The sequence below is a fragment of the Cornus florida genome, unplaced genomic scaffold, assembly GCF_030987335.1.
Source record: "Cornus florida cultivar Cherokee Brave unplaced genomic scaffold, ASM3098733v1 CherokeeBrave_3.0.0_Hap2_Chr03, whole genome shotgun sequence".
Taxonomy (NCBI): domain Eukaryota; kingdom Viridiplantae; phylum Streptophyta; class Magnoliopsida; order Cornales; family Cornaceae; genus Cornus; species Cornus florida.
This window is the reverse complement of record NW_026775573.1, coordinates 69,620,210-69,760,249: the sequence shown is the minus strand read 5'-3', so window position 1 is coordinate 69,760,249 and position 140,040 is coordinate 69,620,210. Positions and strand designations below refer to the sequence as shown.

The following is a 140,040-nucleotide window of genomic DNA, read 5'->3' as shown; positions in this document are numbered from 1 at the left end:
ATTTTCACTACTTATAACTTAATTCTACAGCTCTCACATTCCCTTTTTTAAATTTGCCCTCGCTCCTATCCATGCTCTATATGACTCAGTGTATACCTCATTTTATTTTAAAAAAATAATAATAATTTTGAATCTTTGACCCTTATGAAGTTTTGATTTTTTTCAAATTAAATTTTGATCAAAATTATAATACCAAAATTACAGATTTTTCCTACTTGCAAGAAGAGTGCAAAGCTAATGTAGACATTTCATTTTGCCCCTATCCTTTAATATGGACATTTTCATAAGCAAGAGGCGAAAACATAATTTCACACCCCAAACATGTCAATAAATCTCCACTGAAGGACAAATACAGCTTTAGCAAGCATTAACACATTGATCATCACAATCAAAATCCCATCAATGAAGAAAAAACATATCAATTCTTAACTTGACACTTGTAATCACTGATTAAGAATATGTTGGATTCATATAACCGCTTGATCAACGAACAAATGTCTCAATTATACATTAAATGCCACACGTACGTAGCAGTCCAATGCACAACATTAGTTTTCATAAAGTCACAAAATAACATAATTCAACCATCCCAACGAAAAACAAACTTTGCCATTGTGTCTGAAAAACATGCACCCATAAATTAAGCTCGAAACTCAATATGGGCTACTCGAACATCAGCCTCCAAAAAAAAAAAAAAAAGGGCAAGATTGTCCAAACGACCTAGAAAGAATAGTCTAGAGCTCACTTGAGACTTAAGAAACCTCATAGGGATAAGGAGCCACCACAAGTTGGCACAAGCTTCTCAAAACTCCCTAAGTATGTGTTGCACCTCAAGCAGTAGCGCCCCTAGAATTACTTGTACCTACAATTAAAGCACATCAAGCTGCAACAAGGGTAGCAGTTTTATTAATTCCAAGTAACTTAAAATACAAGAAAATTTTATATTTTTAAAATTTTTAATGGCGGATGTTATTTATATAAAATAAAGTTAAAGTTTGATTATTTACTCTTTAGTAGTATAATATTATTTACAATCATTAACTTGTATCTTGTGAGACACTTGCATTAAAAAGTTTGAAGGAAAATTATAGCACTTGATACCAAGTAATATTTATAGACAAAACAATAAAGAATATAAAGTTTCAAGTCCTTTCCAAATTTTAAATATAAAGGAACATTATTGAATTATTCAAAAAATTTGAATAAAGAATTGAACAGAAATTTAATGAGAAATGAAAAATAAATACTTCCAATTATAAGTTTTATCATTCTCCTTGATTTGCCCCTACACTTTCCAGTTCTATAGACACTCCATGATGTCATGTAGTGTTAAATCATTAAATGATTTAGAAAGCTCAAATTGCATTAATACAGTATTTGTTTATAGTAACTTTGCTACTGAGACACATCCCTCAATACCAAAGGAACAAAATCCTCTCCAACGCAACAGCATATCTGTTGTAGTCAGTGAATTTTTTTGGAGCACGTATTAGGAAAGTGTTGAGATGTATATTGGGAAAGTATTAGGACGCACGTTAGGAGAAAGTTGAGATCTACGTTAGGAAAATATTAGGATGTAAGGCCAACATTTAAAAATTTTGGTAATATGTATCCCAAACAAAGCTCACCAACTGCAACAGATACACTGTTGCGCCGAAGAGGATTTTGATTCAATACAAAATTACCAATACATATTAACTGAGATTACTAACACGAGTAAATACTTTGCAACATGTATGAGAGTGCTAGCAAATAGATACTCACCGTTAGGTGATGGGGGGCTAATAGATACTCTAAGTCACACAATATATGCTACCGTTAGCAAAGAGCCAAGTCACACAATCCTACATGGGGAGTTTACCCTTGGCACCTCCAAAATTATTTAAAAAAATCATAATCGCCCCCCTCACATAATATTCTAGGTTCGTCCCTATGCACAACTATCCTCAGCGGGTGTCGCATTTCATACGCGTTCTTGCTCTCATTTCCTCTCCTACTCTGTGTGACTTAAATTTTACTACTTTCGCGCTCCCGCACTGTGTAATTTAGGCCGAGAGTACTACATTGTCCATCACCAAGACTACTCTAAAGGTACGCGTTACCTTAGTCTTTTGAATGTGTTCATTGAGCCTTTCCTTTTATGCTGCTGTTTCTTTTGGGATATAAAGTTGTTGAACTATATTAAATATTCTCACTCAAACAGGGAAACTTCCACCAATTTGAAAGAAGTATAACAAGAATGCTTTTCTGCAAATCAGAAAGTTCATGGACTGAGAGATGCATATACAAAAGCATGCACACACACACAAGCACAAGCACAGAGGATATGGTGTTCTCCATATATATTAATAGCAATTGAAAGCATAAATATTATTGACCTCAAATTTGCAATGTTCTCGAATACATCAACATGAAAAACAAAGCTCCTAGAGGATAGAATTGATGTCGCGAGTGCTCTGAATCAGTAACCGTAATAATAGATCAATCATTCCCCTGAATCTTTCTCTAGTCTTTTCCACTGGCAACGCCAATCACAGCAGGTGCATCGATGTTACAAAGTGTTTCATAAGAGAAACAAATCAGTCCTCCAGAGGCCAGATCTTCACTGTTTTGTCATTTCCATGTGCACCAGATGCAGTCATGCTCTCGTTGGGTGAGGCATGACACTGATGTGATGGCATCAGTGTTACAGTCCAATTCTTGAACTATTTTCCTTGTCTGGAGTTCCCACAAGTATACAAAAGTATCCTCAGCCACTAACTAACTATATATACTTCCCATTCGTTACTGAAAATGCCGATGAAATGCAGTACTTCGAATGGCCGGCATAACCAGTTAAAATATTCCAAAGTCGCTGCAGACGTGACATTAACAAATCAAGATGACAGATGAAGATAACAGCTATTACAAAAATAATAAAATAATAATAATAATAATAATAAATTGAAGGAAAAAAGGAAAACAACACTGTCATGCACATTCAGTCTTTTATACACATTCTTTTAAACACGGGGTGAGAAGGCACACAAATACTCGAATCTCAAGCAAACAATGTAGGTATCACGTACTAAAGAGAATTTTGCAATTCTTCAAGCTGAAGAATTACCCTTCAATGAAGAAGCAGCTCGGGAACCCAAGAAATCTCAAGTTTTGTTACTTGCTTGCAAACCATATTTACCACTGGGCCATTACCCCAGCTGGTATAACTTCTCCCTTGAAGGGCATTTGTGGGTGTGTGTGAGTATTTACCTAACCAAAATAAAAATAAAAAACTTGCAGACCGCATTTGCTGTTAATTAAATACCAGATTCAGAAAAGAATAGGACAGTTAAAGAAAAGGTGGTCATTATCTTCAATATCACGACGAATTTCACAATGTTGTAAGCAAACTCATTATTCAAACAAATAAAAAATGCTTAATGATCTTTCACGATTTTAGCATTCCTGTGAAATAGTGAAAGCCATTATTTGGTTGATCTCTCACAATATTAAAAATGCTTAACAATCTTTTATGATTTTACCATTACACCCCAACAAAATAAAAGTGTCATCCTCATGATTACTTTTTAGCCCTTACTAATGATACCTTCCTTTACTTGCCGGGAAAAAAAGTCTCATCTAATTTTTAATATGCAAGGGTATAATCGTAAAATCAAGAAACATCAATTTTTCCATCTTCCTATTCGACCTAGAAAAGGTAAGAAAGACATTTTCCTTCTTCTAATATTTCTCTTCATCCTTCATTTAACCCCAATATGGCATTGAGGCCTCTTAAAATCCTAAGGCAGGCAAAAGTTGTAGCATTGAACAAAGTATCCGTGTGTGTGATAGAAATGCATGCAAATATAGTTGCAATAAAATTTTAAAATATTCAAAACTATGAAGATATTAGAACTTAGTGGTGGCAAAATTCATAACAAAAGTTAAGAGTCTAATTTTTGTTCTATTTTCAAAGTTGCAGCTTTACGAAACAATTCATTAATGGTTACATAGATGAAACTGTTAGTTGTTCAAATATGCTACTTGGCATTGTGTAGGATCATGAGCCTACATTGTTAGACTTTTTAGTCTATAATGGAGCACCAATGCTTAGTCCATAGGCTGGGCTAAACCCACATTGACCTGCCGAAAATAATTGCTCAATACCATTGGTCAGCAACGAGAGAAAAACAAGCGGCAAGTCACACTCCCATGAATTTTTAACTAGAACTGGACAAATGTTGATTGCCAATAAAGCAAATTGGTATTTCGCCTTTTCTGGGGAGTGACAAGTATTAGGGCTGCAAATGAACCGAATTGTTTATGTGCAACTCGTGATCAGCTCGTTTTAAGCTCAACTCGAGGAGCTCATCCGTTATGTAAACAAACTGAACTCGAGCTCAATTTCTAGTCTTGTTTAAAGAACGAGCCAATCCCAAACATTCTTGGGCTCAGCTCGTGTATGGATCATTCATGTTCATGAACATAGGCTCATGTAGACTCATACATGATTGCTATTATAAAACTAAAATATAATGATATACATGTGTATATAATTTATTATTGCAGATATTGTGTTAATAAACAAGCCAAACAATCATGAACACAAGCTCAAACCGAACTTGAACGTGCACATGATATAGAGCTCGACTCGTTTTATTAAAATGAGCTGAGCAGAGAGCAGAGCCAAACCACAACTTTTTAAAATCATGATAAGCCAAGTCTGAGCTCAGCTTTTTGAGCACACGATCCCAAGCAAAGCTAGAGTTGCACCCACAAACAATCAAGTTGAGCCCGAATGGACAAAATTCATGGTCACCTCTAGCAGATAATGACAGCTGACATAGATTTAGTGATGAAGAAAAAAAGTACCTTACAATTTACATCTCATCTGATTTGGAATCTTTTTTTATTTAATGCCTTGTTCCAAGTATTCCTCTTCAATTGTCCCCTTAAGGATGAAGAGCCTCTGGATCACGACAGGTTGAGTCATCTGCTTGGCTTCCCTAATGTCGGTGTCTTCTTTGTGAAGATCGTATGCATCGAGCATGATCTTTATCCACTTGTGCAGCTCCTTGGGAGTTCTGTTCTACCACCATTAAAAATAAATTTTTTTTTTTAATAGATTTTCTGTCAATAATTAATGAAAATTCATGACAGGGAAAGCATGAAGTTCCCTTACATGTATATAACATTAGGGTCTCTAGCTTAATGTTCATCCCCTGGGGAGAAGGCAGTGGCCAATGCCGAGAATCGCTCTTCGGGGTCTGTGATGTTCAGCAAATACTTAAGTAGCTTTATTTCTTTTGGTGCTATGCTCCTTAGACTACTCTTTGTGGCTTTGTATAAATGATACATAATGTCCTTCACCTGCACTTATAAGTCTAAACTCAACAATTTCTTTAAAATAAAATAAATAAATAAATAAAGGAACTAGCACTCGAGCAAATGGCAAACAAGGTAAAGGCAAGTACGAAGCTAAAAATCAACTTAAAAAAAATCTGTTTTGGGAGTGAGATTACTGTATACATCTCTCAATACCCAAACTCAAGCATCTAGACATGCTCAAAATGCCAATTGTTCATTCTTCAAAGTTCCTGTCGGCATAACTTACATCTTATGCTTGTATATTTGTTGCGTTCTACTCTCTCAACCAAGAAATAGCTAAAGTTGAATTATCTTAGGAGTGCCTAGTTCCATAAGAATGATATCAGTGGACTGAGATTTTCATAACCTTAGAAATAAGTAAGATGCCAATGCAAATAGTACCGTCTCTTATTATGTAAAATCATTTACAGATTTCAAAGTTTGCAGACAAAGTGGTCATACGAATAAATGTGAATATAGTTTGCCTTAATTCCTGTTATAAAGTACACTCAACTGATCTTTTGAAGACTGTAAATTTGGACCTCGGATAAGATAATCCACTATTGAATGGTGCATCACAGATCATTAAACATAAAAACCTTGCCGATGAGTACATGGGATGATCAAACTGCATTCCTTCAATTGGATGGTGATGCACACCAGTGCTATAGAGCCCTCATTGAGGTATACCCACCAAACCAAATATGTACAACAACGATTCTAACAACTTGTGGAAAATTCAGGAATAGTGTAGATGTAGTTCATACAACAAATTACTAGCTCTTGTTATCAAGGTATAAACAACTCCCTAAGGTTATTTTTTAAAACATATTATAATGCTGCTCATGCCGAAAGCATAAGCTGACTAACCAACATGTAAAGAAAATGGCCAATAGGCATATGCATATGGGTCCAATATGATGTCATCTATCATCTTCCTTTTGTATTAATTCAGTTTATTGTTTCACTTGCAGAAGAATTTTTCATTTAGTTTTGGCTGAAAATGACTTTCAGAAATTGGATTTCTATCAAACTTTAGAGATTGATTATATATAGCATCATTTTTATCATACAACTTTTTCCAATTTTTAACAACCTTGAGAGTTTTCATATGATTAAGAATTTACTTTGATATTAAAAATATGTTTTGAAAAGCATCCAGGACATCCATCTGTAGACTAATAACCCAGAGGATAAACAGAACTTGAGTATGAGATAGATAAAGCTTTATTCGAGCAGCAGGCAAGTGTCATGGCAAAAAATGCCCTTTGATGCAAACCTACTATCGGTATCAATCTATGTTAAGTACCACATCCAACTCATTACACAGTTCCATCCATGTTGTACACTGGTTTCATTTAGAATATGTTGCAAGAACAATACTAGATGAGAAAAATATCCACATCCAGTAGATGATTGACAATTTGGTACTCCATAGTTCTGGTATGACACTCTTACAATGGATTGTTACTAGCACACATTTTGCCCAGGCTGGGGCTCAAACCCCTCCCCTCCTCTTTGAGAATGGGGAGGTTATACCATTGGGCCAAAGGCCATTTGGTAACTCTTACCATGGATTTTGGACCAATGTAAAGCTTTCTAAACAAATAAAACAACATTATTAGCTCATCAAGTCTTCCTTTAGACACAAATAGTATGATATAATTTCATAAAGGTCCTAAAGGCTTAAATATCTTACATGTTAAATTGTATTTAATTACACTCTTCAAACATATAACGTTCAAAGTTGCCAGAACCCATAAATACAATGAAAGCACAATACTTGTATGGACTCACAGAAAATAGGAGATGAATATGTGTGTAATGAAAGTGTGCTTTGAAAATGTATGAAACAAATGAATCTGAGAGTTGGAGTCACGTGAGCTTAAAATCCAAATAACTTTTAGAGTCGGTGTCAGGTGAACCCCTAAGTTTAGTAGAGCCTTGTAGGACTGTGTAACAGAGTCGGTGGCAGCTGTCTGAGTTATTTTATGATATCGCAGTTAATGGTGAACAGTGATATAGAGGATGCCCCGGGGTTTGAATGATTCTAGGAATGGTGAGATCTTGCTATAAGAAAGTGTGGGGATGGTGATCCCAAATATCCTTGAAAAGGTATTTCCATACCAAAGTGTCCCCTAAGTTAGCTTTCTTTGCACGGCCAGCAACCTTGTTGACTATCTTGACCATTTGATAATCTAGGTGCATGGTCAAAGTATTTACTATTTGGTGCTCCATGTGCAAAGAGGCTCAAAAGACTGCAAATCACTTTCTGCTACACCCGGGTTTCTTGAGGACTTTTCTCTTGTTGTCTCCTTTTGCAGTATAGTGGGTGATACCTAGATCAGTCATGAAGTCTTTCGCTTCTGGCAAGGGAATGTGTCAGATACATGATTAGGCAGGTTCAGAAAGCTGCCCCATGGTGTCGTATGTAGAGTGTCCGGAAGAAGCGAAATAGGTGGTCTTCTGATGGTGTTGAATTGGGTATTCATAAGCTGAAACAGTTGATGTTCAGTTCTTCATCTTTTTTCTTTTTTTTTAAAAAAGGGAGATACTTCTTTCTACAGTGATTCTTATGTAATTATCTAGGTAAGATGAGCTTTCAGGCCAGAGCCTAGTTTTGTTTACTCCAGCACAGTCCACTCTACATTGTTTGCCTCCTTTAGGCTTCTATAAACAGACTATACCGATTAAGAAAAACAAAAAACAAAAATAAAAAAACCAGTCAATTTGACCTTTCATATCAAAGTCTCCTCTACCTAGCTTTAATCTAGTAAAGCAACCTTAGTTAAGTGAAAATTCCAATGGAATGCGCAGAGTAAGCACTCAATAGAAGGTTGATATCTATACCTCATTCTTCATGGTTGTCGACTCCTTTGCCGCAGCCCAAGCACTGTTTATTAATAAGATCAAAGAAGAGTCAAGTTCCTTTGCCTTAACAAGATTCTTAATCTTTTCACATGCCACATCCACTGAAGGAGAGTTTAGGATGTCACCAAATTTGGCTTGGGCAACATCTAGTGTATCCACTATCTCCAGTGTATTATCATAGGCAGAAGATGCAGACAAGCATCTAGCCCCAAGCCTTGCCACCGCTGCCCAAAAGATAGTACAATAATATTAGATTGCAACTTTGAATCATCCATAATAACTTTGGTTAGGCATCTTTGGTCACGGTAAGCTGATGCAACATTCTTTTGTGTTTTCTGCTTTCCCGTGGCTGTATCAGTATTTGGAAGGATCCTCAACTTCCTTTTGTATTCCTCTTCATTTAAAATGTTTGATAAAATTCCATGTCTCATGAAATAGGAGTTGACTTTTTCGGTTGTTTTGTCAATTCAACAAAGCTTGTGAGGAGAAATATTTTAAAATGGGATTGGAATGATATGAATCAGTTTTATGCTTACAGAGATATCCAAGTGTTGGAAGAGAAAATAATTAAAAAGGGCTGCATGATTTGTAACAGAAGAACTCAGACAAAATAGCAAAACAGTTTTTCAAAAGTAACCAGCAAGATGGATAAAATGATGGATAAAATCTAGAAAAAAAAATGATGTTTTCCAAAATAAAAAAGAGAAAAAAGAAAACGAAATAAAGAAAAGAAAAGAAAGGTGGATAAAATGTTATAAGCTACTTCTAAAATATAGCAAAGCAGAGGACAAAAACTTTATTAGCTTTAAAAATATTTTAGCATTAGTTTTCCTAAGAATATAACAATATTCTTTAATTCCAGATAGTTAACAACTAGCAGAAAGGATGCTTCCAAAAATCTGCTCCTATATAACATTAACACATTATATTAAACTGAATTTAAAATTAAAAATTATCTTCTATTTGATTCCAAAATACTTTTGAATATATATTGATGGAAAGAATTTAGGACTTCAAACAATATTGATAATTTTCTCCATCATTTTTTTTTGTCCTGATAGTATTCTCCATCCATTTATTTCATCACTTCCCTGTTGAAAAGTCAGATCAGTAAGACTAAAATGGCATCAAAACAGATTGCTCATAGCCTGTTTCAAAGAAACTAATCATTAAAAGTGACTCCTTGAACAAATCAATGGATGGACTTGAAGAACAACTTTATTGTTGGCGGAGGCTATATAATTACAAATTAAAGATCTTTAGAGGTTTTCTCAGGCACACTCTTTCTTAGGTTGAAGAATGTTGCTACGATCAGACATGGAAATACTTTAACTACTGATTCTTTGTTTAGCCTTGATTTAAATTGTTTTATCTATAGATATGATAAACACATCATGTCGAAATCAGGCAAATCCACTCTTTCTGATGTATCCAAATATTTCTGATAAATACGACTATGTTTGTTAAGATACTAGTTTGGAGTCATTTCTCAAGTTTAGTAAATGAGTTTGTTACCAGTATATATCAGCGAGCATTGTGATATGTAGCATTGCAATAACAACTTACAGCTTTATGCTAAAAAATAGCCTAATGTAGTTACCATTGGTATCCAAATACACTTACAAGAGTACCACCATCAAGTAGTCCACTTGCATACATAAAAAAATCAACTATTATGCATCTTTCATTTTCCTTTTCCTTTTCAAAGAAAAAGAAAATTAACCTGAATTTGATAAAATTGCCACAAATAGAGGCAAATGGAGTAATTGCTGCAAGCAAGTTCGTAAAAGACATTCATAAAAATAAAATGTTGTCCTGCAACTAGCATCAAAAAGGATGATCAATAAAGGCATCCGAACTAGACAATTAACTAGCAGGTAATTATCCATCTCAATCCACCAAATTAATTTTAATATCAATGTGACTGCATAAAATGCTCATTTTGTTACCATCACGGTCCTCCAAGCTGTCATAGGTTTCTGAAAGCAACGTTAGATGACGGAAAAATTCGCCCGCGAAGTCTTTGCGCCGCCTTGCAACAATTGCATTTACATCCATGGGGCTATCTTGTAACTCCTTAAGAAGTTCAGTATATGTTTCCATTTCATCATCAATCTGCAAAGCTCACACCTAATCAAGCAAAACTGGAAGGGACACTAAAATTTGCATCTATCCCTAACCCTAAATAAATATGCATAATTGCAAACATATCTATATGCACATTAAAAAATAAAATAAAATTGTCTTTACCTTCTTCACTTTTCTTGCTAGTGCAAGTAATTTCTGCTTCATTTCAGAATCATTTTCAGCCTCAGCCCTGGTTTGGCAGCAATTATAGAAGCTATTCCTTTATTTCTTCCACTCCTCCCTGAACACCAAGTACTTCCTCCACTCTTTTGATTTGGGTTTCTCATTCATGAACACATCAATAATCTTATCACAAAATTGGGTAATTGTACACCCCTCAGCAACTTCAACCTCAACTTGCCCCTCCACATCAACTTCCACTTCAACCTTAAATCTCTCTTGAAATGCTGCTGATTTTAACCTGTACATCATTATAGTTGTTCATCATCAAAATCCTCTAAATCTCGTATCAGTTTGGGCATACACCCAGCCTCTTTCATTTCCAGATTCAGCTTATCCAACTCTGCATTGATGTATTGTGATTGAGGGTGAGAAAAATCACCCACTGAGAAAACATGAACCTTCTTATCTACCTCAATCCAACTCCATCCTACATTTTTTCTTATTCCCTTCTGTTTCATCAAATTCCTAATCTCAGCCACTTCACTCCATAAACCAGCTCCGGCATAAATATTTGCCAGCATTATGTATGGGACAGCACTACCTGGTTCCATCTTAAAGAGCTTATATGCTGCCTCCCTCCCAAGTTCTACTTCACTGTACACTTTACAAGAACTCAAAAAGGAACTCCACATTACAGTGTTCGGATCAAATGGCATTTCCTCCATTAACTCCTTCGCTCTTCTTAGATGTCCATTTCTTGCATAGAGGTCAACCAAGCAAGCATAATGATCTAACTCGGGAACCAGACCATAATCCCTCATTTTATTAAAATATTCAATCCCTCTGTCGAGAAATCCAGCATGGTTGCAGGCAGTCAGGACTGCCATAAAACATATATGGTCAGGCGCAACCCCTTCTTCATTCACCAAATAATCAAAAAGTTCCAAACCATCTAACCCTTTTCCACTCTGAGCATATCCAGTGATCATTGAAGTCCACAAGACGCTGTTCTTGTTGATTGTTTCATCAAAAACACGACGAGCATCCACAATGCTGCCGCATTTCGAATACATATCTATCAAAGCACTAACCACAAACACATTGGTAATTGACCCCATTTTAACAACCAGAGCATGCACCTGTCTTCCTTGCTGGAGGACTGTTAAGCTCCCACAAGCATTCAAAATGCTGGTCAAAGTATGGTCAGTAGGACTCAAATTGTCATTCCGCATTTCCATGAACAGGGTCAATGCCTCTTGGCCGCATAGGTTCTGAGAATACCCTGAGATCATAGAATTGAGTAGGATGTTATCCCTTGTGGTGGTGGCATCAAATAGCAACATAGCTTGATTGATTCGCCCACATTTTGAATAACAATCAATTAGAGAGCTGACCACAAAACTGTTAGTCTCACACCCAAGTTTAATTACATGAGCATGAAACAATGCACCAAATACAAATGCTCCTTCCAGCTGCGTACACACACTAATAACACTAACATAGGTAAAGAAATTAGGTTTGATTTCGGTATCCAACATTCGTTTAAACAACAAAATGGCTTCTCTTCCTTGCCCATTTTGCGAAAAACCAGATATAATCGAGGTCCAGGATACTTGATCGTGGATTTTCATGCTGTCAAACAGACTCCTTGCATCAGCCAAAGCACCACACTTTGCGTAAACATCAACAAGCGCACTGCTTATGAACAAATTCTCCTCATAACCGGTCTGAACTAACCGAGCATGAATTTGCAAACCCAAGTGCAAATTCAGCGTTTTCGCACAAGAATTAAGAGTGCTACAAAGAATAAACTTTGTGGGTTTCTTTCCAAACCCATCCATCTGGCCAAGAGACTCCAATGCTTCACTAGCATTGCTATGCTTGGCTAGTTCCGTAGCATATCTGTACTCAGGAATTTCATCAAACAGTTGATTTGCAACACAAGAAAAACATTTGCGAACAGAACACGAGTCCGATAATTCCTTATATAGTCCAGCACCGAAATGTTTAACGGTTGTGATAGTTATGAGCCTTTTAGAGAGAATCATCACCCAGAAAATGCCTCTGATGTTCGAACCACTGTTTTGAATCAAGTATTTGTCTTACAACGGTTAAAAAAGAACAGTAAGTGTCCCAAATGGTTATACATACATACATACATACGGGGTCAGTTTGGTAATACGGAAAAAGTGGAAAGTGAAAGTAAAAGTAAAAGTAAAAGAAAGTAAAGTAAATGATAAAAAAAAATTGTTTTCATTGTGCGTTTGATTAGTATAAATTTTTTTTAAGAAAATTAAAAAATATTATGTCGTTAGTTTAGATTGAATGAAAGAGAGAAAAGATAATAATAATAATTGTATTTGTCAAAATTATTCTTAGAATTTTAAATACTAAAAACACAAATAAATTTGGGTAAAATTAATTCATGCATAAAATTTTGTTGTTAATAGTATTCAAAACTTGTATGAAATACCAAATCACCTAAATTTCTTTATTCAAAAATTTTTTAACGTTTACATATACATATATATATACATATACATATATATATATATATATATATATATATATATATATATTAGACATTACAATTTACATAGTAATTGTAAGGACTTTGATAAAATCAAATAGGATTAAGATTGTTCAACTAAATTTTTGTTTGCATTAGAATAATCAAAACCAATAGAATTTCACACATGACAACTAAGTTTATGAATAATTCAACTAGAATTATATACCTATAGAATATTTTGTATTATTTTATTTAAGGAATGTATATATTCCCTAAAACTTATAATAAATCTAATTTCCAAATTCTAAAATCTAGTTGATATATATACATATTGTAAATTAATATGATGCACTTAAAAAATACCCACCATAATATGTTTTATGTATATACGTATTTGGAAGGGGAAAAAATGAGAAATGAAAAAAATGAAAAATAAAAAAATAAAACGTCAAGTTTGTATGCAAGATAAAAATAGAAAAAAAAATGCTCAAAAGAATATCTCCCTAGTTTCATTAGTTCAGTGAAAAAGAGAGAAAAAGATAAAAGGAAACCAACTGATAAATTATGGGTATAATATGAATTTAAAATATAACTTACCAACTTTTCCGAGAAATAAAAAATTTCGCGTGTTTTATATTGGAATCGTTTTAGAGAAAATTAGTTATTCTAATTTCCTGAAAACTTTTCGTTTCATCCTAAACAAATGCATAAAATTTTTAAATATTTTCCGGATCCTTTCTTGCTACTTCTATCCAACCAAACACACCCATATGGAATAAATTTTATTAATATATATTTATATATGTATATATAACATATATATATATATATATATAAGAAAAAACTCATTATTCAAACATATTAAAATTGCTTAATGATCTTTCATTGATTTTAGCATATGCTTAATGATCTTTCTTGATTTTACCATTACACCCTTACATATTAAAAATGTCATCCTCATCATTCCTTTTTTGCCCCTATTAATGATACCTTCCTTTACTTACTTGGCAAAAAAAAAAAAAAAAACTCATCTAATTTTTAATATGTAAGGGTATAATGGTGAAATCAAGAAACATCAAATTTTTCATCTTCCTATTTGACGTAGAAAAGGTGAGAAAGACATTTTCCTCCTCTTATAAATATATGAACTATAGAATATGAGAGTTAAGTGATACATAGCAAAAAGAAAGATAAAAGAAGCAGCAGCTTGAGAGTTGTAATTGCTTTCTTTGGAATGCCATTTATTCATACACAACATCGTTTTTTTTTTTTGAATTCATGTATATACACATCTTATATATATACATGAATTCAACTAGCTAATATCATCTTGCCACCTCGTGTGATTTGCATTAGTCTTCTTCATCATGGTTTTGCCACATTTTCAATCTAACATCGTGGAAATTGGTGCTAACTACACATGTATCCATATTACATCGATATAAAATTTCCACTAAGAATAAATGAAGTGGAGCCCATAATTACAGCACTCTTCCTTGGGGTCCACTACATTACATTAAAAATATGCCTCGTTAAAACCTTATTAGGAAAACTCAATAGGAAAAAATCATAGCGAAGGAAAAATAGTATAATATTCTTGTGTGTATGAAAATGGTATTACATGGGTTAAAACATTAAATCCTTGTTAGAAAAACCCAGTGGAAAAAAATCTCGACGAAGGAAAAAGTATACAATATGCCAATACCTTTTCAATTCAATTGCTCCCCCATATACAACATTAAAGATCATTGAGTATACACATTCCAATATTATGCACCAGTTTTTTGAATATTGTGGTTGGAAGCGCTTTAATGAAAAAATCTGCTAGATTGTTGCTCAAGCATATCTGTTGAACGTCAATATCACGGCTCTTCAGGAGCTCGTATGTAAAAAAGAATTTTGGTAAAATGTGCTTGGTTCTGTCACTTTTTATTTGGCATCCTCTTATCTGTGTAATACATACTGCATTATCTTCATATAATATTGTTGAGCTATCTTTGATTAATGATAGTCCACATGATTCCCGAATATGTTGTACCATAGATCTTAACCAAACACACTCTCGAACTGCTTCATGAATTGCGAGTATCTCAGAGTGATTTGAGGAAGTTGTAGTATCACCACAATTAAACAAATACCATGTTTGTGATTGGGCTGTATGTGGGTTAGAAAGATAACATGTATTTGCATATCCGATCAACTAGGGCTTTTATTTTCTTAAATAAAATAACTCCATATTAGTCGTTTCACGAAGGTAACGCAGAATGTGCTTAACCCCATTCCAATGTTTCCGAGTTGGTGTAGAACTATCTCATACCAGTAAGTTAACTGCAAATGCTATATCAGGTTTGGTGCAATTTGTAAGGTGTATAAAAGCACTGATTGCACTAAGATATTGTACTTCAGGACCAAGAATTTCTTTGTCTTCTTCTTGAGGATGAAAATGATCTTTCTAAACATCAAGTGATCGGAAAATCATTGGAGAACTCAAAGGGCGATGTTTATCTATATAAAAGTGCTTCAGGATTTTTTCAGTGTATATTGATTGATGAATAACAACTCCGCTTGGTAAATGTGCAATCTGCAGGCCGAGACAAAATTTTGTTTTACTAAGATCTTTCATTTCGAATTATTTCTTTAAATAATCAGTAGTCTTGGTGAGCTCTTTAAGAGTTCCCACAAGATTTAGATCGCCAACATATACAGCTATAATGGCAAATCTAGATTTTGATTTCTTGATAAAAAATGTATGGACAAACTGGATTATTCACATATCCTTCTTTTATTAAATACTCATTGAGACAATTGTGCCACATGTGTCCGGATTGCTTCAATCCATATAAGGATTATTGTAGCTTGATCGAATATATGGTACGTGGTTTCAAGCTATTTGCTTCAGGCATTTTAAATCCTTCAGGGATTTATATATATATATATATATATATATATATATATATATATATATATATATATATGTCACTATCTAATGATTTATATAAATAAGCCGTAAATACTTTCATCAGACGCATATATCCAGACCTTCTGAGACTGTCAAACTGATCAATAATCGAAATGTGATTGCATCCATAACAGGAGAGTATGTCTCCTCATAATCAATACCATATCTCTGCAAGAAACCTTGAGATACAAGTCGGGCTTTGTATCTTAGAATTTCATTTTTCTTATTACGTTTCCGTACAAATACCCATTTGTACCCCACAGGCTTGACATCTTCAGGTGTCTGGACTACAAATCCAAATACTTCACATTTTGCTAATGACTATAGCTCTACCTGTATTGCTTCTTTTAATTTTGGCCAATCAATTCTACGTCGACACTCTTCAATGTTTTGAGGTTCAGGATCCTCATTATCTCCTGCAATATCAAGAGCAACTGTAAAGGAGAATATATCGTTAATAATAATTGTATTTTTATCCCACAATTCTCCATAATTTATTGAGATCTCATTATTTTCAGGTACCAGTGCCTCTTCTAGGGCTTGTGCCACTTCCGGGGCATATGCCACTTCCAGGGTTTGCCTCTTCTGGGGCATGTATCTATTCTGGGGTTACTTGCTTATAAAATTTAGATTGATCAATTATTTTCATTGTTCCATTTACAAGTGTGGCCTCTTCAAGAACGCCAATTTCTTTATTTGATTTCTCTTGTACTTTCTTTCTCTTGGGAACAATATCTTATTGCATTAATAGGCTTACCACGCTTCTGGTGTGTTTTAGAAACATCAATTGCAGTACTGATGGATTATCCTTCAGGGACATCAATTCGGGCTGAAATATTTGGAGCCGGTATATGGGACTTTACCTGTAATACCCCTAATTTTTAGATTATTTTTAAATGATTTGTTTAATTATTTTCTTTGCATTTTAATTGATTATGTAGCTATGTGTTTATGTGCTTAAATAATTTAATTGTTTGATATGAATTATGTGATTTATTTGTGTTTATTTTTTTGATGTGATTTATGTGATTTAATTATATCTTTGTTTATAATTATGTGTTAGCTTAAAAGTTTAATTGTTTATTTTATTTTATTTTTTTTATTTAAAGGAATAAGTTTGGGTAATAGTAATGGACCAACCAAATAGGTCTCATGGACTACTTGAATAGGAAGTCTAGATGGGTAAGGATTATAGTCCATTGGTGTATTTTGGATATATATATATATATATATATATATATATATATATATATATATATTGATGTGCGTGTGTGTGTGTATATATATATGTATTATTATTATTATTATTATTATTTATTAATAGTAATAAATGGAGGTATTAGTTAATAGTAATAAATGGAGGTATTAGTTATATATATATAGTATATGCAGATTATTACTATTATTATTACTCCCTCTGGCGGATAAAAGTTGGGATGTATTGGGATTCTAACTTTTTATAGAAGTGTTTTTTATTGTATAAATAATTAGTGAAGTTTCATTTTTGTCCTTGTGAAAAAAATAATATTACTAACTATTGCAGTTTCACTGTGCAGAGATTTAGCACGGAGTAAAATTTTAAAACAGAATTCAGTTGGTGCCAAATGACTTTCTTTCATTAATTTCAGCAAAACTATATTGGCGATAACCAATTCAAAGTTTAACTTCAAAACAAATTCTCTTCCACAAACTCCTCTCTCTAACAAAATCCTTAACATATCAGAATCTCACACATAACAGAATCCCATGAACTCTGCAATACTTATCTATTCTGTTACAGTACTTCTCTACCACTCCAAGGTTTCCAGTTTTAAATGGAAGCCTTACTAGAGGCTTGTTCCAAGTAGCGAAAGTCAAAAAAGCATTTAACCAACCAGGATCGTCGAGCTATTGTGGAAACTTTGCTGAAGCATAGTGAAAATGGTTCACTGAAAAAAAGGTTCGATAAATTCCACGGCTAAATTATTCTTTGTAAGCGTCAAAACAATCAGCTGATTTTGGAAGCAAGCAGTAGCATTTTTTCAAATGATCTTGTAATTAATGTGTCTGATAAAAAAGCAAGAAGATCTAGTCACAAACGGTGGCAAATTAACCTCACTAAAATCTCAGAAATTTCTCTTCGCCGGCGTACAAACATTCGTTCATTATCAGTGGCTATGAAAGTTGTTAAATCAACACTTAATCGGCGAATTCAAGAAGGTGTAATTAGACGACATTCAAATGTAGTAAAGCCTTATTTCACTGATGAGAATAAGAAGGAAAGGTTGTTATTCTATTTGTTAATGCTTGAGTCACATACTTTTGCTAGCAGACCAATTTTTTGTAATATGTATAACTACGTGCATATTGATGAAAAATGGTTTTTCATGTCTAAAGAAGTAGAGAAGTATTATCTTCTCCCTGAAGAAGTTGAACCATTACGTACCTGTAGAAGCAAAAAATTCATCACCAAAGTTATGTTTCTAGCAGTAGTTGTTCGAGCTCGATTTGATATGCATCGGAATAAGGAGTTCAGTGAGAAGATTGAAATATTTCCATTTACATACACGGAGCCTACTAAACGAAATAGCAAGAATCGTATGGCTGGAACATTGGAGACGAAGCCGATCTTGTCGGTAACTAAAAATGTCATTCGATCATGCTTAATTGAAATTTTTTTACCAACAATTCGAACAAGATAACCACTTTCTAGTATGACTGAGACAATATTCATTCAACAAGACAATGCAAGACCACACATTGATCAACGGGATTCAAAATTTTTAGAAGCTGCGTCTAAGAATGGGTTTGATATTCGTTTGTGTTTTCAAACTCCGAATAGCCCTGATATGAATGTTTTAGATCTTGGATATTTTCGAGCAATTCAATCCTTACAACACCAACAAGCTCCCACTACAATTGATGAGTTGATTGATGCGGTAGAAAAATCTTTCAATGAATTAGTAATGGAAACCCGTACTTATGTTTTCTTAACATTGCAAGAATGCATGATTGAGACTATGAAGGTTTATGGAAGAAACAATTACAAACTACCACACATAGGAAAAGATTAATTGAAGAGAAATGGTCATCTTCCTTCTCAGTTGCATTGTGATCCTACAGTTTTTGAGAAAGTTCTTCTCCATTTACAACAATGAGTAAACTTTTGAAAACCAAGGTGAGTTTGTTTTTCTACATCATTTTATGTACTTGTAAAATTTATCATAGCAACAAGTTTTCCTTCTTACAGTAGTTTGTTTTATCATTCATTTTGCCATGTTGACTTATGTTTACAGGTGCTCCATTTGGTTATGTGATTTTGTCAAGTGATGATACACATATAGTTGAAGAAACTAATGACAAAGAGATTATAAAAAGAGTGGTGTTTTGCTAAGTGATTTTGTCCCAATGAAGATGCCTTTATAGTTAAAGCAGCCAAGGAAATATACATCAGGAAAACAATGCTCTGTTTTGCTCTGTTATTTTGTCAATATATATAGATCAATCCTAATGAAGGGAAGCTAAGATAATACTCTTATTTTGGACAATGTTCATAAGTTAGGTTACATGTATAAAAGACCATCAAACACTTTTTGATAATCAAATTTGCAGTTGTGTGGCTGTTTTGGTTAATATGGTGCTTAATGTTTTCTTCATCAAGTATTGCTGCCTTTTTTTTTTTTTTTTTTTTTTTTTTTTTTGGGCCTTTTTGCTAATTAGGTGCCACTATAAATGTTTTGATAATAAGTTGTTAGTGTGTGATTTAAATTATTATTATTTTTTGCTAATCAGGTAAAACAGTTTGATCATAATTTTGCTTTTGTGTGATTTAATATTTTATTACTCCGTATTATTATTTTTTTTTTTACCTTTTTATCAAGGATTGCTGTTGTGTGTGTTTATTTTTTATTTTTTGCTTTTATGCTAATCAGGTGTTAAACATTTTGATCATAATTTTGTTGTTGTGTGATTTAATTTTTTATTTCTTTGCTTTTTCAAATAAAGTATTGTGTTGAATTTTTTTATTTTTATTTTGCTAAACATTTTGATCTACTTGGATGAAATACTGAGAAAAGGCTGACAACCTTAGCGCAAACCCTTCCAGACTGGCTGCTAGAGAAAATAAAAGAACAAAGTTTGAATGAAAATGATGAAATCAGGGAGAAATAGATTATGGAACAATACACCTGAATAGGTGATTTGCGAGCGAGTTTGGCTTTCAAGTTGAACAAATAATTCAATCTCTAAAGCTTCATCATAAGGCTCTTCCCCTGCCCTCACTGCCAAAATCCTATTAGTCAATGAAAATGAAAAGAAATCCTTGAAAAAAGGAAATCCAAAGCTTCATCAAAACAAATCAAGTTTTAAGTTTGCTATTATGTGATTTTTTTATTATTATTTTTTTTATCAATTTTCACATTAGTGTTGTTGTTGTGTGTTTTAAGGAGGATCATTTTTTTTTTTTTTTTTTTTTTTAACTTTTGCGAGGAGCTAAATTTTTTTCGAAGGTGCTAAACTTATTTCATGGTAGAATGTGACAGTTGAATGTTTATTTGTCTGATAATAATGACTGTATATAGTACTATATGGTGGGGGCATGACATCATTTTTCTTTTCAAAATTTATTATCTTTAATTAAGTAAATAGAAAAAGGGTAGTTTGGGAATGTGATGAAAAATAGTACATTTATTTTTGGAAAGGGACATATATTTTGGGACATCCCAAAAAAGAAGGATGAACATGTATTTTGGGATGGAGGGAGTATTATAGAAATTTTCCTTTTCTTTTTCTGTAAGTTATAAGTATAGTAGGATTAGGATTAAGTTGTTATGTAGTCTATATATATATATATGTGTGTATTAGTCTACCAAAGAGGGTTTTACGTGAGTTATATTAGAAAGAGGGAGAAGGAGAAAATGTGAGGGAAGAAAAAGATAACCAGAGGCTGCCGGCTTTGAGGATCAGATCGGAGAAGGAGATTGAGATTTTAATTCAATACCCTTAAGGCAAGTTCTATATTCTACTCCTCTTATTTGATTTAGTATTCAATACATGTGGTTTAAATAGGATTAACACAGAGAGTTTATATGTTTAAATATATGTTTGCATGCTTTGTATGATTTTGTAATTTGATGGATGAATTGTTATTATAACTTGATTTCTACATGTCTAATTGTTGTAATTAAATTATTAAACTATTTTGTATAATTATTAGGAAATAATCTTCAGACGATCTAAGACAGAATTCTGAACAACAGTTTGATAATTCCGTTTTTAACCAAATAATAGTGGTTTTTATGTAGAAACAATTGTTTGAGAAATACATAGCTAGTGGGCCATGTAAGTTTATGGCCGAAAACCATTGTTTAGGGTTCCGAAATCGTGTTTTGTAATTGTTAGGAAGCATCGCATTATTTTTGTGATTTTTGTTGGAGACTGAAACGAAATCCAATTGTCCTCATATTTTAAATTTGGTTATTTTTGTTGATTATGTTTCTTATTCTATTTTTCCAGAAGATTTAAAGATACTTTATTTTTAGGCTTATTTTAGGAATTGCGTTCGTCGTACTAAAACTCGATAAATTTTAAATGATGAGTTAAATATATGGTGTATGTTTGATAAATAATATTAATCATATTGAAAATATATTGGGTATGGTATTAAAATATAATAATCGTAGTTGCAGTAGATGGTGTCGTATGATAAACGCTATTAAGTGTAATTATTTATTCTCTTTGATAAATGATATTTATTATATCATTGTTATTATTAAATATTTTGATAAATAATATTGATCATATTATAAATGATGTTAATCATAATGTGATTTATGAATAATGTATTGTATTATAAGTTATTTATTTAATGTTTATATTACTTTAATTGTTATAACAATTATAATAGATGATTTAAGTGATTATACTAATGTTATTATAGCTTATTGTGATCTTATATATATATTTGATCTTTATCTGTTGTTTGTTGCATTGTCTAGGAACCATTGTCAGGATATGGTTTCGGATTTATACACCATTGTTATGATATGGTTGTATATTAAGGGTGAACTGGCTCATAAGTTTAGACTCATTACTTGTCATGCCATTGTATGGATATAGATGACGGATATGAATTTTATTATTTATTGAATATATATATATATATATATATATATATGTATGTATGTACCATGATATAAGCATGAGTTCTCAGGATTGATGGTTAAGAAGGTTATATTGCCCTTGTGATGCGTAACTGGATGTAGAGGATGTGAGTAGGCCTTAGTAGATGAGGGTACTGATGACTACTGACAGGTTTTGCATGATGGCTAATATCATGATGAGTCTGCCTTATAGTCTAGTGAGAGTCTTTAGTGTGTATCTATATGTATATTGACTATATAACTATTGCATGAGTTGACTATGATGTATTCGTTCATTAGGTTTCTATGGAATGTAATAGAAAGAATTTGTTTATGGGCCTGACTCACTATTTATTTTTCAGGTCCATGTCAGTATCAAGTGTATATATTGTTCGTGCAGAGTAGAGACCAGTTATCATCACTCTTCCAGTCATCTACGTAGGATTCTAGTTTATATTTTCAGTATTCAGATGTAAATAGTTATTACTGTTATTTACTTCAGTTTGGGATTTTATAGGAGTCTACATATTATGGATTCCCTAGTTGTATTTTGGAGGGTTATTGTTATCAGAGGAGATTTTTATTTAATGAAATTGTGACAACCCGGATTTTTAAGATTTAAATTTATATTTATTTCATGATTTTTAGTTGTCAAGGTTGATTATTTAATTTTAAATTGGAGATTTACTCAATTGAGATATTTAATGGGTCTTGATTTGTTTTCATAAGGTATGCATATATATATGTGTGTGATATATATTTATGCAATGTTAGATGAAGGAAAAAGGGAGCAGGTGGACGAATATTGATGGGATAAGGAAAGTGATCAGGTTGCCAAAATTTGAGGGAAAGAAGAAAGAAATTGAAGTGGTTCAGCGGGACCCACTAAAGGAGAATAGTGGGGTTGATTTATTTTGTTACTTTTGTATATATGATGATATATGCATATATTTAGTATCTTGTCTGATAAGAAGGAGCAGGTCAACCGATATCAGAGAGAAAAAAATAGGATAAAGAAATTGTAATGATTTGACGTGGGCCCATTAGGAGACTTGTGGCCAAAAAGCTTTTTGCCTTGTCTCTTCACGTAGGCTTTGGTCTGATATGTTTAAAGAGATATTGTATTGTTTATAAAATATAAAGAATGAAATGATAAGGCTATGGTGTTGACATCAAAAGAAATAAAGTAAAGAAGTAATGATGGCTTACTTTTCACTATTTTGTACTGGTGGTTTGATATTATTACAATGTTTATGCATATATATATATATATATATATATATATATATATATATATATATATATATAGCATCTGATGAGATAAGTAAAAAATGGGGTGGTGGGACTGTGATACCCCTTGGATCCGAGACACGGGTTGATTAGGCCTAGGCCCAAACCCGAGGGAATATCAAACAATTAATATTTTATAATGAACACAAAATACAAAATGAATTAAGAAATAAATTTTAAGCTGAAAGAAACTAAATATAAATCCTTTAAAAATTGAATACTAAAAATCTGACAATCCAAAACTCCATAAGTTTAACAACTCGGGAATCCAACTCTAGTGGACCCCTAATAAAAATCCAAACTGAAATAAAACAACTGAAAGAACATCCTGATATAAGCTATGGAGAGAAATCCTACATCGTCAGTAGAGTGAGTAGAAACCTCTACTCAGTACGAACACGTCTAAGTCTGGAACTGTCGTGTATCTGAAAAATAGAAGTGGGTCAGGCCCACGCGCAAGTTCTATACTACTACAATCCAAACAGAGGCCGATATGCATGTACATCCTAAACAATTCAACAATAGCTAATAGTCCGTAAATATATATATAGTCACACTAAAGGACTCTCACTGGACTACAGGCCGGTCTCAACCTGAATAGAGGTAACATGCTAAAATGCACCTGAAGTGGGCATGTGTACCTAAACCTAAACAGGGTACACCTCCAACCATCGTATCCAGTTATGCATCTCAATGCATATACGCTCCTTAACTGTCGATCCTGAGACTCAAGCTCATATCGAGGTACCATAACAATATATTTAAAATCCATCATGTATCCCAGTAGTGCTGCTCAACTAGTCGTTGCCATGACACTAAAACCAGTAGGACTTAACTTTTAGTTAATCCAATTCTTAATCCAGAGTAAGTAGGTTTTGGTATTTTGAAACTAAACCGTTCCTAGTATACCATCGTCCCATACCGGTGTATACTATCCAATCATCCAGCTGTTGATAATACCAACAATTAAAGTAGACCTCAACTGAATCCATATCTCCATCACAGATACTAAAAGCATAATGTAGGCATCTAGGAACACAGTCAACTATATACATAAACATGTTCAGCTTTATATCCATCACTGATACTAACAATTATAATGTAAGCATCAATTAACATAGTCACAGTATATACATAAACCTACTCAGTTTTGGTTGTTCCATAAAATCCGGTATCATGCCAAGTTTAAATCTTAATAGCATTCAACCTCCAACAGTTGATATTATAGACAGTTAAGGTAAATATCAACAAGATCCATGCCTCCAATAATTGATACTAGCAGTGATAATGAAAACATCAACACAGAATTACAGTATACACATAGACATGCTTGATCTGTAGTGTTTTCACAAAATCCAGTGTAGTGCTAAGTTTGTTTAAATCCTAAAGTTACTTAACACCAATTCATCCAAAACAAATACAATTCAGACACATGACCATGATATATGATTAAAACATGTTTTAATTAAATTATCTGTCTCAGAAGATTACAAATCACAGAGAAATAAACCAAATTAATTCTTCCAATTCCAACCACAATGTGTTATTTTGTTTACAACGTATACTGTTCAAGTGACAACCATAATTAGATTATTAACATGCCTCCTAAAGTCTTAGAATTTTCTCTAAGCATCATCCATACACCTCACACACAGTCCTAAACCCAACTGAAAACACAGAAAACCAACCACTGCAACTAAAACTGACTGAAAATGAAAAAAAAAATAAAAAATTGCATCAAGGAGACGTCTCCCAAAAGTGGAGCCGCCTCCTTTAGAACTTGGAGCCGGCTCCCACACTTGGGAGCTGCCTTTAACTCAAAAGGAGCCGGCTCTCTCCAAGGGAGAGTCGGCTCTCTCCCTCTCTGCCTCGTCTCTTTGCTTTCCCCCTTATTCAGACGTCGTCTGCAACTTCTCTGCCCTACGCTACGGTTTCTAGAGGTTGTAACACAATCCCAGTAGGTTCCCAGTCCATGTTTTAAGTGATTAACACATTCCATACATAGGTTTAAACAGAGAATTAAGCAAGCAAATAACATGTTTTAACAGGTTTTTCAAGTATGCAACACTTACTGATATGTTTCAGTTTAAGCACGAACAGAGAAAGTTTATAATTGATTCAATAAATCCTAGAACTGTTTAAGAATGTAAAGAACATGAAGCCTAAGGGAGAGAGTAAGGATAGAACTTGCCTTACACCGACGTTCGTCTATAATCTCCGGCAAAACCTCTGTTTCTTCACTTGGTTGTTTCCCCAGACGTCTCCAAACTTTCTGTGTCTTACTATGGCGTAATATACTTCTAAAACCCTAGGCAGACACCATAGATGAGTATTTATAAGCCATACTAATCCTAGGCTCTCTCAACCCTAATTGGATTTACAGGGCCCATAGAGAAATCTAGGTTAAGCAATGTCGGCTACTTATGAACTGTGTATACCTAATGGAACTATATAACAGTCACGTGAAAACTAACTAAATTTAATTAAATAAATGCATACCATTAATCAATAATTAAAACAACTAATTAAAACAAAAACAATTAAAGAACAATTAAAGAACAATTAAGTAATCAATAATTAATACAATTAAAGCAATAATTAAAACCATTAAATAAAGACAACTATAATTAAATCAATGAAACAAACACAAATACACTTAAATAATTAAAATTTAAAATTTAAACAATAAAATAAACACCAGGACTATCCTTTTGAAATTTAAACAATAAAATAAACACCAGGACTATTCTTTTGAAATTAGGGGTATTACAAGGACCCCAGTGGATATTTGTTTACAATGAGATGATATTGTTGTATCGGTACAAATTGCTTATTTAAAGAGTGTTGTGCATTGAGTTAGAACATACAAAGACACAGAAGAGAAAAAATGGAGGAAAGACATAGAGAGTGAGGGCTGAGATTTTTGAAGACAAATAAGAGAGAGAAATCGAGATGGATAGAGATATTGATAGTTCAGTGAATATTTCTTTTTACAGTATAGGGTTCTTCATACATTCAATGGCTTGGATGATTTTGTTTTAAAAATTTTATTAACTGTTATTTTACTAAAATTGTATATATGTATTTTTTATCAAAAGCATATGTATTATTTGTGAAACTAATTTTCTTAAAACCCCTTGAAATTCTTATGATGGTTGGGACTTTCCCCATCTCACTCCCTTCCAGTTTTAGGTACCGATGATGAACTTGGATTGCTAGTTTTGGGCTTAGGTGGAAGAGTTGGTGTTGATGAATTAATTTATTTATTTTGAGATTTTGTATTTATTTGAGGAAATTGATTTTGTATCAATATAAGGATTTTCTTTTTATGATTCTAGGTGTATAATGAAGTATTTTCATTTAATGAGATTGAGGAATTTATTTAGAAAATTCAGGTCGGGACAAAAATTTATTTTGAGGATTTAAAATTAGATTATCATTTTAGTTTTCTTTCATCATTTTATTTACTCTTTATTTATCCTTTTGTATTCTGTGTTCGTTCATTGCTATATTATTTTTTATATCCCCGGGTCTTCGGCGTTGGCCTAGCCAACCCGCACATGAAAATTCGAGGGTATCACAGTTGGTATAAGAACACTCCAAGTTCAAGTGTCCCTGGGTTGTCTTCGTTATGTGATTTTCACGTTGCGTCTGTTGATGCTTAGAACCCATAATAGGATTTGTTATACTCTACCTACGGTCTATTAGGACGAGTTGACATCAATTATATTATGTAGTTACAAAATGGCTGGCATTAGGAAAAGGATGAGGTCCGAGGCGAAAGTGATAGATGACCGGAAGAAGTAAAAGAATACACTATCGATTTCTTTGCCAGAAGGTAGAATTAGGAATCGAAGGTTTAGTTCCAGTTGGTGCTACTTTAAAGTAGAAACCTAGGAATATTTTAACTGTACATGATCGGTCATCGCATTTTGGGACCAACACGACTTCAATTGTTGTCAAAGATGAGAAAAACGAAGAGTTTAACCCTAAAGAGGATCATAATGGAAGAGATTTCGGAGTATCCAAGAAAGATGATACTGAATCTTGAAGATGAATGATCGCATGAAGGTGATATTATTTGTTAGTAGTGTAATGACCCGGTCATTTTCCTTCCTATTTTTTTTCGATAATTTCTTTTTTTTTTCGTCTTTTTCCCGTTTTCGTTTTCATTTGTATAGCCTCACTTTTTGTGCTCGAATTTGATTCCGGCTTTGCATACATCCATGATTGTATATTTTTACTTTTGTAGAAAAGCATGCTAGATGTTTACTTTTCTTGTAAAGGGTATAGATGCATAGTTTCTTAAAAAACATTCTTGATTTTTGGGGTTTTAGTGTAATTAAATAAAGTAATTATTTTTCGTCTTAGGGATCATTTTGCAAATTAATTTGGAAGATATTTTCAAAAAGGACATTTTTGTAATTTTCAAAAAGTGTGACAAGTGGCACACTCTCATTGGTCCACTTGTTGACATTTGTGTGGAGACACTTTGATGTCTTGAATGATGACATGTGGAGGATGGAGATTCACCCACTTGTTGACCTAGGATAGGTACACTTGTTGGCTTGGATGGCTGACAAGTGTAGGCTTAGGATTAAGCTTACAATGGATGCTTAGATGAGTGACTAGTGTAGGTTCTAAATTTAGTCTTGCGTTAGTGTGTGTGCGAGAGGTACTGTACGAGTACATAGTGAGTGGAGGATTTCACCAAAATTAGCCTAGGTTTTTCATCATTATTTCATTGCATCTCTTTCCTCTCAAACCTTAACCTAGCCACCATTGAAACAAAGCTTGACTTAGAGCTTTAAGCTTCATTTTGGTCCCCTTCCACTCACCTTTGACCATAAAGCTCGGAATACAAAAACTTTGTCTCGCCTCCTCTTCAAAACCCTAGAAGGAAAACTTGTAATTCTCTTGCTTCCTTTAGATTCAAGAGGGACAATCCTCTTGTGAGGTAGGGGTGATTTATGTTTATGATCTTGTTGTTTTGTATGCTTTATAACTTGGTATAAATTGAATACATGTCTTTAATTTAAAATTTTAAGTTGGTAGGTAATGGTACCTTGCATGAAATTAAGCTAAGACATTATTTTTTGAAAGGCCATGACTTAATTCATAACTTATATTAATTTGAAGTCATTTAAGGTTGTTTTGAAATCTAGAGAAATTAATTAACTAATTTAAATAAATTTTCATTTATATGTTTATATGATTTAAATCAAGTTTTTAAGTAATATATGTAATAACCTTAATAGGTTCTTTAACATATATTAAATTGAGAATATTTGGATGAGAAATGAAATCTAGAGAAATTAATTATTTAATTTAATTAATTTCCATCCTTGTTGTATTAATGATTTAGGTATGTATTTTATGTTGATTTTGAAAACTTGGGATGTCGTTGTTATGGCTACAGCTGGGGCATGGTTCTAGTACGGGGGATTGTCCCCCTACAAGTCTAATGCGCACATAGGGAGGTTACCCGTGGGCTAGTAACCCTAAAGTAACCATGTTGTCGGTCTGATCCGGCGTGCTGTCTGAGTATCCACCTTTGTTTGATTTCGCGCTTTAAATTCCAAGTTGATAACTTTGTGAGTTTACATCTTATTGCGTTGTGTTAGAAGTTCCAATATCGGTTAAACATTATGGATATAGTGATTTGTGATTTTATTGTTCTAATATAGCCTAGGATGACCCCTTAGACTCATTTAGAACATAGACGTTAAGTGACATGTACCACATGGATTGATTTACACTAAATTGCAAAGTTTGTAAAACTTTAGGTCATAAACATATCCATTTCCTATGAGTAACTCGTTTACTCACCCTAATTGTTTGGGTTATTTTTTAGGTAAAGAAGTACTTTTCATGGGCGAATGATTTACTTAGCCTATTTTGGATGATGTGTCATGGACACACCCTTTTTGTTATCATGCAAAGCGTTTAACATGTGTTTTATAGCATTTTTGGTATTTAAGGACTTATGAATTATGTTTTTGGACAATTGATATGTAATGAGGCTTCAAGCCATTATAACATGATTCAATATGATATTTATGCTTGTTGATTAATTCATATGTTCATTCATCCTTAGAAATCAGTTTTTGACCCATGCATGGGTATAGAATGAATCGTACAAGTTCCATTGCAAAATTTTCATGTTTCGCAGAGTTTTCACCAGGATCCGAGGTGTTTCGGTCGACCGAAATACCATTTCGGACGACCGATGGCTTCTTGAAATCATTTGAACAGTAAAACTCATTTTCCAGTAGCTAAAAACATTGTTTGGGTCACAATCGGTCGACCATTTCTTCATTTCGGTTGACCGAAGTGACTTTTCCTCAAAATTTAGTTTTTTAGAGATTCTAGGTCTATTTTGGCCGACTGAAATGGCCATTTCAGTTGACCTAAATAACTCACACACAGTTGCCCTTCAGTTTTGTATCAGCATTGTTGTTTTGACTTCAAACGGTCATAACTTCTTCATTTCTAATCCAAATGAGTTTATTCTTGAGCCTAAATTCAAGGATTTTGAGTTATCTTTCTAATGGTACCAATGCTATTCTCAGATTAAAATGACAGTGGGAGTTATTCATGTTTTAGTGACACAGTGTCAGATTTTGCTTAAACCGGGAATGGGTGTTTCGAAGGATTCTTGGCCAAAGTTCTTAGAACCTCTTGGAATATTGTGAAATGACTAGGTCATGTTGTATTCACCTCGTTTGACTTGTTTAGAGTCAAGTTTCTCTTTTTATTTGTAAGATGACCATTTTGCCCTTGATTAACGGATTTTACATGTTTTGACGCTCAGTTTCTCTTTCGTTCTTCTTATGTTCTGTGACTTCATGAAAGGTCACTTTGGAGTCTTAGGGATGATTTATATCTCTAGAGACACTTATTTTATCTTTCGCTTCCGCATTTTGGGTCCATTACTGGGTTAACTTTTGGGTCATCACAGGACGCATTGGCTTGAAAAATCAGGGTCGTTACAAGTGGTACCATAGCTCCTAAGTTTGAAAACCTTAGGACGATGGGTTTTGGGTGTATATCATGCTTTTGTTGACTTGCTTTGATATGTTTACGTATTTCTTGATAATATGTGTTGATTTGATAACATGTTTACGTGCTTATGTGGCAGTATGTTTAAGAGTTTACCTTAACTGTTTTAATATGTTGTATATGCTTGTATGCCTTAGCATGTGTATATGCTTGTCTGGCGTTAGCATGTTGTATATGCTTGTATATTTTGGCATGATTGTATGTTATATACATTTCTTGCTTCCGTTATATGCTACTTATTTCGTGCATTCATAGCTGAGTTGCATTGTGTCTTAACGACTTATATTATTGTTGGCCTTGTCATTTATGTGTGTAATGCCATGGTTTTGACTCGCGGAGAGTTTTCTCGTCACGCCGGAGTGGATGAGCAGGTTGAGGACACAGAACTTGTCAGGGATTTTCCTGGTAGGGTCAGGGCTCCAGCTCGGGGTATGGATGCTAATCCACCTCGAGTATATGCTACTGAGGAGCAGGTTGCAGACACTGGGCTCACACGGGGTCTAGGGAGGCCCAGGACTCGACCTCGTGGCGTGGATCCTAATCCACTACGAGCACCGACATATGAGGAGCAGATTGCACAGGGAGTGGCTCTAGGGATGTCAGAGTCCATTCAGCAGATGTTTCATTAGCATATTGCATCTGCATCACTTGCACTAGTTGCTAATGAGGCATTAGACTATTTCAGGAAGTTACAGAGGGTTAAGATCGTCCAATTTGTGGGGATTATGGATCCGTTTGCTTCAGAGGCATGGCTTGATCTCATGGTGCGCAAGCTCAATAGCATGACAGTACCTACAAACCGATTGAAGATTTCCTTGATTACCTGTATGTTCATGGGAGATGCTGATATTTGTAGGAGGACCATGCTAATATCCACGATGTGAAGGTGATGACTTGGGAGAAGTTCAGGACATTGTTCTTCGACCGCGTCTTTCCGAGGGCTATGAGGTAGGACATGAGAGTACAGTTCGCAGGTCTTTATTAGGGCGCGATGAGTGTCATTGAGTATGAGACACGCTTTACTTCTCTTTCCCGCTATGCACCAGAGATAGTAGCCACCGATGAGCTCAGGGTAAGGAAGTTTCAGGATGGGTTACATCTTGATATTAGGCCACGAATTTCAGTGTTGGATTTGAGGACCTACGGAGAGGTGATCCAGAGGGTTATGATGGTTGAGGTAGAGGACCGAGATCAGCACAGAATCAAGGGTTCATATAAGCAGTTTCGTAGGGAGGCTTTATCAATATCTGTTAAGGGTCAGTGGAAGAAGGCTAAGGCCGGGGATAGTTCTCGTGTTCAGGGACAATCACAGCAGGCTCAGTCTGTACCCATAGTTCCTGTTTCCTTGGAGAAGTTAATTTGTCACCACTGTCAGCAGCCAGGGCACATCAAGCCTCGCTACCCACAGCTGAAGCCTCAGGGCAGTCGTTATTCGACTGGTCAGTCTTCAACTTCGACGAAGGGGCTCTAGGGAGCTTACAATTATAGCAAGTAGCCGGGGCACTTCAAGAGGGAGTGTCCACACCTACAGAACAGAACACTGAGTGGCACTGGTTCACAGACCACACCGGCACAGTCTGTAATTGTTCAGTCAGGTTTCAGGGTGCCTCAGGCACCACAACCAGCTGCACCAGCCAATTCGTATCTGGGTAGAGGCCCTACGCTTGCTACTTCTAGATATCAGTCAGTTTAATAGGGCAGTTCACAGCAATCTGGGGCTCAGGGACGAGACTTCGCACTGCCACATGCCGATACCTCCGTTGGAACTTCTACAGTTTGAGGTATCTTTCCAGTCTTCAGTTCTTGGGCTAGAGTTCTTGTTGACACGGGTGCAACACATTCATTCATATCTGCTTCATTTGCACATTCTTTAGGTCTGGAGGTCACACAGCGGGATAGTTTCTTTGTGTTGACACACCAGTTGGGGTTCAGTATTTTTGGACCGTGTTTATCGGGGTTGTGCTATCGAGATAGCTAGGCGGACTTTAGAGTTCGATTTCATCATTTTTGACATGACGGGCTTTGATGTCATTCTCGGGATGGACTGGTTGTCCTTCTTTCGTGCTACAATCAATTGCTTCTGCGGGAGGGTGTTTGTTTGCAATCCCAAAGGAGATTGTTTTCACTTTGTGGGAGATCAGAGCGATTCCCACTCAATGATGATTTTAGCATTGGTGACTGGAGTTGCCACAGGTTCTACTTGGCTAATCTGTTAGCCGAGGAAGACGGGAGTTCGGGTTGTGTTTTTCATGTAGTGGTGGACGAGTTTCTTAATGTCTTTTTGAAGGACTTGACGGAGCTTCCTCCTCTTCAGAAAGTTGTCTTTGCCATTAATGTGATTCCCGGTACTGTACCCATCCTTATGGCACCATACCGCATGGCACCGGCAGAGCTTGATGAGCTGAAAACTCAATTGGATGATTTAAAAGCTAAAGGCTTTATTCGTCCTAGCGCTTCACCCTAGGGAACACCGGTTCTTTTTGCGAAGAAGAAGGATGAGTCTTTGAGACTTTGCATCGATTATCGCAAGCTGAACCATGTTATGATCAAGAACAGGTATCATTTGCCTAGAATTAATGACTTATTTGATCAGTTGAAGGGAGCCACTTATTTTTTGAAGATTGATTTGAGATCGGGTTGCTATCAATTGAAGGTTAAGGATGAGGATATATTCAAGACCACTTTCCGCACACGGTATGGCCATTACGAGTTTCTGGTGATGCCATTTGGTTTGACCAATGCTCCAGCAGCTTTCATGGACTTAATGAACCGTGTATTCAGTGACCATCTTGATTAGTTCGTTATGGTGTTCGTTGATGACATTCTCGTATACTTAGTTTCGGTGGAGGAGCATGAGTATCATTTGAAGGCAGTGTTGCAAATCCTTAGGGATAATCAGTTGTACACCAAGTTCGAGAAATGCAAATTTTGGCTACCGGAAGTGAAGTTCCTCGGACATGTCGTGTTAGGGGGCGGTGTTGCAGTAGATCCGTCGAAGATTGAGTCTGTGATGGATTGGGAGCATCTGAAGATAATGTTTAAGATTCGGAGTTTCTTTGGCCTAGCCGGCTACTATCGGAGATTTGTTTGGGATTTCTCTCGTTTAGCGGCACCTACGACTCGACTTACCCGCAAGGGGGTCAAGTTCGTATGGAACGAGGCCTGTGAGTGTGATTTTCAGGAGTTGAAGGTCAGGTTGACATCAGCTCCAGTTTTAATCATTCCTGAACATAGTTTGGGTTATATGATCTTTTGTGATGCTTCGTGGGAAGGTTTGGGTTGTGTCTTGATGCAGACAGAGCGGGTGGTTGCTTATAGGTTGTTATACCCCTTGATTCTAGAGCCACGGGTGATCAAGTCCGAGCACAGATCCGAAGGATATCAAACAATTAATATTTAATCAAACACAGAATACAAAATGAATTTAAGAAATAATAATAAGCTGAAGGAATACTAAATTAAAAACCTCAAATATAAATATTTAAACTCTGATAATCCAAACTTCATAAGTTTACAACTCGGGAATCCATCTCCAGTGGACCCTTAATAGAAAATCCAAACCGAACGAAAAATAAATAACTGAAGATACAAGCCCGAATCGAATATCTGGAAAGAAGTCCTACATTGTCGGTAGAATGAAAGATCGTCTCTGCTCAGCTCGAACAAGCTCTAAGACCTCAAACATCCAATACCTGAAAAATAATAAGTGGGTCAAGCCCACTAGCAAGTTCTATACTACTACTACCCAAGCAGAGACCCGATATGCATGTACATCATAACCAATCCCACAATAACTAAATAGTCCATAGATACATATATATATAATCACACTACAGGACTCTCATTGGACTACAGGCCCGTCTCAACCTAACTAGTAGGCACCATGCAAAACGCACCTGAGGTGGGCATGACTACCTAGACCTAGCAGGGTACACATCTAACCATCATAGCCAGCTATGCATCCCAATGCATATACGCTCCCTAGCCAACGACTTTGAGACTCAGGCTCATATCGTGGCACCATAAAAATATATTTAAATTCCATTCCAAACCAAAGTGTCACTCAACTGTTTAGTGATCTGACACAAAATACAGGTAGGACTTAACTTTTGTAGTTAATCCATCCCTTAATCCAGAGTAGGTAGGACTTAGCATTTTTGAGCTAATCCCTCTAGTATGACACCGTCCCATACCGGTGCATACGATCCATCCATCCAGTGTTGATAATATAAAAGACAGTAAGCATTACAATATCAACAAATCCATAAATAGTCTAATACCATCCATCCAATTGTTGATAAAACAGATGACATTATAAATATCAATACCAACACATCCATAACAAGTACAGCAAGAAGGTATAAATAGCATGCTTGTCATACACGAACAGTACATAATTCTCTTAATAGTTTAGAAACGTAGGGCACAAGTGTAATCCATCTTTTAATCCCCTATCTACATACTAATGTCAATATTAGAATTAATATGCTCACTTAAACCATTCCATATCATCCGGTAAGTTGATAATACAAAATATTGAATGTAAATACCAACTAAACCATATTAAGCAGTGTCAAAATATATAATCAAGCATGCTTAACTTACACACTTCTTAATTATCCAAGAACTAAAAATACATTTTAATATATGTAGACGTCAGTTTGTCCATTATAAATATATAATCATTCTGTAATCTAATATGCTTAATTTGAATTATAGAAATATGATTAAACAATATGTCCATTCCCAGATAAATTAGCAACCCATAAGGCTTTGCACTTGAAATCCTCTACCTCCAAAAACAATTCACAAGTTCCCTTAAAACCATAACGGTTTAATCTACCGATTTCCTTGTGATTTATTATATATTAACACACCCTCAGAATTTCTTAATAAGACTTAGATGCTACTGAAAAATCCCCGTGTAGCTCCTAATTGCATCTGGAAACACCAAATTTTGAAACCCGTAGCCAAAACTAATACTGAAAAGGCGAAAAATCACAAAAATTGGAAGAGCAGGCTCCACACAAGGTGGAGCCGCCTCCACCACCTTGTAGAGCTGGCTCCACACAAGGTGGAGCAGCCTCTAGTGCCCCAAGAGCCGGATCTACCTAAGGTAGAGCCTGCTCTACTCTTTGGTGGAGCCTGCTCTACTCAAACTAGAGCAGGCTCTTCCCTTATGCGTTATCTTTTCCAACTCCGGCGGTGTCCGGCTATATTGATCCTCCATACCAAGTTCCTTACTGATTAAAACTAAGTCCTTGTGTGTTCAAAAGTTATTTAACTTCCTTGATTATTAATCAAATTCAATGGGAACAAGAATTAAACAAAATAGTTTAAAAACGATTAACCTGCACATAAAAGAAAACATGCTGTCTTGCTTTCTTCTCCAACTCTGGCGGTGTCCGGCTAACTTGTTCCTCCAACCAACTTTCCTATGGATTAAAACTAAGTCCCAAAGTGCTCTAAAGTTATTTAAGTTCATTACTTGTTAATCAAATTCAATTAGAACAAGAACAAGCACAAACAGTTTCAACTCGAACGAAAAATACTTACAAGAACCCATACTGTTTGAAACAAATAATTACAACAAAATTAATTTAGCTTTATTTCTTCCTGGAACTGAATTAGAGATGCAAAGAACACAGGCCAAAGAGATAGAGTTAGTAATAAAACTTGCCTTACACCGACGTCATTCAACAAACTCCGCCAACTCTCTGTTTCTTCCCTTTGTTGCTTCCCAAATTTCTCCCAGACTCCTCTAAACTTCTCTCTATTTTCTTTATGTCGTGACTAGGGTTTTTGATCTCTAAACCCTAAGTAGTCGTCTAACAATATATTTATAGGCTTAAGTAAAAACCTAAACCCTAATTCTATTTGAAAGAGAATTATACAACCGACAATATAACAATCCTATACTACATCGGCTACAACAATGACGCTAAAACAAAACCCTAATTAATCCTACTAACGTAAAAACTCATTTACTTAATTAAATCATTTAATAATTAATTTTATTTAAAGAAAACAATTTCATCAAATAATTAAAACCCAATAAATAAACAATTAAAGAATTAAATAGAATAAATAATTTACAACACTTAAACAAGTCACAAAATTCAAATAATTAATTAAATCCAATGAAACAATGAAACCAACAAATTCACAACTAAACACATAAAACACAATTTTAATAATTAAATAAATTCATTAAATAAATTCCAGAATTATCCTTGTTAAATTAGGGGTATTACATTCTTCCCCCCTAACAACAGGAATTCCGTCCTCGGAATTCGCTCTTACCGTCTTCCAATATTTCAGGAAACTGCGAGCGAATGCCATCCTTCCATTCCCAAGTGGACTCAGCCTTATTTTGATGACTCCACTGAACATGCACCAAAGGAATAACCTTATTACGAAGGATTTGATCCCAACAGTCGACAATACGACACGGTAGCTCCAAATTATTTGTATCCGGCTGCAACTCAATCTCCCTAACATCGATATACTGATACCGATCCTCATCTCGCAGAAATTTCTGCAACATGGAAACATGAAACACATTATTGACGTGATCCAAAGTATCCAGAAGTGCCCACCGATAAGCAACAGCTCCAATGCGGCCCGTAATCATGAATGGACCAACAAATCGTGGTGACAACTTCCCTTTCTTCCCAAAGCGCATAACACCCTTCATAGGAGACACTTTGAGTAGAACCTGATCCCCAACCTGAAACTCCAATGCTCGAGTGCGATGATCAGCATAGCTCTTCTGCCTACTTTCGGCAGTACGCATGCGATCTCGAATAAGAGCTATCTTCTCAGAAGTATCCTTGATGAACTCAGGACCCAAGAATCTACTCTCACCAACCTCCATCCAACAAACAGGTGATCGACACGGTCGGTTGTATAACGCCTCAATTGGTGCCATCCCAATAGTTTTCTGAAAACTATTGTTATAAGCAAATAATCCTCCCAGTGTCCCTTGAACTCAAAAACACACGATCGAAGCATATCCTTCATAACCTGATTTACCCTCTCAGTCTGTCCGTCAGTCTGAGGATGATAAGCAGTACTAAGATGTAACTCTGTACCCAAAGCCTACTGAAAACTCTTCCAGAATCATGACACAAAGCTCGATTCCCTGTCTGATATAATAGACAATGGAATGCCATGCAATTTCACAATCTCAGTAGTGTAAAATCTCGCCAACTGCTCCGAGGTGAAATCAGTGCGAATAGGTAAGAAGTGAGCTGACTTGGTCAATCTGTCAATAATGACCCAGATGAAATTGTGATTCTTGAAGGAATTTGGTAATCCCTCCACGAAATCCATAGAAATGCTCTCCCATTTCCATTTCGATATTGGTAATGGCTGTAGAGCTACCGGTGGCCTCTGATGATCAATCCTGATCATCTGACAAGTACTACATTAAGAAACAAAAAGAGCAATGTCTCTCTCTTCATACCTGCCCACCAAAACTGTTGCTTCATATCTTGATACATCTTGTCACCTCCCGGATGTACAGAAAACTCTGAGTGGTGAGTCTCAGTCATCACATCATTCCTTAACCCATCTGCCGAGGGTACTACCAACCATCCCTTGTCCCTCAAACCTCTATCAGCCCCAACATAGTAAAATGGGACCCCACCAGAAGTTATCTATGTAACTTTGTCAATGCACTACTGATCCGTAAGTTGTGCCGTCAAAACCTTGTAAATGATAGAAGATGTAACTACCATAGAGGCCATGAAAGCATCTAACAACTTATCCATATTCTTCAAAGTATTCTACTCAGTGGTGAATAAAGCAGAAAGACTACCCACAGGTCAGTGACTGAGTGCCTCTGCCACCCCCATTCGCTTGCCCTTGATGATATTGGATAGAGAAGTGATAGTCTTTCACAAACTCCAACCACCTGCGCTGTCTTATATTCAGCTCCCGCTGAGTGAACAAATACTGCAGACTCTTATGGTCACTAAACAATCTGAAGGACTCACCCAACAGATAATGCCTCCAAATACGTAAGGCAAAGACCACTGCTGCCAATTCCAAATCATGTGTTGGATAATTAAGCTCATGAGGCTTAAGTTTCTAAGATCCATAAGAAATTGGTTGCTCCTCCTGCATCAAAACAAATCTAAGACCCTGCAATGAAGCATCCGTGTAGACAAGATACTCTATCCCGCTCTGCGGAGTAGCCAGAACCAGTGCAGAAGTCAGTTTCCTTTTCAGCTCATCAAAAGCTCGCTGACAGTGTTCATCCCACATGAACTGTACACCCTTCTTGGTAAGATGAGTGAGTGGTCCTGCTATCTTGGAAAACCCCTGGATGAATCTCCTGTAATATCCTGCCAAACAGAGAAAACTCCGAATCTCAGTAAGTGATGTTGGCTGTCCCCACTCAACCACCGCTGAAACCTTGGTCGGATCCACCGCTATCCCCTTTTCTGACACCACGTGACCCAGAAATTTCACCTCCCGCTGCCAAAATTCACACTTCTTGAACTTTGCATATAACTGGTGCTCACGAAACGTCTGCAAGACTATGGGAAGATGTCTAGCATGATCATCCTCCGACCGAGAATAGATCAAGATGTCATCAATAAAGACAATAACCAACTGATCCAAATAAGCCCGGAAGACTCTATTCATTAAGTCCATGAACACTGCAGGTGCATTAGTTGTCCCAAACGGCATAACACGAAACTCATAAGAACCATATCTCGTGAGAAATGCTGTCTTAGGAATATCCTGTTCCCTAACCCTCAGCTGATGATACCCAGAACGCAGATCAATCTTGGAGAAATATGTGGCTCCCCTTAACTGATCAAACAAGTCATCAATCCTGGGCAAAGGATACTTGTTATGAATCGTAACCTTGTTCAACTCCCTGTAGTCTATACACAGGCGAAGCGAACCATCCTTCTTCTTTATAAACAGAACCAGTGCTCTCAAAGGTGATGTACTCCTACGAATAAAACCCTGGCTGAGTAACTGCTGAATCTGTTCCCTCAGCTCTCTCATCTCCACCGGTGCCATCCTATAGGGTGCCCTAGCAAAAGGCGCAGTGCTTGGAGCTAAATCTATCACAAAATCGATCTCACGACTAGGTGGCAACCCTGGAATCTCCTGAAATACATCCGGAAAATCCTGTACAATTGGTATGTTATCCAAAGATACAGTAATCCCCTCCTCCGTCTCCTACTTTACTCGAAAAAAAAAAAAAAATAGGTGCTATTGTCCCCGCTAGAGCGTGGCATAGCAACGACGTAAAATATCCTAACTAGGTATGGTGAACACAATAGACCTTTCCAACACAAATAACTTGAGCATGGTAGTGATAACCAATCCATCTCAAGTATCACGTCATACGTGTGCATGTCTAGGACCAAAAGACTTGTTAGAAATCTGAGTCTACCAATATCTAGTGTCACAGGACCATCCTCCTATGTAAGGTGGTGGTATTGCCAAAAAGGTGTAGAAATACCCTGAGGTCTATTGCATACATGTGTCACCAACCTAAATCCCAACGATTCAAAACACGTAAAATAAATAAAATGCTCCGAAATCTACTCAGAGTTAGAACGTCGCTCCATTTTGAGAATCTTCCTTCTATACCAAACCCAACATATTGAGTTTGCACAAGTTCTTTTATAACTCCTTGGTAATCATCCTATTTCAAGACAATGAACCTATAAGCAAAACTTTGTTTGCTTGTCCAAAACCAATCACACTACTGTGACTGACTTCCTTTCCTTATCGCAACGTACATATTCCAATACAGTTTAATAAAACCATTCATGTATACATCACAACACAACTTCCAATAAACAAAATTGAGATAGCCAAAACCACAAATTTACTTTATTAAGAACTTTTCAAACCAAAACTGTCAAACAAATAACCGTAAGATGTTCTTTAACATAATCCTAATGTACGTGATTAAATCTGTACTACATTCTTACTAATACCTTCTCCACTACTAGTAATTAAAAGTACTCTTAAAAGAGCAGTCATCCTTGAACTCCGGTGCCCTCCATCTCGGATGCTCCGGTATCTCCTCCATCCTGATCTTCTTCGGGGTCTTCCTCTCCCCTTGGCTCAGCTTCGAGCACCACCGAAGTTGTGTTAGGTCCACAGTATGGTGGCCAATCCCGCACGCAAGAAACTTTCCTTGACTTGTCCTCCGATACAACGCCTATTGGAATCAACTCCCTGGTCTCCAATCCCGTCTTCTTGGTCAGCCTTCGTAGGGGAATCATAGGAATAACCTTCCTCGACCTTGGGCCCTTCTTTGCTTTCATCGTGGCCCTCATCCTCTTCCTAGTGCCAAACATTCTGCAATTACAGAATACACTTGACATCAGTACTTTCTAAACGAACCGTAAAGGAATTCAACGAATCCTTACCCTAAAGCTCTAAACAAGAGAAAACGCTATGCGGAAGTCTTATACGATAGAATCCTAGAGACACTTGAACCTAGAGTGCTCTGATACCAACTTTGATACCCCTCGATTCTAGAGCCACGGGTGATCAAGTCCGAGCACAGATCCGAAGGATATCAAACAATTAATATTTAATCGAACATAGAATACAAAATGAATTTAAGAAATAATAATAAGCTGAAGGAATACTAAATTAAAAACCTCAAATATAAATATTTAAACTCTGATAATCCAAACTTCATAAGTTTACAACTCGGGAATCCATCTCCAGTGGACCGCTAATAGAAAATCCAAACCGAACGAAAAATAAATAACTGAAGATACAAGCCCGAATCGAATATCTGGAAAGAAGTCCTACATCGTCGGTAGAATGAAAGATCGTCTCTGCTCAGCTCGAACAAGCTCTAAGACCTCAAACATCCAATACCTGAAAAATAATAAGTGGGTCAGGCCCACTAGCAAGTTCTATACTACTACTACCCAAGCAGAGACCCGATACGCATGTACATCCTAACCAATCCCACAATAACTAAATAGTCCATAGATACATATATATATAATCACACTACAGGACTCTCACTGGACTACAGGCCCGTCTCAACCTAACTAGTAGGCACCATGCAAAACGCACCTGAGGTGGGCATGACTACCTAGACCAAGCAGGGTACACATCCAACCATCATAGCCAGCTATGCATCCCAATGTATATACGCTCCCTAGCCAACGACTTTGAGACTCAGGCTCATATCGTGGCACCATAAAAATATATTTAAATTCCATTCCAAACCAAAGTGTCACTCAACTGTTTAGTGATCTGACACAAAATACAGGTAGGACTTAACTTTTGTAGTTAATCCATCCCTTAATCCAGAGTAGGTAGGACTTAGCATTTTTGAGCTAATCCCCCTAGTATGACACCGTCCCATACCGGTGCATACGATCTATCCATCCAGTGTTGATAATATAAAAGACAGTAAGCATTACAATATCAACAAATCCATAAATAGTCTAATACCATCCATCCAATTGTTGATAAAACAGATGACATTATAAATATCAATACCAACACATCCATAACAAGTACAGCAAGAAGGTATAAATAGCATGCTTGTCATACACGAACAGTACATAATTCTCTTAATAGTTTAGAAACGTAGGGCACAAGTGTAATCCATCCTTTAATCCCCTATCTACATACTAATGTCAATATTAGAATTAATATGCTCACTTAAACCATTCCATATCATCCGGTAAGTTGATAATACAAAATATTGAATGTAAATACCAACTAAACCATATTAAGCAGTGTCAAAATATATAATCGAGCATGCTTAACTTACACACTTCTTAATTATCCGAGAACTGAAAATTCATTTTAATATATGTGGACGTCAGTTTGTCCATTATAAATATATAATCATTCTTGTAATCTAATATGCTTAATTTGAATTACAGAAATATGATTAAACAATATGTCCATTCCCAGATAAATTAGCAACCCATAAGGCTCTGCACTTGAAATCCTCTACCTCCAAAAACAATTCACAAGTTCCCTTAAAACCATAACGGTTTAATCTACCGATTTCCTTGTGATTTATTATATATTAACACACCCTCAGAATTTCTTAATAAGACTTAGATGCTATTGAAAAATCCCCGTGTAACTCCTAATTGCATCTGGAAACACCCAATTCTGAAACCGGTAGCCAAAACTATTACTGAAAAGGCGAAAAATCACAAAAATTGGAAGAGCAGGCTCCACACAAGGTGGAGCCGCCTCTAGAGCCCCAAGAGCCGGCTCTACCTAAGGTAGAGCCTGCTCTACTCTTTGGTGGAGCCTCCTCTACTCAAACTAGAGCAGGCTCTTCCCCTATGCGTTATCTTTTCCAACTCCGGCGGTGTCCGGCTATGTTGATCCTCCAAACCAAGTTCCTTACTGATTAAAACTAAGTCCTTGTGTGTTCAAAAGTTATTTAACTTCCTTGATTATTAATCAAATTCAATGGGAACAAGAATTAAACAAAATAGTTTAAAAACGATTAACCTGCACATAAAAGAAAACATGTTGTCTTGCCTTCTTCTCCAACTCTGGCAGTGTCCGGCTAACTTGTACCTCCAACTAACTTTCCTATGGATTAAAACTAAGTCCCAAAGTGCTCTAAAGTTATTTAAGTTCATTACTTGTTAATCAAATTCAATTAAAACAAGAACAAACACAAACAGTTTCAACACGAACGAAAAATACTTACAAGAACCCATACTGTTTGAAACAAATAATTACAACAAAATTAATTTAGCTTTATTTCTTCCTGGAACTGAATTAGAGATGCAAAGAACACAGGCCAAAGAGATAGAGTTAGTAATAAAACTTGCCTTACACCGACGTCGTTCAACAAACTCCGGCCAACTCTTTGTTTCTTCCCTTTGTTGCTTCCCAAATTTCTCCCAGACTCCTCTAAACTTCTCTCTATTTTCTTTATGTCGTGACTAGGGTTTTTGATCTCTAAACCCTAAGTAGTCGTCTAATAATATATTTATAGGCTTAAGTAAAAACCTAAACCCTAATTCTATTTGAAAGAGAATTATACAACCGACAATATAACAATCCTATACTACGTCGGCTACAACAATGACGCTAAAACAAAACCCTAATTAATCCTACTAACGTAAAAACTCATTTACTTAATTAAATCATTTAATAATTAATTCTATTTAAAGAAAACAATTTCATCAAATAATTAAAACCCAATAAATAAACAATTAAAGAATTAAATAGAATAAATAGTTTACAACACTTAAACAAGTCACAAAATTCAAATAATTAATTAAATCCAATGAAGCAATGAAACCAACAAATTCACAACTAAACACATAAAACATAATTTAAATAATTAAATAAATTCATTAAATAAATTCCAGAATTATCCTTGTTAAATTAGGGGTATTACATAGGTCTTGACAGTTGAAGACTCTGAAGTTGAACTATCCTACACATGATTTGGAATTGGTAGCAGTTATCTTTGCCGTAAGGGGTGGAGACACTATTTGTACGGAGAGAAGTTTGAGGTTTTCTCCGATCACAAGAGTCTCGAGTATCTCTTCTCCTAGAAGGATTTAAACTTGAAACAGCGCAGATGGGTTGAATTCATGGAAGACTATGAGTTTCAGTTGCAGTACCATCCGAGTAAGGCCAATGTGGTGGCCGATGCGTTGAGTAGAAAGTCGCGGGGAACTCTAGCTAGCATTTCCATTCGTAGATGGAAGATGCTAGACGAGCTTGTAAATTTGGGTTTGCAGATGTTTGAGGATGTTTTAACGGCTATTTTGTTTAGCCTTGTGGCTCAACCAGCTCTAGTCAGCAGGGTTATTGAGGCGCAGCAAACGGATGGGGAGATAAAGTCCATCCACGCTCAGATTTCAAGTGGTGAGAATGTAGAAGGTTGGACCTTACATTTAGATGGTGGTCTCAGGTATAAGGGGATGATGTTCGTTCCTTTGTCTTGTCGTGAAGACGTTCTTTGGGATTTTCACCACTCTCGGCTCGTAGTTCATCCTGGTGGTACGAAGATGTATGACAATCAGAGGCGACAGTTTTGGTGGCAGGGCTTGAAATGAGATGTTTCACAGTTTGTGACTCGATGCCTTACTTATCAGCAAGTGAAGGCAGAGCATCAGCGACCGGCAGGATTGTTGCAACCATTACCAGTAGCTGAGTGGAAATAGAAGCATATCACTATGAATTTTGTAACAGGACTTCCGAGATCCCAGGCAGAGAATGATGCCGTTTGGGTCATAGTTGATAGGTTGACTAAGACGGCACACTTCTTGCCTATGGCAGTGACAGACAATGTAGAGAGATTGAGTAGGCTATATGTGAGGCAAATCGTCAGGCTTCACGGGGTTCCGGTATTTATTGTTTTGAATAGGGATCCTTGGTTCACATCTCACTTTTGGCAGGGCTTTAAGGAGGATCTTGATACGGGACTTCATTTCAGCATAGCATTCCATCATCAGACAGATGGTCAGTCGAAACGTACCATTCAAATATTGGAGGATATGTTGCGGGCTTGCATCTTGGATTTTGGGGGTAATTAGGAGGACTACTTGCCTTTGGTTGAGTTTGCCTATAACAACAGCCATCAGACCAGTATTGGCATGGGACCTTTTGAGGCGTTGTAATACAGACCTTGCAGATCTCCAGTGTGTTGGACCGAGGTAGGTGATACAGTCGCCTTAGGTCCTGACATTGTTATTGAAACTACAGAGAAGATCAAGTTGATTCGGCAACTGTTGGCTACCGCACAGAGCAGACAGAAGAGTTACATTGACATGAGGAGGAGATCATTATCTTTTGAGGTAGGAGACCATGTGTTTCTTAAGATTTCTTCCGCCCAAGGGGCTTTTGAGATTTTGATGGACGGGCAAGTTGTTTCCTAAGTTCATTGGACCTTTTAAGATTCTGGAACGTGTCGGTGAGGTTGCTTATCCTTTGGTGTTGCCGTCAGACCTAGATAGGGTTCACGACGTCTTCCATGTTTCTATGCTAAAGAAGTACGAGCCGGATCCATCACATGTTTTGCGGTGGACAGATGTTGTTGTTGATGAGGACGTGACCTACAAGGAAGGTCCGGTCCAGATTCTTGATTCACGGGAGCAGGTTTTGCGGACCAAGACCATTCCATTGGTCAAGGTCTTGTGGAGACATCATGGCGTAGAGGAGGCTACCTTGGAGCTCGAGCAGGAGGTTCGCTCCTGTTATCCCTATTTGTTCTCTCTTTTAGGTATGACTTGATTTCGGGGATGAAATCCCTTTAAGGAGGGGCGGTTGTAATGACCCAGTCATTTTCCTTCCTATCTTTTTTCATTAATTTCTTTTCTTTTTTTTTTTTTTTGGCCTTTTTCTCGTTTTCATTTTCGTTTACATAACCTCACTTTTTGTGCTCGGATTTGATTCCGGCTTTGCATACATCTAAGATATTTAATTTCCATGATATGTATATTTTTACTTTTGTAGAAAAGCATGCTAAATGTTTACTTTTCTTGTAAAGGGTATGGATGCATAGTTTCTTAAAAGCATCATTGATTTTTGGGATTTTAGTGTAATTAAATAAAGTAATTATTTTTTGTCTTAGGGACCATTTTGCAATTTAATTTGGAAGATATTTTCAAAAAGGACCATTTTGTAATTTTCAGAAAGTGTGACAAATGTCACATTCTCATTGGTCCACTTGTTGACATTTGTGTGAGACACTTTGATGCCTTGAATGATGACATATGGAGGGGGGAGATTCACCCACTTGTTGACCTAGGATAGGTGCACTTGTTGGCTTAGATGGTTGACAAGTGTAGGATTAGGATTAAGCCTACAATGGATGCTTGGATGAGTGACAAGTGTAGGCTCCAAATTTAGTCTTGCGTTAGTGTGTGTGTGTGAGGTAGTGTAAGAGCATATAGTGAGTCGAGGATTTCACCAAATTAGTCTAGGTTTTTCATCATTATTTCATTTCATCTCTTTCCTCTCAAACCCTAAACTAGCCACCATTGAAGCAAAGCTTGACTTAGAGCTTTAAGTTTCATTTTGGTCCCCTTCCACTTACATTTGACCATAAAGCTTGGAATACAAAAGCTTTGCCTCACCTTCCTCTTCAAAACCCTAAAAGGAAAACTTGAAATTCCATTGTTTCCCTTGGATTCAAGAGGAACAATCCTCTTGTGAGGTAGGGGTGATTTATGTTTATGATCTTTTTGTTTTGTATGCTTTATAGCTTGGTATAAATTGAATACATGTCTTTAATCTAAAATTTTAAGTTGGTAGGTAATAGTATCTTGCATGAAATTAAGATAAGACATGATTTTTGGAAAGGCCATGACTTGATTCATAAATTATATTAATTTGAAGTCATTTAGGGTTGTTTTGAAATCTAGAAAAATTAATTAACTAATTTAAATAAATTTTCATTTATATGTTTCTATGATTTAAATCAAGTTTTGAAGTAATATATGTAATGACCATGATAGGTTTTTTAACATATATTAAATTGAGAATATTTGGATCGGAAATGAAATCTAGAGAAATTAATTATTTTATTTAATTAATTTCCATCCTTGTTGTATTAATGATTTAGGTATGTATTTTATGTTAATTTTGAAAACTTGGGACGTCGCTGTTATGGCTACGGCTAGGGCATGGTTCTAGTACGGGGGATTGTCCTCCTACAAGTCTAGTGCGCACATAGGGAGGTTACCTGTGAGTTAGTAACCCTAAAGTAACCATGTTGTCGGTTTGATCCGGCGTGATGTTCGAGTATCCACCTTTGTTTGATTTCGCACTTTCCAAGTTGATAACTTTGTGAGTTTATATCTTATTGCGTTGTGTTAGAAGTTCTAATGTCGGTTAAACATTATGGATATAGTGATTTGTGATTTTATTGTTCTAATGTAACTTAGGATGATCCCTTAGACTCATTTGGAACATAGACGTTAGGTGGCATGTACCACATGGATTGATTTACACTACATTGCAAAGTTTGTAAAACTTTAGGTCATACATATATCCATTTCCTACGAGTAACTCGATTACTCACCCTAATTGTTTGGGTTATTTTTCAGGTAAAGAAGTACTTTTCATGGATGGATTATTTACTTAGCCTATTTTGGATGATGTGTCATGGACACACCTTTTTGTTATCATGCAAAGTGGTTAGCATATGTTTTGTAACATTTTTGGTATTTAAGGACTTATGAATTATGTTTTTGGACAATTGATATGTAATGAGGTTTCAAGCCATTATAACATGATTCAATATGATATTTATGCTTTTTGATTAACTCATATGTTCATTCATCCTTAGAAATCAGTTTTTGACCTATGTATGGGAATATAATGAATCCTATAAGTTCCATTACAAAATTTTCATGTTTTGTAGAGTTTTCACCAGGATCCGAGGTGTTTCGGTTGACCGAAATACCATTTCGGATGACCAATGGCTTCTTGAAATCATTTGAACAATAACAATTTTTTTCCAATTTCTAAAAACATTGTTTGGGTCACAACCGGTTGACCAATTCTTCATTTCGGTCGACCGAAGTGATTTTTCCTCAAAATTTAGTTTTTTGGAGATTCTGGGTGTATTTCGGCCAACTAAAATGGCTATTTCGGTTGACCTAAATAACTCCCACACAGCCCAAGACCACTTTACATTGTTAGCTAATGGAAGGCTCAACAAACACAACACTTAATACATCTGCTTCTTAAGCTCTGGTACAAAATAAGTGTCATTTCCTTATGGATGCAAAATAAACCCAAATAGTTAAGTAACAAATGACAGCCACGTGGCTTCTTGTGGACCAAGTATGTAATGACCCCGAATTTTTTAAATAAATTCCTCGATTTATTCAAATCCAAATACATCAGCATTACTACCAGAATCTCAAAAAAAATATCATTTTATTGATTCAGAATCAATTTCCTCAAATAAAAATACAACATCTTTAAAATAAATAAAATATTTCCTCAACACCAACTATTTAGCCCGCAACTAGCAATCCAAGATTATCCTTGGTACTTGAAACTGGAAGGGGGTGAAACGGGGGAAGTCCCAGAAAAGACCATAACAAAGATTTCAAAAAGTTTCATGCAAAATTAACTTCACAAAAATATACATGTACATTTAAACAAAAGATATATATATATATGTAATTTTAACAAAATAACAGTTAATAAAATATTTAAAATAAAATCATCCAGGCCATTCAAGGTATGAAAAACCCTACACTGTAAAACAATTTGTCATTGAATCATTAACTCTCTGTCCGAGATGTGTGAGCTCTCAGCTCACTGTGTCCTAAAACTCTCTCTACTTGTCATCAAATTTTTATTATTCTTCTTCACCAAACAGATGCCCATATAAATAGATAAAAACCACTGACACAACAACTGTTCACACAAATATCCAATATCAAATATCAATGTAATCGTTACTTTTCCTTATCATCTGATCACCTTCATTCATCTAATACTTCTAAAGCAATAGCTCACGTGCAAAAAGCAAGGCCAAAATAATTTTTGGCCAAGTAAAATTCTAAGTGGGACTCACCATTTACAATTTTCATTTTTCTTCCTCATTATTTCGGCCAGCCCACTTGTTCCTTCTTTTCTTTATTCCTCCTTTGGTTACTCTATTTCCTTCTAATCATCAGATACAATACATATATATCATGTATATATATAAAATATGAAACAAACAAAATCAAACCCAATTCTCTTGGTGGGGCCCACAAATAAAATCATCACAATTCCCATTTTTCTTCTTTCTCATTTCGCTGGCAGCCCTTTGTTCCATCTGATGCACCATATAAATATTATATATATAACCAAATGTAACAAAATCAATTACACCCCCATTAAATATCTTTAAGTGGGATCCGTGCCAATACCATTTCCATTTTCCTTCTCTTATTTCAGCTGCCTACTGCTTCTTCTACATCAACAGATTACATATATATATATATATATATATATATATATATATATATATATTTATTTATTTATTTATTTATTTATATCATGTATACAATGTTGCAATACCAAATCAACCCATCATTTATCTTTAAGTGGGACCCACTATTTATCGTCACAAATTCCATTCTCTTAGGCTATGTTTGGTGTGAGTGAATGGAATCAAATGAAGTGGGAATGGAATACTTTTGTTTCCATTCTTTAGTTTGGTAACTTACGATGATTCTTGCCCATTCTCCGAGAATGGTAATTCTCACTAATTCATTCCACTTTCTAACTAAAGGAATGACCATTCCATTCCCACTTTAAAAATAATAAATAAATAAAGCATTTAATGAAATGTCGGCTATATATATATATATATATATATATCATACACAAATGTAACAAAAACCAATTACCCATTAAATCTCTAATTGGTAAGTCTCCAATATAAAATTAATTCAATCTTGACAACTAAAAAAATCATCAAATAAATTAAATTTCAACTCTTAAAAATTCGAGTTTTCACAAAGTATTACTACCCAAGTTCTCCCATCATCTAGTTGAATCCTCGATATATACCGTGTGATACCCCTTGATTCCGGAACACGAGTTGATCAAGTCCGCGCACAAAATCGAGGGAATATTAAAACAATTAAGTAATAAACAAGCATTGAATACAAAAGATAAATAAGAATAAATAAACAGGCTGAAAAGAAACTAAATAATAAATCTTCCAATGAATCCAATAAAACAAATCCTCCAATAATAATCCCAATCTTCTGATACCAGTAATCATCTGGATTAAAATTCGGGAATCTATCATGTGGACTCCTAATAAAATCCCAATACTAATAACTGAAATAAAGAAATCCAATGACTGAAATATAAAGAAGAATCCTACGTAGAAGAGTGATGAAGACTGTCTCTGCTTAGCACGAACAATCTCTAAAACTGGAACTGACGAACACCTGAAAAATATTAGTGGGTTAGGCCCACGAGCAAGTTATACTCTACTACATTCCAAAGAGACCTGATACACGTATACATCCTAGTCAATTCAATAATAACTACATAGTCCGTATATAAATAGATACACACTAAAGGACTCTTACTGGACTACAGGCCTCAACCTAAATAGTAGGCAACATGCAAAACGCACATATAATGGGCATGGGTACCTAGATTTACCAAGGCAAACAACTATCCACTATATCTAGCTATGCATCCTGGGCAATATACGCTCCCTAACCACTGATCCTGAGACTTAAGCTCATATCATAACACATATTTATACATACATAAATCCATCCTATCCAAAACAGAAAAGTAAATTATCCGCCATATTCTTTCAATTGCATGTCATCTAACTGGTTCCGTGGCCTAACACGAATAGGTATGACTTAACTTATTAGTTAATCTATCCAATATATGCCCTCATGTCCTGACAATGGTGCATTTAATCCAAAATCCAACAATTGATGTAATAAATATAATTATACATTAAATAATCTAGAAATAGGATGTTATAAATCATACTGATATTTCTTGCATGAAATCAAGCAATAATGACAATTTAAATAGTATGCATTTAACTTATGTCCCAAGAAATCAACCTATATCTCAATTAAATTATATTAATCCTCCTAAGCATGATTAAAAACATCTAAACACTTATTTCAATTGTTAAAACAATTAAATAAATACAAATACTCATTTAAATAACATACAAGTTATTTAAGAATCCATATTGTCCAATTCCTCAATATATTATTGTGCATTATGCATTCTGGGAACTTCCCAAGTCCAATTAACCCTTAAAATTCAATTAATTAAAATGGGATAAAACACATTTTGGAATCACAACACGTTGATCCCAGGTCACAGCCCAACTAAGTCGACTCTTTCACAAAAGCAGTCGGTTCAATTGCCAACTGAGTCGGCTCGGTCATTAATCTAATCGACTTGTTCTCAATCGAGTCGGCTCGATTAGTAACTGAGTCAACTCAGTTGGAACTGAGTCGGCTCGTTCTTACTACAGGTCATCTTCGGCGACCTCTGTCTGCTCCGTTCTCCTCCATTAAGGGTCCTAATTGACTGTACTAAGTCCCAAACGATCTTTAACAATTATTTTAATCCTTTATGCACAATTTAGACAAATTAAAATAAGAAATCATGAATAGAAAATCAAAAGCAAACAAAGATACACATATAACCATATACACTGTAATTCATCTTTTTAAGCATGCATACATGGTTGATTTTACTGTTTAATTATCCTAGAATTATCCTAGGCATGTATAGAACATGTGATCCAAGGGAAAGAGTTAGAAGAAGAACTTACTTTAAGGTTTTGGATTGAAAACCTTAACCTTCTTCTTCCTTAGTTTTCCAACTGTGATACCCCGCGATTCCGGAACACGGGTCAATCAAGTCCGCGCACAAAACCTAGGGAATATAAAAAAAAATTAGGTAATAAAAAAGTATTGAATACAAATTAAAGATAAATAAGAATAAATAAACAAGCTGAAAATAAACTAAATAATAAATCCTTCAATAAATCCAATAAAACAAATCCTCCAATAATAATCCCAATCCTCTTATACCAGTAATCATCTAGATTACTGTGACGACCCTGATTTTTAGGCCAGCGTGTCCTGTAATGAACCGTAAGGATGATCCGATAACGGATCCGAATGCGGAAGCGAAAACAGAAAACAAGACTCTAAGAAGTCAAAGTGACCTTCCATGAGGTCGTGGAACTCAACAAGAACTGATGCGGAAGCAAAAGATCGAAAATATGACAAATAAGCCCCCAGGGGTAAAATAGTCATTTCTGAAAACTATAGATTCTGGTGCCACCGAGCACACCGCTGGAAGGATAACGAAAAACTAATCAAGATGGATTCAAGAATCGCATGATTCGGAGTCCGAACGAAGGAGAAACGGCATGACGAAGAAAAATGAGCACTTAAAGCAAAAAGGGTAAACTGGTAATTATCCAGGAAGAACTGGGTGCAACCGAGCACACCGTTGGAAAGACAGCAAAAAATTAGTCAAGTTCAAAAAAAAATTCACTTGAATCGGAGTCCGGACGAAGGAGAAAATCCCAAAAGAAGAATTAACGTCGCGGCGGCCCGACGAGGGGCCATGGCGCACACGGCGCCCATACGCGAGCCCACCGGCCTGCATGTCGGCACCCAAAGACATGGCTGGTGGCAGCCCTTGGCTGCTGCTACATTTTTTTTGATCTGCCCATAACTGAGGCTTGAAACGGAGGTCAAGATGAGATTTTCTGGAAAAACACAAAGAAGAAACCCCCCCTAAGATCGAGTTTTCTACCTGAAAGCGTGGACGGAATAAAAAAAAACTCACTGTGAAATCCCCAAAATGCCCCTAGATCAGAACTGAACAAGAGGGTCATAAAGCTGCTAAATGAAAACTGGAAGCTGAAACTTCACGAGGGATTTCTGGTACCAAGACGACCTTTTCTGGAAAAACACGAAAAAGAAACCCCCCCTAAAATCACGTTTTCTAAGCAACCATATCGAAAGAAGAAAATAAAACTGAGGTGAAAGGTCCATAATGCCCCTAGATCAGAATATACAAAAAAAAATGCGAAATGAATTCACAAGAGGCTCAAAACACAAACGATGAGGTTTTGCCCGGAAACGACTATACACGCAAATGTAACTTACCTATTTAGATGCGCTACAATGGTCCATGGCTTAAAAATATAGCCGATGCAAAATCCGACCCCCCAACGGGTAAAAAGGCAAAAATGGACTTGGAATGGAAAACATGGAATCCAAAAATGCAAAACGGGATCAAATGACCGTTTGGCCCTTGGCCACACTTCATACAAGATTAATAAGACCCTATAAAAGAATGAAAATGGAATTCCCACACCCGATGCAACCGTGGTGAAGGAATGACTTGCGATTTTTCAAGTTTTTCATAACATTTCATGAAGTTAAAAAGTTGCATAAAATACAATATACATGTCATTGGCCTTCGGCCTCATCTCATACATATCAAATACATTGAAAGGAGTGTACTTAAGTACACATTACATACATGGAATCAAATATACATATTTTGACATATAAGTCTACAAAATGACATTTCATGCTAACATTTGCATGAAATGGAAACTTGAAAGCTACTCGACATCTAAGGAATGATAGGCGTCATGAACCAAGTCTTCGTACCTGAAATATGCCCCAGTATCATAGGGGTGAGTAACATAAAGCTACTCGTAGAAGATGAGCATGCATCGACCTAGCATTTTACAAATTTATCACCTTAAGGTGAAACATGTTAAAGGGGCTCATGCCACCTAATGTCTATGTCCAAGTGAGACTCGGGGAGCATCCTAAGCTACCTTGGAGTCTAAGCAACAAGAATCATGATATACATACGTGTATGAAACGAATCATGGTTGGGATAATCTAAAGAACACGACAAGAAGAATGCTTGAGCATAGATTAACATGAATTGCATTTTCAATACAATTGAACTAGGTCTAGAGTAATCCATACAACATGACAAAAGCATATTTGAATACAAGTTAACAAGAATCACATTATTCATGCAATTCAACAACAAAAGAGCATGTTATATAATGCAACAAGGTTTAAGTTCTCAGAGCCATCAACTTAGAATCTAAAGCACAAAATAACAGTAGTGGTTCATGCCACCTAACGTCTATGTTATAAATGAATCAATAGGATCAATCATAAGCTTTATTAGAACGTCAAAACACGATTTTCAATATCGATGCAAGTTAACCAACATTGGAACTTCCAATACAATGCATAAAGCACAATTTCGCAAAGTTAACATCCTGTAACTTAAAATAGAACGACAAATAAGAAACAACAAGTTACAACATCATCTAGTTATCAACTTGAAAATGAAATGCGAAATCAAACAAAGTGGATACTCGGACGTCACGCCGGATCAGACCGACAACATAGTTACTTTAGGGTTACTAGCCCATGGGTAACCTCCCTATGTGTGCACTAGACTATATATAGAGGGACTATCCCCCGTACTAGAACCACATCCTAACCATAGTCAAACAACGACATCCCCAAGTTTCCAAAATCAACAAGTTGTGCAACAACGCATATATCAACAGGAATATGCAAGATAATCAACTATCTACTAAGCACAACCAAATTTGGAAACCTATACAATACATGCTCTAAATCCACAACTAATATGATATGATGAATGTTGAATCTTTAGTGTACGATTCATTACACGCTATGCATGAAAGATGTTAAACACAAAGTGTGCAAATCATTACACAAGGCAACAATATATTCAATAAGGAAAACATATTCTCATGAATACAAACATAGCAACTATGTTATCCAATGTTCAAAACATAATTAAATGAGTATACAACAAATCTAAGTCCATGATTTGAATATAAAAACCACTTCTAAAACATAACTAGATCATAGAGCAAATTGATAGAATTTAAATAGATAAACACAATTAAACTCTCTAGATTTCCGATTCAATTTCAATTAACCTCAATTTAATACATGTTAAAGGGCATGGCAAGGGCATCACCTATATCCATTCTAAAACTCAATTAGGTTATTGGAACAACAAGTAGAACTCTAATTAAATCATGCTAATTTAATTACCAAGGTTCTAAAGCAACTTCAAATGGTCTACAATTAATATATACTAGTAAACAAGTCATGGCCAATACAAATACCAAGTTAAAATCTTAATTAAGCTAATGGGACCACAAAATAGATTTGAATTAATTCTTTTAATTAAAATCTTTAGATTTTCAAACTTAACCAAATGCTCTCAATTTAACATATCTTAGAGAACATGCCAAGGACTAATGTAATATCACATTACAAGTTTATTTCATTCAATTTACGACCATGTGAATTAAACTTTCACTAAAGTTAAATATAAATTAAAAGTTGCAATTCTCATGCAATTAATCCCAATTTAATACATATGAACAACCATACCAAAACTTAATTTTCTAGCATGCCCTAATACAATTCCAAGCTGTATATCACCATGAGGATTAAATCTTAAATATGGAATTTAATTAAATAAAAGGTTTCAAAACCTAACCGAATATTCTAAATCAAATATATGTGAAGCTATATGGCATGTAAATCAAGAATATCAAGTCGGAATTTAAATAGAGTGAATAGTGCACTCAGGGCAAATTAATTAATAATTACTAATTTTCAAAACACCTCCAATTACTTTCAAATTCAACTATGTTGAAGAGCATGCTAAGGCCTAATTGAATATGCTCACACATATTGATTTTAAGCTAGTTAAGGCCATGTGAATTAATCTTTCACCTAAGATAAATATTAAATAAAATCTTTAATACTTATTCAAATGTTCCAATTTTAATACACGATAATGAGCATATCAAGGGGCAATATAAAATCATGCTACACGTTTAAACCAAGTCATGAGCAACCGGGAAAATTAGATCCCGTACAAGAAAAATAAATAATACAATCTCTAAATTTTATATTTAATCATGCAAATAAGTATTATAAGCATCACAAGCATACTATATAACAAGAATTTAAACCTAAAACATCCCCTACCTCAATTTGAGATGAAAATCTCAAATGCCATCAAAATGGAACGGCTCCGAATCCAACAAAACTACTAGGTTTTGTCGGGGACAACGCCGTGAACATAATCCCCATGAAAGCCCCATCAAAATCATAATTTGACCTCAAAAACAAACTCAAGAAATGGTCAAAACTGAATTCTAATAAGGGGGAAAGGTAGAGCACGGCGAGGGGAATAACAAACGTTAAGGCCGAAAACTTTCCATCAAGGAAAAGTGAACCAAAAGAGGAAAGAGAAGATGGAAGCACCCCTTGGGTTTCCATGAGAGCTCCAGGTCGTGCATGAAGAGGGGAGAAGATGAAAAATGAAATATCTCACCCCCCTTTTATAGAAATCTCAAAAAGTGCCCCGAACGGGCCCCGCCGGGTCCGAAAAAGTAAAATTTGAGCAGACGCGCTGAAATGGCAAAATTTTTTGAATGAAAAAGATTTAAAATGATAAAATATGAAGAACGGAAGAAACGGCGTCAAAAATTGAGTCCCGAGCAGAAAGTTATGCCCAAAACAAGTTTGGCAAAAACCGAAACCCTGAAACTGGAAAACATCGACCAGGAGGAAATTTCAAGAGTACACAACTCGACAAAATGTGAAAATGAATCCCGTATGAGGATCCAGGCTCAAAACAAGACATTTTGCAATAATTTTCATTAATTGCACAATGGCCCCTCCAAAAAGTGAAAACTGCACTTATGGCCCAGAATGAAAATATCTTCCAAAAATATTTTCTTAAAAACCACTGAAATAAAATATCTTCAAAAGATATTTACGAAAAACACCCCAAAAAAAGAAAATAATTTCAAAGAACTTTGCATCCATGCCCCTATGGACACCGGGAGCAACCAGAGTACTTTCTTGTAAAAGTAAAGATACGTATTTCGAGAAAACCACTCAAGATGAAGGCACGTGAAGTCAAAAACCAACTCCGAGCATGAGAAGTGAGGTTGTGCCAAAAACTAACAAACGGAGATAAGACAGAATAGGGAAAAGGACGAAATAGCGCATAGTGTCGAAAAACGAAAAATGTGAAAATGACTCGGTTCTCAAAGGAAGTTGTCAATTCACGAAAAAGAGTCTTAGGAACCAATTCCGAGCACTCGAGATGACACTAAGCGACACGAAATAGAGCTCAGAAAAGAAAATTAAACGAAAAAAATTCATTCGTAAAATTTCAGGAAAAAATGAAAGGAAGGCAAATGACCAGGTCGTTACAATTACAACTCGGTAATCCATCATGTGGACCCCTAATAAAATCCCAATACTAATAATTGAAATAAAGAAATCCAACGACTGAAATATAAAGAAAAATCCTATGTAGAAGAGTGATGAAGACCATCTTTGCTCATCACGAATAATTTCTAAGTCTGAAACTAACGAACACCTGAAAAATAATAGTGGGTCAGGCCCACGAACAAGTTCTACATTACTACATTCCAAACAAAAACCCAATACACGTATATATCCTAGTCAACTCAATAATAACTACATAGTTCATATATATATAGATATACACTAAAGGACTCTCACTGGACTACAGGGCGGCCTCAACCTGAATAGTAGGCAACATATAAAATGCACATGTAGTGGGCATGAATACTTAGATCTACCAGGGCACACAACTATCCACTATATCCAGTTATGCATTTCAGACAATATATACTCCCTAACCACTGATCCTGAGACTCAAGCTCATATCATGGTACATATTTATACATATATATATCCATCATATCCAAAATAGAAAAGTAAACTATTCGCCATATTCTTTCCATGGCATGTCATCCAATTGGTTCCGTGGCCTAACACGAATAGGTAGTACTTAACTTATTAGTTAATTCATCCAATATATGCCCCCATATCCAGACAATGGTGCATTTAATCCAAAATCCAACAATTGATACAATAAATATAATTATACATCAAATAATCCAGAAATAGCATGTTATAAATCATACAGATATTTCTTACACGAAATCAAGCAATAATGACAATTTAAATAGCATACAGTTAACTTACGTCCCATGAAATTAACCTACATCTCAATTAAATTATACTAATCCTCTTAAGCATGATTAAAAATATTTAAACACTTATTTCAATTGTTAAAACAATTAAATAAATACAAATACCCATTTAAACAACATATAAGTTATTTAAGAATCCATATTGTCTAATTTCTTAGTGCATTATTATATATTATGCATTCTAGGAATATTCCAAGTCCAATTAACCCTTAAAATTCAATTAAAATGGTTTAAAACACATTCTGGAATCACAACACGTTGATCCTAGGTTGTAGCCAAACTAAGTCGACTCCTTCACAGAAAGAGTTGACTCAATTTCCAACCGAGTCGGCACGTTCTTAACCAAGTCGGCTTGGTCATCAATCCAGTCGACTCGTTCTGAATCGAGTTGGCTCGATTAACAACTGAGTCAGCTCCTTCCTGCTACATGTCGTTTTCTTTGTCTCCGGCAACCTCTCTCTGCTCCGTTCTCCTCCGTTAAGGGTCCTAATTGACCGTACTAAGTCTCAAATGATCCCCAACAATTATTTTAATCCTTTATGCATAATTTAGACAACTTAAAACAAGAATCATGCATAGAAAATCAAAAGCAAACAAAGATACATATATAACCATATGCACTGTAATTCATCTTTATAAGCATGCACACATGGTTGATTTTATTATTTAATTATCCTTGAATTATCTTAGGCATATATATAACACGTGATGTAAGGGAAAGAGTTAGAAGAAGAACTTGCCTTAAGGTTTCAGATTGAAAACCTTAACATTCTTCTTCCTTAGTTTTCTGGTGACCTTGGTTGCCGTCGAACCTCTCTGCTACTCGGTCCCCGTCCATGAGCAAGCCTTCCTTCCTTTCTCCTTTGGTTTGGCCTTCACCCCCTTGGCCAAGCCCTCTCTTCCTCTCTCGGTTCTCTCTTTTCTCTCTCTGTTCCTTTTCTTTTATCTATGAAATTATATCACGTACTATCCCTTAAGCCTTCCCAGACTTATACATATATATAAAACCTATGTAACCCTAATCCTTAATATAATCTAAGTCAGCTGCTACCTTAAGGGAAAAGAAAAGAAAAATAAAAAAGGAAAATAAACTTATAAAAATATATATAAATCCATCATCAGTTATGTACGTGTATACATATAAATATAAAACAATATTATTATTATTATTATTATATATTTATATAATACTATGAGTGACTATCCCTATCTATCATTGCTAATTCTATTAATAATAATATAAATTAATAATAATAGAAAACTATCCATATATATACATATATACCTATATATATATATATATATACAACTATCAATGGGTAAATATCCATACCCATCAAGACTCCTATCCAAGTAGTTCATGCGACCCAAATAGTTGGTCCATTACTATTATTCAAATCCAACTCCTTTAAAATAAAAATAAAATAAAACATTTAAATCATAACAAGTAATTACAAAAAATGTAATGACCCGACCAATTTCCTTCCTTTCCTTTTCTCAGATTTTCACAGATATTTTTTTTCCGTTGATCTTTTCCTTTTTGAGTTCAGTTTCTCGTCACTTAGTGTCATCTTGAGTGCTCGGGGACGGTTTCAGAGACTCTTTTCCTTGGATTGACGATTTCCTTTGAGGACCAAGTCATTTTCATATTTTCACTTTTGTGACACTATTCATTTTCGTCTTTTTCTCGGTTGTCACTTTGTTGACATAACCTCACTTTTTGTGTTCAGATTCGATTCCGGTTTTGCATGCATCCCCAATATTTAAATTCCATACTATGTTTATTTTCACTTTTGTAGAAAAGCATGCTAAGTGCTTACTTTTCTTGTAAAGGGTATAGATGCATGACTTTTTTGTAATTTTCTAAACTTTAGGGGGTTTTGTGTAATTACTGTAAAGTAATTATTTCTCGTCTTAGGGACCATTTTGTAATTTAATTTGAAAAATATTTTCAAAAAGGATTTTTTTGCAATTTTTAGAAAGTGTGACAAGTGTCACACTCTCATTGGTCCACTTGTTGACATGTGTGTGGAAACACTTTGAGGCCTTGGATGAGGACATGTGGAGGGTGGAGATTTAACCACTTGTTGGCCTAGGATTGGTGCACTTGTTGGCTTGGATGGTTGACAAGTGGAGGCTTGAGATTTAGCCTAGGATGGAGCCTTGAATTTGTGACAAGTGTAGGCTCACAATTTGATCTTGCATTAGTGTGTGTGTGTGAGGTAGTGTAAGAGCACATAGTGAGTGGAGGATCTCTATTCCCTCCACTCACATTTCATCTTCATCATTTTTCATTTCCTCCCTCTTTTGTAAAGAAAACCCTAGTCTCCATGGATGGAGCCTAAAGCCTTAAGCTTTGACCTTAATTTTTGAGAGCCTTCCATTGATTTCCAAGCTTGAACTTGGGAATACACTTTGTTCCCCTCATCTTCCTCTTCATAACCCTAGAAGGGTTTGCCATTTTGTGTTGATTTTGCCTTGGATTCTAGAGAGACACTTCTCTAGTGAGGTAGGGAATGTTATAGGGTTATATGTTTGTTGTCTTGCAAGTTTTTGATGCTTATACAACTTGTATGCATGTAGTGTATTAATTTGAGAAATTATGATTAATGGTAGTTTGCTTATAACTCATTTTAGACTTGGTAAATGGCATGGCCATGAGTTGATCTTTGATATATACTAATTTGGGTTGATTTAGATGAGTTTTCAAATCTAGAGATTAAATGGATTTAATTTGGTTTAAATTCTAGTAAATTGTGTTTTACTTGTAATCCATCTTAGACTAGATATATGATATGACCATGACTTAGTGCTTGATATAAATGAATTTGAGATCATTTGGACAACTTTTGAAATCTAGAGATTTAATTAATTTAAATTAATTAAATTATATTTGATGATATCTTACTTATCTTGCACTTTTGATTTGATATATGTAAAGACCATAATATGTTGCTTAACATATATTAATTTGAGGTTATTTGAAATCTAGAGAATTTAATCACCTTGTTTAATTAAATTCTATCTAATGGCTCCATGGATCTATTGGTATTTTAGAGGTTGTTTCTATATTCAAATCATGGACTTGAACTTGTTATGTATTCACTTGGTTGTGTTTTGAGCATTGGACAACTTTGTTGTTATAATTATATTCATGAGAACATGTTTTCTTTATAGAATATATATTGATGCCATGTGTAGTGAATTACACACTTTGTAATTGACATTATGTATGTCATTTTAGAATTGAAACTCTAAGGCATGGATTGTGTGGTTTTAACCTACTTGTGCATGGAAGGTGTTTTCATGCATTATATAAGTTATGTATAAGTTGTGAACTTATTTGGTTTAATTTTGGAATCTTGGAACATTGTTGAGTTGAGATGGCTAGGGTTTGGCTCTAGTACGGGGACGTGAGTCCTCTAAGTCATTGAGATAGTGCGCACTTAGGGTGGTCTTCCCTGCGGGTTAGTGCCCGGAATAACCATTGAGGTCTCGGCAGAATTCCGAGCGTAAATGTCTAAGTTTTCCATTATTTGTTTTCGCATTCAATTCCAAGTTAACAATCATGTTTATATTGTAACTCGTGGTTTTAGTTATTGGCGATTTTGATGTTGTTAAGTACATCCATGTATATGATTTTAATGAATCATTTTGATGTTGTTAAGTACATCTATACTAAATTGATATATTTAGTTGATTTCACACTTTTAGATTTCTAGTTGATAACCTAGAGAACCTACGTCTTGATGTGTGGTATTAGATATTCTAATTATGCTAAATTGTTATATTTAGTTGATGTTGCATTTTAGACTTCAAGTTGATTACCTTGAGAATCTATATGTTGTTGCTTTGTGTAAGTATGCTCCTATGTTGTTGCTTTGTGTAAGCATGACCCTATGTTGCTAAAATTTCATGAATGAGGTGATTGATGCTAGAAATGATCCTAGGTAGCTAGGATGCTCCTTGGGTCTCACCTTTGACATAGACGTTAGGTGAAATGAACCACAATAATTAAATCATGCAAACTTGTAAAATGTAGGTCGATGTATGCTCATTTCATACGAGTAGCTTTATGTTACTCACCCCTACGATACTGGGGCATATTTCAGGTACAAGAATCAAGGTTGCGATTCTCGTCATGCTTGGATGATTGGTGGACTTGAAGATTTCCATTTTTTGTAAAGGTTGGCTGGAAAAGCCACTTGTAGCCTTATATGTCAAAATATGTATATTTGAATTTAAACATGTAATGTTTACATGAGTACACTCCTTACAATGTATTTGACATGTATAAGATGAGGCCGGAGGCCAATGACATGTATTTGCATCCTATGTAGTTTTGACTTTATGGTATAATATGAAAATATTGAAAAATGTTAAGTTATTGTCTCACTATGTTTGCATCGGTCATTTCCGGGAGCCGCGGACCATTCCCGCGTACTCAAAATCACTTATTACGTTTGCTTGCATATTCGTTTCAGCCTAGAAGTGTATTTGGGGTCAAAAGTATGTTTGGTGCAAACTTACATTTTTTGCCGTTTTGAGCCTAAACTGAGCATAAGGGCATTTTGGGGTTTTTACTTGAAAAATAAAGTTTTATTTTGGCATGGTTAGCTAGGAAACATGATTTTGAGGCTAGTTTCTTCTTTGTGTTTTTCTCAAAAAAGCCCAGAAAGTCCTCAAAATTACATTTCAAGTCAGCATTTCAGGCGCAGCCTACAGGAGTTCGAGCGCTCTAAATAGGGAGTTCGAGTGCTCGAACTTTGGGCAGATTTCTTATGGCAATTTTCGAGTGCTCAAAGTCCTTGTTCGAGCGCTCGAAGTACTGTTCACGGGTGTGTGTGTCTTGGTTCAGCACTGCACCTCTGACTTCAAATCATCATAACTTCTTTGTTTTAACTCCGAATTGGTCCATTCTTGAGTCTAAATTGATCGCGTCGAAATAAGCTTTCCAATGGTACTAATTCGAACTTCATATTCTTCTTGTGGCTCAAGTTATTCAATTTTTAGTAAGGTAGTGTCTGTTTTTGGTTTGAACCGGGATAGGCTATCCCTTCCTTCGGCTTCAGAACTTGATATCTTTACCGTCCGGACCCCGAATCAAGTGATTCTTGAGTCTATCTTTATTAATTTTTCATTGTATTTCCAATGGTGTGCACGGTGGCACCCATTTCAATGTGGAATGACCATTTTACCCCTAGGTTCATTCTTTTCCGTTTTTGAAACGTTGTTTCCGCATTTTCTTCCTTTGGGTTTCGTGACCTCATCGAGGGTCACATTGGTGTCTTAGAGGAGTGTTGTATCTCTAAAGACCATTGTTCTATCTTTTGCTTCCGCATTTTGGATCCGTTTTGGGTCATCACAGGACACACTAAGTTGAAAAATCCAGGGTCGTCACAGGTGGTATCAGAGCTCCTAGGTTTGAATGCCTTGGATGATGGGTTTTGGGTGCATATCATGCTTATGTTGCCACGCTCTATATGTTTATATGCTTCATGATAATATGTTTTGATTTGATAACATGTTTATATGCTTATGTGCTTATGTGGTATATGTAGTATGCCGTTTGTTTGAGCCTGATTTTATTCTAATGTAAAGAGCATGACATGTGATGTGTGTTAGATTAGAATTGTATATGCATTGTTGTGTTACATATTTGGCAGGACTTGGGATTAGTCATTGGATGTTTGAGTTGAGATTGAGTCGTTTGGTGAGTTTTCACTTAGTACGATGGTTGGTGAAATTGGTTTCATTTTGGCATTCTTCCTTGAGGTTGTTGGTGATTGTCCACATGGTTTTATGGTAGTATAGGTTGTTGTCGACCTAGCATTGGTTTGAGGTAGGTGGTGAGACACATTTTGTTTAGGCTCTCGTGAGGTGAGTCCTTTGGCGTTGCCATGGTGCTAGATTTTTGGTTTTGGGCCACGATGAGGTCATGGACCTCTTAGGATCCTTAATTGTTTTGGAAGGTTCCTCTGATATTGCAATTTCCATAGGCGGGTACGTTGTGGGCGAATGTATGGCACTGTCATGCTACCGTACTAGCTAGCTACAAGTGCAGTTCGGATGGAACCAATGTTGGTTTTGTTATGATAGGCGTTGTCCTTTTTGTTGGTGATGATGTGAGTTTTGTTTTGGCGGTCTGGTGTTGAGACGGTGATTGATGGTATTTTTGAGGACGATTTTGGAGATTGAATTGGTTGACTGATTGTATGGCTAAAGTAGCCATTTTGTTGAGTTCTCTTTGTGTGATGATGCTTTTGGGATCAAGTCGATTGATCGATGTTTTGGGTTGGTGAGAGCATTGCATTGTTAGTGTCATGTATAGCGTCACCTCTAAATTCAGAGTTGGATTGTTGGATTCTTACCAATGTGCTAAAGGTTCACGTTTGTTTTGAGACAGGTTGTTGTCGCATTGGTTTTGGAGTCAATTTATGGCTAGGAATTGTCCTTCCTTTTACCTAGACACTCTAGGACACGATGTCCATGGGGTTCATTGTTGCATCGTTTTATTTTCTGCAGTTTCATTTACTACCATGTTAGTAGTATGATGTCTGATGTTGTGATGCATGAGTAGGTAGAGGTCTATCCACATTTGTCTTCTTGTTGTGTGGTATTAGCATGCCTTCTTTATATGCTTAGAGATGCCATGTTGTTATTGTGCTTTAGTAACATGCTTTTGTGCTTACGTGGAGACGTGTTGCATGTACCTTTGATTTTTATCTATGTGAGTAGATTTATTTCTTGATAGTTGCATTTCCTTATCATATGCATAACTTTCAGGTTTGGTTTTCCCCATTCATTTCCCTCGGTCGCACGTAGTGTGTATGCGGGTTTCCACAAGGGTTTTGTGTTGGTTCGTGCTAGGGACTTCACAAGGAGTGAGTCTCTTCTCTTCGTTGCAGTGTTGACAGCTTTGGGGTTGGTTGGTCTGTGAGGATCACTATCATTGTCTTGAGTCCTTGGTGAGGATTTGATGGATTTTGGTCGACTTACTTTCATGTAGGGGGTGAAGTCTTTGACCTTGCTGTCTTTCATTTCAGAAATGGAGTCGTGGTGTTGTCTTTCTTAGGACTGGTGGTTCCCTTTCTTTCATGTCTTCCTTTGGGGAGTTTTTGCCGTGGTTGTTGACAGGTTGTGGTGCTTAGAGTGAGTGGATTGGTGTGAGATCATTTTTTGGGGACTTGTGTCCATATCATTAAAGATTTGTTTGATTCGTGAGGTGAGCTCGATGCTCTTTTGAGGATGCCTTTTGGAGACTTGTTTCAGTTTTGGAGGCCTTGATGTGGTTGACTCTTAGGAAGAGTTTTGGAGGATCGTTGTTGGATATAGCTTGTTTGTGTAGTTTCTCGTCCTAGTTATGACTAGGCATAGTTTTGAGGAATCGTAGTTCTAGTGATTGTTTATGGATCGATGAAAAATTGAGGAATTTTGATTTAGCTTGGTGTGGCCAAGTATGGTTTAGAGAGACTCATTTTGTGATTTTGATTGTAGTCGGAATTTTTATATATGTGCCACTTGGTGGATTTGTGTTTCGAGGATTTAGTTATCCATGATAGGGATGCGAATCTGATGTTTGATTACGGTGTAGTCTTGTAGTTGATCTGTTTCAGGGAGATATGAAGGACTTTCGATGAAATGTCTTATTATGAGGTTCGTTTTGATTTCTGTAGGCATTGACTTGCTTGTCAGGTTTTGGATTCCTGATTAATGTTGTTAATAGGGGTATTTTGAGACATCGGAGATGTTGGTTTTGCTGTATTGAGGATTTGGGGCCGTAAGCATAGCGGTACCTATAGCGTTGTTGTCAGAGTTTGGGATTGGCTAGGATAGTCCGGCCAGACGTCTTTAGACTATATCTTAACTCTCACAAAATGTTGGTCCCCGTAATGCTTTTGGTAATGATCATTTTTGACATTGATGTCATTGGTATCGAGAGGTTTCATGGGTAAACCTAGTGGGGGACAGGTTATGAACTAATGCCTTATACTGTCATGCTACCGTACAAAGTTGTGTGTTATGGGCGAGTACTAGTTACCGTCGATGTTACCTTACTGACGAGTAAGTGTGGGCGGGCACTAGGTACTGTCATTGCTACCACACATTTGAGTGCGTCATGGGCGGGTTTTGGTCACTATTCGTACCGCCACGTTGTGTTTGTTCTATACCCTGATTTGATACGTGATTATTTTGGAGTCCTTTTTGGTGGATATGTTTTGGATCTGTTTGATGGTTGTTAGGAGGGATGCTTTCGGTTGTTGTCTTCCGTTCCCTTATCTGACCTTGGGTTCTGTGTGTGAGTTCTGACTTGTTGTATGGCAGCGTGGTCATTTTCCCTTTGAGAGGTTGTCTTGTCATGAGCACGTTGGTGCAAATGACACTGGGTTATGGGGTTCCTTTCAACTTTGAGGTCGCTGGTGTAGCGTGTTGTGTGGGATACTCAGAGATGTACTCTATGGTGTTCCTTGTTTCGCCTTTTATTGGTTGGGGCTGGATTTCGGGGACAAAATCCTTTTTAGGTGGGAAGGTTGTAATGACCCGGCCGATTTCCTTCCTTTCCTTTTCTCAGATTTTCACGGATATTTTTTTTCCGTTGATCTTTTCCTTTTTGAGTTCAGTTTCTTGTCACTTAGTGTCATCTTGAGTGCTCGGGAATGGTTTCCAAGACTCTTTTCCTTGGACTGACGACTTCCTTTAAGGACCAAGTCATTTTCATATTTTCACTTTTGTGACACTATTCACTTTCGTCTTTTTCTCGGTTGTCACTTTGTTGGCATAACCTCACTTTTTGTGTTCGGATTCGATTCCGGTTTTGCATGCATCCACGATATTTAAATTCCATACTATGTTTATTTTCACTTTTGTAGAAAATCATGCTAAGTGCTTACTTTTCTTGTAAAGGGTATAGATGCATGACTTTTTGTAATTTTCTAAACTTTAGGGGTTTTGTGTAATTACTGTAAAGTAATTATTTTTCGTCTTAGGGACCATTTTGTAATTTAATTTGGAAGATATTTTTAAAAAGGATTTTTTTGCAATTTTTAGAAAGTGTGACAAGTGTCACACTCTCATTGGTCCACTTGTTGATATGTGTGTGGAAACACTTTGAGGCCTTGGATGAGGACATGTGGAGGGTGGAGATTTAACCACTTGGTGGCCTAGGATTGGTGCACTTGTTGGCTTGGATGGTTGACAAGTGGAGGCTTGAGATTTAGCCTAGGATGGAGCCTTGAATTTGTGACAAATGTAGGCTCACAATTTGATCTTGCATTAGTGTGTGTGTGTGAGGTAGTGTAAGAGCACATAGTGAGTGGAGGATCTCTATCCCCTCCACTCACATTTCATCTTCATCATTTTTCATTTCCTCCCTCTTTTGTAAAGAAAACCCTAGCCTCCATGGATGGAGCCTAAAGCCTTAAGCTTTGACCTTAATTTTTGAGAGCCTTCCATTGATTTCCAAGCTTGAACTTGGGAATACACTTTGTTCCCCTCATCTTCCTCTTCATAACCCTAGAAGGGTTTGCCATTTTGTGTTGATTTTGCCTTGGATTCTAGAGAGACACTTCTCTAGTGAGGTAGGGAATGTTATAGGGTTATATGTTTGTTGTCTTGCATGTTTTTGATGCTTATACAACTTGTATACATGTAGTGTATTAATTTGAGAAATTATGATTAATGGTAGTTTGCTTATAACTCATTTTAGACTTGGTAAATGGCATGGCCATGAGTTGATCTTTGATATATATTAATTTGGGTTGATTTAGATGAGTTTTCAAATCTAGAGATTAAATGGATTTAATTTGGTTTAAATTATAGTAAATTGTGTTTTGCTTGTAATCCATCTTAGACTAGATATATGATATGACCATGATTTAGTGCTTGATATAAATTAATTTGAGATCATTTGGACAACTTTTGAAATCTAGAGATTTAATTAATTTAAATTAATTAAATTATATTTGATGATATCTTGCTTATCTTGCACTTTTGATTTGATATATGTAAAGACCATGATATGTTGCTTAACATATATTAATTTGAGGTTATTTGAAATCTAGAGAATTTAATCACCTTGTTTAATTAAATTCTATCTAATGGCTCCATGGATCTATTAGTATTTTAGAGGTTGTTTCTATATTCAAATCATGGACTTGAACTTGTTATGTATTCACTTGGTTGTGTTTTGAGCATTGGACAACTTTGTTGTTATAATTATATTCATGAGAACATGTTTTCTTTATAAAATATATTGATGCCATGTGTAGTGAATTACACACTTTGTAATTGACATTATGTATGTCATTTTAGAATTGAAAATCTAAGGCATGGATTGTGTGGTTCTAACCTACTTGTGCATGGAAGGTGTTTTTCATGCATTATATAAGTTATGTATAAGTTATGAACTTATTTGGTTTAATTTTGGAATCTTGGAACCTTGTTGAGTTGAGATGGCTAGGGTTTGGCTCTAGTACAGGGACATGAGTCCTCTAAGTCATTGAGATAGTGCGCACTTAGGGTGGTTTTCCCTGCGGGTTAGTGCCCGGAAAAACCATTGAGGTCCCGGCAGAATTCCGAGCGTAAATGTCCAAGTTTTCCATTATTTGTTTTCGCATTCAATTCTAAGTTAACAATCATGTTTATATTGTAACTTGTGGTTTTAGTTATTGGCGATTTTGATGTTGTTAAGTACATCCATGTATATGATTTTAATGAATCATTTTGATGTTGTTAAGTACATCCATACTAAATTGATATATTTAGTTGATTTCACACTTTTAGATTTGTAGTTGATAACCTAGAGAACCTATGTCTTGATGTGTGGTATTAGATATTCTAATTATGCTAAATTGTTATATTTAGTTGATGTTGCATTTTAGACTTCAAGTTGATTACCTTGAGAATCTATATGTTGTTACTTTGTGTAAGCATGCTCCTATGTTGTTGGTTTGTGTAAGCATTACCCTATGTTGCTAAAATTGCATGAATGAGGTGATTGATGCTAGAAATGATTCTAGGTAGCTAGGATGCTCCTTGGGTCTCACATTTGACATAGACATTAGGTGGAATGAACCACAATAATTAAATCATGCAAAACTTGTAAAACGTAGGTCGATGCATACTCATTTCCTACGAGTAGCTTTATGTTACTCACCCCTACGATACTGGGGCATATTTCAGGTACAAGAATCAAGGTTGCGATTCTCGTCATGCTTGGATGATTGGTGGACTTGAAGATTTCCATTTCTTGTAAAGGTTGGCTCGAAAAGCCACTTGTAGCCTTATATGTCAAAATATGTATATTTGAATTTAAACATGTAATGTGTACATGAGTGCACTCCTTACAATGTATTTGACATGTATAAGATGAGGCCGGAGGCCAATGACATGTATTTGCATCCTATGTAGTTTTGACTTTATGGTATAATATGAAAATATTAAAAAATGTTAAGTTATTATCTCACTATGTTTGCATCGGTCGTTTCCGGGAGCCGCGGACCATTCCCGCGTGCTCAAAATCACTTATTACGTTTGCGTGCATATTCGTTTCAGCCTAGAAGTGTATTTGGGGTCAAAAGTATGTTTGGTGCAAACTTACATTTTTTGCCGTTTTGAGCCTAAACTGAGCATAAGGGCATTTTGGGGTTTTTACTTGAAAAATAAAGTTTTCTTTTGGCATGGTTAGCTAGGAAACATGATTTTGAGGGTAGTTTCTTCTTTGTGTTTTTCTCAAAAAAGCCCAGAAAGTCCTCAAAATTGCATTTCAAGTCAGTATTTCAGGCGCAGCCTACAGGAGTTCGAGCGCTCTAAATAGGGAGTTCGAGCGCTCGAACTTTGGGCAGATTTCTTAGGGCAATTTTCGAGCGCTCGAAGTCCTTGTTCGAGCGCTCGAAGTACTGTTCACGGGTGTGTGTGTGTCTTGGTTCAGCACTGCACCTCCGACTTCAAATTATCATAAGTTCTTCGTTTTAACTCCGAATTGGTCCGTTCTTGAGTCTAAATTGATCGCGTCGAAATAAGCTTTCCAATGGTACTAATTAGAGCTTTAGATTCTTCTTGTGCCTCAAGTTATTCAAGTTTTAGTAAGGTAGTGTCTGTTTTTGGTTCGAACCGGGATAGGGTATCCTTTCCTTCGACTTCAGAACTTGATATCTTTACCGTCCGAACCCCGAATCAAGTGATTCTTGTGTCTATCTTTATTAATGTTTCATTGTCTTTCCCATGGTGTGCACGGTGGCACCCATTTCAATGTGGAATGACCATTTTGCCCCTAGGTTCATTCTTTTCCGTTTTTGAAACGTTGCTTCCGCATTTTCTTCCTTTGGGTTTTGTGACCTCGTCGAGGGTCACATTGGTGTCTTAGAGGAGTGTTGTATATCTAAAGACCATTATTCTATCTTTTACTTCCGCATTTTGGATCCGTTTTGGGTCATCACAGGACACACTAGGTTGAAAAATCCAGGGTCGTCACAAATAAACACCTAGCTTTTAAACAAATAAATACACATCATTTAGCACACAATTTTATTTAAACAATTATTTCAATTAAACACATAAATAAATAGCCACGTAATCAATTAAAATACAATAAAATAATTAAATAAATCCTAAGACTGTCCTTTTAAAATTAGGGGTATTACACACCGAGACTCCTCCATGAGAAAGCTTCATCTTTAAACAGATCAAGGTCTCCCAATAGATCAAAAAACACCTCCATGGCTTTGTTCCAAGTTATCGCAGCTTGTTTATTTTTATGTTGTTAAATTTATTGTATTTTAAATGCTTCCCTGAAGCTTTTAAGCCAATGGCTTTTCACCATTTCAATTCTGTTGCCATTTAATTTCTCACAATCTCTTTCGACACTTAAATTGCATGTCATTTACTGCTTTATTTACTTTTATGCATTATCTTTAATTACTTAGTTAAGTATCTAAATGGACCGTTAAAACTCACCCTCCAACGGTACCGGGCCAACCAATAAATGGCCGAACAATGGGAAGGCCGTTTGTTTGCCAAAAAGGATGAACTCTTCCAGACCCCATGTTCGGCGAAACGAGCACGACGTTAGGCCCTAAAGGCCAAACTTGGAGCGGAGTAATAGGCCAAGTAGTGATTGGCCTGTTGCCCAACGTGAGTCCACTCCGCAGCCGATCCTCCAGTTCAAGAAAGGACGTTCCTTGGGATTCTCGTTGAACCCATTGCTTCTACCATGCTGTCCCCCGCGTGGGACCTTAGCTCGGTCAAACTCATGGCCAGACACTTAGCGCAGATCGGACTGCCACTCCTATGAGTACGATAAGTACGAGCCTCGACTAACACAATAGCGGTTGTGGTCACACCCTTCGTTGTTGGTGGGCGGGTCTACAATTCGGCCAACCTAATGGCAGCTTCACTTCCCAGTTCCCACACCTTCTAACTGACCTGTTCGAATATAACCAACCAACGAGGGAGGACCACCTTTGCCCCCTCATAATCTCCTGTACGAAATCTCTTCGATGCACTCAGGCTCATGCCATCCGTGATGCGGACTAAACCAAAGGTACTTGATGTTTACTAACTCAGCACCCAAGCACCCCGAGTCTGCGTAGAACACAAGGACTTTGGCACGCCTGCAATTCGACCACCTCGGGGCTACTGAACGTCGAAATGGAGCAAACATTACCGTGATGCGTTAGCTCCATATGGGCTTGGCATATTGGGTCGGTACGCATTACCGAGCGAGTCATAACTCAGTGGCAACTTAATCTCTTCTTTTTGCTCATCGTCAAACTCCATTAACACTTCTTCCACTAATATAACAACTAATTATATATAATCAATATATATATATAACTAACTATAAGATATATAGATCGTCATCGGGGATGAGACATGGACGGTGAAGATGAGCCTTCAAAACAAATGATCGATGAGGAAATCTATGCCAACAGAATAAATGATCGCTACAACTGGTTTGGGTTTTGGGTGGTGGTGGAATACGTGGTTGTTGGTGGTGTCTGGTATTGGTTTGGGTCGTGGTAGAATCTGTACTCTAACTGGTTGTTGGTGGCGTTGGTCGAGTTTGGGTGTTGGAATTGGTGCTACCAACATCTGGTTATTGGTGTGATGGGACTTATTTTAGAGAGAGAATGGTAGACGAAGTTATAAAGGGGTGAAGAGGAGGAAGAAGACTACTGGTATTTTCGTAATTTTATAATAATAAATATTAATTTTTAATTTAATATTAAATAATAAGATTAATTTTACCATTTTAAAATTAAATTAGTTAGTCATACCGGTACAAGGTAACTTGGTAACATTTTTCGGTTCAAGAGTTTTTAATTTTAGTTGGATTTTTTGCACCAATTTAATAGCAGAAGGGAAAGGGTTTTATGATGTTAACCCTTTTAAAAAATCTAAATATTCTGTAACATGCCATATTCTGTAGTTGCAGTGAGCAGAGGCCAAGCGCCCCCATCTATTTGTAGCTTCTTCTCACAGTCAAAACCCTAAATTGTAGCTTCCTTCTTGATTCAGCAGCCGATGCCCCTCCTCAAACCCCTCCTCGGCACTTCTCAACTGCTCAATCTTCCTCCAGTAAATTCTTCAACCTTCTCTTCTCTCTCTTCTCGCCCAGACATCCATCTCATCGACAAAGCCATCGCCATCCTCAAACGCCACCACCCAGTCCACCTCCAACCACTATCTTCTCAATTCACTCCTCATTCAGCTTCCCATTTGCTTCTCGAATGCCAATTCGACAAAACTTTAACCCTGAAGTTCATCAATTGGGCCCAACAATGCCAGTTCTTCGACTTCCGTTGCAAGTGTCTTGCCCTTCACGTCCTCACCAGGTTCAAGCTCTACAAGACTGCCCAGTCCCTTGCCGAATCCCTTGCCCTGGGTTCCGACGACGACGACACGGGCAGTTCTGTGTTTCAATGTCTCAAAGACTCATACCAACTGTGCAATTCCAGCTCGGCTGTGTTTGATCTTGTGGTAAAATCGTACTCTCACTTGAAACTGATCAAAAGAGCTCTGAATACTATTGATTTAGCCAAGCTTCATGGTTTTATGCCAAGTGTGTTATCGTATAATTCTGTTATTGATGTGGTAGTTAGGTCCCGCCATTCCATTGAATTAGCTGAAAATTTGTACAATGATATGATTAGAACTGGTATTTCGCCGAATGTGTATACTTATAATATACTGATTTGGGGTTTTTGTGGGGTTAGAGAATTGGAGAAGGGGTTGGGTTTCTTCAATGAAATGAAGAGAAATGGGTGTTTGCCGAATGTGGTTACTTTTAATACCTTAATTAATGCTTATTGTAAAATGGGACGAATCGATGAGGCGTTGAAAGTGTTGAATTCAATGTCAGCCAAGTGTCTGGAGCCAAACTTGATTTCCTACAATGTGATTATTAATGGGTTGTGTCAAGAAGGGAGGCTGAAGGAGACAGGTCAGGTTCTTGATGAGATGACGCGGAAGGGTTTTGTCCCTGATGAGGTGACATACAATACGCTTGTGAATGGTTATTGCAAAGAAGGTAATTTTCACCAAGCACTTGTTTTGCATGCGGAGATGGTGAGCAAAGGTGTCTCTCCAAATGTTGTTACATATACATCATTAATTAATTGCATGTGTAAGGCTGGGAACTTGCATCGCGCAATGGATTTTTTTGATCAGATGCACGCGAGGGGATTAGGTCCGAATCAGAGAACATATACAACATTGATTGATGGCTTCTCCCAGAAGGGATTCATGGATGAAGCTCATCGGATCTTGAAAGAAATGATTGACACTGGATATTCACCTTCAATTGTGACTTATAATGCATTAATCAATGGACACTGTGCATTGGGCAGGATGGAAGATGCTTTAGGAGTGATTCAAAATATGGTGGGGAAAGGGTTAGAACCTGATGTTGTTAGTTACAGTACTCTCATTTCTGGGTTTTGCAGAAATAAAGATTTGGATAAGGCATTTCAAATGAAGCGGGAGATGGTGGATAAAGGAGTTTCCCCCGATGCTATTACCTATTCATCTCTGATTCATGGCCTATGCGAGCAGAGGAGACTGAATGAAGCCGTCGATCTTTCTCAAGAAATGTGGAAAATAGGTTTGCCTCTGGATGAATGTACATATACTACCCTGATCAAAGCTTATTGTGACGAAGGGGATATTGAAAAGGCTCTCTATCTGCATGCTGAAATGATCAGAAAGGGCTTCCTTCCTGATTCTGTTACCTACAGTGTGCTAATTAATGGGCTTAGCAAGCAAGCTCGGATGAGGGATGCAAAGCAGCTTTTGTTTAAGTTGTTTCATGACGAGCCTGTCTCAAATCATGTCACATATGATACACTGATAGAGAACTGTTGTAATAGTGAGTTTAGGAGTGTGGTAGCTCTCATGAAAGGATTCTGTATGAAGGGTTTGATAAATGAAGCAGATCGAGTTTTTGAATCAATGATACAGAGGAACTACAAGCCTAGTGAAGCAGTTTATAATGTTATTATACACGGTCATTGTAGAGGTGGAAATCTATTGAAAGCGTTCAATCTCTACAAGGAAATGGTGCAGTTTGGTTTTGTTCCTCATACTGTAACTGTTATTGCTCTGATTAAAGAGCTTTTCAAAAAGGGTATGAGTGTGGAGTTGAATGAGGTTACAAGGAACACATTAAATAGCTGCAGGCTTAGCGATGCTGAGCTTGCAAAAGTCCTTGTTGAGATAAATCTTAAAGAAGGTAACATGGATGCTGTATTTAACTTGCTTAGTGAAATGGCTAAAGATGGCCTTCTTCCAAATAGTGGGAAGACCACCTTTGTTGGGGGATGAATTGAAATATAGATGGAGTTCTTATGTGCTTTCTGCAATGGGTCAAAGGCCAACAATGATCATCTTCCAGGTAATGGAAAACTGAAAGATCACTCTTTAGGTGTACCGTCAAGCACCATTGAGCACATTTTATGTCTTACCTTATACAATTGAGACGACATTGTGAAGGAAATAGGCTTAAGTGAACATTTACTTGATATTGTTTAATATATCTTCTACTACAGATTCTAAAGGAGCTACAGAAATCGTGTGAAACAAATCCCTTTCTCCTTCATCCCTATACTTTCAAGTGCTGATAATATTCTCTATTAATGGGTTGATTTCTTTCTTGGGTAAGTGTTGATAGCTCAATTTCCCTATTATATCTGTAAATCTTAAGAATTATGAGTCATAACATGAACCTTACATGCTTAAGTGGTAAATTTCAAATCTGGTTTGTATTTTATGCATTCAGTTTAGATCTTCCGTTGAATCCATCCATAATTAATTGCTAGTTTGTCGGTTATTTATTAATTACTATTTTCAGGTTTCAACTTTTTGCTGAGGCGCTCTCAAGATCTTGGAAACAGACTGGCTGAAGATGCTTCTGCTTTATCTTACTGCCTGATGATTCTTCAGCTGTCTTAATGTTGGTGAGTTATTCTTGTCTTCCCCAACCCCCATTCTTTATTCCTTTTTAATTTTTTTTTTTTTTAAAGTTTTAAGTCCTTCCATTTATCTGAAATTGCAATATATTATCTCCCCATTCTTGCATGCTCCCTTTGAGTTGAAGGCCATGAGTAAAATATTCACTATCAGAAAGGAAGGCATCCCACCTATTACAAAGGCTTAGAAAAATGCCCACTCCAAAACTCAGAGATTATATATATATGTATATATATAGAGAGAGAGAGAGAAAAAAAGAAAAAGAAAAAAAGAAACATTGAAGGGAACAATCCAAAAAATAGAAGAAGAAAGGAACAACATCCTCTCAACACCAGAAACAAGAAAATAACTGACCATCAACCTCTCAAAATCAATCCACAAACCCTTCAACAATATCTTCTAAATGGATCCCCAACATATTAGCAACCTCCGATATAATCCTCCCAGCAATCTGTGAAGCATTCTGTAAAACACCATTTTGAAGAGCTTGGGCCTGAGAAATTTACTCCTCAGATATTTGCTTCTGGAGTTGGAGATAAACCATCAAGTTAAATGATCAAGAGACCCAAAACTGGCCACGATCAATCCGATTCATCAAGAGTACTAGACTGTTTTGAACTTCCGATTTCACTACCCGGTACATCATCAGCAGCAGAAGCAAGGAATATCAGAGCAGCAAAAACAGCTTCTTCCATATCTTTTAGGTGCCAAAAGCCGGCCAAAAGGCCTTCAATTCCACTGAAACAGATCACCAAACCATTTCCACAACTGCTGAGCATACTCACAACCAAAGAAAAGGTGCTCCACACTATCAATGTCTTTCACACAATTGTAACAATTAGGCTCTCAGCAAAACCCTGTTCTGCAAATTAGAGAGATTTGGCACCCTTCTGCAGTATTTGACTGGTTGTGAAACATGAAGCAGGCCTGCTCTTTAAGGGTAAATGGACTCTACACAGTTTCCAAAAGGATTTAAAGCAAGCTCATGTTTCCATAAAATCTGGTCAGTACCCTTGATTAAATGGAATGTTTCATTTCTTTTTCTTTTTTTTTTCCTAAATGAAGGATTGTATTAAAATATAACCAATATGGTACATGTAAAAAATGAAGGTATACCCCCACCAAACAACAAATAAACAGAAGCGCACCCTTACAAGGGATCACAAACAAATTGAATCTAAGCACATATTATAAAATGTCCTGGAGGCATACCCCCATGACATCCAAAACCTCAAACAAAATACCCTTGGCTAAATCTCGTGAGTCTTTGAAAAAATCATCATGCACTGTGTCATTCCTTTCCATCCAAATGAAATAAAGAGTAGCTGTGAACAATATTCTTGCCAACTTATTTTTTCCCTTTCCTTGGAATTTCTGCCTAAACATCAATGCAAGCTCATGGACTTCATAACATCTCTGTAAGTTCCAAGCACACACATCTGATAAAGTAATCCACACCTTCCATGTGTAAACACAGCTGCAAAACAAGTGGTCCAGTGTTTCTTCCTAACCTAAACGCAGACAGCACCTCGAAGCTAGAGAAAAACCTTTTCTCTTCATATACGACTGTGTAAGAACAGCATTCTACAGCACCAATACGGAGTGAGTTGACCATCTAGGTCTCCCTCCACTCCAGCACGGCCCACACCAGTTTACAACCTGGTATTTGGTTCTACAGGCCTCCCAAGCAGCTTTGAAACTGAAATTATCTTTCCATCTCAAGATATCCTCCCCACCATAAATCTTCTGTCTGTGAAACACCTGTAGCACTTCCTGATTTGTATTCATCAAACACTCATCATCCCATTGGTTATTAACAATAAACTCACTTAAGCAGCTCATCTTATTTCTGCTGAGCGACCCCAACAGCCTGTGACTAAATAGATCCCCCAAAAACTGACCATCACACCAAGGGTCTAAAAACAGCTTTATGTTTTGGCCATTCCCAATTCTATACCTACAATTCACCTTGATAACATCTCGTATTGCAATAATACTCTTCCAGATAGAAGAACATGTTACCTTAGGCACCACATTCCAAAAAGCCTGTTTCAAGTAACACTTCTCAAACCATGCCACCCATATTCTGTCCTTTGACAATAAGAAATCCCAGGCCAAATTACATTTTGAAGCTAAATCAATGTCCACAATTCTTCGCAGCCCTAGCCCCCCTTCTTCTTTAGTAGCAGCAAGCTTTTTCCAACACAGCCCATGCATCTGCTTTCTGTCTTCCACATGCCCCCAAATAAAATTCCTCATTCTTCTCTCAATTAAGTTTGAGACCATAGCAGGTAGAGTGTATACTGAAGTCCAGTAGTGTACCATAGGAATGATGACAGCTCTGCTAAGCTCCACTCTCCCAGCCATAGATAAATGCATACCATTCCATCTAGAAGTAATAGCTATGACTTTATCTATCAGACTAAGACAGTCCCTTCTTCTCAACATCTTATCAGAAATAGGTAGTCCCAGGTAAGTAAAAGGAAGACTTCCAACTTTGCAGCCCAAAGCCCTCACCACAGCTGTTCTTTTTTTAACTGATCTAGTGAAGTACAGTTTTGATTTGTCTTTGTTTACAGCTAAAACCTGACACTTTTTCAAACAATTTCAGGACTCTTTTTAATGTAAGAGCTGTTGCCATATTAGCTCTGACTACCACAAGAAGATCATCAGCAAAGAACTGGTGTGTGATAGGTAAACCAACTTTGTTTGCAGCTACAGAAGGGAAAATAGTACCACTCTTAACCTCAGCATCAATCATTCCAGAAAAATACTCTGTAACAAGAGTAAAAAGAAGAGGAGATAAAGGACATCCTTGTCTTAACCCTCTCTCAAGCTGGAAAATTCCATTAGGAGACCCATTCACAATAATGGAAAACCAAACAGAAGATAAACACACTTGTATCCAATTAATCCAAGTACTTCCAAAGCCAAACAGCTTCATTGTATTTGTCAAAAAAGACCATTGAACTGTATCATAAGCTTTCCTCAAATCAATTTTCCAAGCCAAAGTAGGCTTTGCTCTCTTTGCACCAAATCCTCTCAGGAGTTCATGAGCAATAATAATGTTGTCTTGAATCTTTCTACCTTGGATGAAGGCAGTTTGTTCCTTATCCACAAGCTTCCCCAAAACCTTGGCTAGTCTATTAGCTAAAATCCTCGCAATGACTTTGTAAAAGACATTACATAAAGATATAGGCCTTTAGTCACCAACCTTCAATGCATCTTTTTTCTTTTGTATCCGTGTTATGAAGGTGCTGTTTGTCCCTCTGCCCAAGTCTGGATGTGAGAAAAACTTCAATATTGCATCAGTAAAATCTTCTCCAATAATGCTCCAAAATTGTTGAAAGAATCTGGTGGTGAATCCATCTGGACCTGGGGCTATATCAGGGCCCATTGAAAATACTGTGTTCCTTATTTCCTCCCTTGATACATCTTCCAACATAGCAACCTCTTCAGGATTGAGAGTATTTCTGATAAATCTGGCCTCTGGAATACATGAAGCAGGTTGATCATTTGCATATGCCCTCTGAAAGTGTTCAACAAACCTACTTTTGATGATATTTTGATCAGTGATAAAGCCCCCTTCCTCCTGAATAGCTGTGACATTATTTCCTGCCCTATGCTGCTTAATTTTTTGGAAATTTTTTTTGGAACTTCTATCTTGATCCTTCACCCATTTGATTATGGATTTCTGAGCAAGAGTAATTGATTCATTTGAGATGGCAGCTTCTAAAGATATCCTATCTTCATCCTCCTTTTGAATAAGCCTTTCATTCATAGGATCATCTTTCAACTGCTACTGTAAATCAATAAGATTCTTCCTACAAGAAATAACTTTTTCATAAACAGAACCAAACTTTTCCTTATTCCAATTTCTAACTGCTTGTTTGGTGAGTTTCAATTTATATAACAACCTTTTGATTGGATCCCCACTTGTCTTAATCTTCCACACATCAGCAATCAAATCTTTCATAGCAGATTGAGTATTCCAAACAGAAAGGAATCTAAAAGGTTTAGGGCCATCAACAATCTGTAAAGGGAAATCCATACTCAAACCCCAATGATCTGAAGTTAAAGGGGTGTCAACACAATGTGAGAGTTTGGAAAAACCTGCCCCCAGTTCTCATTCATTAATCGCCTGTCCAGTTTTGCATAAATTCTTCTATTGGAGTGTCTATTATTACACCAGGTGTATAAACCATTTGATGTTGGAACATCTGTCAAACATAAATTGTCAATTGTCTGATTGAAATCAAGGAACACTCTAGGTGGATGTCTTCTACCTCCTTTCTTTTCATCATTAAATCTTACCACATTCCAGTCACCCATCAACAGCCATGGTCGAGTAACTAAATGAGCACACTCCTCAAGATCCCTCCACAGACCTTTCCTCTCATTATAGCTGTGTTCTTGGCATACACAAAAGTCACAAATTTTTTTGCATTTGAGCCTCTAACCTCAACTTGCAATAATATCATCTGATCTCTAACCACCAGTACAGAAACCCTAATTCTCATTGGATCCCAGCCACACCAAATTCTTCCACCTGCATCCGCTGAATAATTATTCTCCCAAGTCCAATTATTTCTAATTCTATCTGTTAATCTTTGGAACTTATTACTATTAACCCTAGTTTCCACCAAACCACACAAAACAATTGAGGAACTACTCAACCAGGTCTTACTTCTTTCTGCATAGCATACCTATTGAGCCCTCTGACATTCCACATTCCTATCATTGAGAAAGGGATGTTGGTGGATGAACCCCAACTGCAAGCATACCTCTGGTAATTCTAACACTAGGATCAATCTCTACCTCTTTCTTTTTAGCCTTCTTTTTCTGTTTCTTTGAGGAATTACCTCCCTCTGGTGAGACATGTCCCCCCTCCCCTGTAGCTTGTTTCCCAGTTGACTTTGGGGACACATCCTTCTCTTGGTTCAGAGGATCATCTTCAATAACAGTTACATGAGATATCTCATTCTCCTCTGAATAAACATCCTCCTCCTCACTCTTTTCTGGCTCCATTTCACTCTCCTGATTAAAATCCAAAGTTTGTTCCCCAATCCCATCTCTAGCAGTAAACTCATCAAGCACCTGGAATGCATTAGGAAAAGAAACTTGAAGCTGTAATACTGGTCTTGCTGCCTTTGATTTTCCTTTTGATTTTCTTTGCACTGTAAATCCCTCCATATCCTCCTGTGCTTCCATTATCCTCCTGCATTTCTAAAGCCATCAACGTATCACCATTACTTTGCTTTGGCACTACTTCCTTTTCTTTATCTGCTCTTTTTACAACCACTTCTCCTTAGGTTTTATATCTTTCTTCTTGTTCAGCGGGCACATTTTATCAGTGTGTTCCATCTTCTTGCATATTCCACATGTTTGTGGCTTCCATTCATATTCCACAGTCACTCGACAAGGCAAACCATGAAGCTTTGTATTGATAACTTCTGGAAAATCCCCATCCACCTCCATCTCTGCCTCTCTCTACTAAGAGCTATATCATCCATATATAGAGGCTTTGCAATATTCGAAACAACCTTTGATACAGAAGTCCTACTACGTGCATGGACAGGTAGATCATATACCTTCATCCACAATATTATAGCAACTCATAGATGGTCCTTGTTCTTTCCTAATCTTGTTGGTTTGTCATGTCTTAATAGGATTATCAAGTCAAATCTCTCGAAAAGGGAACATTTATCTAGTAGAAGAGTAAACATATATGTGATGCAGTACATGTGAACATCGCATGAACAGTGTTATCTCTTTTATTTTTCTGAGAGCTTTTCTCAATTTCTTCTCGTGGATTCGAGTGTTTAAAGAATACTTTGCTATTCTTAATTATTTTACTTGCTGTCATTGATCCTCTGCGTCAATATGGTCTATGTGTGGGACAAAATAGAGTTTATATTTTATCTCCCTTATTTCTACCTATACAGGATAAGAAGACCCCAAAGACAGAAGAAGTGTTGCGTATACCAGTGCATCAACACAGAAGTTGCCTCTAATGCATCAAGACAACCCAACTGTACTAACACTCAGAGAGAATGCCAGAGAGATCGAAGTAAGGTTTTATATATGAACATTGTTACACACTAGTGTGTGAGAGAGAAAACCTGGTGCCTTTTTTTTGGTTTTGTAGTACATTGAAGTGCAAGTTTATTTTAATTCTTGTGTTTTTTGTCTCTCAAATTATTATATTGTTGTGATGGACTGAAACTTTGTTTTATTGTTTGTATAAGATAAATATTAGTGTTTTTTGTTTGGTAGGAAATTAATTTTAGTTTCAGCTGCTAGTCATCTGCATTGTTGTAGTATTTGTAGTGATTATTAGTTATTTTATTAGTGCTAGTATTGGTAATAGTAATTAGTTTATTGATAATGGATAAGAGCCATTACGTTGTTCTTTCATAAGTGGTTGCAAATGAGGGCAGGATATTCAGATTAAGAGGATATTTTATAATGGCTAAAATGATCAATTCATTCTGTCAAGTCTCTGGTTTAAAAAGAAATGAAATTTAGATTTCAGAAGAAATTCTGTATAATTACGTAGAAATCAAATTAAGACATTGTAATTTAGAAGAGATGAAACCAGAAAAGGTCTATATCACCTCCGATGAAGCTAACCTCCCTAACTTCCTCTCCTTCAAGGGGAAGACAAGCAGCTCCCCACACTTGGTAGGTCTAAAATACCACTTGTCAACAATCGCCTCTCACAATGCCTAAATTTCAGGATTCCCGCTGCCACGTGATGGGAATCGGATTAGGCTTCTATCCCTACAAGTTCGGATTCACCGTACTGAGTTTTTCAAGAAAGTAAGTTTGTAAAAAAAAAATTTGCACTTGTTGCTCCCAATATTGCAATAAAAAATATAAAAAAAATACAGATGCTGCCTTTGGGGAGCGCCAAATTGGTGAGAGGGTGTAAGTTAAATATATAAATCCTTTGACAATTATTATAATTATTATTTGTAATAAGGTTTTCTCTTTTGATCCATTTGATTGGCAGCAAGATATATAGGAAGGATAATAATTATATTTATTACTATTATTTGATGTTGTGCTTTTACATGTTTGTTTCTATATAATAACTAATAGTGTCAAAGAGAACTGAAAATAGTGACATTTTCCGATTTTTGTAATGAAATATAAGGCTTTTTTTCAACCCTATTAAAACCAATGAATGATCTTCCAAGGACTTGAATTCTTGAGATTAGAACAATTTCATTGTTTCATCTAGAACGGTGGAACCGAACCAAATCGATTTCTCATTGTTCAGTTTGGTTTGTTTCTATTAGTTATCACGATTCGGTTTGTTTCCATTTTTTGTGGCACTGTTAAGACCGATTTAGTTCCAAAATATTCCTAAAATAGTCTAAACAAAACCGTGTTCACCCCTAATAGCGGGCCTTTTTGGCCCTTGTGTAGTTTTTGTGAGATGTGCCCACACACTTTCTTAAAAATATATATCAACCAAAAAAAAAAAAAAAATCTCATTTCAAGAGACACGAGCTCTTATTATTTAATTACTAAAATTCAATACTTTTTAAAATCTGTAAAACATCAAATGCATCATCTAATAAATTTTTTAATCCAACGCTCAAACATGTAGACGTCTGGTTAGATTTGAAAAAAATGAAAACGAGACTAATACATAATCTTGTAGGCATAATTTCAGAAGATGAGAGAGTTTCTTTGTTATGCTTATGCCAGCTAACACAATAGGATTCTATGTATTAATGTTGTGTTGAATGAAATGGGATGTAAGTGAAAATTGAATGGGAATGAAATGGAATGGTTATTCTCAGTATTGGTTGCAAATATGAAAAGATGTAGGAATGGAATGATAATTACTATTCTAAATGAATTTTAAATTGAATTCTCCAAAATACCTCTTTCAATGATAAATAAATAAAACTAACAAAATAACATTCTTTTGTAAATTTTTTAAAAGAAATGGCGGCGGTGGTGGAAGGCAATGACGGTGGTGGTGGAGGTGGAAGGTGGAAGTGTTGTAAGCGATAATATTGGAAAGTGGCGGCGGCGGTGGAAGTGGCAATGGTGTAGGTGAAGGTGGTGGTGGTGGAGGAGTGACAGCGGTGTAGGTGGAAGGCAGTAGTGGTGTAGGCATTGGTGGAAGGCAGTAGTGGTGTAGGCATTGGTGGAAGGCAGGGGTGGTAGTGGTGGTGGAAGGCGGAGATGTCGATGACAGTGTAGGTGGAAGACGGCAACAATGGTGACAGTGGTGGTGGTGGAAGGAAGTGGAGTTGGCGATAGTGCTACTGGAGGTGGCAGTGGTGGTGATAGCGGCTGTTTGGTAGTGTAGGTGATGGTGATGGTGATGGAAGGGGGCGAAAATGGTGGCGGTGATAATGATGGTGGTGGAGGTGATAGTGAGAAATTGAGAATAGATGAGAGAAGAAGATAATAATTTGAAAAAATTTCACCACATTGAAATGATGGTGTTTAATTGTGTATTTATAGTTACAACAATAAAAGAGAGATGAGAGATTTTTTCAACAAACTTATTTGTTTGTTGTTACAACAAAAAGAGAGAGATGGAGAGATTCCCTCAACAAACTCATATGAGATTTTCTCAACAAACCTATCTGGATTTCCCTTTGACCTGATTTTTTAGTTTATCCAATATATCATTTGTTAATCTCTTAACACCCGCCTTCAAGATGTGGTGGAGCAAGGACGAACCAGCAGCTTGTCTCTTAGTAATTGAAATCGGGGTACCAATAGAGCTTTGGGGAAGAAATCTGTTGTCTGGTCAGCACTTGGAACAAACATGATTTTTAGAGAGCCACGAAATACCTTAAGAAGTGATAGCTAATCTCAATATGTTTAGTCCTGGCATGAAGAACTGGGTTGGAGGCTAAGTATGTAGCACTGATATTGTCACAATGAAGGATGGTGTAATGGGATTTTCAACTCTCGAAGAAGGAATGTAAGCCACTCAATGTTGTGTGTGCTAATGCCCTATATTCTAATTCAACACTTGATCTAGAAACAGTGGTTTGCTTCTTAGTGGCCCAAGTGATGAGGTTAGGACCAAAGTAAACACACGAGCCAGTAGTAAAACGTCAATCATCTGGAGAACTAGCCCAATTAGCATAAGAAAATCCCCTCAAATGTTCATCATGAGATTTAACAAGATGATGCCAAAATGAGGAGTGTTCTTGATGTACCGAAGAATCCTTTTAACGACAACTAAGTGCGTCACGTGGCTGATGCATGAATTGACAAACTTGATTCACAGCATATGTAAGATCTGGGCGTGTGATGGTGAGGTATTGCAGTGCACCAATGAGACTACGATAGGATGCGACATTAAAAAGGCCACCAGCATCATATAAGGATAATTTAGAACCATTAACAAAGATGGATAAACGTGGTTTAGCTATAAGGAAATTAGTTGTCTTTGGAAGGCTGAAAACATATTTTGTTTGACTCATTTGGATACCATGGGAATGATGGTAAACTTCACTCCTCTGGAAGTAGTGTAATGACCTAAGGTCTTTAATCTCAATGTTCTTGCGCAGTTTGGTGAGGATTGTTGAGATGAAAGCATTGCTAGAGCCAGTGATGAGGATATTGTCCACCTTGACAAGGAGAATAGTGATATCATGGTCAGCGCAGTGGAGAAACATAGACGCATCAGTTTTGCTTTGAACAAATCCGAGCTCAAATAGTGTAGCATTAAAGCCATCAAACCATGTTCTTGGTGCTTGTCGCGACCCATAAATGGATTTGTGAAGACGGCAAATATGATTAGGAAATTCTTACTGATAAAACCTGGTGGTTGCTTCATATAAACAATTTCATGAAGAATTCCATGTAGGAAGGCATTTTTAACGTCAAGTTGACGAATAGGCCAACATTGATTTATGGCAAGAGAAAGGACAAATCGAATGGTAGGGGGTTTAACAACCTGGCTAAATGTTTCATCAAAATCCAGCCCATATTGTTGATGGTAACCTTTTGGAACAAGTCTTTCCTTGTGTCGTTCTATAAAGCCATCAACATGTCATTAGATCTTATAAACCCATTTGCATCCGATGACATTCTGGGCTTGAGAAGCTGGAACAAGCGACCAAGTTTGTTGACGAAAAAGGGCATTATATTCATCAAGCATTGTAACTCGCCAATAAGGTAATTTGGATGTTTCGGTATAACTTATAGGCTCGTCAACAAGAAAATGAACCACACTTTGGAGGCATCTTGGCAGTGTGTGTTTGCTTACATGACCTGTAAAATGGTTCTTAGGTTGAAGAATACCTTCACAAAGTCAAGTCACCATGGGATCTACTGATCTGGTTGGTTTTAATGGTGGTTGGGTTGTGTTAGCACATAATAATGAGTTAATATGGTTTGTAGCACTAGGTTGTGAGGGTATAATATGTCACTTTTGATAAGTGATGACAAATTTTGATGGCACTGTGGGAATGGGAATGGGTGGGACTGTGTGAGGTGTTGGTGGCAATGTAGGAACGGTAATTGGTGGGATTATTGTAACAGTTGGTGGTGTAGGTAACAACGATGGAGGTATGAACAGACCATGAGATGTAGGTAATGTAGGTTCTATTGGTGTAACCCAATCTTCAAGTAATATAGATGGCTTAAGAGGACCAGTGGTAAGCAGTTGAGTAAATGGGAACACAGCTTCATTGAACCGAACATGACGAGAGAAATATACTTTACCAGTTTGTGGGTCAAGGCACCGATATCCTTTTTGTTGGGTTCCATAGCCCAAGAAAACACATGGCACCAATTTTGGAGAAATTTTGTTTTTCCTTGTATCGCCTAGGAAGGGAAAACATTGACACCCAAATATGCGAAGTGTAGCATAGTCTGAAGGTCGATTGAAGAGCATCTCATAAGGTGCTTGTGTTGTAACCAGGGTTAAGGTAATCTGTTTATGAGGTAAACTGCAGTAGAAAAGTCTTTAATCCAAAATTTTCGTGGAAGGAAGGCATGATGACAAAGAGCAAGACCATGTTCAACAATATGACGATGTTTGCATTATGCCTTGCCATTTTGTTAATATAATCATTGTCGTTTCAATGCTAGCATTATTAAGAAGAGCTGCAAAAACTTCGTTAATATACTCATTTCCTCCATCAGTTAGAAAATACTTTATCGTGGTGCCAAATTGATTTTCAACAAGAAGCTTAAATTTCTGAAAGTAGTCAAAAGTTTTAGATTTTTGAATTAATGGATATATCCATGTATATCAAGAAATATTATCTACAAAAATTAGATAATAACGAAAACCACCATGAGATAATTCAGGAGCAGGACCCCACAAATCTGAGTGAATAAGATGTAAAGGGGCAGGAGTTTTTGTAGTGGACCTTAAAAACGACAAGCGACAACTTTTATTAATGGAACAGCTTAAGCAACTAGATATATTATTGTTTCCAACAAAAGACGTGCATTTATTTCTGACTAAGTTATCAGAATACGTGGTCCAAGGTGACCCAGATGCTTATGCTAATTATCAAGAGAAATATTCTTTCAAGCCATGGCTGCAATGACATTAGAAGAAGGACAAGGATAATAGGGTTGCGCTTGTAGAGGAAATAGGGAGTCTTTAATCTTGCCTTAGTGAAGTACTCTCCCTGTTTGTCGGTCCTTTATAGAGAAACCATCACGAGAAAAAGAGAGGACGCAATTATTTTCATAGAGCAAACGAGAAGAAGAAAGTAAGTTTGTTGTTAAATGTGGCACATGTAAAGTATCTTTTAACTTAAAATTAGGAGTAGAAATATGAAAATCACCAATGGAATGTATAGGTATGGTATTACCATTTGCGAACACAACTTAATCTGAACCAGCGTATGCTTGTCAGTTCACCATGTGTGAGTCATCAGGTGTCATGTGATTGGTAGCACCAGAATTTGGAAACCATGTGGAATCTGATAGAGAGGAGAAATTCATGGTAGAGAATGTTGTATGAAGATCATTAGGTTATTGTGCATAGTTGTAGCGTTGACGGCATGTGAGCACACCATAACCTACCTTAATGTAAAGCTGGCAGATAAGAAGCGAATTGGTGGTAGAATTTTGAGAGTAGGTTGGAAGTCTATCACCATGAACATGACTACAATAAGCGCCTCTATAAGTGCCATGATTGTGATAGGAATGATGTTGATTGTTATGAGTGTGATGCTAATTGTTACGCCCTCTTCCTTGATTGGAAGAATTTCCATGATTATGGTTGCTATACATGAAGAGAACAGTATTTTCACGATCTGGATTTGGTTTATGATAGATTTTCAATCGTTTCTCATGATTAAGAAGCATGTTGTAAAGTTCTTCAAATGAAGGAGAAATAGACATAATTTGAACAAAATTGACTATAACATCATAGTCATGATCGAATCAGTCAAGAACACAACCAATCAAATCCTTATCGGTAATGGGCTGATGAAAAAAACAAAGCTCATCTGAGAGCATTCTGATACGATCCATCTATTCAGTGATTGAAGAAGATCCTTTCCAAATATTGGAAAGTTCATGCTTGATCTGAAAATACCTAGCATTTGTCTTAGACATGTAGGCACGATATAAGGCTACCCATGTATCATAAGAAGTTTTGTAACCCACAACTTGTGCGAGTTCTTAGATGAGTTAACATAACATATAGCCAACTAAGAAGAATCTAATCTTTCTTCTTCCATTCAAGGTATTTTGGATTTGGAGCCACTACAGAATTTTCAGAGATAGTGGTTGGTGGAGCTGTGATTGTGCCATTAACCATACTTAACATCTCAGTCCCATAAAGAATGGTGAGGAGTTGGCTCTTCCACAACAAATAATTTGATCTATCGAGCTTAATAGATACTTGTGCCAAGTTTGGGATTCCTAGAATATGTGATAGAAGAAAGGGGAATGATAGAGGTGAAGCATTGGTTGAAGTGGAGGAGGTTGAATCGGAGGCCATGAGATCAGATTGTGGTAGAAAGTGGGGAGGAATTATGAGAATAATATATATATATATAGGTATTATTGGCTTTGATACCAAGTGAGTAACTGAGAATAGATGAGAGAAAAAGATAATAATTTGGAAAATTTTCACCACACCGAAATGATGGTGTCCTATTGTGTATTTATAGTTATAACAATAAAAGAGATATGATAGATTCTCTCAATAAACTTATCTGTTTGTTGTTACAACAATAAGAGAGATATAGAGAGATTCTCTCAACAAACCTATTTGGATTTCCCTTTGACCTGATTTTCTGGTTTGTCCAATATATCGTACAATTTCTAGCCACTCAAGCATTAGTGACATGGAATGTCACGATGAAAATGGTTCCTCTTCAGTCAAATCTCACTCTCATACTATGCAAAAATCCTCCGATTCAACTTCAGCCACATCATCATCATGTTGAAATTTGCGTGAGAAATGAATTTGCAAGTGATAAAGTTAAATAAGATGACATAGCTGAAACTAAACCGCAAGATTAAGTATTGCAGAGCTTAGAAGAGATTTGACTGAAGAGGATCCTTATATGTAATTATTGTTGTGATATTTACAAACAACATTAATTTAGCATTACTTGCACGGAGTAGCACAACTCGCAAGGCATTTTGAGTACTCCCCTTAGGTCTTCAGTTTGAGATTCACGAAAGATGAGGTTTGAACTTATATAATGCATGGGCAATTGTGTGCATCCAAAGTTTTCAAATCATCAGTCAGAAGTGAATAGCAGGAGGATTATTCTTCGTTACCAAATAAAAATAAATAAATAAATTATTTAACACCTTCACGTGCTTTGTATATTCATTCCAAAATGACCTTTTACTTAGTTTGCAACCTTCATTTAAATAAAAAGGAGATGAGTAAAAAATATCAAATATTTACGGGTTTTCACTGTATCTGCCAAATGTGTGATATCCTAGGATTTTATTGGGCCTTTTAATCATGTTTAGTGATTCTTAATAGTTCTTAGTGACTTTTAATCATGCTTAGCGACTTTTAATCGTGTTTAGTGACTTTTAATCGTGTCTAGTGAGTTAATTGCTTTTATTGGGGGCATTAGTGTAATTAAACTTGTTAGTAGGGAGAGTTCTGGAATTTCGTGAAAGTTGGCTGGTGTGGTCCTAGTGGCGTCCTTTAATACACTTAGTTGATAGTCGTTTCCCGCATGCCACCACAGGACACATTTTGTCCCCAACTATACAGATGTTGCTGCCTAGTCTTCTTTTACATGCACACATAAACCAAGTCAGAGAAAAGAGCATAGAAGATGGGAAAGCAAGAGAGCTCTAGCAGTGAGGTTTGCTGAGAGAAAGAGAGAAGAAGGTGAGGAAGGAAGAAGAGAGAAGGAGCTGGGTTATAGAATTCATCATCATCACTCTTGGGTAGGGTTTTCTATAGCTTGAGTTGGTTGGAGTGATTTTACTCTCTAAATTTCTAAATTCCTTTATTGAGAGCCATGAAAACTTCTATTTTTGATTATTGCTTGTGCTTTCCTCGCTGATATTAATTTCTATACTCAAATCATCTTGATCCTTTATGCTATGCTCGAGTAGATTCGAGGAGGACAGAGGTGGCTGGTGTTCGCTTGAGGTGAGAAGTCTAAATGGAGTTGGCATTTGGAAATTCATCAGAAAGGGATAGTATGAATTTTCTAAGCATATCAGATTCCGAGTTAGGGATGGTAGCATAATTCATTCTTTGGAGGATGTCTGGTGTGGGGAGTGGTCTCTTGCTTTCTCCTTTCCCAAACTCTTCAGGATTGCCACAGACAGGCACACCTCGGTGAGTGATTGCTATTATCTTGATAGTGGAAGAACATTATGGGATGTGCGTTTTTTGAGGCATTTTTAGGATTGAGAGATTGAGGAAGCAATTGGTTTTTTGAAGTTTTTATATCGCTAAGAGATTGTCAGTGGTGCCCCTGCTTCTTTGATATGGGTCCGCTCTTATAAGGTCATTTTAAGGTTCAGTTATTCTTTAGATGTCTTACAATTTTTCCAAGAGAAACATTCTCGTGGAAGGCCATTTGGCGTTCTAAGGCCCCCCTCAAGGTGGCTTTTTTAGTTTGCAAATCTATGTTCGGAAAGATGATAAGATGAGGAGACAAGTTTGGTCAACTGTTGTTGTATATGCAAGAGAGATGAGGAAATGGTTAATCATGTCCTTTTACATTGTCTAGTGGCTCGGATTACTCGGCTTTGATGTTGGGTTTGTTTGGGGTTCAGTGGGTTATGCCCAGATCTTCTAGAGGCTTGATTGAGACCTGGAGAGGTTATATAGTTGGGGCCTATGTTCGTGATTTTTGGAGGATTATGCCCTTGCGCATTTGGTGGTGTTTATGGCTTGAAAGACACAGGAGATCCTTTGAAGGGAAGGAGACTTCTATTGGTGTGTTGAAATTCTCCATTATTAGCTATCTTTTTGTTGGGTTCTTAGGAGAAATTGTAAATCGTTGGATGAGATAGTGGACTTTTTAGACTCTTTGAAAGATTAGAGGCCCTATTTGGTGTTGTGTAACTTTTGAGAGATCCCTTTTGAATGTTTCTTTATATACAATCCTACTTATCAAAAAAAAAAAAAAAAAAATTTTGCTTGAGTTTCTTGTCTCAATTTTATTGAAATACGCCTCCGTACTGACTACCTTGTTTTGTTATAAAAAATTGGCTATGTATTTCTGTGGAACTTCTCTCATGTGCTTCAAACTTTCTTGAGACACTCATTATATTTTAGTCTATTCCTACCGAGCTGTTAGCTCACTCTTATCATTTTCAGGTACCAAGGAGCGAGTGGAGGGATTCAGGAGTGTAGACTACACTGTGTAAACAGTGTATGTGAGGTGGTTGCTAAAATGCTTATATATGTGAATTTGTTGATTTTGATGTAAATGAAGTTAGATTATACCATAATTTGCGGATGGCATGTTTTCTAAGTGATTGGACTTTATTTTGTTGTGGGTTGCTGTTGTGATTTTGATGATAGAATGTATTCTGTTGTGGGATTTGTTTGTCAAAACTGTGTGATTTTTTTTTTTCATATAAACCACCATTTATTCATTGGCTATGGTTTTGGGTCGTGACAAAATGCCCCAATGTGAAGACAACTATCAATTTCAAACTATGCTTGATCAATCTAATACAACCGGCACTTATAATATCTAATCGCTTACAAGTTGATTTTCATTTCCTTTTCAATCAGAAAGATAAAGTAATTATAGGAACACGGGTTAATACAAATCAAAAAGATTAGCATTAGCACAGCAGAATAATTTGAACATTGCATGAGAAGGTAAAGCAAGAGACAAGCATGGGTAATCAGTGTAATCTCTGTAATAATTCAAACAGATCCCTGAGTAAAGCAATAGACACACATTGTCGGTTCAAGAACAGAGTAAAAGGGAAACTGAAAAGAGAAGGTGCCTCCAATTTCATCCAGCTGACTTGTTTCATAGTAAGTTTACAACAACATATGAGGTTTGACTTGAAGTCACCTCCATAAACAAAAGAGAGAACAAAATTGAAAAAAGAAAAAGATGCACATACAATCAATATCAGTTTTAGAGTGTGAGCTATAAGTTGTAATTATCAAGACCAAGATCCCTGAGTGCATCAGTAGCAGCTTCCTTGCAGCTTTCATTGTTTTCCTTGGCCTTCCTTATGAGCTTCTCGATACCATTACTGAGCAAAATAGTTCTGCACAATGAAAAATTGGTTTCACAAATATAATTTTGTCATCAGAAAAATCCCCTACTTCTGCCTAACTTGTGCCTAGTGTCTGTCTTTACACAGATACAACTGGAATGAAAGGATAACATCTCAGATATTTCAGAAATAAGCAAGGCCCATTACAATGGCACCAGGTAATCAAAAAAAGGGGTAAGCACAGATAAAAATTAGTCCAATATAGCAAGTATAGATCAGGTACTTACAATAGAAAAACATTGATGAGTAAGGAGATAGAGTTGGTAAACACTATGATTAGAGTTGGTCTTTTTTGGTGTCATCTCCAATTAGGCGATTCTTGAACGCGGCTAGGGTTTGGTACGTGCTATGGTCAGGGATGAAATCCTTTCTTGAGGTTACAAGGATTCCAAGGATTTCACTTGGGGGGGATGTTAAGATGGCGATCCCTCATCGAGGGACATCGCTGTATACCGACGAGGAGTCCGTTGGAGGAAGAAAGGTGGAGCTTTCATCCTGCTTGGTTGGACGATTTGATAAGGAGGTTGGGGGGTGTGATCGAGTAGAGGAGTGGGCGGCGCGGGCATGGAATACGTTGTGTGGGTGTGATGCCCTTATTTGATTCGCTTCTCTTATTTAGGTTTCCATCTATGGCGGAGGCTCAAAGGGTGTTGAAGGAAGGCCGGCGACAGTGGGGATCTGCAACCTTCAGGATTGATGTGTGGTCTTTTAGGGTCAGTTGTTTTGGTGTGCTCAGGGATAAAGGGCTTAAGCAGATTCAGATGTTGGGGCTTCCATTGCATCTATGGTGTCAGGCCTTGTTTGTTGAAGTGGGGGAGTTATGTGGTGGATTTGTGAGAGTAGATGCGGATGAATCGAGGGATGCTGAAAGTGTTCGGATTATAGTGAGAAATGGTTCAAATTGCCCGAAGTTTGTGTTCATCCATGATAATATCACACTTCGAAAATAACTATCACTCCGACCCCAAATTACTTTTCCGTCAATGGCACCATTAAAACATACAAAATGACAATTTTACCCCAATTTTTAAATACTTTTTATTCCAAAATATCAAAAATTAAAAGGACTATAATGCCCTCATTAATTAATAAATAACATAAACCTCACCCAGCCAATTTCACACTCTCTTTCTCTCTCTCTTCACCTTACACAATACGTGATCTTTTCAGCAATCTAGGAAGCTGTGGTTTTAAGGGCTTGAATAGACGATGGTGATGGTTGGGGGCTTGTAACATGAAGGTGAACAGTGAACAGTGAACAAAGGGTTGTGGGTTTGATAAACAGTAAACAATAGGTTATGGGTTTGATGAACAATGCAAAATGCTTGTACCTCTGCCGCTGGCTTGACACCATCCTCGCCAACGAGGTCTATAACATCGATGATTTGTCCCACTTCGATGCCCAACAGTATTTCTTCTTCCACTTTCTCATCCAAAATTAGGGTTTTTTTTTTTTTTTTTTTTAATTTGTTTGTTTGTTTAATTTGTTGAAATCCCTTTGTTTCAGTCATCTCCATTTGAACTAGATTGTTAAATATATATATATGTGTGTGTGTGTTTATCTATATATTATTGTGTTGAAAAGGAAAGATTTGGTAGTAATACTACCAAATATTATTAGCTGTAAATATAATATTTGGAGAATATTTTCTTTAAATAGAATATTGGTCAAATGCTGTAAAATAGGAAATTATTAATTAGGCCAGCTAGGTATGTACGTGTATTCTCTCCTATAAAGAGAACCTGTGTAAACTCGTGAATTGAGTGCTAATAAAGAGAAAAAGGTTTTTCTATTTTTCTTTTCTTTATAGTTTATATGGTATCAGAGCCACCCTAAGGAAAAAAAAAAAAAAAAAAAAAAAACCTAATTTTCTTTTCTGCACAATTTCTTCACTGATCAGCCATGTCTGACGGTTCCTCCATGTCATCCTCGCCTATCACAACCCAGTCAACAAATCCGACAACCCAAGTCCCCAGTACCGATTCTCACTCGGTTCAGATCACCAATATTCGCCTTAATGGTGACAATTGTTTACGGTGGTCCCAGTCCGTTCGGATGTACATCAGAGGGCGGGGAAAGATCGGGTACCTGACGGGAGACAAGAAGGCACCAGCATCGGAGGACCCAACGTACGTGACCTGGGATGCAGAAAATTCAATGGTGATGACTTGGCTTGTGAACTCCATGGACGAGGATATTAGCTCCAACTATATGTGCTACTCCACAGCTAAGGAGCTCTGGGACAACGTGAATCAGATGTACACTGATTTGGGAAATCAGTCTCAGATCTACAAATTGACTCTAAAACTTGGTGAGATTCGGCAGGGAGAAGACTCGATCACCAAGTATTTCAATTCATTAAAGCGCATTTGGCAGGACATGGATCTATTCAATGATTATAAATGGAAATCCACTAAAGATGCCAATTACTACAAACGGACCGTGGAGGCTCATCGTAATTACAAATTTCTTGCTGGGCTCAACGTGGAATTTAATGAAGTACGAGGACGGATCATTGGCAGGACTCCACTTCCTCCAATTGGTGAAGTGTTTGCTGAGATTCGAAGAGAAGAGGGCCGCAGACATGTAATGTTGGGGAAGAAGACTACCACTGGACCTGTTGAAAGTTCTGCCTCTATTGTTGCCGAGACTGCTGCTAATAAAGCAGTCAATTTTCAGCGAAAACCTGAAGAAAAGCCACGGGTTTGGTGCGAATTTTGCAACAAACCACGCCATACTCGAGAGAACTGTTGGAAAATCCACGGAAAACCAGCGAATTGGAAGAGTAGCAAGCCTGGTGACAGAAATAGGCGTGCGGTTCCTACTGCCAATGAAGCTGAGACAAGTCCCTTAAGCAAGGAGCAGATGGATCACCTTCTGAAGCTGCTGAAATTTAATTCCTCATCTGGTATTCCTAATGTTTCTCTTGCACAAACAGGTAATGCACTTAATGTCCTTTCTTGTTGTTTAAATTATACTCCATGGATCATCGATTCTGGAGCCTCTGATCATATGACCAGCCTTTCCAATCTTTTTAGCACTTACTCACCATGTTCTGGTCTTGAAAAAATTAGAATTGCATATGGTAGTTTCTCACCTATTGCAGGAAAAGGTTTGATAAAATTATCCGAGAATATAAATCTTAAAAATGTTCTCCATGTCCCTAAACTAGCCTGTAACCTTTAGTCTGTGAGTAAACTAACCAAAGAATCTAATTGTCATGTAATTTTCTATGATTCTTACTGTGAATTTCAGGACCGGAGCTCGGGGAAGAAGATTGGCAGTGCTAAGATAATAGATGGACTTTACTACTGTGATGGGGACTTCTCCAGTAATAAAAAGGCTCAGGCCTTAGTAGTGTTAGTTCTAACTCTGTTTATGAACAAATAATGTTTTGGCATTTAAGACTTGGACATCCTAACTTTCTATATCTTAAACATTTGTTTCCTACTTTATTTAAATGTTTGGATTGTTCATCGTTCTATTGTGAAAGTTGTTGCTTATCTAAGAGTCGTCGTACTACTTATTTGCCAAAACCTTATACTTCTTCAAAACCATTTTATTTAATACATAGTGATGTTTGGGGACCTTCAAGAGTTACTACTATCTCTAGGAAAAAATGGTTTGTTACTTTTATAGATGATCATACCCGTTTATGTTGGGTTTATTTGATGAATGAAAAATCTAAGGTTGGAAAATTTTCTAAGGATTTTTACACAATGGTTGAAACTCAGTTTCAAGCAAAAATTAGCATTTTTCACACCGATAATGGAACCGAATATTTTAATGAAAATTTGGGGAGTTTTTTGAAAGAAAAAGGTATTCATCATCGGTTTACGTGCGTGGATACCCCTCAACAAAATGGAATTGCTGAAAGAAAAAATAAACATTTACTTGAAGTGGCTCGTGCTATAATGTTTTCAATGAATGTTCCAAAATATCTTTGGGGGGAAGCTGTTTTAACAGCTTCGTATTTGATTAATAGAATGCCTTCACGTGTTTTAAAATATAGCATGCCATTAGAATGTTTCAAAAGAACTTTTCCATTATCAAGGATATACTCGGATTTACCTCTAAAGGTTTTTGGCTGCATAGCTTTTGTTCATATACCCAATAATACTCAGTCCAAACTTGATCCTCGAGCTGAAAAATGTGTTTTCATAGGGTATGCTTCTAATCAAAAGGGATATAAGTGCTACAATCTCCAAACAAGAAAATTTTGTGTAAGTATGGATGTCTCTTTCTTTGAAAATAAATCCTACTTTCCCAAAAATTTTCTTTAGGGGGAGAATGAGATGATGGAAGAAATTTTTTGGGATTTATCTCCTACTCCTTTACCAAATGTGATTTTGACTCCTTCACCTCATCCTACTGTTATTCCCGAAATTCAAAGTCAGGAACAATGTGATAAAACCAATGAAAACAATGAAGAGAATCCTAGTCATATAGTGCCAAATATTATTGTATCTGAAACAGGGGAAGAATCACTACAACCGGGCACAAAAGTTCCCAATACTGAGCCTCTGGTTTATACTCGAAGAATACTTAATCAAAAGAGTCAAAGTCAGCCTATTCTTCTTGGAATTGATCAATCTCAATCTCCGGGAACTGGACTTCCAGATATCATAGGTAATTCTGATCCTAACTCATCTTCAGTTCCTATTGCTTCTCCTTCTCAAGAACCATCAGACCTTGATATTCCTATAGCTGTTAGGAAAGGTATTCGAATCAAATATCCAAATCCAAAATATCCCATTGCCAAATACCTTTCTTATGACAAACTCTCTCATACTCATAGGGCTTTTGCCTAAAAAATCTCACACTTGTTTGTCCCGAGAAACATTCAGGAAGCTCTTGATGATCCGAATTGGAAGTTAGCAGTGATGGAAAAGATGAATGCTCTTAGAAGAAGTAGTACTTGGGAGATAATTGATTTACCTAAGGAGAAAAGAACAGTAGGCTGCAAGTGGGTCTTTACGGTGAAATGTAAAGCTGATGGTAGCATAGAGAGGTACAAGGCAAGACTAGTAGCAAAAGGGTTCACCCAAACTTATGGAATTGATTATCAAGAAACTTTTGCTCCTGTAGCCAAGATAAACTCAATCAAAATTTTGTTATCTTTGGCTGTGAATTTTAGCTGGCCATTACACCAGTTAGATGTAAAAAATGCCTTTTTAAATGGAGATCTTGAGGAGGAGGTCTTTATGAATCTACCACCTAGGTTTGAGGGAAAATTGGGACCTAATAAAGTCTGTAGACCGAAGAAATCTTTATATGGTCTCAAACAGTCCCCTAGAGCTTGGTTTGAGAGATTTGGGAGAGTTGTGAAGAATTGTGGCTACTGTTAGAGCCAAGCTGACCATACCATGTTCTACAAACACAGTAGAGAAGGTAAGGTTGCAGTGTTAATTGTCTATGTGGATGATATAGTCTTGACAGGTAATGACAATGAAGAATTGGAGAGACTGAAAAAGAGACTTGCAGCTGACTTTGAGATCAAGGATTTGGGTGCATTAAAATACTTTCTTGGAATGGAGTTTGCTAGATCCAAAGAAGGTATATTTGTGAATCAACGTAAATATGTTCTTGATTTACTTAGTGAGACAGGTCTGCTAGGATGTAAACCAGCCGAGACACCCATTGAGCCCAACCTTAAGCTGCAGCATTCTAAAGATGAAGAAGTTCTGAATAGAGAGCAGTATCAAAGACTTGTTGGAAGACTGATCTACTTGTCACATACACGTCTAGATATAGCTTTTGCAGTCAGCATGGTTAGCCAGTTCATGCATTCACCTGGACGAGAACACTTTGATGCAGTCTATACTGATGCAGATTGGGCTGGGTGTGCTATTGCGGTCAACTTCTGGCTACTGCACCTTTATTGGAGGTAACCTGTCAACTGGCGGAGTAAAAAACAGAATGCAGTAGCAAGAAGCAGCGCAGAGGCCGAGTTTAAATCAGTTGCTCATGGAATTTGTGAGGTGTTATGGATTAAGAGACTATTGGATGAATTAAAGGTCTCTAATCCATTGCCTATGAAATTGTACTGTGATAATAAAGCTGCTATTTCGATCGCTCACAATCCAGTGCTTCATGACAGAACAAAGCACGTGGAGGTAGACAAACACTTCATCAAGGAAAAGCTCGAAAATGGATTAATCTACATGCCATACATTCCTACTACCGAGCAAGTTGCAGATGTGCTTAAAAAGGGACTTCTTACAAGACAGTTCGACCGACTAATTGGCAAGCTGGCTATGGAGGATATCTTGAAACCAGCTTGAGGGGGAGTGTTGAAAAGGAAAGATTTGGTAGTAATACTACCAAATATTATTAGCTGTAAATATAATATTTGGAGAATATTTTCTGTAAATAGAATATTGGTCAAATGCTGTAAAATAGGAAATTATTAATTAGGCCAGCTAGGTATGTACGTGTATTCTCTCCTATAAAGAGAACCTATGTAAACTCGTGAATTGAGTGCTAATACAGAGAAAAAGGTTTTTCTATTTTTCTTTCCTGTACAGTTTATATATTGATATATAAATGTATGTAATTGAAATTCTTTTGTTTCAGTATGTAATTGAAATTCCTTTGTTTTAGATCATATCCAGTTGAACATGATTGATATATATATATATATATTATTGATATATAAACATATGTAATTGTGTACGCATTAGCGTAACCATAAAGGGCTTAAGATTCTATTAATTGTCATATCAATTCGTATTCAAATTATTGATGGTCATATCAATTTGTATTCAAATTCGTATTCAAAGGTATATCTTTAATATCTTCATTTAAGATACTTATAAAAAAAAAAAAAAACCCCCACAAACGATTAGATGTGGGAAATATATATATATATATATATATAAATTATTTTGGATGGTCTGATGAGTCAATTTGGGAAAAAACATGGGTATTTTGGTCTTTTAAATGATTTTTTAGGGTTAAAGTGAATTTTGACAAAGTCAAAGGGTTACAAAGTCTTTTTACATGTAAAAAATAGTCTGACACAACTGAAAAGTTACTTTTGGGGTGTGAGTGAAAAACGGACCAAACGTTTGTAATGTGAGTGATAGTTATTTTCGAAAGATGTTTCAATGTAATATTTGGCCAAACCTGAAGGGGTGATACTGTAATTAACCTTTTTTCTTTTTTCTTTTTTTCTTTTTTTTTTTTGCGATCTCAGAGGGTCATGTCGCCAAAACTGGATAGTTGAGTGGGTTATTTTACGTGTCTTGACAATAAAATTGTTCAATAAGATAATAACAACTAACAAAATGCTTGATGAGTAGTGTAAAAATAAAGAGGTTATTCAAAATTGTATAAAATTATCTTGTTAAATTAGAGAGCCATATGTGAAACTATGGCATGGTTAGCAGACAATAACTAAGATGTCAAACTAAGTGTAAGAAAATCAATTTAGAATTATGTACGATAGGTTGATAATGAAAAGTATTTACTTATTGAGAAGACTAATGGAAATATTAAATATATAGCAACTTCTCATGGTTTTTGTAGATATGGAGAAAGCCTATAATAGGATACTTCGAGATATACTATGGAAGGTTTTAGAAAATAAAGGAGCATGCTAAATGACATTGTATGATTGAAACTAACCAAAGTAACATCTTTTATAGGAGAACAAGTTAATTTTCATTTATTATAGGCTTGAATCTATAAATTTTCCCTTAAATGAGGATGAATTGATGAACTAATGGAACACATCAAGGATAAGCTTCTATAGTTTATGCTATTCGTTGATTATACTATATCAGGGATAATTTCTAAATTAGAGGTCTGGAGTGAAATGCTAATATCAAGATTGTATAAGATGTGTAGAACTAGAAATAAATATATACGTTTGTTTTTTTTTTTTTTTTTTTTGATAAATAAATAATTCATTAAAAAAACGTTCAAACGGGGAACGCATCCCTAACAAACCACAAAAACCTGGGTACCCTAAGCCCCAAGGAAGTCAATAACTTAATAGTCTCCTCAGCAAAAGAGCAGAGTCTACCCGAACCCCAAAAACAAAGAGAGCTAATAATAGAAGATTTCAGAAGTAATAGAAGATTCCTCTCCTTTAAAAGATCTTCTATTTTGCTCCCTCCGCAAACACCACCAAAGACACAAAGGCGCCATCCTCTAGAACCCTCGAGCCTGTGCTCTCACCCAACCCCCTCTCGACCTCTCGTAGATCTAGGCATGACCCAACAAACTCCAAATAAACCTAGCAAAAGGTTCCAACAATCAACCGCCACTGGACAATGCAAGAGAAGATGATCCACCGACTCGCCATTGCACTTACTCATGCAACACTAATTTACCGTGATAAGCTTTCTCCTTCTCAAATTATCCAAGGTCAAAATTTTACCCCACACAACCGTCCAAGCAAAAAAGGCCACTTTCAATGGCACCTTAGTGCGCCACACAGCCTTCCATGGGAATACCACCCCATCCGAGTCCACCAAGCATCCGAAAAAAGATCTCACACTAAACATTTCCAGAGTAGAAGGAATCCAAACTAAAGCATCCCTACCTCCTCCCCGAATCACATAGCTATACAACAACTCTAAAAAACCAAACACATCATCCATCTCCCAATCCTGAAAAGATCGCTGAAACAGCACATCACAAACCGGTCTCCCACTAGCAAGACAATAGCAGTCAGCCACCAAGGCATGCCTATCCACCGCAATCCTAAACAGTCTAGGAAAAGAACATGCTAGTGTCCGGTCTCCACACCACACATCCTCCCAAAACTGAATCTTTCTACCATCATGAACTCTGAATCTGATATGCTTAGAGAACTCATTCCATCCCTTCCGAATATCTTTCCAAACACCGACACCTCCAGGTACAAACACCACAGCCGAAACCAACCCCCCCCCCCAAAACGACACAATACACCCTCCTCCACAATTTATCCCGCTCCATACCAAACCTCCACAACCACTTACCTAACAAGGCCCTATTAAAAGGCAACAGTTGCCTAATCCCAATTCCTCCAAACTTAACAGGCTTACACACCTGCTTCCAACGAACCAGATACTTAAACTCATCCCCCAAACCTCCCCATAAAAATTTCCTCCAGAGTCTTTCAATGCAAGCAGCAACCGAGGACAATATATGGGAATGATTGACAAAGTGCTTTTCAATAAGGTAACCCTCTCCCCTTTTGATAAATATTGCATCTTCCACCCCACAAGCCTCCTCTCCACCCTCTCCACCACCGGATCCAAAGCACCTACAATCCTCGAAGAAACCCCCAAAGGAAAACCCAAGTAAAAAGATCGGAAAAGAACTAACTCCACACCCAAGAACAGAAGCTAATTCCTCAATCTCAAGAACCTCACCCACTGGAATCAAAGCGCTCTTCCCCACATTCACTTTCAATCCCAAGACTGCTTGAAAACAAATCAACACCGACCTCAAATATCTCATTTGAGACACCTCAGCCTCGCAAAAAACAAGAGCATCATCAGTAAACAACAAATGAGAAATCTCCAGCTGATGCATCACATCCCTTCCCACCCTAAAACCCCTGATGAAGCCCACCTCCACAACCTTGCCCGTCAATCTACTAAGCCCCTCCATGACAATGATGAACAACAGTGGGGATAATGGATATCCCTGACGTAAACCTCGCGAACTACCAAAAAAACCAGTCGAGACCCCATTCACCAACACCGAGAATCTCGCTAAAGAAATGCAGAACTCAAATCTAATTCCTCCATTTCTCCCCAAAACCCATCCTTGCCATTAAGTATAACAAAAAACTCCAACTAACATGATCATAAGCTTTCTCCACATCCAACTTACACAAAACCCCTGGAACCCACTCCTCAATCTATCATCCACACACCCCCTAGTAATAAGGATAGAATCCAAAATCTGATGCTCCCCTATGAAAGCATTTTGAGATTCCGAAATAACGTCATCCAAAACAACCCTCAGCCTCAAAGAAAGAACTTTGGCTATTAGTTTACAAATGCATCCCAACAAACTAATAGGTCTAAAGTCCTTCACATCTACAGGTCTGCCCTTTTTCGGAATAAGAGCTATAAAAGATGCATTCAAAGATTTCTCAAATCTCCCCCAAGTATGAAAAGCATGAAAAGTGATGGCAGATGCGTACGCTTTTGGGAGGATCTTTAGTGTAGAGACAGGCCTTTATTTTGTTTATTTTCCAGATTATACAGTATTGCAGTTGATAGACATGCCTACGTAGCCAACTGTTATCGGCTTGATAGTAGGGGGATTACTTGGGACGTGCACTTTCGACGCTCTTTTCAGGATTGGGAGGTGGAAGAGGTATGTGTTTTTCTGGATTTGTTGTATCAACAGGAAGTAGTTGGTAGAGGTTGTGATGACATGATATAGATTCCCTCTTCCCATGGTCGCTTTGAAGTTCGATCCTTATTCTTATATCTTTCGGATTTTGCTATCGTTGATTTTCCGTGGAAGACTATCTGGCATTCTATGGCTCCAACTAGGGTGGCATTCTTTGTTTGGACCGCTGCATGAGGTCAGATCCTGATGATTGATAATCTAAGGAAAATGGGCAACTGTCTTGTTAACTGGTGTTGCCTTTGCAAACAAGATAGTGAGTCAGTTGCTTATATTCTTATTGTTGGAAATCATATCTATAAGTTGACTCAATGATTGTGGCAGATTTATTGGGTCTTCATTATAGGCTAATGTTTAAGGATTTGATTTTTATTCGGATTTGATTTTATTCTCTTTATTCTGATTTGATTTTATTCTCGTTCCATATTTGTAATTTTCCTCTTGTATATAATGATAGTAAGGCTCTCAAATTAAGTACGCCAATTTTACCAAGTTACTTTTTGGTATCAGAGCCTCAAACATACGCCTCCCCCCCCCCCCCCCCCCCCCGCCCCCCCTTTTCTCTCTCTCTTTCTCTCTCACCACCTCTTTTGATCTCTCTCTCTATCTCGTCACAACCCTTCCCTATTTCATTTTTCCTTTTCTTCACAGACCCTCTCTCTTCTTCAGGCCGCTATTGCGACAGTCCTAGGGGGAGCCAATCTCCTCTAGGTTCGACCACCGTAAGGGTATTCCCTTAGTCTTTTTCATGCACCAGGGGTCAGAAGACGTGTTTGTTATTTTTTGGGGCTGCCGAGATATTCGGCAGCATTTTCGGATCAGACCGCCATATTTCCGGTTTCTTGGTTTGATCAAAATCAGATTTATTCCTCATTTATTTGAAATTATTGGTGATTTGTTGAATTGTTTTATTTAATATTATGGCTTATTCAAGTAATAATAAAGAAACTCTCTCTTCGGCGCAACACACACCGGCTCAACGAGTTACTCGTGTGCTATTGAATGGCCGTAATTTTGCATCCTGGGCTCGTTCCCTCCGCCTCTATGTTGGTGGAAAAGGCAAATCAGGATGGATTTTGGGTACTGAAAAGATGCCAGATATTAAAGATCCTAAATATGCTCAGTGGGATATGGACAATTGCACCATTTTAGGATGGATATTTAGTCCTATAGAGGAACGCATTTATAATATATTCATGTTTTATGACTCTGTTACTGACTTGTGGACTGCTTTGAATCAAATGTATGCTCATTCTAGGAATGATGCTTGTATTTTTGAATTATACCAAGATATTGTTAAAGCCTCGCAGGAAGGCTTGAATTTGTCTGTAGCTAATTACTTTGGGTATTTGAGATCTCGTTGGGAGGAACTAGCTCAATATAAGCCTCTCGGTGAATTTCCTTCCAACGCAGCCTCTCTTCTTGTCAAACGTCTTGATCGTCAGCATACCTATCAGTTTTTTATGGGATTACGCCCAGAATTTGAACAACTAAAGTCTCAGATCTTGAATGCATCACCAATGCCATCCCTGTTGGAAGCCTTTGCTACTGTTGATGGTGAAGCACGCAGGCACCGTTTAATTTAGCCCTCACTTGTTCCTCTACCAGTGTCTGAGTCTGGGGATAGTATGGCTTTTGCAGCCAACTTTGAATCACGTGCTTCTGGAGGTCAAATTATTTGTCACCATTGTGGAGGGGTTGGACATGTTAAGGCTCGTTGCTTCAAACTTCATCCTGAACTGAAGCAGAAATTTTCTAGGAACCGTTTATCTGGAACTGGTTCTTCTCGTATTGCGGCTGTTGGAGACACTCCTGCTACTGCTGGTGGATCTACTGTATTTCCTGGACTGAGCTAGCTTCAATCTCAAATTGGGCAGATCCAGGACCAGCTTGTCTCCCTTGCTTCTAGAGTTGGTGCTCCTTCAGCTGCTCCGACTGCCACTATTGCTACAGGTACTCCTACTGCATTTCATGTTAAAGCCAAGCAGCCCACTTGGGTTCTGGATTCTGGAGCCAATGATCACGACTGGTGAGTTATCAGTTTTTTTCTTCCAATGTCATACTTGTTACCCAATCTATGTATCTTGTGGATGGCTCTACATCTTACATTCACAGTAACCTTTTATCTATTAGCCGGCTTGCAAAAAACCTCCAATGTGCAGTTATATTCTTACCAAATCATTGTTTGTTGCAGGACCTTTGTTCGAAGAGGATTTTTGGCAGGGATTATGAGCGTGATGGGCTTTACTACTTTGGGGAACCACCAGAAATGAGTCTTCAAGCTTCTGTCCTACCTACTTCTAGTCTTTATGATGTTTCTTTTCGCACTTTTAGTCCGTGGCATGCACGTTTGGGGCAAATAAACTTTCAGTATCTATGTTTATTGTTTCCTTCGTTAAATAAAGCATGTAAGGACCATAAGTTTCAACGTGAAGTTTATGAGCTCTCTAAACATACTAGAACTAGCTATATTTCTCATATGAGTCGTGCTCCTAGTATGTTTGATCTTATTCATTCTGATGTCTGGGGCCTTCCCCAGTTATTGCTTTCTCTGGGCATCGATATTATGTGACATTTATTGATGATTATTCTCGTTGTACTTGGGTTTATTTATTAAAAAAGAAATCTGATGTGTTTCTTTTATTTACCCAGTTTCTTCAAATGATCAAAACCCAGTGTAACACTGTTGTTTGTAATATTCGTTCTAATAATGGACGTGAATATGTTTTGAATGAGTTTCGGACTGAGCTTAATAAAAAGGGGATTTTACATCAAATCACTTGCCTCTACACTCCTGAGCAAAATGGCGTGATTGAACGCAAAAACCGTCATCTTATGTCTGTGGTCCGATGTCTTTTGAGTGGTATGTATGTGCCTTAATTCTATTGGCATATGGCTGTTCTTACAACTGCTTTTCTGATTAATCGTACTCCCAGTCGAGTTTTGGGTGGTAAGGCCCCACTTCAGATTCTCCAGCCTGATTATGCATTGTTTCACCTACTGCCTCGTCTTTTCAGCTGTACTTGTTTTGTTCATAACTGTAGTCCTTCTCGTCATAAACTTGATGATAAATCTATTAGGTGTATTTTCTTGGGGTATTCTGCTATGTCAAAGGGCTATCCTTGATCATGTGTCCAAACATATGTATCATTCTCTTGATGTGACATTTCATGAAACTGTTCCTTTTCATAGTACTAATTCTGTGGTACAGGATTCTCTCTTTTGTGGTCTGGAGAAGAAGATTTCTCCTATTACCCGTCATGTTCTTCTCTTTAAAAATCACACTGTCCTGGAATCTCCTTCTCCATCCATATAGGGTTCCCCTCCACCTTTGCAGGTCTACTCTCGTCGCCATCGCACTCAACCTCCCCTACCAGAATCATCTTCAGAACCAGGTCCAGGTAACTCTCCTCCTGTGGCTCCTACCATTCCTGAGCATACATCTCGTTATCTTACCCGTGATCGTCACCCTCCTAATTGGTATGGTTTCTCTAGTAGCACTAACCACCCTATTTCCCAGTATGTCTCCTATAATGGTCTTTCAGGTGCATATAAAATCCTTCCTGGGCAAGATTGGGACCATTTCTATTCCTCGATCAGTGTCAAAGGCCCTCCAGGATCCCAATTGGGTGTCTGCCATGACAACAGAAATGGATGCTTTACAACATAATAATACATGAGAAGTTGTTGGCTGCAAATGGGTCTTTAATGTGAAGTACTTAGCCGATGATTCTATTGATCGGTATAAGGCTCGGTTGGTGGCAAAAGGCTTTACTCAGATTTCGGGCAAAGACTTTGGTGCTACCTTTGCTCCTGTGGCAAAGTTACCGTCTGTGCAACTGCTTATCTCCTTGTCTGCTGCCCATTCTTGGCCTCTTCATCAGTTAAATGTCAAGAATGCATTTCTTAATGGAGACTTAATTGAGACTATATATATGGATCCACCCCCTGGATTTCGGGCTGAGGGGGAGTATGCTGGGAAAGTCTGTCGGCTGCGAAAGTCTCTTTATGGTCTGAAGCAATCTCCTAGAGCTTGGTTTAGTCGTTTCAACGATGTTTTATCCATGGGCTTTGTGCGCCGTCACTCAGACCATATTTGCTTTATTCGACGTCGCTATGATGGTCGCTGCATTAGATCCCATCGTGGAATTTCTTTATCTCAAAGGAAATATGTTTTGGATCTTCTTCAAGATATTGCCATACTTGGGTGTCGACCCGCTTCCACTCCTATGGACCCCAATCTCAAACTCTGTGTTGAGTCAGGAGAATTACTTCCAGATTCGTCCGTGTATCAACGTTTAGTAGGTCGTCTTATCTACTAAACTAACACAAGGCCCGATTTGACATTTGTTGTTAGTGTGGTTAGTCAATTCATGCATGCTCCTCGCTCAGCTCATATGGATGCAGTCTACCATATTTTGAGGTATCTTAAGTCATGCCCTGGTCTTGGTCTGTTTTATGCGTTCTATGCCTCAGGAAATCAGTTTGGACTCTCATGCTTTACTGATGCAGACTATGCTGGATGTAAGACAGATAAACGTTCTACCTCTGGCTTCTGTACTTTCTATGGTATGGAAGAGTAAGAAGCAAGTTGTTGTCTCTAGATCCTCTGCTGAAGTTCAATCAATTTTGGGAGAGTTAGGTGTTGTAGAGAAAGGTTCATCAAGGTTGTTTTGTGACAATAAATCAGCCATTATGCTTGCTTCCGATTTTGTTTTACATGAAAGGTCGAAACATATTGAGGTAGACATTCACTTTATTCGAGAGAAGGTTCGATCAGGTATCATTAATCCTATTTTTGTTCCCTCTTCAGAACAGACTGCAGATGTGTTCACAAAGTCTGTTGGACCTTCTCTTCTCCAGTCTTCCATGGTCAAGCTGGGCTTGGTCAACATATTTGCTCCAGCTTGAGGGGGAGTGTTGGAAATCATATCTATAAGTTGACTTAATGATTGTGGCAGATTTATTGGGTCTTCATTATAGGCTAATGTTTAGGGATTTTATTTTTATTCTGATTTGATTTTATTCTCTTTATTCTGATTTGATTTTATTCTCTTTCCATAGTTGTAATTTTCCTCTTGTATATAATGATAGTCAGACTCTCAAATTGAGTACGCCAATTTTACCAAGTTACTTTTCTCATGCATTGTCTTATGGCGAGAGATTGTTGGAATCTTATCTTTTGTCTATTTGGTATGCATTGGGTTATGCCTCGTTATCCCAAGGATTTGATTCGCATTTGGAGAGGATGCCGTGTGAGTAGTGTTGTTCGCGATTATTGGAGAGTTGTACCACATTATGTTTGGTGGTGCATTTGGAAGGAAAGGAATAGTAGAATGTTTGAAGGGAAAGAATCGTCCACGGTGATTCTCTTTTCAGTTATGTGAAGAGGAAGTTCTGTTCCTCTCCCGAAGATTTAATTATTTTTTTGACTTTGTTCCACTTTTGTATAGGGGATGCATTCCCCTCTTGAACGCCCTTTTATTTCAATTATTACTTATCAAAAAAAAAAAAAAAATGAAAAGCATGAAAAGTGTCCATCACCTCACCCCTGACCACATCCCAACTCTCCAACATAAAGCTCATAGTGAAACCATCCGGACCTGGAGCTTTATCCCCATTACAATGTCTCAACGCCGTCAGCACTTCCTCCTCAAAAAACGGAATATCCAAACACTCCCTATTCACCTCAGAAATCCTATCAAAATTCAATCCATCCAGCCTGGGTCTCGTAGACACAGGCTCCGTAAATAACCTCTGATAGAATCGGGCAATCCCCCTGCAAACATCGCCCTCCCTACTCAAAACCACCCCATCCACAATAAGCCTCCCTGTGTGATTGCCCCTCCTATGAGCATTAGCCAACCTATGGGAAAACATAGTATTCTTGTCCCCCTCCTTAAGCCATAATGCTCTAGATTTCTGTCGCCACGAAATCTCGTCCGACACTGCAATCTCAGCATTCTCACCCTAGCAAACCGCTCTCCACTTCTCTGCCCATCATCAATACCACCCATGCCTTCCCGGCGATCAATCTCAGCAATCTACGCCAAAGCCCTACTCTTCCTCCACTCGAGATTCCCTAACACCCTCTTATTCCACCTTTTTATCTCCTTTTTTAACACCCCAAGCTTTCTAGCAAGAATAAAACTATACTCTCTTCCCACCAAGACCTCACACACCCCTGGAAATCATCCGCCCTAAGCCACATATTTTCGAAACGAAAAGGAGTGATTCTAGACCTTATCCCACCACAATCCAACACCAAAGGAATATAATCCGATGTCGGTCTAGCCAACGCTGCCTGAGTTGCATCCAGAAACTTCTCCTCCCAATCTCCTGAAATAAGAAACCTAACCAGGCGTGAGAGAGTAGGGAACTCTCTGTCATTAACCCATGTGAAAGAAGCACCCTCCAAAGGCAAATCATAAAGATGTTGGCCATCAATGAATTCAAAAAATTGTACCATAACCTGACTCCATCTTTTTCCTATTGATCTCTCCAAAGGGGATCTAACCACATTAAAGTCTCCCCCCCCCCCCTAAAGAGACTGATCCATTATATAGATCAAGAGTCTCGAGACACTACCCCTGAATCACGGCCAAAAACTAGCAAAAGATAAGATGGAATCTCTTTACTGACAAGATCTTTTTACAGATAAGAGAATTTCTCTTTAACAAAAACTTTAAATAAAGTAGCTTTATTAAAGCAACTATTATGAGCTATTAGCCTCATAAGTCTTCAATGTGGCCATCATGTCCTGGATGAGATTAGAGTTGGTCAGGGCTCTTGTATCTGATAGTCAAAAAGTCTATAGTTTGATGCCATAACAATCATCTCCATTGGGAGGTGGAAAAGTAAGGGGCTCTTCAACTATATCAAATTCCGCATTATCTGTTTCAATATTCGCTTCTGAGTTAGAATCCGAAAGGACATTTGTGAGTTCAATAGCAATTTGCTTCCTGAGGTCTTCTTTGGATATATTCGGATCATTACTCAGAATCTTAGCCTTTATATTTTTCTTTAATGAGGATAATTTGTCCATAGAAGAAGACTCTGATTCAGATTTAGGATAGATATATTTTCGACTGATATATTAGATAGTTAAATCGGGTCCACCATTTCGATGCCATTTGCCTACATAGGCTTGGAGGGTTAATGGAATTGTCTACTACATATTGCCATGCAACAATCCAAGGAATGGCAAATTTTACCATAAATTCCATAAATGAGTCATCATATTGAGAATTATTTTCCTTGAGAAGAAGTTCACAAGTATTATACTTTTTTCTAAGAGGGTATGGTAATATTGCTGGTTCAGGACCAAATTGGGCCCACCAATTACGAACCATGGAGAAATTTCTTGCAGGGACTATGAGGTCATCTTCCTCTTCTGGCTAATGGCGTGCTCCTAACCCACGACAAAATGCTAATAAATTCTTTTCCTTACAGGCTACATCTCAGGATAAAAAGAAAAATATTGAAGTTGAAACCCCTGCTAAATATTTAACCCATGATATTTTATAGCCAATTGTTCCAATATCACAAGATGATATTAATCTTCACCCAACAAAAATAGTCCAGTCCTATTTTCTTAAGGGATATCATTATCCTCCAATTGCAGCGGAAAATTCTCGTCTATATTTCGAAGAAATTCTCAAAGTAACTGGATCTGCTCATTTCAATCATAATAATGAAGACAACCCAGGTGGTCCCATCCCATTCTCCCAAATGGAAATATTCAAAATACTTTTCAGAAAAGACTGGTCCTGAACCTGCTCGTCCTCGTCAATTCCCAACTTATTGAAATATTTTTCCAAGAGAATTTAATTACTTTGTTTATATGAAAACCTAGAAATATGCTCTTTATTACCAAAACCCCAGATTTAAGCATTCTTGGTTCATATGGTTTTCCAAAGATCGCTTCTCCCAGGAAATTCCTCCATGGTTCCTTGATTGGCGGGCCCAATTTGGTCCCAAACCAGCAATATTACCATACCCTCTCAGAAAAAAATATAATACTTATGAACTTCTTCTCAAGGAAAATAATTCTCAATATGCTGACTCGTTTATAGAATTCATGGTAAAATTTGTCATTCCTTAGATTGTTGCATGGCAATATGTAGTAGACAATTCCATTAATCCTCCAAGCCTATGTAGGCAAATGGCATTGAAATGGTGGACTCGATTTAACTATTCTAATATATCAGTCGAAAATATATCTAATTATCATAAATCTGAATTAGAGTCTTCTTCTATAGATAAATTATCCTCATTAAAGAAAAATATAAAGACTAAGATTCTGAGTAATGATCCGAATATATCCAAAGAAGACCTCAGGAAGCAAATTGATTTTGAACTCACAAATGTCCTTTCGGATTATGACTCAAAAGCTAATATTGAAACAGATAATTCGGAATCTGATACAGTTGAAGAGCCCCTTACTTTTCCACCTCCCAATGGAGATGACTGTTATGGCATCAAACTATAGACTTTTTGACTATCAGATACAAGGGCGACACGATGGCCCACATTGAAGACTTCTAAGGCTAATAGCTCGTAATAGTTGCTTTAATAAAGCTACTTTATTTAAAGTTTTTGTTAAAGAGAAATTCTCTTATCTGTAAAAAGATCTCGTCTGTAAAGAGATTCCATCTTATCTTTTGCTAGCTTTTGGCCGTGATTCAGGGCTAGTGTGTCAAGACTCTGGATCTATATAATGGATCAGTCTCTTAAGGTTTAGGCATCGTTTTTTGAAATGGGATGGGACCACCTGGGTTGTCTTCATTATTATGATTGAAATGAGCAGATCCAGCTACTTTGAGAATTTTTTCGAAATATAAACGAGAATTTCCCACTGCAATTGGGTGATAATGATATCCTTTAGGAAAATAAGATCGGACTATTTGTGTCGGGGAAAGATTAATTTCATCTTGTGATATTGGAACAACTGGCCATAAAATATCATGGGTTAAATATTTAGCAAGGGTTTCAACTTCAATATTTTTCTTTTTTTCCTGAGATGCAACCTGTAAGGAAAAGAATTTATTAGCCCCTCCCCCCAATCTGTCACCACCATCATCAATTGAACCGACCCATTGAAAGCCAAAGGTAAGCCAAAGACCCCTTTAGAGTCCTCCCCTACTGTACTTGTGCCAAAATCCAACACACGATTCAATCCCTTCAGCCCATTATACATTCTCAATTCCTTCACCAAAACTGACGCAGCCTCCTGACTCAACTGAAATTTTGAGTCACGTCCCCCACACACCGTAAATTTGTCCAGACCTACCGGGGCAGCCATCACTGATACATTCTCCCTTAATTTAGGAGAACAACTCAGCATAATATCCGGTGTATGATTCCTTAACTGTCCCACCTCATCCTCTATCTGTGCATCTAGCCCATCCCCTCCGAATCCACTTCCACCACAGGCGACAACACCCCATTTCTCTACAACTTCCGGTCAACCTCCACCCCCATTTCCCTCCTCAACACCCCATAAGAAAGAGTAGAAGAAGAAGAAGAGGGAGCAGACAGGAAGCTCCAAGATTTAGGGAAAACAGACTTGGACAAACCCATTTCTGTTTCTCCTTCCATGACTAGCGATTCCTATCTCTAACTGTGGGTTCGCCATCCTCACGAGAAGTTAATGACAAAGACTGAAAATCCGAAGCCTTTTGCACACAGCAACTCCCATGACAAAACCTTCTCCCCTTGCAACTGCCATAAGAGCTAGCTCTAACCCAGTTCTCTTTATCCGATCGCGTCTAGTGTCTATTAACCTCACCGAACATCGCAGCAGAATTCCCCACTTGGGCTTGGCCCAACCCATCCCCTCTGGATCTCCTCTCCTCTTCCTTCGAGCCCAAACCCAATACTCTGATAGACAAACTTTTATTAGGGCCCCAACACACAGCCCATCTCTCTTCTATTGGACCAAATTATTAGGCCCAAACCCATCATTGGACTTGTGCATCTGAACATAAGGACCAGCTAACCTGTTACGCGGCCCATTAAGCGGCCCACGTCCCCCCCGGCCAGCCCCTTCCAACACCTTATCCATAATCTTCACACCCCTATCCTCTGCACGTGCACGCCTCCAATCCACCCCTTCCCCACTCGCCTCCTGGCTCCCGCGCGTACCTAACACTTCGTCCCTGACCTGGATGCCATCCATCTTTCTCCGATCTACCCAAGCTCGCCGACCGGATTGAACCAGCATCAGATCTGCGCAACACACGTCCATTATTCTCAAAATTCAAAGGTGCCATGGATTTCGCCGCCACAAATGGAGCAATCTCCTCCGTCACCGAGATCTTGAAAACCCAATCTCTGTCTTCAACGATCACGAACTCTGGTATGACCCCACCGTCAGCCAGCGTGATGACTGTCCTTTTAGTCTCACTCTCAGAAACCTCAACCTCCCTAAACCCACCACATAATTCCCCTATAGATTCAAATAGCTTCTGACACCATTAATGAAGTGGAAGCCCAAACAGCACTATCCTCCTCTGCCTCGTCCATTTCCTCATCGCCAAACACCCAACTCTGTAAACCCACAAATCAATCAGCAGTTGTGCATCCCCCCAAGTTTTCTTCCCCCATCTTAACACCCTCTGCGCTTCCTTCTCCAAAGGAAATCAAAATAGCAACAACCCATCTGGTAAGTTCGAAACCTTAACCCCACATGAAATTTGCCAAATCTTCGAAGCCCACTCCTTAATTCCTACCAAGCTACCAACATCTCTGTCGAATCTCCCAAAAAGGCAAGATTAAAGCGTCGTTTCCCATTGACTCGTACTCTTCTCATCCACCTAGAAAACAAACCCTCTGTCTGAAGATGATCACACAACCTCTTCCTTCAACCCCAAACGTGGCAGACTTGCAACATCCAAAAAAGTCCTCTTCATGACATAGTTTATGTATATATAAAAATATCTTCTCGAAAACTGTGCCCCTAACTCCAAATCACCTGAATCGCCTAAAATCGCCTTCATTCTATCCGCGCATCAATCCTGATCTGCCTACTAGAAATAAATACATAGAATATAATTTTGGCAAAACTGGATATGTGAGGAGATTGCGAAGATCAAGAGTGAAGAGGTGTATCAAAATATGAACACTTTAGCCCCGTTTGGACGCCCTTCTATGACATTTTACTTATCAGAAAAAACAAATGAACAATTTTTAGTTCCTTAAGGTTGATTATGTACAACAAATGCAGTAGTGAGAAAAAATAATGTAATTTATATTGGGGTAATACTCGAAGAAAGGGAAGGTAGATCTTTAGGGGAGTTACTTTATTTTTTGGGAACTCCAGGTTCTTAGGGCCCTATTTGGGCCTTGTGTAGCTTTCTTGGGAGGCATTCCCCGTTTGAACACTTTCTAATAAAATCTTACTTATAAAAAAACAAAAAAACTCAAAGAAAGGGAAGGCCAAACTAGCATGAGCTTAGATATTAAGAAAAGATGTGAAAGCATGTGCTTTTAATGAGGTTATTGCATTAGAAAGAACAAGATGATGAAGCAGGATTCATGTAACCAATCCCACAATGTTGGTTCAGGGCTTTGAGTTAAGTATATACAAGTCCTGTCCTAGTTAAACTTCTATAAGCATAACCAGAAAAATGTACTTTATAACCTTATGATATGCAGGAAGAGAAAGGAGGATCATAAATATGAAAACTCTTGCCTGTTCTCTGGGTTCCTAACCACAAGATTTCTGATCATCATACAGGAATTCCTCTGCATTTGAGATGCTCCAGGAAACTTCTGCATGGCTTGGATAGCTAGGTCTCCTGCTCCAGCTTCAATGGCACGAGCAGCATTGTATGGGGATCTCAAGGAGAGGACACATATAATTGACATAACCTGTACCATAAGGAAAGCAATTAACCAAACAAATGAAACTCTCCACATAAGCTAAGCTAATCTGAAACTGCATAATCTAATTGCTGACAAAAGGAGTTAAACTAGACCAGAGGATCAGATACATCACATGTTCATTAGCACACAACAACCAGTAATGTTTTCAATAAGAGAAGGATCTATTGCTTGTTTGACAAAAGACACAGGTTTTTCACCAAGTTCTTTGATGATGAATCCTTGTACATCTACAAATGACATCCTTCTTGAAAGTAATATCTACTAGATGGTCATTAGTTATCTAGACCCTGCATTTTATTTAACAAAATAATGCCGCACATCTGACTTCAACTAAACCTAAAATACTAGCTGACATCCAATGAAAACCTCAGGGAACATTTGTATATACTGTAACTTCTTACCTCTTGCAGAACAGATGGATCGTCAGAAAATCTGGATGAGAGTTTGATTAGCCTATCCATTCCCTTTTCAACAATAGTGTTCTTATTTGCATCACTTCCTGCCAACTAATCAAGCATTTCATCTCAGGGTGCAGCCAAAAACAAAAAGAAAGCAAGTGCAATGTTTCAGCGGTGATTCAATGCTATAACAAGCCGTAATCATTAAAAGTTTTATACATAACATTCTGAATTGACAACTAAGAATGCTACAAACTTGAGACAACTAGCGGTTCATTTTTATCATAAATTATATAGCTGGGGATATATAAGTGTCTGCAAAAAGTGAGAAATGTTTTATCCATATGATCCTGAAATAGAATTCAATCATGGATTAGCATGTGCGTATTCATGACAGTGCCAACGACAATATCTAATCACTTCTAAAATCTTTGGGAACTAAATGAAAACTGAACTAGCACATTTTTTCTCCCATGCAATAGCAGGGAAGAAAACACATGATTTAGTGGATAACTAGTTTTTTACGTATTGTATCGTGTTCCCATTAACACTAGCATAAGAAATAAACAAATTCATTAACTCTACACAAGTGTCACAACACTCACACTTGCTCCACGTGGTTACTAATAATAAGTTTGAGGGAATGAATAAATTAAGAATCATACAGGAGTTCTAAAACCTCAAATTGCATAAGATCTCAAATTGTATTTTCTTCATTTCTATAAATTCAGGAATCAAACAGAACATTGAAGAACCATAGCCTGTGCCTAGACACAATCCTCTCATACAAGTACAAAAAGAGAGTAAAAACAAATCAGCCTTTTGTACAAGACCATTTGTGCTGTCAAAGCATGCCATGAAATTTGTACTTAATGAATATGATGTATAAATTTTTACTTAATTATAATTTTACTACGATTTTACCCTTTTCGTCTCTGTTAGAAGCGATCTTTGGGCGATTAGGGTTTACTGGGGATTGCTGCTGCTAACATGGATTAGGGTTTATGGGAGGATCTTTCCTTGAAGTAGCAAATCTACCACGTCTCATTCTCAATGGCGAGGTTGAAAGCTTCCCAATTGAAGATGGTAGGACCTTCAGGGTCAATCATCACAGTATGGCATGCCGAGAATCAGTTTTAAAATCCTGCTTTGTTGGACACTTCAACAGAGATGTGGGAAGTATCAAGTCGATCGAGACGTGGGCGACGCAGACTTGGAAGATCGCGTGCAGGGTAACGGTTTCAACCCTGCCTGATCATCTTCTTCTGTTCAGATTACCGTCGGAGAAAGAGGCACAAAGAGTTCTTATTTCTGGCAAGAAGACATGGGGCGCTGCTACTCTGTCAATTGATGTTTGGTATTTTGCAGACGGTTGCTCGGCGGTGAGAACAAGGGGAAGGGGAAGACAAGTGGTGATGTACGAATTGCCCCTTCATCTTCGCTGTCAGATGCTGTTCGAAGCCATAGGGAATATGTGCAGTGGTTTTAGAGGCGTGGAGGCGGATGATATGATGGTAGGAGAGAGAATTACTCTTTATGTTTGTGATGAAGGTGTGATCCCGGATTTCATCTTCATTGAAGATTAGAGAGTGGCCTTCAAAGTTGAATTGAGGGAGGAATTATCACCATCCATCCTTCCGAAAGCCTCCATCGACTCATGTTAGATCCACACCACTGCCTTTTTTTTTTTATAAGTAAAATGTATTAAAAAGCGTTCAAAAGGGGAACGCGTCCCAAGCTATACAAAGACAAAACGGAACCTATGGACTCAAAGAGCCCATGAAGTCAACAATATCCTCAAGAGAGGAGTAATCTCTCCCCCGACCCCAACAAAAAAGAGTATAAATAATAGAAAATTTTAGCACCCCAATGGAGGACTCCTTCCCATCAAAAGATCTTCTATTTCGCTCTTTCCAAAGGCTCCACCAAATGCAAAAAGGGTTCACCCATCAGAAAACTCTCGCCTGAGCCCCCACCCATTGGCCCCTCCAAATATCCAACATCTCCCGAGAGGTCCGAGGCATGCCCAATGAATACCAAACAAGCCAAAAATGAGACTCCAACAGTCATGAGCAACAGGACAACGCAACAGAAGATGATCCACTGACTCCCCATTAATCCTGCAAAGACAACACCAATTAACAATGATATGCCTTCGCTTCCTCAAGTTATCCAAAGTCAAAATCTCACTCCAAGCTACAGTCCACACAAAAAAAGCCACCCTAAGAGGCGCCTTAGACATCCACACCATCTTCCATGGGAAGGTGGTACCATGAAAACCAGAGGCACACAAAACAGGACAGGACCTGGAACATCCTATGAGAAGATGGCACCCAAATCAAGGAATCAGCACCAATACCTCCCACCTCCTGTTTGTACGGGAGAGCCAAAAACCCAGTGACATCATCCAACTCTCAATCCTGAAAAGCTCACCGAAAACGCACATTCCAAGACAACATTCCGCTATCAAGGCGATAGCAATCAGCAACCATAGTATGTTTGTCAACAGCAATCCTGAAAAGCCTGGGGAACAAAAGAGCCAATGGCCTATCCTCACACCAGGACTCCTCCTAAAACCGAACATTCCTTCCATCCGAACTCTGAATCTAATATGTTTGGAAAAAACATCCCACCCCTTTCCAATAGCCCTCCACACCCCCACTCCACTAGCAGACCTAACTGGTCTAACTGACCACCCCCCTCTCTCCTCCCAAAAGTGACACGAAATAACCCTTCTCCATAATCTATCTTTCACTGCCAAATCTCCAAAGCCACTTGCCAAGAAGAGCACTGTTGAAAGGGGCCAATCTCCTAATTCCAAGCCCTCCCAACTGAAAAGGCCTGCAAACCTGCTCCCATTTAACAAGATGATACTTGAACTCCTCTCCGCGACCCCCCCAAAGGAAGTTCCATTGAAGCATCTCAATTCTACCAACAATAGAGGCTGGAATCCGAAAGAGCGAAAGAAAGTACGTTGGGAGGCTTGACAAAGTACTCTTCACTAACGTAACTTTACCACCCTTGGACAGATATTGATTTTTCCAACCAGCTAATCTTCTCTCGACCCGCTCAATCACCGGGTTCCAACTTCCCACCCTCCTGGCCGTCCCCCAGTGGCAAACCCAAATATGAGATAGGAAAGCGTCGCGTCCCACACCCTAAAATAGCAGCCAGAGAGTCCACCTCCTGAACCTCCCCCACAGAAACAATCACGCTCTTACCCACGTTAACTTTCAAGCCAGAAACAGCCTGAAAACAAACCAAAACACATCTCAAATACCTTAACTGGGACACCTCTACCTCGCAAAAAACAATAGTGTCATCCGCAAAAAGTAAGTGAGAGATCTCCATCTGCTGAACTGAGTCAAGGCTGATCTTGAAACCCCTAATAAATCCCAAGTCCACTGCCCTTCTCATCAACCTACTAAGGGCCTCCACAACAATAATAAAAAGGAATGGGGAGAGAGGGTCCCCCTGCCTCAAGCCACGAGAACTGCTGAAAAACCCCGAAGGAGACCCATTCACCAACACCGAAAACCTGACAGTGGAAACACATGAAACAATCCATTTCCTCCATCTCTCACCAAAGCCCATCCTCTCCAACAGATAAAACAGGAAATTCCAGCAGACATGATCATAGACTTTCTCGATATCCAGCTTGCAAAGAACACTAGGAGTCCCACTGCAAAGTCTAGAATCCACACATTCACTAGCAATAAGGGCGGAGTCCAAGATCTGTCTACCCCCAATGAAAGCATTCTGAGACTCGCAAATAACTCCATCCAGGACCTCCCTCAATCTAAAGGTGAGGACTTTTGCGATGAGCTTGTAAATGCACCCAATCAGACTAATAGGTCTAAAATCCTTGTTATTAGAAGCACCACCCTTCTTAGGAATAAGGGCAATAAAAGATGCGTTAAGCAATTTCTCAAACCGCCCCGTGGAATGGAACTCATGAAAGGTGCCCATAATCTCATACCGAACCACCTCCCAGCTCTCCAACAAAAATCTCATCATGAAACCATCAGGGCCTGGAGACTTATCACCATTGCAACTCTTTAAAGCCTTCAGCACCTCCTCCTCCGAAAAAGGACTTTCCAACCCATCCCTTTCCAAGGCAAAAATAGAATCGAAGTGAAGACCATCAAGACGTGGCCTCCATCAAAGAGGCTCAGAATAAAGCCTTTGGTAGAAAGAGACAATACTGCTTCGCACCTCCTCCTCCGTAGTCAAAACCGCACCATCCACACACATCCGCCCAATATGATTACTCCTCCTATGAGCATTAGCAGTTCTATAGAAAAACTTCGTATTTCGGTCTTCCTCTTTGAGCCACAACGCCCAAGATTTCTGGCGCCACGAAATTTCCTCCAAAAGAGCAATCTCCACACATTCTGCCTGACAAGCTGCTCTCCTACTGCATTGAGATTCAGAAATAACACCCTCCCCTTCCAATCTATCAATCTCGGCAATATCAGCCAAAGCCCTATTCTTCCTCCACTCCAAGCTCCCAAACACCTCCTTATTCCACCTTTTGAGATTATTTTTCAGGAGTCGAAGCTTTCCTGCAAGAATATGGCTCGACGTACCCACCACCAGCTTCTCCTCCCACCAAGAATGCATAGATTCCTGGAAATTATCCGCACAAAGCCACATGTTCTCGAAGCTGAAAGGAGTGTTGCGAGATCTCAAACCTCCACAGTCCAAAACTAAGGGAATGTGGTCCGACGTCACCCTAGCCAAAACAGCCTGAACAACATCCGGGAACTTCTCCTCCCAGTCACTGGAAATCAAAAATCTATCAAGGCGAGAGAAAGTTGGAGCTTCCCTTCCACTGGACCAAGTGAAAGAAGCTCCCTAAAGAGGGAGATCAATAAGCTGGTGGCCATCAATAAAATCAGAAAAGTGCATCATAGCCTGAGTCCACGGACCATCTGTAGATCTCTCCGCCGGGGATCTAACCACATTAAAATCTCCGGCCATGCACCAAGGAAGAGACCACCTCCCCTTCACCCCACTCAACTCCTCCCACAATCCATCCCTCACGCCATCGTCAAGCAACCTATACACCCCAGAAAAACCCCAAGTGAAACCATCCTCCTCCATCACAAAGGCACAAGACAAAGAAAAACTCCCTTTACAAACATCCACCTTAGCAACCATCTCCTATCCCACATAATAAGAACACCTCCTGAAGTCCCAACAACATCCAGCAACATCCAGCGCCTCCCACTCAACAAACCGGTTACCCCACAAACTTTTCACCACACAATCAGACATAGAATCAACCTGAAGACACACCAAATGTACCCCCCATTTCCTCACCGCCATCTTCACCACCCTTCGCTTGCCCAAATCATTTAGACCACGGACATTCCACGATAAAATTCGAAGCTTCATGAGGAAACAATCACCTCTTTCACCCCCTTACCCCTCCCTCCTCCCTTAACATTACCCCTCCCCCCCCCCCCCCCCCCCCAAATTAACCTATCATAATTCACATCGCAACACAGGTTCCTTAGCTCCCTTTCCCCTCTCCCCGGAGTAAAGTTCTTCTTCTTCCTGCTCCTCCTTCTAGAAAATTGAATCATCTCCCCTTCTCTCCCCTCTGCCGTGGCCTAAAGGATTACTAAGGCCTGATCACGATTGCCCTTGCAAGAGACACCCAACAGATCACTAGTGACCCCAATATTAGCCTTGACCCATTCCATTCCAGCTTCCTCACCTTCCTACCTACACACCTTGCTGCCCAACTCCTCTGGATGAACAACAACCAAAGGGTCCACCACCCCCAAATTAGCATGACCCTCCTCCTCCCACAAAATCAGATCAAGAGAACTACCCTGTTCCAACTTGCTCCCATCTTCCACACCTCCCTTGGCCTCCACTGCCTCCTCAACATGTGACATCCAGTCCTCTCTATAACCCAACACACCATTCTGGATGAACGAGTCCAGGTTACAATCAACAGTTTAATCATCAGGCGAAAATCTGTGCTTCTGCAACTCCTTCACCAAAAGAGAGGCTGATTCCTCGCTGAGGGAAATTCAGATATCTTTACCCACACAAACAGTCACCAAATCAGGCACAGGGCCCTTCAGACAAGACACTGGGTCACCTTTAAAGGAAGAACACAGCCCTTCCAATCCACCCAAAAGAGGCTTGGCCGGCCTACCCATCTCCTCCTCTGAAGAATCATACCGAGAGGTTGAAGAAAACTCCGAACAAGTCTCAACAATCTCGATGCAATCCCGATACAAAATCACCAAACAAGCAAACCGTCCCATCCCTTTCTAACGGCCCAACAATCCCAAACTCCGAGCCAACCATAGAGCTCAACCCTTCCACCGAGTCAATCTCAAGAACAGGCGATCCCACTTCTCAACAACTCACAAGAAGGAGCAGAAGCAGAGATAGAAGCAGACGGACAATTCCGAGCTTGAAAGGAAATCGACATACCTGGACACAAATGGGGATCCTTACGAGTAACCCACTTCTGTTTGTCATTTCTGGTCCATTTCTTGCTAGGTTGCTTCGAGGAATTCCAAGAGGGACCATCCTTCTTCATGGAGACACAGTCGCCTTTCTCATCGTCACCCAAAAACCCAGACTGAAGAAGCTCAAATCCATTACCTGAGAGCCGATTCTGACAACACGATCTATGCCGAAAAGTCTTCGGACAAGCCCCAGCCCCTTCTGTCATGCTCGAACTCACCTTCACCCAATTCGCCTTCTCTTTCCTCAACCAAGAACGTGAGGTAGATCTTCTCTATGACGTGTCCGGAGCAGGTTCTTGAATGACAAGGCTTTGAGCCGTTTCTGAAGTTGGGTTGGGCTGCCCACCTTGAAAGGAAATTGAAAGATGATTGTTTGGGCCCCATTTAACCATCCTATCCTTAGCCAATCTTGGCTTAACATGAGCTGGTCCAGAAGAAAAAAGAGGCCCAGAAAACTTAGATCGTCCATCCCGCTTAACGGACTTAGTGAAATGCCCCGGCCCAGAGGATGGCCCAGGCCCACCCCACTCATGAGAGTCCTTCCCAGTCACTTTCGAGCCCGCTGCATGAGCCCCACACAAGACAGGCCCAACAACATCCGGCCCAACAGAAGTTGAATTCAAAAAATTCTGAGAATTACGTGACTCGGCACGAGGAAGGGCAGCTATCTTCCACTCATAACGGGCGTCATTTCTCCTCCAACCACGTGTCCCCGACGCAGCCTTCCCAATACCACTCGCCTTCGGCGCATGGCAGTTCACACGTCCCTAACCTTGAACTCGGCTGTTCTGCACCTCCACCTTTTAGAAATTCGGCTTAGGTTCAACCCCACCTCCATATCTGTATGACAAACGAGGGATGCTAGCCGACACCGCCAATGGGCCCGAATCACCTTTTCCGGAACATGTCCTAGTCAGTGGAACCATGGTCGGAGCAATTTCTTCAGATAACGAAATTCTGAACGCCCACCGTCCATCCTCCACAACGATACTTGCTGGAATTACACCACCGCCAGCCACAGTGAGCAAAATTCTTTCCGTGTCGCTCATCTCGAAGGCCTCCACATCCCGAAAACCGTCACACACATCACCAATGGCTAGGAAGAGCTTCTGACACCAAAGATGCAACGGCAGGCCATACAAAATGACTCGGCAGTAGTTGTGTCTCAATCTCAATCCAAAACACCCGACCCTATAGTACCAGAGATCGATGAGAAGTTGAGCCTCACCGTTTGCCTTCCCATGTGGCAGGCCACGTTATCATTCAAACATTATGGAAAGTACCAACAATGGGCTTGGGTTGGAGCATGGGGGCCCATGGTTAATAGTCTTATGTCCTGGTCTGGGCCTAGTGTTTCCCAAAGGATCAAGAGGAAGGTCCAGCGGGGCCTCAATAATCGTCTGTCCATCTCCTTATCATTTACCAAGCCTAACCCAAATGTTTTGTTAAGGTCCAGTGGAGGAAGCTCAGCCCATGCTCACGTCCATCCTTTATCAAAGCGCAACTCTTTTGCATTTCATCCATCTGTACGAAGAAATTGGTCAATGGCGGAGAAAACGAGATGGAAGCAGACTAGCGTAGGCAAGAGAGGTACAAGCATGAAAGACATGACTTTTGACACGATATGTGTTGTTGTAAAACAAACACAACAGGGCCTTTCATCTCTGCCCCTGATTCATCGGAAAATAAAAGCCTCAACAGTGCACAATATCAGTGTTGCTAGTGAAGCGCTAAGTGTCTCATCAGAGAGTTTGCAATTATGCAAGGGAGAGAGGTTGCAAGGAATATGCAGGGCACAAAAGAGGTTAAAAGTAGGAGACCTTTAACGTCTTGGAAAGGGGAGCAGGAGGTCAAGAATCTCATCTCTTATGTCAACTATGAAAGGAAGGATGGGGTGGCGAGGGAAAGGGGAAGGACCATAAGTGGGAAAAGGGGAGGAGGGGAGATGATTGTTTATAGTTTTTAATGAAGCTACGAATTATCACTTGGATCGTTATTGGTCTCAATGATCCGGACAAAACGAGGGTGGTCAAGGTAGCTGTGAGGAAGTGGAGTGCCCATGTCGTTTGTTTGCAAGAAACCAAGATGGCCTCTATTACTGACAGGGTGGTTAGGAGTCTTCGGGAGGAAGGTTTGTGGATTGGGAAGCACTGAACGCTTCAGGTACCTCTGGCGGAATCCTAGTTATGTGGGATTGCAGGTGGCTGTCAAGGATGAACATATGGAAGGGGAGTTACTCTTTGTCCTGTGTGTTCAAGATGGAGGAGGACAATTTCAGATGGGTATTTTCTGGGGTCTACGGGCCAGTTATCGACAGTGAAAGACCTTCCTTTTTGGAGGAGCTTTGCCACATTAAGGGACTGTGGTCTCTTCCTTGGTGCCTAAGTGGGGACTTCAATTCTGTTAGGTCTCCGTTTGAGAGATCCACAGGGGGTAGGTGGTCCCCTGAGATGACCCAGTTTTCATATTTTATTGATAGTCATTTTCTTTTTGATTTGCCAATGAAAGGGGCAGCCTTTACTTAGTCTAATGGTTATCAAGGCTGGACAGATTCTTGATTTCTGGGGACTGGGAAGAGAAATTCCCGGATGTTGTTCAGGCGGCTCTTGCAAGGGTGACCTCTGATCATGTTCCCTTACTTCTAGATTGCGGGGGTTCTGAGATCTCGGTGTACCCCATTCCGCTTTGAGAATATGTGACTGAGATCAGAGGATTTCCAAGGGAAAGTCCAATCTTGGTGGGAGGAGGCGATGGCCACAGGTTCCTTCAGTTTTGTGTTCGCCAGGAAGCTTCAGACCCTCAAAACTGAGCTTAAGAGGTGGAACAAAGAGTGTTCGGGAATCTTAAATGGAGGAAAAATAGAGTTCTTGCTGACCTCGCTGAGATTGATCGTCTTAAAGAGTTGGGGCGGGATGTGGAGTCTCTACGCTCTAGGAGAGCTTCCTATCAGGCGGTTTTTGCTAAGATCGCTAATATGCAGGAGATTTTGTGGCGCCAAAAATCTAGGCCTATACCGTAGTACGAAATTCTTTCACAAGCTTGCTAATGCTCACAAAAGGAGTAATCATACTGGGCGAATCCATGTGGATGGTTTGGAGCTGTGGAGAGAGGATAAGGTGCGCAGGGGGGTTATTTCCTTTTACTAAAAGCTTTACACTGAGACGTTGGGGTGGAGACCTAGGCTTGACGGTCTCCATTTCAATGATATTTCTGAGTTGGATAGAGATAGGCTTGAGGTCCCATTTTCTGAAGAGGAAGTGTTGAAGGCTTTATCGAGTTGCAACGGTGACAAAGCTCCGGGGCCGGTTTACTATGTGGTTTCTGATAGAGAGTTGGGAGGTGATGCGAATTGAGGTGATGGGTACTTTCCAGGAATTTCATTCTCATGGCGTTTTCGAGAAGTCATTAAACGCCTCTTTTATTGCCTTATTCCTAAGAAGGGTGGCGCTTCTAATATCAAGGACTTTCGACCAATTAGCTTAGTGGGATGCATTTACAAGTTCGTTGCCAAGGTTCTTGTTCTTAGGATTCCCAGAATGCTTTTGTCGAAGGACGGCAGATATTGGATTCTGTTCCTATAGCAGGCGAATGTGTAGACTCCAAGTTGAAGAGTGGGGTCCCTGGCGTCTTATGCAAACTTGACATTGAAAAAGCTTATGATTACGTCAATTGGAATTTCCTTCTTTACTTGCTTCAGAGGATGGGGTTTGGAAGTAGGTGGAGGAAATGGATCGAAACATGTATTTCGTCCGTCAAGTTCTTTGTTCTCGTGAACGGTTCTCCTGCTTTCTTTACGAGTTCTCGAGGTTGAGGCAAGGAGACCCCTTATCGTTTTTTCTCTTCCTCATCATCATGGAGGATTTGAGCAGACTAATGAGGAGAGTGGAGGATTTGGGTCAGGGGCTTCAGAGTGGGCAGAAATGTAGCTCACCAGATGGAGATCTCTCATTTGCTATTTTCGGACAATTCCTTGATCTTTTATGATGCCAATGTTTCCCAACTTAGATATTTGAGATGCATTCTTGTTTGTTTCCAAGCAATTTCTGGGCTAAAGATCAATGTTGGAAAAAGTGTGCTTGTCCCGGTTGGGGATGTTCAGGATATTTCCTCCTTACCTCCTTAGCTGCTTTTCTTAGGTGTGGGGCGGGTGCTTTTCCTCTTCCTTATTTGGGACTGCCTTTGGGGGTCTCCTCTAAGAGGGTGGGGAGTTGGGATCCTGTAATTAATAGGTTTGAAAAGAGGTTGGCAGGATGGAAGAAGTAATATCTGTTGAAGGGGGGGAAGGTCACTCTTATTAAGAGCACTCTCTCGTCCCTTCCCACTTACTTTTTATCTCTATTTCAAATCCCATGCTCTGTCGCCGAAAGGATTGAAAAGTTCAAAGGGACTTTCTCCAAGGTGGAAGAGGAGAGGAGTTCAAGTATCATCTTGTCAAATGGGAGCAAGTTTGCAAGCCCTTAAAGCTCGGCGGTCTAGGTATCCGAAAATTGGTTCCCTTTAACAAAGCTCTTTTAGGAAAGTGGTTGTGGAGATTCAATAGGGAACGACATCGCCAATGGAGAAGGATTGTTTCGTGTCGTTTTGGGGAGGAGAGCAGTGGTTGGTCTTCCCGTCCAGTCTCTATCAGATTCATTTGGAAGGGTTAGAATGTCTTCTGTTCCCATATCAGATTCAAGGTTCGCGATGGTAGACGTGTCCGATTTTGGGAGGATTTATGGTGTGGAGATCAATTGTTGTCTTGCTCCTTTCCTAGACTTTATAGTATAGCCGACGATAGACACGCTTACGTAGCTGACTATTATTGGCTTTATAGCAGTGGGATAACGTGAGATGTGCGCTTTAGGCGTTCTTTTCAGGATTGGGAGATGGATGAGGTATGTGCCTTTCTGGATATGTTGTATCAACAGGAGGAAGTTGGGAGAGGTAGTGATAACATTTTGTGGGTTCCTTCCTCCCATGGAAGATTTGGTGTCCGGTCCATGTTTCTATGCCTTTCCAACTTTGTTGGTCCTGTTTTCCCATGGAAGACTACATGGCGCTCCAAGGCTCCACTTAGAGCGGCATTCTTTGTGTGGACTGCCGTCTGGGGTAAGATCTTGACACTAGACAATTTGAGGAAGAGAAGCAATACTATCGTTAATTGGTGTTGTCTGTGCAAACGAGATGGTGAGTCTGTGGATCACATTCTTATGCACTGTCCTGTGGTGTACAATTGTTGGAACCTCATCTTCGGCTTATTTGGCATACATTGGGTAATGCCTCAGTCTTCCAAATGACTGATTAACGCGTGGAGATGATGCCTAGTGAGAAGCCACGCTCGCGATTATTGGAGGATAGTTCCACACAGTGTTTGGTGGTGCATATGGAAAGAGAGGAATAGCAAACTTGAAACTTCATATTCTTCGCTCTATTTTTTGTTATGTGAAAGGAAGCACTTGCTCCTCTACTGATGACTTAGTTGATCTTTTGGACTCTATAGGTCCTTAGGTTCAGATTCCGTTTTTGTATTAGGGACGCGTTCCCCTTTTGAACGCTTTTCTAATCGATTATTACTTATCAAAAATATATATAAATGATGTATAAATATGTCAAAACTTGAATAGAAGTGATGGTTTCAGAGTTGACCTTCGACAATAAAGAACAGAAAGCTCTAGCTACAGTTTTGTTTCCCTGTTCAGCACTATCATCAATACATTTGAGAACTGCATCTACACCACCGTTTTCGGCAATCGATCTACATATTTCATCCTGCAGAAAGAAACAGCCACTAAGTCAACAAAAGTGAACCAATGAGCCAAAATAAAAATCTGATAGAAGAAAATTTTGAAAGTCATTTTCTTCTCAAAGATACTCCCAACTCTAGTTGTCATCGCACTGTAGTAGTATCATAGTTACGGAGATGTTAACCCAACAGTTTCCTCCAGTTTCCTGGATACTTGTTTATAAACTTTTTCATATTATTACATATTGATTATGTTAACAACCATCTACTCCAAAAGCTTAAGCTATTAGAGAGGGTGTAACTTAAATATATAAATCCTTCAACACACCCCCTCAGTGTGGCCTTCTTTTGGTCCAGCACGTTTTTCAATTTTTAATTATCAAGGTAACGGCAAGGTTTGAAATCAGGATATTGCCTGCTTTAATATTTAAATCCTTCAACATATTCCAAATAGTTGGTGCCAAGTTGGCACACTGCCAAGGCAAGAGAAGTTTTGATGTTAAAGCATAATACAACTTGACTAACAAGAACAACAGAAATAAGAAAACACATAAGAATAACAGTGGCAGGAGAGAGAGATAGCAAGTTTTGAATCAACAAAAAACCCACTATATGATGAAAAGCTTAAACAAAATAAATCCGAGATTTCATGCAAGATTATCTGTTCAACACAAACACCTCCATATGTAGGAGCAAACTTACATTGACAGCAACAGCTTTTAAAGCAATGCTAGCTGATACTAGACCTGGTGAACTGAGTCCTTCATGAAGTGCTTCCACAAGAGCTTGTGCAATTCCAATTTTTGCAAATCTTCTGGCATAACCATAAACCTACAATTTGTCACATGAAGATGCAGCTAATGAGTTTTGATCTTTCAGACCCACCCTACGGGGCAAAATAAACCCTATGAAAGATCTTTATGTTGAATCTATCATTATATGATCTTTAAGGTCAGCAAAATGTGCATTCAATGGTTTTTACTTGGGAAGCTACAACACGATTATCATCAGGTGTTAATAAGACACGTATAGCATCATATAGGCTATGGATGCTCCCGTTTTGGTGCTCCCTCAAAAATTGGATCATGAGCTCATCGATTTTCAGGTCCATGAATGACTCCTTAAGAATCTCATTGCCAGTTGCAGCAGCAGCAACAACAGAAAAACCACTATTCAAGATGTTAAAATCTCGATGCCCATGAATTAGGATGTCCACCACAATCTTTGATCCACCAATCTTCTGAAATGTGTTAGTGCTTTGAACATCTGCAAATGACAAAATTGCACATGTTACACAAAACCTTTTGAGAGTTGCACAATGGAAGCTTTGATAACAAGTAAATGTTGTTTGGAAGTATATGTATTCACAAATTTAATAGACCTAAAGGACAGTGTGATTAGATCCTGACTTCTTTTTTCGATTAATAAATTCTCAATTAACCAAATTAAGCAAACTTTATGGAATTCAATCAATCAGGACACAAAGCAAAAGTAAAGTATTTAAAAATAATAAATAAATAAATAAGAAGTAAAGAGAGACAAGCAATTTTTACATTGGAAACCCCAATTGGGGAAAAAACTGGAGATTGCAGTGCCGAGCTAGTCTTCGACTATATGAAAAGAAAGCTTACAAGCCAAAACTCAGTTGCTGCTGAAGCCTTAAACTTTATGTCTAGTTCTCACTAGTCTCCCACAAGCATGGTTGTTGCCAACATCCAAGTCTTTCGCCTAAATCTCGTTATCACCTACTGTCATAGTAATTATAAGCTCCAATCCACCACAAGCCTGTCGTATATTTTGAATCAGCTTCGCTTCAAGTTGTTCTCCATGCCTTTATTGGTGATCGTGGGACAACTCTGAACGCATGATATTTGTTAGAATCAGTAATTATGGTATGAATAGGTTGTGCAGATTTTACAGCTCACTAGATTGGGAGAAAACGTGTATTACAGCTGTATATATGTCCTGTAATTAGAATGTATATTCTGCTAGCTAATATTCCTGATTTATAGGGATTGTATTCTAGGAGTCAATATACCAAATTTGCAGGCTGTTGTTTGCCTATATATTTTTTCCCTATACATTGCCAAATAAATAATAATATTCCCATTATTTCAGATGGTATCAGAGTTAAATGCTCTCTGGGAATCCGTGTAAATTTGTGGCCTGCATTGCCGCAAAAAAGGTTTCTGGAAAAAGGTTCCAGTTTTTTTCTTTTTCTGGCCTAAACTGCCATTTTCTTTTCTTCTTCTGGTTCTGTTTTTCCCAGCCTGCTTTGCCATTTTTTCCAGAACCATTTTTTTCCTTTTCAAATCAGTCTTCTTGAGCCCAGATTTCTTTCCACTTCTGTCTAAAATCATGACTGAGGTTTCCAAATCTATCAATCAGCAAATCTCTAATGAAGTCATCAACACTGCAGCAGGAGAGTTGCAGAATATTCAACCAGGTTTACGTCTCAATGGAAAAAATTATTTGAAGTGGTCTCAGTTTGTTCGAACCTTCTTGAAAGGGAAGGGCAAACTGAGTCATCTTCTTGGGAAGGGACCAAAACCGGATGATCCGAAGTACGCTGCGTGGGATGAAGAAGACTCGATGGTGATGTCCTGGTTATGGAATTCGATGATGCCAGAAGTCGACAATACTTGTATGTTTTTTACAATAGCAAAGGAGATTTGGGAGTCCTGCAGGCAGACATATTCTGAAGTCCAAGATGCTGCACAAATCTATGAGATTAAGACAAAAATCTCATCTACCAAACAAGGTAACCGGTCACTAAATATGCTCAGACTTTACAAAACTTATGGAAAGAATTGGATCATTATCAGTGTATTGAGATGAAGTGCAGCTATGATGCAGCCCTTCTTAAACGTTATATGGAAAAAGAGAGAATTTACACCTTTCTTGCCGGATTGAACATTGAGTTCGATCTTGTCCGAGTGCAAGTGTTAGGAAAGGAAGAAATTCCTTCACTCAATGAAACAATTGCCATAATTCATGGAGGTGAAGGACGAAGAGGAGTTACGATAGAGCCTCAATTGGCAGATGGTTCAGCCTTGGTTACAAAAGCTGCAAATCCAAGAGATGTGAAATCAGACCAGCAACAGTCGAATGCCTATTCCAATGGAGTAGGAGGAAATAATGGGCTGTCAGAAGGATCAAGAGCAGGTAATAAAGACTCTTTATGGTGTAACTACTGTAAGAAGCCGCGACACAGCAGGGAGAGGTGCTGGAAACTCCATGGTAAGCCCTCAAATACTCTAAATACTTCTTGGACAGCAAAGAGTAGTTAAGGAGTAGGGCAAGGATAGGCATATTTGACCTCGGCACAATTAGGAGGAGAAGGAGAATTCTTTAAGGAGCGATCCAAGTTCAATAGAGAAGAGATTGAGAAGCTGAGATATTTCTGGGGACATTAGAGAAACCTACGAGTGGTGCAGGTACTTGTTCCTTGGCTTTTTCAGGTAACTCTCAGCCCTATGCACTTAATGTGTCGATCTCAAAAGGAACTTGGGTAGTGGATTCCGGGGGGCTACGAATCATATGACCCAATCATCTCATGGGTTTGTCTCTTACAGTCCTTGTCCTAGTAATAAGAAAATTGCTACTGCAGATGGAACACTGGTTACAGTTGCTGGTCGAGGGAATATAGTTATAAATCAGGACTTTGTTTTAAAAAATGTTCTGCATGTGCCAAAATTGTCTACCAACCTAGTTTCAATTCACAAGCTTACAAAGGATTTGAACTGTATGGTAACCTTTTTTTCTGCACTATGTAAATTTCAGTACCAGAGCACGGGAACGATGATTGGACTTGCTAAGGAGAGGAATGGGCTCTACTTTCTTGAGGAACCTGATGGGAAAAATAGCACTAAGGATCCTATTCCGTTGTCTCTGCTTTCTGAGTCTTCTCTTTCCAATAAAAATAAAATATGGTTATATCATCTTCGTCTTGGTCATCCTTCTTTCAGTATTCTTAAAATAATGTTTCCTGGTTTGTTTAAAGGATTTGGTTTGGGTATGTTTCATTATGATGTTTGTGAACTTGCAAAACATAAACGTGTTTCTTTTCCAATAAGTGATACAAGATCTTCAATACCTTTTACTCTAATTCACAATGATGTTTGGGGACCTTGTACAGTACATAATATCTCTGGGGCTCGATGGTTTGTCTCATTTATTGACGATTGTACTCGTGTGTCATGGGTTTTTCTCTTAAAACAAAAATCAGATGTCAGTTCCACCTTTCAAAAATTTTTCCACATGGTGAAAAACCAATTTAGGGTTGAGAGAAAAAGAGTTCGATCTGATAATGCTAGGGATTACTTTAATCAAGTGTTGTCACCATTCTTCAAAGAAAAAGGAGTCATTGGAGTCATTCATGAGTCTTCATGTGTCAACACACCACAACAAAATGGAGTGGCAGAACGGAAAAATGGTCATCTTCTAGCTGTTACTTGTGCCTTTTGTTTCCAAAAAAAATGTTCCAAAAAATTATTGGGGAGAAGTTGTCTTAACCGCTACACATCTGATTAATAGATTACCCACTCGGGTTCTGGATTATAACAGCCCCATACAACTATTTTCGAATTTTTTCCCTGACTTCAAAACAACAAATCACCTGGTTCCTAGGATCTTTGGGTGTGTGTCCTTTGTTCATATTCATTCAAATAACCGTGAGAAACTTGATCCAAGGGCTCTTAAGTGTGTTTTTGTTGGATATTCTTCTACACAAAAAGGGTACAAGTGTTATCATCCTCCAACAAAACGATTCTTTGTCTCTGTAGATATAACATTTGTTGAAACTAAGAATTACTTTCCAAATCCTTATCTTCAGGGGGAGACATTATTTATGGAAGATAAGGATAGGGATTTGTTTTTGCTTGATCTTTCATCCTTCCCATCCTCACAAAATCAAAATCCGTCATTGTCCAATCCGTCATCATCCGTTTCCGTTCCTTTACCAAGTACTCCTAGTCCAGTGCAAAGGGTAAACAGATTCAAAGTGCTACTCGCCCATTGCAAGTATATTCAAGGAGGAAAGAACCCCTTGTTCAATCAATGCAAGTTCTTGATTCTGAACCAATCTCTGGTGCTGATAATATTAAGGTAACTCCTAATTCTGAAGATTATGAAAGTAATAGGCCTGTTGTTGATGATTATGATCTTCCTATTGCAATTAGAAAGGGTGTTAGGAAGTGTACTCAGCGGCCTATTTATCCATTGTCTCACTTTGTGTCCTATGAAAAGCTGTCTAATGGTCATAAAAGTTTTCTTATCCACCTCAATACTATTACTATCCCAAAAACTATCTCTAAAGCATTGGGAAGTAAAGAGTGGAAAGAAGCTATGAAGGTTGAAATGGATGCACTTGAGAAGAACAAAACATGGAACATGGTGGAACCGCCTCAAGGAAAGAAGCTAGTGGGATGTAAATGGGTCTTCATTTGAAGTACAAGGCAGATGGATCACTTGAACGGTACAAGGCAAGGTTAGTAACTAAGGGGTATACTCAAACCTATGGGATAGATTATCTTGAAACATTTGCTCCTATTGCAAAAATGAATATTGTAAGAATCCTATTATCTTTAGTAACTAATCATGGCTGGAGTTTGCAGGAGTTTGCAGCAGTTTGATGTAAAAAATGCCTTTTTACATGGTGATATTGATGAAGAAATCTATATGGAGGTTCCTCCAGGTTTTGAGTCAGAGAAGAATAAGGTGTGTAAGTTGAAAAAGGCACTTTATGGCTTAAAATAGTCTCCCATGGCTTGGTTTGGCAAATTTACTAGCGTAATGAAAGCTTTGGGTTATAAACAAAGTCAGGGTGATCACACATTGTTTGTCAAACATTCTGCTTTAGAGAAAGTTATAGCTCTATTAGTCTATGTGGATGATATAGTGGTAACAGGGGATGACTTGCAAGGGATGGAGGCATTGAAAAGGTGTTTATTGCAAGAGTTTGAGATTAAAGAACTCGGCAGGTTAAAATACTTCCTCGGCATTGAAGTGGCTCACTCTCGACATGGGATCTTTATATCCCAACAGAAATATGTGCTGGATTTATTAACTAAGACAAGGAAACTAGGGTGTAAACCAGTGGAGACACCCATTGAATGAAATCATAAGCTTTAGGAAACTCCAGAAGATGCGGTGGTGGATAGAGAATCCTATCAGAGATTAGTTGGCAAACTAATCTATCTTTCTCATACGAGACCAAACATAGCCTATTGTCACGGGCTTAGAGTTTCAGCACCACTCTAGCTACTCCCGTGCGGCACCAAGGCGTTGCTTCTACTCTCGCAAGGACTTGGTCAGCCTAACTTTCGTGCACACCTTAGCCAACACACTCCCCTCGTGTGCTTACTAGTGTTGTAGTGGCCCTCGCCCTCTCCTTACTTGGCTTGCACACTCACACACACTAAGGCACTTAAGTTGGCAAGGAAAGAACACTTCTATTACTTCAAAGAATGCTTTGTACAAGGTTAGCACTCAAACTCTCTGCAAGGCTCTCAAGATTCACTCTAGGATTTGTTGTTTGCAAAATGAAGTCCTACTCCTATTTATAGGCATCCCCATCCCTAATGGATGGCTAGGATGCATTCTAACCAACGGTGGAGATTGTTCTCTAGAATCTTCTTCCACCTTCTACACATCTCCATACATATCTACAACATTCTAGAACCCTCCATACTACTCCACACAATTCTGGAGAATTCTAGAACCTTCCACACGCTTCTAGAATATACTACACATATCTAGAATCTTCCACACAACTCTAGACTACTCCGGAAGACTCTAGAAACTCCACTTGCCATGCAGTTGCCATGCAGCGTCCTCCTCAGCGTCTGCGTGTCGCCTGCGTGGTACAACCTCCATAGGCGGGGCGTGACATTCTCCCCCACCCATTTCCGTGACGCCCTCATCACAGTTTCTTCAGCTGACCCAGCCTCTCGCAGGTCATCAACACTTGCGCATATGTCCTTGCCCCAAACGTACGAGCGCCCTTTGGGAGATGTGAGGTCCTCACGAACTCCATCGTGTTGACTGCCACCTCTGGACTCTCCTTCCTGCCCACGAGCGGCACCATGCATGCGGCCTTGCCTTCTTCACCTCCAAGTATCATTAACGCACCAAGGCATGGTAGTGGCGCGGCGTTGTTCCTGTCCATGAACTCCAACCCCAGCACCATGTCATGGTCGTCCATCTCCGCAACCTGGAAGTCGGCCTTGCCCTTCCATCCTTGCATGTATAGCTTCACCTCCTTGCACACTCTACTCACGCGTGCCTCCTCGGAGTTGACGACCTTGATCCATCCCTCCGTCTTGCGCATCTCCAAGCCAAGTCGTTGCGCCTCCTCTGGGGTAATGAAGTTGTGTGTGGCGCCCGTGTCCACCAACGCTTGCACGGCTTTGCCACCAACCTGCGCATCCACATAGCGCACCCCAACTACTTTCTTCGCCTTGCCCTTCTTCTTGGTGTCATGCGCCATGCTACTCAGCATCTGCATTGCCCCCATGCACCTGTCTTCGTCGCTGCCCGTATCATCCACCTTGCCCTTGCCCTTATCTTTCACAAGGGCGCTCATGGTCTTCTTGTTGGGGCAGTGTCGCAATATGTGCGGCCCTTCGCACAAGTAGCACTTCGGCTCCCACTTGCCCTTATCGCGGCGCTCCCATTTTCCACTAGCCTTAGACCTTTCTCCATGATCCTTGCCCTTATCACAGCGTGGGCGTCTCCAACTGTCACGGGCTTAGAGTTTCAGCACCACTCTAGCTACTCCCGTGCGGCACCAAGGCGTTGCTTCTACTCTCGCAAGGACTTGGTCAGCCTAACTTCCGTGCACACCTTAGCCAACACACTCCCCTCGTGTGCTTACTAGTGTTGTAGTGGCCCTCGCCCTCTCCTCACTTGGCTTGCACACTCACACACACTAAGGCACTTAAGTTGGCAAGGAAAGAACACTTCTATTACTTCAAAGAATGCTTTGTACAAGGCTAGCACTCAAACTCTCTGCAAGGCTCTCAAGACTCACTCTAGGACTTATTGTTTGCAAAATGAAGTCCTACTCCTATTTATAGGCATCCCCATCCCTAATGGATGGCTAGGATGCATTCTAACCAACGGTGGAAATTGTTCTCTAGAATCTTCTTCCACCTTCCACACATCTCCATACATATCTACAACATTCTAGAACCCTCCATACTACTCCACACAATTCTGGAGAATTCTAGAACCTTCCACATGCTTCTAGAATATACTACACATATCTAGAATCTTCCACACAACTCTAGACTACTCCGGAAGACTCTAGAAACTCCACTTGCCATGCAGTTGCCATGCAGCGTCCTCCTCAGCGTCTGCGTGTCGCTTGCGTGGTACAACCTCCATGGGCGGGGCGTGACACTATGCTGTAGGAATGGTGAGTCAATTTATGCACAATCCAAAAGAAGTACATCTTCAAGCAACATATCGAATTCTACAGTACTTGAAAGGTACTCCAGGAAAGAGAGTGTTGTTTAGAAGAGGAAATGAATTGACATTGGAAGCATACACGGATGCAGATTATGCCGCATTAGTTGATGACACAAGATCGACTTCAAGCTATTGTACATTCCTCGGAGGAAACCTTGTAACGTAGAGAAGCAAGAAGCAAAATATAGTTGCAAGGTCAAGTGCAGAAGCTGGGTTCAGAGCTATGGCATTAGGAGTTTGTGAGCTTTTATGGTTGAAAATAATTTTGGAAGATCTAAAGATTGCATGGGAAGGACCTATGAAGCTATATTGTGATAACAAATCAGCAATTAATATTGCACATAACCCTGTGCAACATGACCGCACCAAGCATGTGGAAGTAGACAGACATTTTATAAAGGAGAAGAGTTGGATAGCAGACTAATTTGTACACCATTTGTGTCAACCGAGGGTCAACATGCAGATGTGTTAACTAAAGGATTGAGTGGTTCTGCATTTCAGTCTATTGTTAGCAAGCTGAGAATGGAAAATATCCACTCACAAGCTTGAGAGGGAGTGTTAGAATCAGTAATTATAGTATGAATAGGTTGTGCAAATTTTACAGCTCACTAGATGGGGAGAAAACGTGTATTACAGTTGTATATATGTCCTGTAATTAGAATGTTTATTCTACTAGCTAATATCCCTGATTTATAGGGCTTGTATTCTAGGAGTCAAAATTCCAAATTTGTAGGCTGTTGTTTGCCTAAATGTTTTTTCCCTGTACATTGCTAAATAAATAATAATATTCCCATTATTTCACAATATTAGTGTTCTCACAAACTCTCAGATCAAAAGTGTGTAAAAGGCTAAGAACCCTAAAAGTTTGAACGCAATCAAACGAAGAATACCCACAAAAGTCCCACAAAGATATCTCTCATATGCTCTCAAAGTCTAGTATATTCACCATACGCACATATAAAATCGCTAAGTCTCTATATATAGTTTAAAAGTGTAAATCTAGGCCATATACCCAAATTAACAACTTTTTTGAACATACAAACTTGTTAACGGATCACTCCTCTTCAAAAAGGATCAATACTAGCTAAGTGGGAGTCAAAGAAAGACAATAGTGAACATAAAGCAAGTATCTCACTCATTGGACAATTAAATCCCCAAAAAATTCATACACTGTTAAATCTTACAGATTTTATAGGAATTAATTATATACTTACTTTTGTAAGTATCATTTTAAATCTGTTTCCAAATTATTCAACATATCATATGATGTAGTATATGATACCATCCTTGACTTAGAAAGAGAGCATTATATCTTGTAATTCATATTGCATAGAGGCCTAGAACTCATTTCAACATTTTTCTTTTCCTTTTTGGCATTGCCAATTTAAATCTGCTAAAACTTGAGACAAATGACAAAACACACAATTGATAAGAGAAAACACATAAATAAATAAATATATACATATATTGATAAGTATAAATAAATATATATGTATGTATACAATGTGGTGGGATTATTTACCATGAAGAAGAGATGCCATTGCGTTCAAGGCTGAAACAAGAACCTTTTCGCACCCCGCTCCAAACTTTGAACAAAGTGAGGAAAGCAATTCGAGCCCTCCATTTCTGGTGGCTATGGCTGCATTCCCAGATCCATCAACCAAACACAAATCAGTTAACTTGTTGAGCATCGCCGTCATCATCTCTTGGTCAAGATGATCATCCGTCGTCCAATCAGAATTGAGTTGTTTCAATCTATCCAAGCACTGGATTACTGGGTTGTCTTTGACTGGGCAAGTAACAATACCTGTGTGAAGAAGAAGAAGAAGAAGAAGGAAGATCTAACTGCTATATTTGGGAGCAGAGGAAATTTAGTTAATTTTAATTCTCTCAAACACAAAACTTTAGTATACAATACCAACTAGTAATTAATTTCAAGTAATGCAAGCAACGAACCAGAGAGATCGACGCCTTGGAGAGATAGGGTTTCGATGGCATCTTGAAGGGCTTCGGTGGGGTCCATTCCGAGGTCATCCATGTTCTCTTTCACCATCTCATCGAACCCTTCCTGAGATATAGTACGGACGCCCATTATATGCACTTTCTTGCAGCAACCACGTAACTTCACAGTACTATCGAGAGAGTTACGACGCCCAGAGCTATATGGCTGATTGCCTGTCGCTGATATCACACTACTGCTTCCAATTTGGCCGAGACGAAAGAGAACAAAGTGACCCGGAAATGAAATGGGTGCCGTTCTGTTTAAATTTGCTATTAAAAAAAGGTGGGTTAATTACAACGAGACCCTGAGGTTTGCCAAATTGATTGTCACATACGATATGGTCAATTTTTTTTTGGACGAAGACCCTCTCCTTGAGAATTTTGATCCAAACAAACCCTTAAAATGTTTGAAAAGACGAGATTGCCCTTCAACATTTAATTCATTTTTTGGATAAAATATCAGAATTCATGAAAAGTCAAAATTACCCTTATATATATACACACAATTACATCAGCACCATCATATAAAAATTATATAAGTTGTATATGGCTATTATATCTCACCGCCTCCTTCCTCCACCTCTGCCACCGCCCCATCCACATCCGTCGCCACCATCTTGATCCGCCGTTGTCACCTCTCCCTAACAACAGCCGTCGTCGTCGCCTTTCCCCAACAACAGCTGCCGTCATGTTCTCTTTCCTCCCTTCTTCCCTCTATTTGTTCTCCCTCTCATCTCAACCTCCGAAAGCCATTACCCCAACCACGACGGCCACCACTCCCTGCCACAACTACCACCATGCTAAAATAGGTCAATACCTAAACAAAATTGGCACATTTAGAACCTTAATCACCCTCTACAATGCCGAAATCGGCTCCTCAAACCTCACCAACTACATAAAATAGCCACCATTACGTGCAAGCTCATCACCAGGTCCAAGCTCGGCTTGCCATCGACGGCGCACCGTTCGAATGACATTGAAGCTTTGACTGTATAGTCCAACAACTTGCTCAGGCTATCATAAGCAGTGATAACTAGCTTGGCCGATGAAGTCATTAGCAAAGGCAATGGAGGTCACCTTGAGGCCGACGATGTTATTTTAGGGTGTAACGCTTCAGATTGGGCGAAATTGGGTTGGATCTGTTGTGTTATGTTGTCATTGAATGGTGATCCGAAGCGACGAAATTTTCGGACACTCTCAGCCACTGTTTATTAGATTGAGTTTTGCGATTAGGTCTTACAATTTTTGGATTGGATTTGGTGAGATTGGGTTAGGGTTTTTTCTTGGTTGTAGATGGTGAAGGTTGTGTACGGTGGTTTATAGTGGGTGGTGGTTGTGGGGTGGAGGCTGCGATGGTGAGTGGATAGTGATAAAAAAGGGGTAGGCGGCAGTGGAGATGGCAATGATGGGTGGTGGTTGTGATTATGGGACCGTGGGTGATGGTGGGGAGGTTGTCTATTTTCTTGTGGGTAATTGTGGGGGGTGACGGTGGTGAAGCTGCCAATGATGGGTCGTGGTTGTGATTCTAGGTGATGGTGGGGGAAATTGTCTGTTTTCTTGTGGGTGATGGTCGACCCTGTGACAGTGAGGGTGAAGGTAGTGGCATGATGGTGGTGGAGATTGGGGGTAGTGATAGGACATTTTGGTCAATAAAAAAAATAATTGTATTAGATAAATTGGTAATAGAATGTGTCAAAGGACAGTAATGTCAATTCACCTTGTGCAAGGACCATTGGGGTGTTTTTGTTAACTTTATTAAACTTAAAGGGGTGTCTTTGTTAACTTTATTATACTTAAGAGGGTGTTTTTGTCTAAAAAACGGCTAAGTTGTATATGGCTGTCAATATGACAAACTTCAGGGGGTGTCATTGTAATTAACCCAAAAAAAAAATAGGGTGGTTGTTGAAATACACTGATCTTCAGATCTGACCTAATTACACTCAAGTGAAAATTTTCAAAAATCTTACATTCATCCTTTCTAAGGGCATCTCCAATGCAAAAAGCTATTTTTGCATGCCAAAACTATATTTTAAGAGTTGATACAGTGTCAAAATGTTATTTTTTAGCAATTCTGCTCCAATTGTGCATTTTATCCAAAATATTATTTTTTGACGCAACCACTATTTTTTTTTTCAACTACCATTCCTAACTACTATTTTTTTGCTATTGTGCGGGGGCCGGCAAGATTTTGGAGCCATGAAGATCTTGGATATATCATTAGAGCATCTCCAACCCAATGCTATTTAGGCTGCTATTTGTAAAATATAGCAGATGGGCTTCAAATGGGCTCTCTAATGGGCTGTCATTTAGCCTGCTAAATTTTAACTTTGCCAATCTAGCACAAGAAATGGCATTTGCTATTTCTGATATTTCGTTCCTATGTAGGGCAATAGAGAGAGAGAAAGAAGAGAATGGCTGTTACTTCTCGATCAAACCCCACCACCAGCATCCCGATCAGAGCTCGACCTCAGCCTTGCCATCCTCTCTCCCCCCCTTTCTCTCTCTCCTACAC

At 38.1% G+C, this 140,040-nt stretch overlaps 4 protein-coding genes across 6 annotated transcripts; 1 reads left to right on the top strand and 3 right to left on the bottom strand.

Annotated features, from left to right (window-relative positions):
• Positions 1–4,728: 4,728 nt before the first annotated feature.
• On the bottom strand, positions 4,729–10,773 carry LOC132301720 (uncharacterized protein At4g37920). The gene is given in 5 exon segments (XM_059798949.1): positions 4,729–5,063; positions 5,162–5,349; positions 8,197–8,441; positions 10,167–10,332; positions 10,468–10,773. Coding segments are annotated over 5 exon segments (1,080 nt in total). The 3' UTR covers positions 4,729–4,888.
• LOC132300735 (pentatricopeptide repeat-containing protein At3g12770-like) lies at positions 10,748–12,555 on the bottom strand. Its single transcript, XM_059797947.1, has one exon. It carries the CDS (start codon positions 12,513–12,515, stop codon positions 10,776–10,778), a length of 1,740 nt encoding a protein of 579 aa, XP_059653930.1. The 5' UTR covers positions 12,516–12,555; the 3' UTR covers positions 10,748–10,775.
• Positions 12,556–72,399: 59,844 nt separating this feature from the next.
• LOC132300734 (pentatricopeptide repeat-containing protein At5g39710) lies at positions 72,400–81,768 on the top strand. Of its 3 annotated transcripts, XM_059797944.1 has the most exons (5): positions 72,400–74,913; positions 75,068–75,175; positions 75,370–75,475; positions 78,100–78,182; positions 81,434–81,768. In XM_059797944.1, the coding sequence occupies exon 1, from the start codon at positions 72,546–72,548 to the stop codon at positions 74,841–74,843; it is 2,298 nt and encodes a 765-aa protein (XP_059653927.1). In that variant the 5' UTR covers positions 72,400–72,545; the 3' UTR covers positions 74,844–74,913; positions 75,068–75,175; positions 75,370–75,475; positions 78,100–78,182; positions 81,434–81,768. The 3 variants fall into 3 exon arrangements, with proteins under 3 accessions (XP_059653927.1, XP_059653926.1, XP_059653928.1); XM_059797943.1 differs by lacking the exon at positions 78,100–78,182; XM_059797945.1 differs by lacking the exons at positions 75,068–75,175; positions 78,100–78,182.
• Positions 81,769–91,790: 10,022 nt separating this feature from the next.
• On the bottom strand, positions 91,791–137,778 carry LOC132300733 (uncharacterized). The gene is made up of 8 exons (XM_059797942.1): positions 137,484–137,778; positions 137,050–137,334; positions 128,038–128,321; positions 127,758–127,886; positions 126,959–127,081; positions 114,840–114,944; positions 114,245–114,423; positions 91,791–92,177 (listed from the first exon to the last, which is right to left on the bottom strand). The coding sequence occupies exons 1-8, from the start codon at positions 137,617–137,619 to the stop codon at positions 92,054–92,056; spliced, it is 1,365 nt and encodes a 454-aa protein (XP_059653925.1). The 5' UTR covers positions 137,620–137,778; the 3' UTR covers positions 91,791–92,053.
• Positions 137,779–140,040: the final 2,262 nt, after the last annotated feature.

What these genes read in the sequence shown, in the direction of transcription:
- LOC132300733 (XM_059797942.1), bottom strand. Translation starts at nt 137,619, where the DNA reads ATGGGCGTCCGTACTATATCTCAGGAAGGGTTCGATGAGATGGTGAAA. An exon ending in CCAAGGCGTCGATCTCTCTG is followed by an intron (nt 137,335 to 137,483) that starts GTTCGTTGCTTG and finishes TTCTTCACACAG; the next exon opens with GTATTGTTACTTGCCCAGTC. An exon ending in ATCGTGTTGTAGCTTCCCAA is followed by an intron (nt 127,887 to 128,037) that starts GTAAAAACCATT and finishes GACAAATTGTAG; the next exon opens with GTTTATGGTTATGCCAGAAG.
- LOC132300734 (XM_059797945.1), top strand. Translation starts at nt 72,546, where the DNA reads ATGCCCCTCCTCAAACCCCTCCTCGGCACTTCTCAACTGCTCAATCTT.
- LOC132300735 (XM_059797947.1), bottom strand. Translation starts at nt 12,515, where the DNA reads ATGATTCTCTCTAAAAGGCTCATAACTATCACAACCGTTAAACATTTC.